The 144179-nt window shown below is 43.2% G+C and overlaps 3 protein-coding genes across 3 annotated transcripts; 1 reads left to right on the top strand and 2 right to left on the bottom strand.

Moving 5' to 3' along the window:
* Positions 1–21567: 21567 nt before the first annotated feature.
* LOC147637184 (uncharacterized) lies at positions 21568–28415 on the bottom strand. Its single transcript, XM_086800799.1, has 7 exons — positions 28126–28415; positions 27955–28040; positions 27692–27836; positions 23024–23131; positions 22619–22735; positions 22254–22519; positions 21568–22143 (listed from the first exon to the last, which is right to left on the bottom strand). Exons 1-7 carry the CDS (start codon positions 28340–28342, stop codon positions 22033–22035), a joined length of 1050 nt encoding a protein of 349 aa, XP_086656925.1. The 5' UTR covers positions 28343–28415; the 3' UTR covers positions 21568–22032.
* Positions 28416–69353: 40938 nt separating this feature from the next.
* LOC147637183 (uncharacterized) lies at positions 69354–70276 on the top strand. The gene is made up of 2 exons (XM_086799904.1): positions 69354–69454; positions 69650–70276. Exons 1-2 carry the CDS (start codon positions 69365–69367, stop codon positions 69857–69859), a joined length of 300 nt encoding a protein of 99 aa, XP_086656030.1. The 5' UTR covers positions 69354–69364; the 3' UTR covers positions 69860–70276.
* A 9632-nt stretch (positions 70277–79908) lies between these two features.
* Positions 79909–139129, bottom strand: AUG7 (nuclear matrix protein). Its single transcript, XM_086800798.1, has 9 exons — positions 138893–139129; positions 138710–138795; positions 122744–122805; positions 94549–94640; positions 94134–94259; positions 82671–82761; positions 82460–82567; positions 80631–80729; positions 79909–80501 (listed from the first exon to the last, which is right to left on the bottom strand). The coding sequence occupies exons 1-9, from the start codon at positions 139024–139026 to the stop codon at positions 80268–80270; spliced, it is 1032 nt and encodes a 343-aa protein (XP_086656924.1). The 5' UTR covers positions 139027–139129; the 3' UTR covers positions 79909–80267.
* Between the last annotated feature and the right edge of the window lie 5050 nt (positions 139130–144179).

Genomic DNA, 144179 nt, shown 5'->3' with positions numbered 1-144179 from the left:
CTGTGTTTTCTTGTCATAGCATCTCTCTCTCTCTCTCTCTCTCTCTCTCTCTCTCTCTCTCTCTCTCTCTCTCTCTCATTGAAGCTCTTGCATGCTATCTATGTACTCGTGCAACTCTAGCTTGTGTGTCTTTGTCTGTGTTTTCTTGTCATAGCATCTCTCTCTCTCTCTCTCTCTCTCTCTCTCTCTCTCTCTCTCTCTCTCTCTCTCTCTCTCTCTCTTTTCTTGGAAATGTGGTCTCTCTCTCTCACTCTCTCTCTCTCATCATTGAATCTCTTGCATGCTATCTATGTACTCGTGCAACTCTAGCTTGTGTGTCTTTGTATGTGTTTTCTTGTCATAGCATCTCTCTCTCTCTCTCTCTCTCTCTCTCTCTCTCTCTCTCTCTCTCTCTCTCTCTCTCTCTCTCTCTATGCTTCTCTTCTTTTTTTTCAATTGCTAGATAGTGCATTTCTCTATTTTTCTCCCTCTCTCTTGCCCTCTTCTTTGCAGGCTTCTCACATTGCAAATCATGATGATCAACAATACGGTTGGATTGTTAGAGGAAAATTCCCATGTAGTAATTAGACAGTATGAAGCTAAAAAAAAAAGAGAGCAACAAGCACGAAACAAACTAAAGAGACATGTTGAAGAAGTGAATAGCGGTGCAGTTGTTGATGAGCAAAGAAAACACAGGATATGCAATGAAATAGTGAAATGCATCATGCACCAAACAGCAGGAATACACCAAGTGGGACATATTCAATCAAATGGCTCAACATCCAATGATCTTGGCACTGTAAGATAAATCATCACGAGAGGAGGCTGAAGTCCAAGTAGCCATTGTGGCTAATGTTTGCAACACATTGGCTAGTGTTAAACAACCAAAATCTAAGGAGGAGCTATTTCTAAGGAGAAGCACGTTGTCTATGTTGATGAAATCTGATGGTTCTACATCTCGCAATCTACAAGTTTCCAAGATCTCAAGGGTCATTAAGGTTCGAAGGAGCACCTTGTATTCAGCAAGATCTCGTTTACATAGTGACTCTCTTTATGATACTACTAGAATGTCCTCATTGGCTACTTGTTGGAAGCAACAAGTAACGTACTAGCCCCATTTCCCAAGAAATCAAGGAGCTTGTGTACTCCTTTTGGGAAAATGAGACACGAGTGTCCCCAAATAAGAGAGATGTGTACCAAAAGAGGATTGGGAGAAAGACATTTATCAAGCATCCAGTACACTTTCTGGACGAGACACAGGTATTGAGACAAATAGTATTCTTGTCTGCACTTGAATGCTGCATTACCCACACTATTAGCATTAAAAATAGCATTGGGATATTGTTGGTCATGCTTGTCATTAAAAATGTTTTGCTGATTAGTTACACATGTAGCATTGGTATGTTGCTAGTCATGCTAGTTACTTCAAATTTTATATGCTTAGCACTGCAAATAATATTGGTAAGGTGTTGCTCATCTACTAGTTTGATTTAGCAATGTGCTTGTAGTGCTACAAGTACCATTGGTACCATTGTGCACACTGGTGCCTAGCACAGTTTTGTTGTTAAGAAGAAATATCTACTAATGGTCTAGAGCTAGCTAACATTACTATACTAATAACTAGCACTAGCTAGCTGTGTTATATTGAGAACTAGCACTCTTGTTCTGCTAACTTATGTAGCATTGTTAAAATATTAGCTAACACTATTATTTTGCACTATACCATTGTGCTAGTCTTAACTAGCATAACCTAACACTATTATTTTGCACTATACCATTGTGCTAGTCTTAACTAGCATAACCTAACACTATCATGTTGATAACTAGCACTATTAATATTGCTTTACTTATAACTAGCACTATTATACTTCTACCAAGCATTGGCTTGCAAGTTAATATTTCTAACTATAATTGCTAACACACATTTCTAGAAAGTAACACTGCTAAGAGACTGCTAATTAGCATTGTTGGCAAACACTGCTAACACACACCACTTCTAGGACACACTACTAACTACTAGCAGTATTACTTAGCACTAGTAACTACTAGCTCTATGCTAATAGTATTGGCATCTTGCTAATAGTATTGCTATCTAGCAGCACTGTTAATAGCATTGCTAACATAATTGCTAACTAGCACTATTAATAGAAACTGCTTACTAGCACTATTGGCAAACACTACTAACACACACCACTTCTAGGACACACTGCTAACTACTAGCACTGTGATAATAGTATTGGAATTGTGCTGATAGTATTTCTATCTACTAGCATTGATTATTGTAACTGCTAACTAGCACTATTAATAGAAACTGCCCAGTGTAGCACTGTTAATTAAAATTGCTAACATACACTGGTAACTAGTACTAGTAAGCAACAATGTGGGTTGTAGTAGAAACAATCACTGCTAACACATGCTACTAACTAGCACTATCTAATTAGTCACTATTAACATTACTATTAAGTTGCTAATGATTTTCTTGTTTGGTTTTATGCAAGTGGAGTTATTTCAACGATTCAAGGCACAACATATGTACTGCAAAATTTAGCTTTGATCTTTTGAGTCCTTGAAGCCCTTTTTGTAAGAAAAATGAAGGACTGGAATACGTGTTGTATCTATCATGTGCAGATGTGCTATTTGAAGGATTCCTTCAACCAAATGCGCTCTCTCCATAAATCTTCATGTCAGTGCAAGTGCAATGTTTGCAGTACTTTAGACCCAGGTAGTGTATGCATTGCATCTACTTACACATACAAAAGTGTCACAACACTTTGGGAGTCCATCCTATGCCCAAAACAAGCTGAAGCAATCTTTCACCACCATCGAAAGTGTCTCATAGGCGAATGCAGTAGCTACGGTGTAAAGAAACTACCATGTTGTCCGGTAGAGATGGCTAATCAAGAACATATCATTTTTGTGAAGGTATTCAAAAATGTGGAGGTAGATAACAAGCAGGGGAGTAAGAAAAAAAGAAAAGATCTTGTATGCATAGAGATGAAATGCAATGAATTTGTCAAATTCTTAAAGAGTCGGCTACAGTTCTTCATCAAACACAACTATGTGTGTCGCTGGCAAGCCTCACAATTTAAGGAGTGCATTGAGAGATTCCCTGATGATGTAGTTGTGTCAGTTGTGGATTTTGCTGAAAATTACTCTTTTAAGATGCAAAATGAGATCCCGTCTATGCATTCGCATTCCACCCAAGTGACAATATTTGTTCACATCACTTACTAAGGAGAGGGATGTATTGAAAACAATTCACTTCTTCATTTTAGATGACAAAGTGCATGACACACTTTTTGTGCAACATTGTTTCAGCTTACATGCCAATTGGTTGAAGGGTCCAGGGCTCACACCAAAGCGGCATTGGGTTTCGTCAGATGGAGCTGCTTCCCAATTCAAGGCTGCTAGACCCTTCTACTTTGTTGCAAGGTATGCTTCAATGATGGGTATGGAGATGACTTGGAACTTCTTTGGCTCTTGGCATGGCAAGGGAGAACATGATGGAGCTGGTGCTGTTGCAAAGAGGGCATTGATGCATGAACAACTGAAGACAAATGGAACAAATTTAAAGTGTGCAGCAGATGTGGTGTCTTTCTTAAATGCCAGCTTATCTCATGGAGCTGAAGCTTGCTACCCATCTAAGCAAAGAGATGTAGCACGAGTGTTCTAGGAGGTGAAGGAAAAAGATATGGATAGAAAGAATCAATGGAATTGTTCTAGTATTCCCAATACATGCTTGTTACATGCTATTCGTGGTCATAACCCATGTGATACAACTAGACTTGCAAGTAGAACATTGTCTTTCTTTTGTGATGCGTGCATGCAAAGACTTTGGAAAAGATGTGCTAATAAAGCACATGTTACATCTTGGGATTTTCATGTCTTAGAACCCTGTGAGACAGCCCATCTGAGGAGGAAGATGCCTATGAAGCTATCTACGAAGGTCACCATGATGTGTTGAGTGACGCTCTATGCATTGAAGACAACTTTGTAGTGAATGTTGAGTTTGGTAATGTTGAGGTGTGGACTTCTATGCTCTCAAGTACACTGCAGAAAAAGAAATGGCAGAAGTGAATCATGTTGATGCATGGGGAAATGAAATTGGTAAGGGGTCTTATTTTGTTAAGGGACACTACTATGTACAGACAAGTAGCTATTGCTATAGGATTGCAAGAAAAAATGCTCTAGAGGTCATGGTACTCTCGCATCTTGTGCGTTGTATTAAGATACCTATGGAGCTCATTGTAGGAGAGCCTAGAATGTACACCATTGGTTTGGACGTGTATAAGGCAATCTACAACAGTATGCCATATGAATTTTAAGAATGGGCTCAACTCAAATGGGCATACATTTTGCTTATTTTTCTTATACTGATAGCATTGATGTTTTTTGTCTAATAACTTTTAAGGACTGCTAGCATTTCACACAGTTAACTAGCAATGTGTGTTGTACAATTAGAGGCCTCTTGTCTAGATGATGCCTTCCTTGTATGTGTGTTGTACAATTAGAGGCCTCTTGTCTAGATGATGCCTTCCTTGTATGTGTGTTGTAGGCATGCAACAAATCCGGAAGCCTTGAAGTTTGCAAGCAAGTCCATTTCCCTCTGCATTCATAGCATCATGAAACTGTTGAAGTATGGAAGATACCCAAGCAGTATTTGATGTAAGTAAGGAGCGGGATGTTGTGTCGTGGAGTGCTTTGATAGCCTGATCACTCTCAAACAGGGGAATATGGTGCAAGCCTACAATTCTATGAGAAAATGCAATGGCTTGTTATGAGATGGGGATGGGACACAGATAGCAATGGCTTGACATGCTCGTGGTTCAAACCTAAAGAGATATCTCAAGGATATGCAATGTTAACAGTCATAATCATGAATATGCACTGGTTAATAGCAAACATGCTAACTAGTATCTGTTAAGAACTATTAACTACTACATGGTAGCACTATTAATTAGTAGTGTTCACACTGTTAACTAGCAATGTCAGCAATGGTAATTAGATTGTTAACCATTAATACTAATAACTATTAAGCATTAATTAGCACTGTTAATCATTAATACTAATAACTGGCACAAACCAATGGATGATAATGACAAAACATGTCCCCATGATTGTATTATAAAGTATTTGAAAGTATTACATCAATATCAGGCCAAGATATCCATGGCTATATGAGCAGGTTTCCAACTTGTCTATTTAGCAAACAATCTCTGACATATACAAAGGAACTCTCGTTGTCCTTCCAGGAATTAAACGCGTCGCCAATTACAACTTCATGATGATTGGGTTAAAGTAGATATTCCATAGGAGCAAAGGACCCACACGCCGTAGTAAAAAACTTTCATGCTCCAACAACGACATGTTTTCAAACTTGGGCAATACAATATATAGACACCCTTTTTGTTACATGCTACTTTGTAGTAACTGTCATCCATCAGCATATTGTGATCAAGCAGTCATTGTTGATAGCTAGCACTATGATACTACTAACTAGCACTATCATTATCCATTGCTAACTAGAAGTATTGTGTTGCAAAATAGCACAAATAGTTTACTAACTAAAATTGTTTGATAACTAGTACTATCATTCTGCTAACTAGCACTTTCATGGTGCTACTATATACTACTATTCACATTGTTTGCTAACTTGGACTACCATTCTGTTAACTACTACTTTCATGCTGCTAACTATCATTGTGATATTGTTAGCAAGCACTCATTGCTAGCTAGCACTATGTCATTGCTAACTAGCACTCGTTGCTAATAACTAGCTAGCACCGATTGCTAACTAGCACTATGTAATTGCTAACTAACACTATGTCATTGATAACTAGCAAGAACATAGTGCTAACTAGCACTACCATACTGATGACTAGCACTCTTCAACTCTTAACTAGAAATCTAGTAACTATCACTATCATACTGCTAGATAGTAGCATGATAGTGAGCAGTAATAGTGTTTCATTGCTAAGTAGTAGTATTTTAGTGCTAAAAATCCAACAAAGGAGTCAATATACTGCAAACAAGGAATTTACCTATGCAGGCATGTATTCCATGATCATAAGCACTCACAACCATGGAATTTGCTGATGATGGGATGGATTGTAGGCAATTAGAATCCCTACAACAACCATCCATCATGCAAGTTGTTGCAAAGCACAATAGATGATAAGGGTGTTTGCATGGCAAAACCACCATCGCCATGAAGTCCTCTGCCTCCTGAAGTGAAAACCTGGACCCCCAACACATGTATTATCCAACTGTAGAAACAGAGATGTAGTAGTCTGAACATTTGCTTGAGGTAGGGGTGGCACAATGGAAACATTATTTCCATTTAGTAGGTGACTCGATATCTCTTTTACGAGCATGCATTGGCCTTTAAGGCGTCGGATAGTCCGAGTCTGTTCTGCATGGTCAATCTACATGAAGACACGACAAGCAACACACCAATTAGGTCTGAAGAGAGATAAGAAAAATCAAAATATAATACTTTAGGTGAAACACAATGCCTGCACGCATACCTCCAATGCAATGACCTTGTCTAGCAAGTCAGGACTAGTGGCTTTTTCAACCGAAACACCTAGAAGCTGAAGTGTAGCTTTCGAGGAAGCTATGGTAGCTTCCAACTTTATGCATGCTTCATCAACCTCATTTGTACATTTAGGTAGGGCTAACAATTGATCTTGGGCAAATAATAGAGTTTGTCAAATATTGTTGTGGCATCCGACATGGCCTCGCTACTCTTCTTCTCAACCCTTGCCTCCTCCAAGCGAGCAAAAATATCATGTAGGTTAGATTTTGCATGCATGACCATATCATTGAGTGAACTAACCAATCCCAAGGCCTTACCAACATTCTCAGAGTCAATAGGGAATTCCAATTTGGCACCTCTCACGACACTGGATGGTCTTGAAACTTGAGATATGTCATCGCATTCATTTGAAGGCATAGTACCTCTAGCAAAGGGCTTTTGCTCTTGAAGGTCTGGTTTAGCAAAGGTTTCCCAACCCGGATTCATTGCCTTCAATTTTCCAATTTGGTGCTGCAAGAAGTCTTTGTCTTCTAGGTCCTTAACATGGTCCTCTCGACAAAGCTGGCCCATCCTACAGTAATTGTTGACCTTCCCTCACCCTTTTTGCCTGGTGGACATTTATGAACCACATAGCCTCGTGCAAACGATAGGGTGATCTCTTGATTAGTGGGGGATCGCTGATATACCTTATGGTGGAACACCATCATTTCCTGGAATGTCTCTTCTTGAATCTCATTACATTTGACTTGATGCTTGGTGTAGTCTCTGGCCTCCTTAAAGATGGACAACCATTGATGTTCAGAGATTTGCTCATCCCTAAGTGTACGGGGATCGATTCCCTCCATACTCAGACCATATTCGTTCATGAAATTCTTGCTTCATCACATAGAACTTCTTTTGTTTAGGGTAATTATCACGTGGAGCCTCCCATCTTCTCACAGAGTCTACAACAAACATATAACACCCTATTACAAGGGGGAAAATGGCACATGCAACAACAAGCCTATATGCAACATGCAGCATGCATGGTGCAACATACAAAGTTATTTTTTTACACACACACACACACACACACCCTATTACAGTTACTCTGCTGGAAATATTTGGAGGTGGGAGGAACCTGGAGACTTCATTATATCAGAGACAAAGAAACTCTACTTTCCATCTTGGCTCTATCATCAGGTGGTGCACAATAGGATGGGCTAGCTGATTTCAAGGAAATGGCAAGGGTGGAGAGGAGGATGTGCAACAAGCAAAGCCGATGATGCGAACACACAAACCCCCTCATGTTCTGGTCTAGAAAATGGCATAAGCAACAAGAGTGTATGCAATGCATGCAACTTGCATTCTGCAACACGCAGAGAATGAGAGAGGGAGAGAGACTTACTTCGTGCCCACACTCTCTCTCGCTCACTCACTTTATCGTGACCACTCACCCTTAGTGAGGGGGCCCTCCCCTCACTTAAGGCCACCGCTCTCTCTCTCTCTCTCTCTCTCTCTTTATCTCTTTTAAAAAATGATATGAGAGGGAGAGGGAGAGGGAGAGAGAAGAAAGAATTAAAAGAGAGAGAGAATTAAAAGAGAGGAAGAAAGAATTAAAAAAGAGAGAGAGACATAGAAGAAAGAATTAAAAGACAGAGAATTAAAAGAGAGGAAGAGAGAGAGAGAGAGTGGGAGAGAGAGAGAGAGAGAGAGAGAGAGAGAGAGAGAGGACGGGTGCCCTACCCGTCCTCTCTCTCTCTCTCTCTCTCTCTCTCTCTCTCTCTCTCTCTCTCTCTCTCTCTCTCTCTCTCTCTCTTCTATTATAAAAAAGAAGATGTTATTATATAAAATGATTAAATGTTTAAAATTCAAATTTGTTTTCATTAGTTTGTTGTGTGTTTGTGAGTTGATTTTGTGAGAAGCAAGTCATTATTGATCTTACAATGGAAGATTCTCCCACAGGTACATCACTTCAGAAGAGTGTGGTCAAATACTGTAAGATCCCTCCCAAGCCATGTAATGATTCTCTTTTAATATAGATTTCAAGAAGAAAGAGAGTGCACTTAGAGAGAGACTATAAGGCTAGAAACATTAAGAAAGTGATAGAGTAAAAATATTAGCTCCAGAAATTTGAAAAGAAATAAGAAGACGATAATAAATCTATTAACATATAAATATCTCCAAAAATAGAATTTTGAATTTAGGTGATAGGAGGTCATATTTAGAGTGCTTTTACATATCTAGAGGCCATACACATTAAAAATATGAAAAAGCAACACGTTTCTAAAGATGACGTGTTTGCGGCTATATACAGACGTTTATTCCTATTCTACATGTAACAGCTTGTAGACTAGATGCCTTCCGGTTCTTTTGACTGGTTATATAATCATATTTTGAGTTTTTATCTGAGTTATTGCCGAACCAATTCACCGATTCTGTCAGGGTCTCTATACAGGAAAACTATAAGCCAGCAAGTAGCCATAAGGTGATTCTAGACCTTGAGATGTATATATCCTTTCATTATTATCTAATATCTTAGAAGAGAAGGCTAGTTTGCTATGGTCTTTCAATGGAAGAGACTACTACTCCATAGTTTTAAGGAAGAAAGAATAATATGTCGTAGTCCTGCGAAAGAAGGCTACTTTGCCATAGTCTTGCGACAGAGAGAAGAGCCACAATACGAGTAAGAGGAGATTAAGCTCGGGGATGGCCTAATAATTCTAATTCTACGAGAAGGTATTAGAAGACTCCCCGTTCTTATATTTCAAGTTCTGAAGCTCTTGTTAATGAGCAAAGGCAACGATAAATGACAGATTTCTACATAATTTCTATAAGGTATTTATTTTTAGTTTTTTTTAATTATATATCATTCTTGGGGGTTGAGATATGGCCCGAGCTTCTCTATTACTTGTCAATAGTGATCTATTTGATTGATTTATTAGTTAAAGTTTAATTAAGATAAGAAATTATGATAGAAATAGTATCATGAATTATTGAAAAGAAAAGAATATTTATTTTTGATTTCTATGGATATGTTTGTTGGTTTCATTGCTAATCTGCAAGTACACCTTCTCCCTGACTTGCTAACTCCACTCTAGGCTTGCATAGTCATAGGCGAAGGCAGTAGTAGCAAGCCCGAGAGTTAGCCCAGGGTAATCTCCTCCTATGCCACTGGGAATTGGATTTCCACCCCGCGAGGATGGACATGTAATTATGATGATGCCTAGTTCTATGGGCCCAGGCTAGGGCGGGGTGAATTAGCCCACCTCATGAGTAGATGTCTCCTTTGAGAAGCGGGAGGGTTTGGTACAAGCGGCAGGATCAAGGGGGTGATAAGCCGACTTGGCCCCTCGACGATTGGTCAATGACAAGGGAGTATAGTCTGTGAAGTATGCCCAGCTGGTTTAGGCTAGAAGACCGAATTCTAGATCATCGGTGGGTTGGTATTGGTTTGGATATGTCTATGGACGGATATGAAAGCTTGGATTTGGCTATTGACCCGGTTTTAGGGTGTTTTTTGTGAATATTTTACTGTAAGAACTGATGTAAATAGTGTTCTCAAAGGTGTTTTAAGGAACACTGTGGAACAGCTTTAATTACAGATCATGTTTTTATGTTTCATAGCGTGGTATGGCCTAATTAGATAATGAGTGAAAAGTAGGTGGATGGAACTGGCACCATCCTATGGATGGATGGACCCGATTTGTCGAGTAGCTTTTCAACAAATTAATTGAAAGCTCTACGCTAGATAAATGGGTCCATGGGAAACCCTACTCTAGAGGATTAAGTTAGCTACTGTGCCTCGCATAGATGGGGAAAAAAGCATTGTCTCTAGGAATCAAGAATGGAGGTTGCCCAAATTAAGATCAATCACTCTATGGGTGATTCTATTTTAAGAGTCATTTAGAAGACCATGCTCCCCCTGCGCAGGATAAAACTAGGTCTTACCTATTAATCGTATCCTTGCATCTTTTCATGGTCAAGGTGTCGATGAGTAGGAATTTTTTCTCGAGTTAAACTTAGTAGACTATATTTAGGTTTCCCCTATTTAGGAAAGGGGGGACCTTACAATTGGTATTAGAGCTAGTCTTAGTTCCTATGATGTGTTATTTAAAGGCTAACTATCAAGGGATTAAAACAAGTGATTGTTTGTCACATGAGGACGAATCAATCATCTCTACTGGCCATAGAAGTGGTTTGAATATCCTCACATGTTGAGACAATCATCCTATGAAATTGTGCTTGTATCTTGGGGGTGCACACGCAAGATATTTGTACAATAAATTTGAGAAATAAAATTGGGAAGGAAACCTTTTGAGGAAAAACATAGGGTGATCTAATTAAGAAATCAGTGTGACTGAATGACTAGAAGGATAGACTGAAACTTTGTTTAGAGGAAGAACTATTGTCAATTTAACCACTAGAACCAGAATGAGTTATCATAGGATGTCATGAAAGTACACCTTCATGAAAGGTTTTGTCCCCTCCAAGATTTTGGGAGGATAAAATGAATGAATTTTTGGAGCTAACTCGAGAATGAATTTTTGGAGCTAACTCGAGAAGGAAAACCCTGGAAACTTTTGCTAAACTTCTCCAATTTGCTCTAGAGATGGATGAGGTAACTATTCTCTATCAATTCATTCGGAAGCTTAATCCACACCTTTGAATAACCTAGTGAAGAATGAAAAACCATCCTCCATTTCAACAGCCATAATTATGGCAAGATACTATAATAAAGTTTTTTATATGGAAAGGTTCCAGAAGGATGTGAGTCCTTCCAGAAGAGGTCCCCTAATTCAAGAGGAATGTTAAGTCCACCCTTGGCTAAGAGATATCGTGAGCTAAAGCAAAATCAAGGTCAAGAAATCGGGATAACAAGGTTAGAGACACATCTTCGACTCATAAACATCGCATCATGATCTTTCAAGAAAGAAGATGTTTTAGATGCCAACAACAAGGTCATCAGGTAAAAATTACCCTTTCCTATTGAGATCATTGCTAGCTAGATCAGAAGAAAGATCAATCTTTCAGACAACAAGATTAGAAAGAAGAGGTCTCCCTCAACTATATATCAAGAATAAAGACAATGCAACGAGCTTTTCCATGAGAACAAATGCTTCAGGTGTAAACAACATAGCCACCTGAGGAAAGATTTTCCTAACTAACCAAGGACCCTCCTATTCCCAAGTCATGGAAAGATAAAACCCAATAGGATGGGCCTATATCAATCCAAGAGGCGAGAATGAGGCCAGTATGAATCCTAGAATATCCAAAGTAGGAAGTGGTTGCCCAAGATGTGATTGTTTTGAATTAAGCTAGAGATCATTAATTCTTTAATCAAAGTTTAATTAAGAATATGTTAGGGAGTATATTAGAAATTAACATAGGGATTGTGTTAGAAAGAATTATAGAGATTATGATAAGATTATAAACAAGAGATTAAGTTAGAAATTTTGATATAGATTATACATATGATGGGTTAAAGATAGCCAAATTCAATAAGTGTTTCTATAAATAAATAGAAGATGATTGGTGCAAGATTCATGTGAAGTAATGTACATGATGAATAGAGATATTCTAGGAGACGATGCTAAGGTTATGCATCTTGCTCTATCATAGGTTAGATCACATAAAGGATTGATCCCCTTACATTTTTCCATGGCAATTTGTGAAGTACCATATTACATGGAGGTATAGAATAAGGAATTCGTAAGGTAGGATTAGGGATAATAAAGAATTGGCTCATATCATATGAGAGTGTATATGGATGCATGAACTTAGGATAATAAGCCCAAGAAACTTTAGAATAATAAAGGCATTTTGGGAACTAAACAAAATGAGCAAGACACATGAAAGAAGGGACTCTTAAGAACAATGTTTAGATAAAAGAAGATTTCAACCCAGTGGGGACACCACTTTGGGAGAGAGGAGGATTTACTTAGAGACTACCCCAGCTCGTGAGATGAGAACATCTCAAATCTTTTAAGTGGGGGAGAATTTAAGATCCCTCCCAAGTCATGTAACGATTCTCTTTTAATATAGATTTTAAGAAGAAAGAGAGTGGCCTTAGATAGAGACTATAAGGCTAGAAATGTTCAGAAAGTGATAGAGTAAAAATATTAGCTCCAAAATTTTGAAAAGAAATAAGAAGACAAAGAATAGATCTATTAACAGATAAATATCTCCAAAAATAGAATTTCAAATTTAGGTGATAGGAGGTCATATTTAGAGTACTTTTACATATTTAGAGGCCATGCACACTCAAAATATAAAAAAGCAATGTGTTTCTAACGATGGCGCGTTTACAGCTATATACAGACGTTTTTACCTATTCTATCTCTGATGGCTTGTAGACTAGATGCCTTCTTCCGGTACTTTTGACTAGCTATATGGCCATATTTTGAGTTTTTGTCAAAGAGTTATGGCTGAAACAATTCACTGGTTCTGTCAGAGTCTCTATAATACAGGGAAACTATAAGAAGGCAACAAGTAGCCACAAGGTGATTCTAGACCTTGAGATGTATATATCCTTTCATTAATATCTAATATCTTGGAAGAGAAGGCTAGTTTGCTATGGTCTTTCGATGGAAGAGACTATCGCTCCATAGTTTTAAGGAAGAATAGTATATCGTAGTCCTGCAAGAGAAGGCTACTTTGCCATAGTCTTACGAAAGAGAGAAGAGCCAGAGTACAAGTAAGAGGAGATTAAGCTCGGGGATGGTCGGATAATTCTAATTCTACAAGAGAATGTATTAGAAGACTCTTCGTTCTTATATTTCAAGTTCTGAAGCTCTTGTTAACGAGCAAAGACAACGATAAATGACATATATCTCCATAATGTCTATAAGGTATATATTTTTAGTTTTTTTTATTATATATCATTCTTGGGGGTTGAGGTATGGCCCTAGCTTCTCTATTACTTGTCAATAGTGATCTATTTGATTGATTTATTAGTTAAAGTTTAATTATGATAAAAAAAATTACGATAGAAATAGGATCATGAATTATTGAAAAGAAAAGAATATTTATTTTGAATTTCTATGAAGCAGGTACATCTTCTCCCCCACTTGCTAACTCCACTCTAGGCTTGCATAGTCATTGGCGAAGGCAGTAGCAAGCCTAGGAGTCGGTCGAGGGTAATCCCCTCCTATGCCACTGGGAAGAATTGGATTTCCACCCCACGGGAGGATGGACATGTGATTATGATGTTGCCTAGTTCTACAGGCCCAAGCTAGTGCGGTGAATTAGCCCACCTCATGAGTAGACGTCCCTTTTGAAAAGCGGGAGGGTTTGATACAAGCGGCAAGACCTAAGGGGGTGATAGGCCGGCTTGGCCCTCGACGACTAGTCGATGTACGAGGGAGTATGGTCCGTGAGGTATGCCTAGCTGGTTTAGACTGAAAGACCGAATTCTAGATCATTGGTGGGTTGGTATTGGTTTGGATATGTCTATGGACATGGATATGGCATGGATATGGAAGCCTGGATTTGGATATGTCTATGGACATGGATATGGAAGCCTGGATTTGGGTATTGACCCGGTTTCAGGGTCTCTTTTGTGAATATTTTACTGTAAGAACTGATGTAAATATTGTTCTCAAAGGTTGTTTTAAGGAACACTGTGGAACGGCTTTAATTAAAGAACGTGTTTTTATATATTTCACAGTGTGGTAGGACCTAATTAGATAACAAAAATGATTGAGTCAAAAACGAAACATGCAAGTTAGGGAACCTCTCTTTATATGATGCTGCTATTTTAGATCTCGCTAATTCCCTCTTGCAATCCACAAAGAAGCATGCAATCATGCAAGATAAATATCACGGAGCAGATCCTACAATAACAAAGTTGATGGAGAAGGCCAAAACATCAAAAGCTCCAAGTCCGTCAAGTGGCACTCCAATGCATGTACAACCAAAATATATTGGTGCATTACGGTTAGCCAGTGTCAAAAACCCACAGTTATAAATCTTGTGAGGAAGATAGCTCATCATATCGTCCGAAGTATGTCACAGAAAACTACCCACGCAAGAAACAAGGTAGGAGATTAAACTTTCCACCCACTATTCCTTCAGCAGGTGGTCACAATGCAGAGGCATTAGCAATTGAATAGAGGTATAGAAAATTTTAGAGAATCACATATACGACTCAATGTGGGCTATACGTCGAACACCTCTACACAACAAGGTCACTTGCCAAGAATGGTTACATAGCCAAGATGGCAAGTGTAAGAAGAGTATCAAGAACTAAGAGCAAGGTGTTCCAACTCCATCTTTCTATGATATGAGAGAGTGGTCGACAAGGTAGAGACGTTAGTTCATGTGGTTTTTCCAGCAATGTGGATCATACTTGGAAAGTATTTAATACCATCTACTATCAATCACCTGCTAGACCCCCAGTTGTATGGCCAGTTGGACGAGATGCAAACCTTACTGTGGATGAGATTCAAGCATTGAAGACTGGTGGATTTGTGTTGCAAAAGAAACTATGCCAAGAAGAAAATGATGTAAGCTAATCGGTCGTCGCGACAAAGTACAAAAGTGGTGACATATCGAATATGGCAGCCACGAGAATAGATTCGACAATTTCAAACACAACTACTAAGGTCGTTGCGCATTTAGTCATTAAGGCTGGACAGATGGAAGTGTTTGTAATTGAGACCGAGGAATCCCTACTACACGCAATGAAAAATATTGGGTGACTATAAGAAAGAATTCATCATACACATGTCCCGATTTTCAAATCAGATAGGTGCTAGTAGAAAATATTGTGCATGCAAGTACCTTTATTTTGTATATTTACGTATCTTTAAGTTAGATGCGAACCATAATATGTTTATACATCAATCCAATCTAAAAAGGAGGACCTAATGAGAATGTTCAATAGCAAGAGAACAATCTGAAAAGGACCTTGTATTATTGATGACATTATACTGTAGTTTTGAAAATGTCCATGTTACAATAATCAGATGTCTTTTCTATCAACTCTTTAATAAGGTCTATTTACTTTTTATATTTTAAATGTTTTAGCAAGACAATCAATATGGTTGTATGATGTCAATGGACTAGAATATGTTCATTTATTATTTCAAGGTCTTCTCAATGTTGATGTCTACGTAGATTTTCTTGAATATGTTACTTATTCATGCAATTCCTCTTTTAACACACAACACTTATCTATACATCTACTTTTCTAAATTTAGGAAATAGCCATGCATCTACTTTTCTAAATTTATAAAATAGCCATACACTTATCCATGTATCTACTTTTCTAAATTTAATTTTTTTTAAAGTAGATGCACTTATCCATCCATCTACTTTTCTAAATTTAGAGAATAGCCATGCATCTACTTTTCTAAATTTAAGAAATATCCATGCAAAATCTCTTTTTGCTTTTAGCTTTATGTATCTATAAATATGACCCCTGGCTCTTACGCTTATCCTCACTTCCAAATCTTTTTGAATCCCTCTCCCTCTTATTATATGTCTCTCCCTTACCACATCATTCTCTTCCTTAACAACTCTCACCATTATCAACTAACTTTTGTTAATCTCAATTCTGTCTTCTTCTAATGACTCCAACTATACTCTAAATAAGACCCTTGATAGGGTTTGCAAAGATTTGTGCAACAAAACGAACGAAGATGCGATAGAACATGTAAGAATCACGATAGAGGCTCGTAATCTTTAAAGAAAGATACTAGCTGCTGATGAACCTATTAATTCTAAAGATTTGTATGTGTGGAATATGAAGATTAAAAGCACTATCGACACTTGGCGAAGTTATGGGTACATTACTAAAGAGAAGAAAGAGTCCCTCCGAGAGGAGTTGAAAAATAGAGTAACCATAAAAACGCATAAGTGTAAGAACCCTAAGTAGTTATGATATGTTATTAATTATAAACAGTGTTTGATTGTTGTAGCCCTTATAAGTACGTAGATGTCTTTAGCCCGAGAGAATGATGTAATAACCTTTTTAGAATAAAGTAATCTTTCAACTATAATTCGACTTATCTTTTTTATTAATTACCTTGCCAATTTTTTTATTTTTTATTGTTTTGAGTAAATAATACGTGATCCAAATAAAATTTCTTTTCGAAAGTAAAATTTTATCTTGCCCACAATTAGTAGCTATATTATCCTATCCAATTTTGTGTTGTTCATTGTTCTTCATGACATACTCGCTCTTTCCCAAAAAAGAAAAAAGATATCTTAATTATTGCAACGTAAGGCTTTTGAAGGAAGATGCCTTTATTAATGATATTAAAAAAGAAGAAAGATATCTTTTTCTTTTTGTAAAAGAAAAGCACACCTCCCACTTCTATAAATATAGAGATAATCTCCATACAAATTTATTAACCATCATTTAGCTTAGCATTTTTAGTAAAGCACACCACCACAATCCTCCTTCATATTGTTTATGATGACCTCATAAAAAATTAGCATTAAAATTCTTGTTACACATCGCTACATAGGCCACCAATTCAGAGATCAAACAAAAGACCGTAGATGGTACACAAGCATGGAAGACTCACATCCTTACCACTTCCTAGAAGTGATGATGATATTTCTCCAATGCAAACTAAAGTGATGAGATTAATTGCTTTATGACAAACCCATGGTTTTATTAATAATACGTCCAAACATCTTACTAGAGAAAGTACGAAAGAAAGAACATTGTTCGCTTACTTTATGCCTATACTCCAAAAGATAAACGACACCAATATAACTCTCGATAGTACTGAATAACAATTATGATAAGAAAATTGTATTTGAAAGTTGTATGTGAATGAACTTAGTTTTATTTGTAATTGAAAGAAGTATTTTCGATCTTGAGAATGTAATATTGTCTCACTCTCTTGCTCTCTCCCTTTTCCTTTTTCAAATAATTATGTCATGATCTTAATAATAATTATAAAATTAACCTTAATAATTTTACATTGTTTACTCTTTTTTATGAAATAATACGCAAAACATACTATATATCTTTCCTAGAATGAAATTATCTTATATGTATAATTGTATACATTATTTACCTTATCAATTGTACTCGTATGCAATGATATAAAATCACATGCAAAGACTTCAAATGATATGACATGCAACACTATGCAAAAGACATGTAATACCATGCAATGACATACACATGTAATAACATCCACATACAATGCCATGCCATACTATGCAATATATTATAATGGCATGTACATGCATTGACATGTAAAAAGATACTAAGAGTAAGCAATGTCATGCAATTGCAAAAATACAAATGCAAAAAATAAACTCACATGCAATGCTATGCAAAGGCATGTAAGGATGAGGTAAGAGAGAGAGAGAGAGAGAAGATGAAAGACGAGGAAACAAAGAAAGAGTGAAGGATTAAAGATGAGCGAGAGAGAAAAGAAGAGATTATGCATAGGGGAGGTAAGAGAGTGGGAGAAAGAGAGAGAATGGGAGAGTACAAGAGAGGGAGGGAGAGGAAAATGAAGAAGAGAGAAAAAGAGATGAGGATGGGAGAAAGTGAGTGAAAGAGAGGGAGAAGATGGAAGACATATAGAGAAAGAGAAGAGAGTGGGAGAGGAAGAGAGAAGAGATAGAAAGAGGGAAGGAAAGAGAGTCAAAGGGAGGGTGGGAAAGGGAGAAAGGGTGAGGAAAAGAGAGATTATGCATAGGAAGAGTGGGAGAAAGAGAGGGCAAGGAAAGAGAGAAGAGGGTGGCAAATAGAGTAAGAGAGAGAGAGAGAGAAGAGAGAAGAGACTGGGAGAGGGAGATAGGGGAAGAAAGGAAGAGAGAGAGAGAGAGAGAAGGAAAGAGCTAAGTTGGATTAGAGAGGAGAAAGTGGGCTAGGCTGAGAGGTGGTGGTGGAGGTAGTTGGAGAACATGGGAGGACATAGTGATGATGGATTGGAGAGAGAATGTCCACATTTTTAAGAGAGGAGTTGCAAGCAAAAGCTCTCTCCGCCAAGCTCCCTCAAAAATCACACTCGATCCAAGGAGCTAGGATTTCTCTATCTGCCCAGAAAAAACCTCTCCCCCACAATATGCAGAGGTGGTAGTGGACGAAGGAGGTCGTCGGCCAAGCAACAATTTTGGGACGATTCAAAATGTCGCTGAAACTCTGTGAGGTTCTCCTCCACCACGGCGGTAACCTCTGCTCACAAAGAGAGACCATCTCCTCCTCACGACGCCCGACGTAACTCTGTGATCTCTACCTCACCAAAGCTAAACCTCTTACAGCTCCTGGGCATGCTGGTGTCAAATCACCTCAATCTCTCGCACATGTTATTGTCATAACTAAGCAAGAAGTTCGTGGTTGTGCTAATGGATGTCAACCCTAGCATCATCACACACAATCGAAGAAGCATAAGATAAAAAAACTCCTTCGTAGAGTCCTGCCATCTCAATGTCCTGTGCAGATATACATGTCCAGAGCTCGTCGCACTCCTACGTTACCTTTCCTCCAGCTCGTGCATCTAGGACTACACGGAACAATGACTGCCAAAGGTGACAGTTGACATGAGCATTAAGTGGGGGACAATCTCCTAATTCTAAAGCACAATGTCGTGAAGGCACTTGCATGCTTCTAACATGGAATCTGCAATAAGGAATCTCTCGCACATGTTATTGTCATAACTAAGCAAGAAGTTCGTGGTTGTGCTAATGGATGTCAACCCTAGCATCATCACACACAATCGAAGAAGCATAAGATAAAAAAACTCCTTCGTAGAGTCCTGCCATCTCAATGTCCTGTGCAGATATACATGTCCAGAGCTCGTCGCACTCCTACGTTACCTTTCCTCCAGCTCGTGCATTTAGGACTACACGGAACAATGACTGCCAAAGGTGACAGTTGACATGAGCATTAAGTGGGGGACAATCTCCTAATTCTAAAGCGCAATGTCGTGAAGGCGCCTGCATGCTTCTAACATGGAATCTGCAATAAGGAGCCAAGCTCAGAATCTGAGTAGAAGGTTCATACAAGATAGATGGTGAGGCGGTGATGGACATAAGTATTTACTAAGACAAGGTAGACGTAGAGTTGGTGCTTGAGAATGAAGTCGGCACTAAGTGTGAAGCTTGGGAACAACCTACCCTAAGGAAAATGCAGCCAGGAGCAAGGAAAAAGTGCTACCTATGCAAACAGTGGTGAGGAAATGACAAGGGACACCGTCGATGATGAGGATGGGAGACAAGTGGGAGATGGAAGGGGGGACGGTGATGGGATGAGGAACCTCCCGAGATAATCAGGACATATCCCATGGCGAGGATTGAGGGGTGATAAGTGTTGATAGCAATGGAGACCCATCTCCAATGTCAAGGATTATGAGATGCTGGGGACAAGGGAGATGAGGATGGAGAGGGCACGAACACAATGGGAGGGAGCTATTGATGGTGAGGATGAGCAGGTCAATCACAACCTTCGTAGTAGCGGCCACAACCAAAATGGAAGATGTGGGGACAGATGATAAGGTAGTGGAGCCTGCATGAGTCAATGGTGAGGGAGGTAGCATGGTGGTAGGGATAGTCGAAGATGAGGGTGGTGGGGTGGAATCCTACATCCAAGCACACAAGTACACAATTGAGGATGAGGGGAGAGATCCACAAGTGCAAAGTAGGCATAAAAGGCTATTGGGTTGGATCGTCTCCTTGGCCCAATGGTTCTGTAACATCGAACTCTCTACACTTGGAACACTCTGTCTAGGGGATACCCAAAAAGGCCATCTCATGGCCCCCATTTGAGAGAGAATTCCACTAAAATAACACTAGTAAGCACATACTCCGATCAACAGAATAGCAACACAAGTACATAGCACCAAAACATGAAGGATCAAAGAGATAATAATCATGCACACAATGGTTTATTTCATCAAGGGTGCAAAGTATGAAAGAGCTAATGTACACCTCATGCACAGTTTCTCTATGTGCATGTAACCGTATATATCTATGTTGAAAGAGCGCAAAACCGCAGAGTACCACACGGACATAGCACGTGGATGGAGGCCAACAGCCAACCGAGTTCCCCTCCCCACCCGAATATCCCATGAGACCACCAATAAAGGAGGGGGATTGGGGGAGACCAATGGGCATTTTGCCCTACATAGAGGGGCTAAGATGACCCCAACCTACTGTGTAGGATAATAGACTACCACATGGCAACATGAGAAACGGAGGACAATAATCCATTCCAACACCCCCCCTGATGCAAAGCCCTGAGCCAAGCAAGAGCTAACAAGGCTCTAATACCTTGAAAGAATGAAAAACCGCAAAGTACCATGCACACGTAACACATGGACGGAGGCCAACAACCGGCCAAGTCATGAGACCACCAATAAAGGTGGGGGATAAGGGGAGACCAACGAGCATTTTGCCCTATATATAGGGGTTAAGATGACCCCAACCTACTATGTGGGATAATAGACTGCCACATGGCAGTGTGAGAAGCAGAGGGCAAGAATCCATTCCAACTTGCGTGCATGCATATGAATATATATATAAGGGTATTTGTCTTCTAAGATGTCTTACAGAGACTGTTTTATGGGTTCTCAGTGTTAAGATTGTTATAATAAGAGTTGACTACGCTTATTTGCATGAAGCTGTCGGGGTATTGCGAAGCTCAACCGGTCCAGTGCAGAATAGCAAAGGTGTAGACAGCACAGTCAGCTCGGTAAGCCTTGCCCACTTAGGATTCCAAAAATCTGCTTAGGTAGAGTCAAGGCGGTATCGAAAGGAGATTTCTGCAATTCAACCACTTTTTTTATGCCCAAGCCTTTCTTTCCTTTTCCTCTCCACATCCTGCCAAAACATTTCTTACTACTTCAAAATCTGATGCAGGGCTAAGTTCAACAACCTTGATGGGTGCTCCTTCTTAACTCCAAAAATGCTCTCAATGCCTACATTGAAGGTGATCATTCAGACAGGTAACATCTGGATGGAATGTATGAAGATATGAAGGTGGATCTAAAAACAAATTGTTGCACATATAGAAACATGTTAGATAAGATGCGGTCTACATGATCTATAGTAGAGTTCACACTCCTAGAGACTAAAATACAAGAAGCATCGTAAACCTCTTGGCACAGTGAAATTCAGATGGCATTCAACAATCAGAATTCATTTGTTCACTCAACCCAGTAGGTTGAGCAACTGAGAGGCTTCATACATTTCCCTGGCCCATACAACCAGTGGGTAGGATGGGGAAGATCCGCAGTCCATAAGGGTCAGACTCAAGATCTCCCTTTTCATCGGGCAGGTCTATTTTTGAAGATTTGGGAGGGCTTGGTGATGGATGCTTCTCATGACACGGATCCCAACCTTTTGACTGAATACAAAAAACCTGAGGCTTTGCTGACCTTTCCACATACCTCTCATTAAATTCATTCAATTAGCATAAACTAGACCTCACAAGGAGGTATAGATCTTCGCCACCATTATCATTTATATCAGAAGTATTATGCCCTTACACTAAAATGAACAAAAGCGGCTTTTCAATGTGTAACATGAAGATACAGAGCTACCAAAAATTGTACAGCAGTCAGCTAAGAGCTGATAACTCCAGACACCCAAGGGACCACCACAGGTGCTGTTGGGTGGCTCTCCCTGTACTCTGCAGCATATTTCCCTTTGAAGTTCAATCGAGGTTGATTGGTCTGTTGCACACAAACCCAAAAAAAGTGAAACCAGAAAAGCAGCACATGAAGCATTCCAAGGGCTTCTGATCATCACAAGACGAATATACAATATAGAAAGCACGTAGTACCTGCTTCAACCAGCATTCTTGGTGCTTATGCTCGTAAATGTCAGGAGAGTAGCAACCTCCTTCCTGTGGACAATAAACCCAAATATTGCATTTCAATTGGCCTGGTTTGGCCGCTTTGGCCTGATCCAGACATGCCTGGCAGCAATCTGCTGCGCTCTCCACATGAAATGTGAGCCCCCACCGTACGGCCACCCCATCATAATCTGTATGTGGTTCTGCACGACATTTGGCAGGCACAGCCCTTCCAGGGATAATTCCATCCTCCTCTGCATAGAGTATTACATCATACAAATCAATCCAAAAACCAAAAGATTAATTCCCACCTCCTTAGTTTTGATACATATAAAAAAGAAGTAGCTTTTTACCCATCTCAAGGTGGGACGCAATATCTTCTCCTTCTCCAATCCTAACATCCGGCACTACCAATCCTATGTCTTCCAGCAAGGAGCCCCAACCGGCTACAAGTAAATACTTCAGCCCTTCTGCAAAAGAAAAAACAGCTCCAATACACACGATCCCCAAACTTATCTCATGTTAGCAACTGTATGTATGCCCACCCACACACACGCATACAAAAAAACTACCGACAACAAGACATCAGAACCAAGCATGCATTCATTGATAAAATGTCCAAATACTGACTATTTGCAACATGCACCCATAGTTCCAGTTAATGCAAGCATGAACAAAACCTACTTATTCTTGAGCTGTGCTCCCAATCATCATCATCATCATCATCACACGACGTCATGGCAAGTTCCTGGCCATACCCGCAGCTTGAGCTTCTTTTAACGCTTCGGCCTTCTCTCCTTTAGCTTTGGCCGTCTCTTCCCGCATCTTGATTTTTTCCAGCTTCTTTTTCCGCCATTGTTCGAGCGCTGTTATGATCAATCACAATGGAGGTCCATAATAGTTTGTGTCAAATGTCATTAAAAACATATAATTAAAAACATATAAACATAAACATAATAAGGATAAGATACTGCACATCATGTAATCTCTTGTCTTCCTCTAAGTGTCATGTTTGATGTAACTGTCCATTTAATGGGCGTGTTCTTTGCCATAAACAAACTTTTTCATAGCTTGTTCTTCCCAGATTGTTGTTTGCACACGCTCGGTGCTGCATGTTTTGCTCCAAATGGGCTGGCTATGCTTAACTTCACTAAGAGTCAGTGTTTGTCCCAAGAGCACGACCATCTTCTTGTCTCGAAGAGAGAGAAAGCCTATGCTCTGATACAAGTAATTCAAGCAGGGGACTTGATACTTAACTATTAATGCAAATTACACAGTTATGGATGGCCACAAGTAGCTATGCTAAACTTCACTAATAGTCGGTATTTGTCCCAAGAGCACGACCGTCTTCTTACTCGAAGTGAGAGGAAGCCTATGCTCTGATATAAGTAACTCAAGTGCGGGACTCGATACTTTAACTATTAATGCAGATTACACACTTATGGATGGCCACAACTAGCTATGCTTAACTTCACTAATAGTCGGTGTTTGTCCCCAAGAGCACGACTGTGTTTGTCCCCAAGAGCACGACTGTCTTCTCTCTCGAAGAGAGAGGAAGCCTATGACACAAGTAACTCAAAGCAGGGGACTTGATACTTAAGCTATTAATGCAAATTACATTTTATGGATGGCCACAATACTTTAACTATTAATGCAGATTACACACTTATGGATGGCCACAACTAGCTATGCTTAACTTCACTAATAGTCAGTGTTTGTCCGAAGAGCACAACCGTCTTCTTACTTGAAGAGAGAGGAAGCCTATGCTCTGATAGTAGATACAAGTAACTCAACCACATGACTTAGTTGAGAAATGATAAGCTAGGGAGACTGATAAGCTAGGGACCTACACTCCTAGTCATATGTTGGAGTGCTCTGTCTCAAGTTGTCTTATGGGGTATAGTGTTGGCTTTGACTTAACACTTTACATGCAGGAGGATGCAGTTTACAACTAGGGGTAAGAAGCCATGCTACTCATGCTCTCTATTGCCTTTAAATGAGTAGCCGACCAAAAATTCAATGATGTTGAGACCATTGTTGAAGATGAGATCCCAAAATTAATACCAAGAGAAACAAATGATGCCCGAGTCACGTGGATGGTCTCTATTGGTGATAAAGGAGTTAAAAATGCTGCGCGTAAGTACGTCCACGTGAAAACGCCTCTTAATCAAAGGGTTTTCTTTTTAACCACATGAATACATGGGCGCCGCCTTTATCTCTGCAGGTGAGTGCTGTTGCAGCCGACTGATTCTATTGCTACTTCTTACGGAGCCATGCACGAATTAGTTTCTATTATTTTCTTCTCTCTCCTTACCACCAAATGATATGCTTGAAGATGGCCTCTACATTTTCTCTCTAATGTTTGCACTGGCTACTTTCATGAGCAGTTGCTACTGCGCTCCTGCGTGATGCTCACGGCTGCTTCTCTGAGTTGCAAGGCTGCCTAATGTGCTTCTACTGAATTTGTGCATTGTCTTGTCGTTGCTAATGAAGATGATAGTCGAGCTACTGTGTGCGCAGCATTGGAATGTTCTAGCTTTGATGCTTGCCTCTCTCTCTCTCTCTCAGGATGCGCCTGGTCGTTGCTCAAGAAAAGCTACCAGCGGAGCTCGAAGTATACTTGCTGCAAGCTGTACTATAGTGGCGATGCTTGTTGTGTTTGAACTACCACCTCTCTTCCTTAAGTGCAACCTTCTTGTTTTGTTGCGTTAGGGTCTGCTACCTGCCACAAGTGCAACCTTCGTGCTGCACACACCCAGTCATTACCACGACTGTTTGCAGTTTCTCATCTAATTGCTTGAGTGAGAAAGGTGACAACTATTGCACAAAGAGGTCGTCAATTGTTACTTCTTTGTTCTTCTTCTCATGCTCTTGAATGCCTTGTTGAAGCTGCCTAGTCAATTACAAGGGGCTGAATGTGCAGTGTTGCCAATGCTTGGAGTTATGGAGGCTACTACTGAGAGAATGTGCAGTGTTGCCAATGCTTGGAGTTATGGAGGCTACTACTGAGAGAATGTGGATGTTGGATAAGCCACAGTAAACAGTAGCTGTAAACAATAGATGTTCTCTAATAAAAAAACCTTACTAGCGTGAGAAGAGTTCTAACTCCCTAAATCCTAATGAATAAGCAAGAACTAATTAAGCTGCTACTCACTTGCTATACCAGCCCTAGGGGCTCTGATTCCAGGAGGCTTATAAGCAGGTCAACATGGTCATATTTGATTAAGGAGTATAATTAACACTAGTAGAAATTAAGAAACACAAAATAAGCATAAACGAAAGTCTACTTCTCATTGCAATCCACACAAATGAGTGTTGAATACATCATTTTATAGCTCTTATGGAACTCCCAAATCACAAGCTATGCGCACCCTTGTACCATCCGTGACAATAAATGCTCACATATGCCACCTTGTGCTTTCTATGTGCTACCTTTGACCATTGATTTCTCCTTTTACAAGTAACCATAGAAATCAACCTTAGAGCTAGGACCCTTAGTTTAATTGCATGCTCTCCCCCTTGCTCTATAATTGTTGTCCTCTCACACATTGTTATTTCGACACTTCATACTTAATTATTAATGTAAATTACACAACTTTGGATAGCCACAACTACCTATGCTTAACTTCACTAACAGTTAGTGTTTGTCCCAAAAGCATGACCACCTTACTCGAGCCTATGCTCTGATACAAGTAACTCAAGCAAGCGACTCGATACTTAACTATTATTGCAAATTACACAGCCTATGCTATGATACAAGGGACTTGATACTTAACTACTAATGCAAATTACACAGTGATGGATGGCTTAACTTTACTAATAGTCTGTTTGTCCCAAGAGCACGACCATCTTCTAAGTTCTTACTCGCAGAGAGGATATAAGAAGCTCAAGCAAGGGACTTGATTCTTGACTATTAATGCAAATGATACAGTGATGGATGGCCACAACTAGGTTTCACTAATAGTCAGTGTTTGTCCCAAGAGCACAACCGTCTTCTTGCTCGGGAAGAGAGAGGAAGCCTGTGCTCTGATACAAGTAACTCAAGCAGGGGACTGGGTACTTAACTACCAATGCAAATTACACACTTATGGATGACCACAACGACATAAAACACAAAACTTAAACCACAAGACTGTACAAAAGAGATATACGCAGGTGACACCACACTCGGGCCGGAATAGGTTGACCCCTCCCCTTCGAATATTTTATTACCAAGGAGTATTTCACATGCGAAAGCATGGAGACCTCCTCTTCTCCCTGACTGGGAAAGCCCGCATTATCCACAGTACAATGTTATAAATGCATCCAGGCCTCTTGTCTCTTGCCCAAGAGCATCAAACACTGATGTAGAAATACCAACACTTGTGGGGTACTCATCTTCCCCTTGATCACACGCTTTCATAAAACACATCTGAATCAATAAACCAAGACACTGTAGATACCCGCAAATTCTCACGCTTTTGAGACCTTTACTAGGCCCAAGGATGGTTGCGCAACATTTGTAAAATTTTGCACTCCAAACTTGCGCTTAGGGGGATCCTCAAAGTGCTTTACATTTTGCTAAGACATGAGATCATCCAATAAGTATAAGAGAACTCATTCATCATTGTCAACCAGTGTTTCACAAGAGGAATATGAAGAGCAAGAACACAAGCTTTGATACTAGAGAGGGACTAACTGCATCCTTTTGCCAAAGAGGTAAACGGTGGAGACTTTCAAGGCATCCACTAAAGTGTGAGAGACTAACCTACGGTTTAGGTGTAATCCTCCAAGGATTGCATAGTGCCACAACCTGTGTGGTGGATCTTTGACATGAAGTCGTCTTGATGTATTATTAGGCTTTCATTATATTTAGCATTGACTCTTTTATGAATTGCATCTTTGCATTGTTTAAGTATGATATAATACGTCCACGCTTCACTGTGTATTAAATTTGTTGTTATAAGGTTTCTTTCGGTTGTGCCCTCTAAATATGAGGTTGATATGTAGACCGAACAAGGTCGTTTATTGAATGATCTACATAGAATAACATAGAAAAATGAAATTCGAATGCCAACTTAACTCATGTCTAAAACTTCTTGAGTCAATGCTATAGACAGATCCAAACTTTCATGGATGGATGTGGATACATTCATGAATGCATGCCGGCATGAAAGAGCAATTATTCCACAAGTAAAGCATGTGGTAAAATCAATAAACTTGGTCATGGATTTGGCTATCTCAAAGATCCCCTAGCCATCATTGACCTCATTCTTTTACATACTTAGATGCAGTATATTCGACCGAGCAAGTCCCTTCAGGGCATCTAGATGTGAGGTCGTTGACCATAAACATTGTAGATTTGAAGCATTATGTGATCATGACATTTATGTTGCTGGCGACTACGCAAAACACAAATACAAAAAGAACCCAGTTCACATTTTTACCTTGATGCTGCTGTTGGCTTCCATTGCCGGCTGCTCTGAGTTTATCCAATCTTCTGGTAAGGTCGGACGCCACTCTCTCTCTCAGAGATTCCATCTGCTCCTCGGTGAGATATCCTGCTGCAGATTCCTTTCGGATTTCTTGAATCTGAAAGAAAAGCTAGGCTGCTAATCTCTTGCAAAATGCACATAAATCTCTAGCTAATCTCCTGCAGTGGCCAAGAGGGGGGGAGGGGGAGGAGCGAAACTAAAATAAAGAAGCCTACCCTCTTCACCAAATCGACAGGCTCGGCATTTTTCCAGATCTCCACAGCTTCATGTATGCGTTGCAGCTGCTCTTTTGTGTATCTGACTGTGCAGGAGAGGAGGCCATTTTAGGGCAAAAAGCTCAGAATGTACTAAAAGCGATTAGATCTAGGAGGGGGGGGAGGGAAAACCTTTGAAGGTCGAGTATGAGCTACGCTGAAAGAGTCCAAGGGCAGGCGTTGTGGAAGAGGAGAAGAAACATACGCTTAGCAGTTGCGAGACGTAGAGGGCGGCCACCAGGTTGCAGGTGCACACCAGCGCTGTGGCCGTCTTGTACGAGCAGCGCGCCCGCCCAGACGCCTCAGAAGAAGAAGAAGAAGAAGCAGCAGCAGCAGAGGAGGGCGCCATCTTCACACGAGGGACTCACCTCCCATGCTCATAGCTCTACTCTACCCTTTGGTACAATTTCTAAAACAAACCGTTTAACTACCTACTTGAAAATTTTGTAGGTTTTTTTTCGCAGATTTTTTAGCTAACATTTATTGTAACATACCTTTGATTTTGTCAACTTTGAAAAAAATATATACAATTTAAAATGCAAATATTGTAACTTTTTTGTGAACGTTGGGGGAGCCAAGGATAAACATACTTAACCAGTGTTCAAAAAAAATATTTTCCCAAAAAGTGGAAAACCTTCATTTAAAAATTGTGAAATTATTTATAAAGGAAAATCTTGAATCTTAAGGTTTTTGTTCTATAACTTCTCAAATTTTGGAGGTATTTGTATCTTCAACTTTTAAATTTGAAGGTATTTTTTCGAACATAGATACTTAAAATTTGAGAGAGGGAAAAAGGTGGTTCTTTATTTCCATTTCTAGCACAATGTAGCAATCAAGCCCTTCCTGAGGGTTGGAGGTATTATTTCATATTTTGATGTCCATTGTTGTGGCCAATGTTATAGAGATTGTTTTAGCCTATTCTTACATCAATCCGATTGACGAGGAAATTGTGATTTTGAACAAGCATCTTCAATCTGATTTTAACTATATCTTTAAAATTTTGTGGAGGTATTTTTCCTTCTCCCATCAATTTGAAAGGGCAACAAGTTTCGAGCTAGGCCAAACGTGCCTTTTCTCAAACTAGTTTTCTCCTATAGGAGAATTATGAGATAGAAAACCTACACCAAGATGTAAAAACAAGCCAATATGGCCACAACAAGCAAGAAAGAGATTGAAAGATAAAAGTGTTGAGTGTGAAAAGCTAATTTTGAATTAATTTCAAGAAGACTTCAATAAAAATAGTCATGAGAATCATTTGCCACCTCAAAGGGAATCTTGATATTAAAGCACTCATACAATTTACCATGTGTCTTCATGGGTGACCCAAAGTGTAGCTCCCAAATAGGAAAATGCTAAAAACAAGCCCAAATGAAATACTAATATGATTTTCCATTGGATCTATGTGATATTTCATATGGTAAAGCACCTTGAACTAAGCAAATAATAAGGCAAAGAACCACTACAAAAGGACCATTATTGTGGAAGTTATTATTCTTTTGAGCATGATGCATTTTATAATTAGTGGATGTCTCTCCGATGGAACCAAAGGAGTGTATAAACATAAATAAAATTACACTAAAAACCACCTTATAGTAGTGTAAAAATGAAAGCCACTCCTAACTCAAAGAACAACTTGTTTTGTGCAAGGTGGAGACAATTATGAAGCAAGGTGGAGAGTGTAAAATGAAAGCCACTCCTAACTTAAAGCACTACTTGTTTTATGCAAGATGGAGATAGTTATGAAGCATGATCTTTGGTCTATGTGTGTGGTGTACTTGTGAGAATTTCATTCACATACATTTTAGATGCGTAGATGGAAAAATTTGCAATTTCATAATATTTTGGACAATACAAAGTATTATAAGGTTCTCTAAAAAAGTTGGTCAATTGTGACAATCCAAGTATTATGATTTGAAAAAGGATTTCTAAATCTAATAACTTGCATTGTTACAATTCATTGTTATACATTCTACAAGGCTACAAAATGTGCTCAAACTTCGTTAAATATTGGTACTACTAGAGAGAGAGAGAGAGAGAGAGAGAGAAAGAGAGAGAGAGAGAGAGAGAGAGAGAGAGAGATGCACTAGTCAAAATGATTTCATTTAGTGATTCACTCAAGTACATGAGTTTTATAGGCCTTAAGCAATACCTTTTGACCCACAATAATCACACACACTAATAAGCTAAAGACACATGGCACACTTATCCTATCTACACCTAAAGATGTGTCCTAAATTAAACTATAAAATACAAATCTAACAACTTGAATTGTTATAATTCAATATAACAATTTACATTGTTATACATTCTATAAGGTAGTTGCCTATAAAATGTGCTCAAAACTTCACTAAATATTGATATTGTTACCAGGAGAGTTGCGTGTGTGTGTGTGTGTGTGTGTGTGTGTGTGTGTGTGTGTGAGAGAGAGAGAGAGAGAGAGAGAGAGAGAGGGAGGGAAACGTTGACTGGTGAGAGAGAAGTGTGCACGACTCAAAATGAATTCATTTATTAATTCACGAGAGAGAGAGAGAGAGAGAGAGAGAGAGAGAGAGAGAGAGAGAGAGAGAGAGAGAGAGAGAGAGAGAGAGAGAGGGAAACGCTGACTGGTGAGAGAGAAGTGTGCACGACTCAAAATGATTTCATTTATTAATTCACTCAAGTACATGCTTTTTATAAGCCTTACCCTTTAACCCACAATAATCACACACTAATAGACTCAAAATGATTTCATTTATTAATTCACTCAAGTACATGCTTTTTATAAGCCTTACCCTTTGACCCACAATAATCACACACTAATAAGCTAAAGACACATGGCACACTGATCCTATCTACACCTAAAGGTGTGTTCTAAATTAAACTATAAAATACAAATCTAACAACTTGCATTGTTATAATGCAATATAACAATTTACATTGTTGTACATTCTATAAGGTAGTTGCCTACAAAATGTGCTCAACACTTCACTAAATATTGGTATTGTTACTAGGAGAGTTGGCTGAGAGAGAGAGGGCGAGATGGTGAGTTGAGAGAGAGAGAGAGAGGGAGAGATGGTGAGCTGGTGAGAGAGAGAGAGAGAGGGAGAGATGGTGAGCTGGTGAGAGAGAAGTGTGCACGACTCAAAATGATTTCATTTATTGATTCACTCAAGTACATACTTTTTATAAGCCTTACCTTTTGCCCCACGATAATAATCACACACACTAATAAGATGAAGACACATGGCACACTTATCCTATCTACACATGAAGGTGCCTTCACTTAGGAAATGTACAGTCATGTCTTGAGTCGGCAAAAAGATTTTTCCAATGGGGGAAAACAGGTGTTCACTTGGAAAAGTACGATTGTTCCTTGTGAAGGAACAGACGTACATTTGTAAAGGTATACGGACGTATGCTCATAGACATTGGCAGGTATCTTAAGTGCACTGAAACGGCGTATCTTCTGTAGCAAACCCAGTTGCCCGTTGTGTTGGCACAATAAAGATCACTAGGGTCCTCTCTAGGGCAGTATACCCTTAGGAGTTGGCATAGGCTAGGGAGATGGCGACCTCTCTGTCCCACTCCACTATGCATTCACACAAACTCAAGAATGGAATACAACACAGGAGCCAAGAGTGACATGCAGCACAAGACTGAAGTCAACAAGAGTTGGAACAACACAAACCATGTATTGCATTGGGGTTTCTCCCTCATTACACCAAAGTCTCTCCTTATACAATGGGCATGGCCCCTTGGGCTATTACGAGCCAAGTGTTAAAAGTGGTCACTGACAGATACCATTAGAGTAGGTTAAAGGCGTTGAGCACAAGTGGGTGAACACTACTTCCAAGCGGTCAAGTGGGTAGTCGAAGATTCCCTCCTTGTGTGACTGGACCCTTTGGGTGCCCGCATTTAAGGTTCACAAACTTGGGGTGCCCGAGTGAAGGTGGCTACAGGTCGCTCACCAACTAATCCATTCACCGTCCCGATGAACACCAGAAACAGCGAGGCACATGTTGAGGTGAAGTTGAAGATGGACCGGCCCAAGAGAAGGTGGTGAAGAAGTAGGACCAAGCGGAAGTGTCGAGAAAGAAGGACATTGCATGTCCACAAAAAAGACTGGTGAGAAGAGAGTGGCCACCACAGGCCTCATCCAAAACGAGAAGTAAAACCTGAGCAAATAGAGGGTGAGGGGGGTGTGGTGGGATAACAGCCTAGGGAGCTGACGATGCAAGGGCGGCTAAGGATGGCGTGCGCAAGAGGCCGATGGTGCAGCCGATGGGGATTGTTATTATTATTATGAATATTATTTTTTTTATTTTTTTTAAAGGGTGAGCAAGGGGGTGTGCATGCGCAAGGGGTGCGCGAGAGGGGTGTGGAAAGCGGGTATGCCCCGGGGGGGAGGGGGGCCTGCAAGACGGGTATGGCGGAGGGTTCACAAGGCGAGGTGTGGGGGTGTGCACGATGGAACGTTGGAGGCGGGGGGTCCCCAAGGGTGGCAAGGCAGCTGTGGTTGTTGTGATGGAAAGGCAGCGAAGTTGGGGTCCCCAAGGCGGATGGTGAGGTGGCCGCGGGTGCACAAAAGCAAGGGCGCAAAGGCTGGTGAGGTGGCTGCGGGGGTGCACAAAAAGCGAGGATGGAGTGCGGAGAGAGGGGGGTGCGTAGGGCGAAGAGAGGGCAACCGCAGGGGGTGCAGAGTGAGGGCAGCCGTGGAGGGGTGTGCATAAGGGGGACAAGGGGGTGCGCAGTGCAAAGGAGCCGTGGAGGGGTGTGCGTAAGGGGGACAGGTGGCCAGCCGATGGAGGAGTGAGGGTGGTGAGGTGGGTCCCCAAGGTAGATGGGGTGCAAAATGCTGGTGAGGGGGCCGTGGGGTGCACAAAAGCGGGGGCGCAAGGTGGGCTCGCAGGGTGGCTGGTGGGTATGCAAGTATGGATGTTGTGGGTGCCCAAAAAAATGTTCAAAATGTATGGGGTGGGTGCATGTTGGGTGAGGTGCACCATGGGGGTGTGTGGGTGGACATGGGAATGGGGGTGCCATAGGCAACGGGGCACCATAGTGGAAGAGGTGAATGAGGGGGTGCTCGCGGAGTGCACCACAAATTGAGAGAATATGTGTGAGATGTGAACCCCAAAAAGTGTGGAAGAAAAATAAAAATAATAAATAAGTAAATAAGTAGAAGTGCACCCAAAAAATGGACGTGCACCCAAGGCATAATATCAAACAATGATATGCAGCTCAAAAATGTCAATGCTACACTTGTGCCGACAAATATTGGGCTGACAAAATTTGTGCACAATGTGGACCCTCAAAAGTGTGCACCTCAGAAATACACATAAAAGATGGGCCACCAAATTGTGGATGCCCAAAATTGAGTAAAATGGATGCATAAAATGTGCCCCTAAGAATGTGCATGAAATGTGCCCCTAAGAATGTGCATGAAATGTGGGCACAAAGTGTTGGAGGGAGATGTGGATGCAAATGTGCACCCCAAAAATGGCATATGAAAAAAATTTGTATTCCCAGAAATGCGTTGTAAAATGTACGTGCCTAAAATGTGCAATAAATGGGTGGGAAGTGTGAGAAAGGATGTGAACAAAGTGTGTGGCCTCAGGGGTTGGATGGTATTTTCTTTTCTTTTCTTTTGCTTCTTCTTCTTCTTTTCTTGGGTGTGCCTCCTCGTGTAAGGAGGGAGGGCTAGGGAAGATTGGTGGGTGAGGTAGGGACCCCGGGTTGCCGATACAATTTGAGACGAGAGCCGTTGACCAACGGGAGTGCCTGCCCATCCAAAGTGTGGAACTCCACCGCCCCTTGGGGTAAGATTGTGTGGACTGTGAACGGGCCTTCCCATGCGGGAACAAGCTTTTTGGCTCGCTTGAGGTACCAGGCCTGGTAGACAAGAACCAAGTTGCATTGTAGACAACGCAAGTGATGGTCGTGCCATGCTTTGCAACGGTTTTGTTCAGCGGCCAATGCTTGACTAGAACAGGCACAGGTTTCGTCGAGGATAGAGAGCCGCAAGAGGCTTGCTTCCTGTGAGGTATGAGGGCCGGAGGAGCATGGAGAGCCCACCCTAGGGGAGCCACTGTTGAACTCGAAGGGGGAGACTATCTCAAGACCAAAATGCAAGTTGGGATGGAGTGTGTTGTGTGGTGGCCTTGGAGGCAGTGCAGTAAGCTCAAAGCACGCCAATCAGGGCATCCGGCCATTGATGAGGATGGTGGTGGCAAGCCTTGCGAAGCAGCCTGCACAAGACTTTGTTGGTGCTCTCAGTTTGACCATTAGCATGACGATAATAGGCACATGAGTGAGGAGGGTGGTGATCAGCTCATTGACAAAGTGGGTGCCATGATCACTGGTGATCTCCAGGGGACAACCAAAGCGAGCGAAGATGTGCTCGTACAAAAATTTTGCCACTGTTTGAGACGTGTAGTCTTTGGTGGCTATGGCCTCAGCCCATTTAGTCACATAATCAATGGCCACAAGGATGTACCTGCACTGACTGGGGTGGGCCATGGGTTCAATGGATCCACAAAGTCCAATCCCCATTTTTCAAATAGAGACCATCCCAAGGAGATGTGAAGAGGTCTGTTGGCATGCTTACTCAGCTTGGGGGCACACCTTTGACAAATGTAACAAGACTGGGCATGAACCCGACAATCCTTAAACATGGTGGGCCACCAGAGTCCTCAGTGAAAAAGGCATTCAACAGTGGTGTGACTAGGGTAGTGACCCCCCAGATGGACCGTCATGAGCATCCTCCACAAGCTGAGGGACTTCATGTGGGTTGACACACCGATGGAGGACACCATCCTGACCGGCTTTGTAGAGGGCCAACCAACAGTTGAAATGGACGGCTTTTCAACAAGAGTCGACGCTTTTCTTTTGGAGAGAGACCGGCCAGAAATTCGCTTGTGGACAAAAGAGCAACCACATCCCCATACCAAGCTGGGGCAGCATCTACCTTGAAAAGCACATTATCATGAAGATCATCATTGATACCTGCAGGGGTGGCGGGCTTGCCGGAGTCGATGCGTGAGAGATGATCTGCCATCACATGGTGTTTGCCTGGTCGCAAAAGGATCTCAAAGTCAAACTCTTGGAATAAGAGAAGCCATCTCCACACTCGTCGGCCTACCACCTGGGGACTTGAGAGCATGATGATCGGTGATGACGATGAAGTGCATACCCAGTAAGTAGTGTCAAAACTTTTGACAGGCATACACTATGGCTTAAGCCTCCCTTTTTGTAGTGCTATAATTTCTTTCTACAGAGTTAAGGAGGCGACTAACATAGTAGATGGGCCAGTCAATCCGGTACTTCTCACTGGGTTGGGCTAGCACTACACCCACGGCAGTGATGCTGGCATCTACATGCACATGAAAGATGATAGACCAATTTGGAGGTATGAGGATGGGTGCTTGAGTGAGATAGTGCTTGAGTGAGATAGTGCTTAAGATAGGAGAGGCTGAGAACACTCAGGGGTGGACCAGAGGAATAGGTTGGTGGGACTGACAAAGTGAGTGAGGGGTAGGGCTATGTCGGCATACATGCGGATAAAGCGATGGTGATAGCTGGTGTGAACAAAGACCTGAGTGCCCTTAGGAGTGATGGGAGGGGGTAACCTCAAGATGGCAACTATCTTGTCAAGATCTAGAGCGAGGCCTTGGGTTGAGACTATGTGGTCCAAAAGTGTGCCCTGCACAACTAAGAAGTGACATTTGAAGGGGTTGAGTTAGAGATGAGAGGAGCGACACTTACCAAAGACCAAGGGTAATTGGTGGAGGTGGTCAGCAAAGGCTTCTAGACACGTTGCAAGATGTGTGCCGGTGAAGTTGGAGAAATCATCCACAAATGCTTTGAGAAAGCTAGTGAGAAATTCTCGAAAAATGTTGGAAAGTGGCAGGGGGATTGCACAACCCAAACGGCATCTTGTTGTAGAGGCAGGTTCCCCATTGGGTGACAAAGGTTTTTTTGGACCGGTCATCCGCATGGATGGCCACCTGGTTGTAGACACTAAAATCATCCATGAAACTGTAGAGAGCGTGACCAGCCACATCTTCCAACACCTTGTCTATGAAAGGGATTGGAAATCCATCTTTAATTGTGGCCTTGTTGAGAGCACGGAAGTCAACACAGACCCGGATTTTGTTGGTTTTCTTCTTCGGGGTGATCACCATGGGTGAGAGCCACTTTGTGTGTTCCACTACGGCGATGATTATGGGTGGTTTTGAGTTTGGCTTCTGGGTGACGGAGCCCTTGGTGGTGGTGGGACTGATGGTGCAAACGTGATGGAGGTGGAGTGCTTGAGTAGGTCGTCCATGGAAGCTATTGAAGGTGCAGGGTGGGGAGTCACATCGGCTTGCCCTCCATCAATGAACATGGGTGGTGGCTCTTGAAGATCTTTGAGAGTTTTCAGAAAGGCGTGGTCCACCACATTATGAGAGATGTTTGAGGGGACTTCACTTTGCTTCGTTGATGGTTATGGTTATCCAAGGGCCTTCTTCTAAGCACGAGTGACCACACTTGCGGTGGGGTGCTCCACATGAGATGAGGGTGTAGGGTTATTTGGGGTCGGGGACACTTCTAAGGTGAAGGATGGGTGAACTAGGAGGAGGTGTCGGCCAACTCAGTAGCACTTTCGACAGAGACCAAGTGAGTGGCGGCTGGCGCTTGGAAGGTGAAATCAGTAAAAGCACTAGCTCGTTGCTTTGGGTAGTCCCAGGTGTAGTGATCCTTGGCCTTGGGGCAATGACTACATGGGGGTGTCCCTTCTGAAAGGGGACACCGACCTTGGTAGTGACCATACTCCCCATAGCAGTAGCATAAGATAGGATGGTTACGGGGAGTAGGTGGGCGAGGAGGCTAGTTTTGTGCAGGGGTGACCACGAGGGTGGAAAGTGCAGAAGATGGTGGGGTGGGCATTAGGGGTGGAAGGTAAGGGTTAGAGGGTGAGGGAGTGTGGGTGTATGCAAGAGTGGTTGGTTGGTAGACATGTGCGGTTGCTGGGGTGAAAGATGTGAAATGACCAGTGGGGGCAGCTAGCGGAGGAAACTATCGTTGGTGATGCAATTGGCGGAATCCCTTCAAGTAGTAACAATCCTTGTCCTCATGATCACCTTTCTCACAGAAAGAGCAGTACTTTCTCTGTGGGCACTCTTGGGGGGAGTGCCCACAGGCTTGGCAAATGGCGCACCACACTGCCTTCTTTGCTTCTTGTTGCCCCTTGAGTTCTTTTCTCTCCTTCTTTAGCTGGGCCAAGGTTTTGTCTTCGCTTTGTGCCTTGTGAAGCTTCAGTGCCTCCAACTCCTTTTTGAGGATGGCCACAGGATCTTCTCATGAAGACATGACCCAAGAGGATGAGGAACTATTGTCGTCACTCAAACAAGCAGTGCACATTCTCTAGCTAAGAGGACAGCTCTTGGAAGTCCAGTAAGGTGGTAGGTGCAGGCCTACTTTCTTTGATCATTTGTTGGGTGGACCTGAGCAACGCTTGTAGCACCCATTTCTTGACCATGAAGTCACTAGGGTGGACCGGCACACCACTCTTGTTCGTGTCATCAGTTTAGACACGCTTTCCCGGTGGGCAAGAGTAGAAGTCTTCCTAGGTCTTGGAGACTGCAGTCTTCATAGTTACCAGGCCTGAAGGTGCAAAGGAAGGTATCCCTCAAGTTGGTCCAGTCCAGAAAATGGTGGTTAATTGCAAATTGACTAAACTGCTTCTCAACTGAGCTTTCTAGAGTGGATGGAAATAGAGCCAAGTAAGCGTCCTCCCTCTCCAGACCACGGCTTTTGCACATAGAGATGAAGCGCTTCTCCATCTTTTGAGGTGGAGAATTTGAACGTGGGGAGCTTGATGTTAGTCCGGCCCAACACCATAGATAAGAGTTCTAGAGCTGGAGAGTTGTTCTCAGGGCGACCATGATTTATTGGCGGCAGTCATGGGGGGTTGAGGGAGAGGAGCAGGAGGACTTCTGGGGGGCACAGATTTGATTGGTTGCTTGTGGCTATGGCACTTGATAGAGAGGGGACTCTTGATGGGGCTGATAGAACTAGAGCTCACACGAGAGCATGTATTAGGCATGAACTACCACATACTCAAAAGTTTGGGAACTCCTGACTCACAAGAGTCCCCAATAGGATTGCCAAATTTTTAGTGTACCTATAGTGGACCCAGTTGCCTGTCGTGTTGGCACACTAAAGATCACTAGGGTCCTCTCTAGGACAGTATACCCTCCTTAGGAGTTGGCATAGGCTAGGGAGATGGCAACCTCTCTGTCCCACTCCACTACACACTCACACAAACTCAAGAACGGAACAACACAGGAGCCAAGAGTGACATGCATATGCACAAGAGTGAAGTCGACAAGAGTTGGAACAACACAAACTATGTATTGCATTGGGGTTTCTCCCTCAGCACACCAAAGGCACTCTTTATACAATGGGCATGACTCCTTGGGCAATCATGAGCCAAGTGCTAAAAGTGGTCACTAACAGATACCATTAGAGTAGGTGAGAGGCGCCGAGCACAAGTGGGTGAGCATCGCTTCCAAGCGGTGCTCACCCACTTGACCGATTCCAAGCGGTCAAGTGGGTAGCCGAAGATTCCCTCCTTGTGTGACTGGTGGTGACCCTTTGGGGTGCCCACATTTGAGGTTCACGAACTTGGGGGTGCTCGACCAAGGGCAATGAGGGTGGCTACATCTTCTGCCAGCTACCTTTAAATATTCCCCTAACTGTTCACCTATACTTGTTTTATACCCTTTCTAATGCACTTTATGCTCTCTTTAATGCACATTACTCACATTGGTGAGGTAGATATGGAAATATTCTGCGCACAGGAAGTGAATGGGCATGCCTTAAGAAGGTACGGTCGTACCTCTATAAAGTGAATGGTCGTTCACTTCTCAGAGAAGCAAGCTGAGACTAAACTATGCCCAATTTTTCTCTGGTTTTTCATGGATTTCACCCCCTCAATGATGATTTTTTGGGTTTTCTTTTTATGGATGGCTTAGGCTAGTCCCAAGCTACATAGAATGCCTCATTAATCCTAATATCCCAAGATTAATTATGGAATTAAGCTAATATGTAGTTTTTAACTAATTAAAGAAAAATAAAAAATTAATGGAATCAAGAGCAAGATTAGGGCATTTACTTGTAGCTCCCACTTTTGGTGTCGCCTCCAAAGCTCCTCATGCTCCAATTGCTCCATTTTATGAAAAAAAACATACATCTCATAACCTACTCCTATCGGTGGATTTGCATTCAATCTGGGAAAATCAAGACTCTAGCTAAGGAATAGAATGTGGAGAACCCTAAGCTAGGTGCTATCTTCAGCAACAACAACGCTAAAAATGTTCACCTAAATGAGCATACTTCGTCGCATGGAGAGAGGAACAAGATAAGAGAAGAGAAAAGAGACAATGCAAGGGTCGGTTCGGGAACACGCACTTAGCCAACCAGGGTTTACTCCTCAATGTGAAGCCACTAGGGGCTCACTCCATCACCACTTATGTCATCCAAGTGGAGCTTTCCTTAATCTAGGTGGGGATCAATGAGAGAAGGATCTATGGAGAGCTCAACTCCTACTCAATGCCTTCATGTGTGCGAGAGAGAGAGAGAGAGAGAGAGAGAGAGAGAGAGAAGAAGAAGAAGAAGAAGAAGAAGAAGAAGAAGAAGAAGAAGAAGAGGCAAGCCAAAAGAGCATCACCTACATGCACACACATACAACCAAGCACACACATCACCTACATGTACACACATACAACCAAGCAAGCAAACATGTATACACACAAGCTCACTACCATAGCCACAAGAGAGTAAGAGGGAGAGAGAAAAACTTAATTGTGATAATGGGATTTCATATCTTTTTCATATTTCATAAGTCACTTATATATATGAGCTCTCTTTTTACAATGGCCGGCCACCCATTTAACAATTGGGGACCCAAAATTGGATCTCTAGCTCTATGTACACCTAGGCTTGTTTCTCATGCAATGTGTTATACATGTCATAAGCTCGGTCATCCCATATATCTTTTATATGAAGCCTTTTGCGTGGTTTTACATAAAAGTGGATTACATGAAGCATAACCACAATTAAAATAATGTTAACCATTGTGGTCAACAATGAGTGGAGAAACAATGAAACCCTTAGAAATGGAGAGCCGCCCATGGTCCCGCCCACGGTCCACATTTATAAACTAGCTTAATGATAAATAGTAACATAAACTTTATGTGAATAGGGCATTAAACCACTTTATCTTTGGGCAAAGCTCTAGTGAAGGAGTGAAGTTTTATTCCCTCATGAATTTTTCAAACCATGCCAAATGCCAAAATATTTCAAATGTTTGGTGTTGATACTAACTTGGTTTTGTCCCAAGCTAGATGTACAATTAGCAATGTGAACATTCCACATAACACTTGTCAAGCACATGTGGTGTAACCAGGATGAGTCCCATCTTCTCAAGGATCCTATTATAGAAGTTTCTTCACCATGGAACCAAGTTCTAATTCTAGTTGCTCTCCATTTGGATGAGGAACTAGAACTAAGTTCCAGTTCTAGTCCCTCTCCAATCAGACAAGGAACAAAAAACATAGGCAAGGGTAAAGAGTCAATAGTAGGGACTACCTCAAAGGGTTCCATACGAGCAATCACATGATGTTTCCTCAACTATCACAAGCGTGCAGTTGTCTGCCTGCAATCTTGCAACCTAAAAGCTAGGCCGGTGTAGAAAAATTGCCATTGGAAATCACACAATCTAATCCCATGGGACAAGAAACACCAATCCTTAAGACATAGAGCTTTGCATAACCTTTCCTTTGTATTCCATCTCCACGTGAATATGTAGAAGAGATAATAAACATGACATTTGAAATAGGAAGACATGATACAATCAAAATCCCAGTTTCTTTGTCTTTATTTGGATGCCTTCAAGATGCTTAGCTACCCTGCTGTCACATACCACCCCTCATTGGCCACATAAAGGTTGGCAAGTTGGGTCACTTCCCAACCGAAGTCCTTTGAGTACTAATTCCAGTTCGGGCACCCATCACCTAGCACCATCTCCACTCCCATACCTGTAGGAAAGTCGGCCCATACTAAGCGAGCTACTGTGGCACATGTAGTTCCATCATATGAAAGGTTTTTGGCATCCACGTTTTCTAAGAATGAATCCACCCTTCACGCAAACAAACACAACACATGTCACAATGTCAAAGAAGAGACTCCATTCACTATGAATTTGATGCAAAAGAATTATTACAAAAAATACTCACAATCTTTGGTTATGTAGTATTGTTCCAATACAAGTGGGTATGATGGTTCTTAGAACAAAGTAATCTACATTGAGCAATGCACAATACCATTAGCCATCATACCCACTTGTATTGTTCCAATACAAGTGGGTATGATGGTTCTTAGAAAAAAGTAATCTACATTGCACAATGCACAATACCATTAGCCACCATTTACATATATTCCACTTTGTACATATACACAATACCATTAGACACTATTTACATATATTCCATATTTCCCCAATTGGGATTGTTTTTTTGTGAGCTTTGGCTTGCGAGCTTTTTTTAAAAAAAAATTTGCGAGCTTTTTTTTCACTTGTCTCATAAACTAGCAAAAAAGACAATACTTGTACAAAAAAGAATTGGACATAGCCCTTGTCTTGATAAATTAAAAATTCAGAAGCTAGTGTATGGTACATACAAACTCAAACATAGCTCATAAATATAGTTGCACATAATACACACATGCCTTCTATGTTGTATCCTTATAAAGCATTCCAATAAGCTTAAATTACTTGCATATGCTATCAATGACATTTGTATTTCCATGACTAACATTCACTTCACTTCTCTTTCTTTGTTGACATAGAAGCACTAGAGGCAGACATGTGAGTGCATGTATGTGCATATACTTAATGGAGAAAGAAACTGTAGATTCTCAAAATATATATTTCAGCAAAGATATGTAGACAAATAATTAGTCTTGCTAGCATAATGCCGCTATTCTTCTACATAATTTGGCTCACAAGGAAGTTCTAAGAGGTGAGTATGGACTATGTTAGCATCCTTCTCAATGCAGAGATAGTGCCGCAATAATTCCCTTGATTCCCATCCCATTCCTCCACAACCTGCAAAGACATCGATCACTAAATCCCTTGGCTTGGTGAAGGTGAGTAGTAACCACCTGGCATAGCAAAATACAATATTCATATCTCTCACATGCTACATATCAAGATCATGATAATGATGTTAAGGTTATAGAAACACCATAGTGGAATCCTCTTACCTATGTATAATCTCGAATCTCTTAGAACCTCCCCGGTCATAAGATCTACCTGAATCATGCGTTGTGTGGATCCATGATGAATCTCTCTCAAAACACTACTTTGAGATGGAACTAATATTTGTCTATCTCTTCTCCACCTTCTCGATTCATGTCTAGGACTAGGTATCGCTCTCACCAAAAGAGAGTTAAGAGAAAACTTCTCACCTGGAACACATATCCATTAACAAAATTCCACAGCATAGTTAATAAGCAACAAAGAAACATGTCTAAGAGGTGAGTCCAAGTAGGACCCCATTCCTGATGATCCTCCAAGGTGACATGAAGAAAGTCAAGATTACCTACCTTTGTAAAGAAACTAGGAAAGTGGCAGAAGAGACTACATAGCCCTTTGAGTCAAAGCTTGACTTTAGGAGCTTTACTTTGCTAAAAGCTGTACGAATAGCTTCATTGGGCACAAGCCTACATAGTGGTATAAGAGGGGGATCTGTGATACATTGCCTATGAAACTATGTAAATGTGTCCTGCAACAATCCCAACTGGATCTCCTCTTGTATGCACCAAAATCCTCATTTGTGGATGCAAGGACCACACTAGACTCTCTGTCATCATCTTCTTATCGTCTGTATGTGCCCTCCCTCTCACGCTACATCACACCTGACTATCTGGTGAAAGGGGTACTTTGGTTCCAAGGGATCCAAACTTGGGGCTCGACCATGGCATCTCCAAACGAACCTACTGGGCTGGTGCCAACACCAGTGAGAAGACCGTCATCGATGAGAAGTTGACAAATTACGAGGCTTCGCTACTATTTACTTTGTTCAAACTTTGTCGTGAGAACCCAACACATTTTTACACATGTGCACCTTGTTGTTCGTTGTGCATTGAGGATACGACTTTGCATAATAATCTTTGAACCAACATTTTTAAAAGAACCTGGCAAATGCTAAAACTTCCCAGTCCTAGCCCATTAGGACTAAATATTTTTATATGCACAAACAACATAATGATTATAGTTCTCTAGGGAATGGCTTTAAAGAGCATTGGTAAATGCAATTAAAGGGTCAAATGCCACTCTTGAAAACCTCTCTCCTTGTTTTGAGGTCGAGCCAACAAAGAAACATTCCTCATTCAAATATGTAGACTCTAGAATAGAGCTTGTCTCTAGAGATCAATCTTGGCTTCAAATATGTCAACCATCCTGGTAAGTTTGAGTCGACAAGAACGAGGCTACCCAAATGTGTCAACGGGACTAAGACAAGGCTTGATTTTTGGTGACTAGCATTATCCTTTTCTTGTCATTTGGTGGCTATTATCAATATATGGAAAAGAATAACTTCTTAAACTTACAAAATTTTGATTTAGTATACTTCAAGCCTTCAAAAAAGATTCACATTCTTGGTTATTATCTTTTCTCATCCTTTTGAAAAGGAAGCCATTGCAGGTTGTTCAAGTGGGGCCACTATGCATGCATTTCCATCACCATTTTCATCTCCATCAGAAAAGGGGGCCAGTCGAAAACTGCCTACCTAATGAATGAGGCAGGGTTATACAAAGAGCCCAGGGCATCGTATCGCGGGCTTGTATATAAAAAGAGGACTAACAGAGGGACAAAACAACCATCACTGAATCAGTATTGATCAGTGGAGTACTAGGCCGGAGTGGCTGGTTTTCTGGTAAAAGCTTGGCTGCAAACAACTGAGAAGCCTGTCATGGTCTCAAAAACGCCAAGCCGGCCTGTCTGCAAATTGTTCATGGTGGTGAGGAAATGTGTATCCTGCAGGCACTTGGCGTGCTTCAGCCGCTCATCCTCCAACTTTTTCATCAGGGCCTCCACAACCACCTTCCTTTCCATGAGAGGGTCCCTCGCCCTTGCTAGCGAAGCGGAAGTTGGGCCGAGGAGTCCTCATTCACATGCTCTCTGCGCGAATTAGGGTTCTTTGTTGCAGAGAGTAGGATGAGCTTATGCAATGATGTATGCACAGACCTTTTCCTCTGAGAAATGGTCAAGAAGTTTCGTTGGCCATAGCACCGGAAGGTAGATGATCAACAGTTTGCCAGAAGGCTTTCCAACGTTGGCATACCGACTTGAGAAAGCATCTCTATCTCAAGCTTGCCTCACGATGCTTCCACAAAAAAAAAGGGGGGGCTCGAAGGGCCCTTGTTTTTTTTTGCCTCCTCCTCCTCTTTCTTAGCTGGCAAGGCTTCCTTTTCTAACCCCAGGCAAACCGACTTGCTCACCCATGCGTGCTGCATCTCTCTATCTTGAGCCTCACGACCACATGCATGCACAGATGATGGAGGGCCTATTTTTTTTTCCTCGTGGAAGCACCAAACGTGCATCATCACACTAAAATACCTGCTCAAAGCTTTTGCAAGAGAGAGAGAGAGAGAGGTGGACATACCTGCTCGAGCCGCCACACAATGCTGCCATAACAAAGTGCCACCTGCTCTAGATAGAATGAAGCCACGAAGTGTTATAATAAAGAGCCATAGAGTGTTATTTATAAAGAGCCACGGAGTGTTATAATAATATCATTATTTTTGGATTCGAACCCATGACTTATGTCAAGACGAACTCGTGAGAGTGAACTAGCAAGACCATCTTGGCTAATATCATTATTAATATAATTTATGTTATATATAATATATAACGATAATAATATAGTGTATAGTAATAATATTATGAATATTATTAATTATATAATCAAGAATATATTATTAAAGGTCCCCTTATAGATTATCATTTTGGCACACTTAAGCAAAGACATGATGATGTTAGATACTCCTTTTGATAAGTTAAATGCAAAGGGACTTAATCTATGTCTCATCTTAATGGCCATATTCATGTAAAAAAAAATCTAAAAGGTTTCTCTTTTTGATAAATTCTACCTTTGAGAGTCTCGTTTTGTCAAACAAGTGTCATTTAGGGACTACATGATATATTGCCTTTCATTGTTGGTGTGTTTGTTGCAAACATGATATATTAGCTTCCATTTATCTTGTAATAATAGTTTCTTTCTTGAGTGCAATAAAATGGTCAAAAAAGCTCGCAAAAAATATTTTTCCAATTAAACACATTAAGATTGACTAAATCATACTAGTGCACATAGTTGATTAAACACGTTAATTTTGACTAAATCATATCAGTGAACATAGCCAATTAAACACATTAAAATGATATAAATATAAGGTACATCCAAAATAAAATATCCTCGATAAATAATGGGCGTCCCCATAGGGGTTATGACCAACATTCACTCTTCTTTGGGTTGCAATTGACCTCATAGATGTTATGATTAATATTCTCTCTTGCTCGTGTAATTGGGGTTGCTTCTTCTTTTCTGGGTAATTGGGTGTGGAAAGAGTGTAGAAAGCTTTGGAAGTCTTAAATGTTTTTTCTGTTCAACTCCACCTATGTGCTTGTTAGAATGTGCTTGGAAGCTTGTTTTATGTTTCCCTTCAGACATGCTGGGCAAGAAAGTAACACATGGAGTGATTCAGGTGGGATGCTATCTACATCTACGGGGTGGTTGAAGGTGTGACAAGGAGGACATTGAATCAAGTGAAAGTAAGGGTTAGGGAATTGGTTAAACATGACTTCTTAGGAAGACCAAAGATAATGCAAAACTAGAGAAATTGTTATGGAATCAATAATATTTGGTGGTTCCTCTAGCAATGCTACGCTAATAGACAAAGATTTGAGTGAGTTGTTGGCTAAGCTACAACCTATATTGGACAAGAGAAGGCTCTCTCATGGGAGGAGAATCACAACCTCAGATAGGCAAAGTAGTAGGAGAAATGGATGCAAAACTAAAACTTTTAGAGCATTGTTTACCCTAGACAACTAGAATTCTCATCTTTCAATCAATTCCATGTGTTTAAAATGTCCACACATGGTCCAGGTAATGGGCTGTAGTTGGTTAATAAGATGAGACTAGGTGGTGAGCTACGAAGCTATTGGGTATGTTTTGACTTTGATAAGAGGATGCAAGATTGGACAATGATGGCATGTCATGTTTATAATCCATTTGTTCAAGAGATATAGACCATTTCCATTAGGGACTTCAAGGTTGAAGATACTTGTGTACACAGAAATTGTTATGTGGGAGCTACTTAATAGAGTGATGGAGAGAGAAGATTACAAGAAGGCAAAATTTAAAAGTTTTCTAAAGATGAGGCCCAGGCAAACTAACGAGCTATGAGAGTGGTCTTTAATGGAACTCATGACAATGTCATGACTACAAAAGAAAGATCATGCTCTTTTCTAAAGATGAAGCCCAGGCAAACTAACGAGCTATGAGAGTGGTCTTTAATGGAACTCATGACAATGTCATGACTACAAAAGAAAGATCATGCTCTTTTCATTAGGAACAAAAACCTTCAATAGCACACCAAGAAGTGCATACCACCTCATAGTCAAGAGGAGTTCAAGCTGAAATGTCATCGACGAAAAAACACACCTTCAATAGCACACCGAGAAGTGTATACCACCTTTAACAACACACCAAGAAGTGCATACCACCTCATAGTCAAGAGGATTTCAAGCTGAAATGTTGTCTATGATGGAAAGATGCAAATTCAGAAGATGTAGCTATAATTGAGCTAGAGAACTTAAGGAGTTAGTTAAGAAGGGGACATACAGATAGTACCACAATCTCCATGCTTGAGACATGGCTTGTGTGGTGGCATGCAAGGGTTGCACATCGGGGTGAATACATGCTCAAGGAAATGGAGGGTGATGAGAGTACCTTGTGCTGTAAGAGCAAACCTATCTGAATCTATTCATGGAAGTTGGTTGGCATTTAATGATGGTGTGAAGTATGTGTCTTTATATAATGCTTGTTAGAATGACCTCACATTCGCTCTCCTTCAAAGTGCAAGATACGACTCATAACTGAAAATGGACATCGTGGTAGTGTCCAGTATTGATAAAATCAAAATAAGAAGGGCTTCCACACGTGACATCCCACCTACAAATAATACAGTTAACTAATGAAGAAAAAGAAGTGAAGCTCAAAGCAGTAAAGAGATGGTCCTCGGCTGATGGTAATGCATGAACAATCATGAGATACAAGTGCTAGGGTTGCAAACCCCAATCAAAGATAATGACTCCCATTGACTAGATTATTTAAAGTTGAAAGAAGTGTGGAGATGAGCATCCATTCCTCTAAGTGGGCTATTTGACATACTAACCCAATAAGTGGCTAGCCTCCTAGTATATGCACATAATGCGCACATAACACCTCTGCCAACAATCAATTAGATGCACACATAACACCTCTGCCAATCAATTATATGCTCAATTGGACAGCATGTAGGTTTCGTATCACATTGTCAACCACCTCCCAAGTGTGATCAATGTCAATTTCATAAAACCAAATATATTGCTTCTTAGTATACCTTGCAAACAGAGATCATCACTTCAAAACAAGGAGCGGGTACACCCATCAACCCTGCTCTTCCCTTCTTCCCAATCAATCCATCACATTTTCTTCCTTTGTCACAAAGAAACCTGTTACATTCCCGTAACGCCGCTACGGGCATTACCACAAGAGGGGACGGCCTCTGGCTCACCACCCAGCCATAGAGGAAGAATGAGGATTGCCCCTCATCCCCCAGGCTATATAGTGTGTGGCCTACCGTCCACACTAGCCTGGCCGCCCATGACTCCGCATGGGCATCCTCTCCCACTGAACCCCGGACATGGCCATCCGGTCTGCCGTCGGTCACACAGGCATTACAGCCTACGTGACATTACCCCCCCTTAAGAAGAGTTTTCGTCCTCGAAAACAAACTGGGGAAACCTTTTGGAAATTGCACTACAGCGTTCCCAGGTTGCTACTCCTCATCCCTATCTGTCCATTTAACAAGTACCTCCTGGTACACTTTCGGGTTTGTCTGTCATGATACTATAGAATCCTTTCCGGTTCATGTGGTATCTTTGGTGGAGTGATCAATTCCACCAAAATATCTAGAGAAACTACGTTCTCTAACCCGTGAACTGATTTCTTCAGTTTACTAACATGGAAGACAGGATGAACTTGAGAACTCTCCGGTAACTCAAGTTTATAGGCTACGTCCCCAATCTTCTTAAGGACCTTGAAAGGACCGCAATATCTAGGAGAAAGTTTATCACACTTTCCCGTTTTCATGGTTGCTGATTGCGCAGGAACCTTTAAAAATACAAAGTCACCTTTTGCAAAGGTCACTTGTTTGCGTCCTTTATAGGCAAATGTTTTAGCGCGATCCTGTGCGCTACGAATGCTCTCGCGTACAGCTTTGAGCATATCATTCATATCTTCAAGGAAATCCTTGACAGATTGAATCTTCTCCTTTTCTAGGCCTACAGCCATTGGAGATCTCGGCTGGAATCCATACATTAACATGAATGGTGTAAATCCAGTCGCTGAGTGTTTGGAGCTGTTATAGGCAAACTCCAATAAGGGCAAGTACTCTTCCCAATTAGATTGCTTCTTACTAACATAAGAACGCAACATATACTCTAGAATTTGGTTAACTCTTTCAGTTTGACCATCAGACTCCGGATGATCTGCCGTACTCATACTCAGAGTAGTATCCAGCTTTTGAAGACTTCCCTCCAAAAATGACTGTTGAACTTTTGATCTCTATCCGACACTATATCTGCGGGCAGGCCATATAGCTTGTAGAGATGTTCAATAAAGAGTTTTGCCAACTCTGGCATTTTTACAGTTTTCTCGTGGTAATAAACTTTGCCATTTTTACCTGTCCACTACCACCCACACCGAGTCATTCCCTCGACTCGTCTTGGGTAAACCGGTAATGAAATCCATGGAAATGCTTTCCCATTTCCCTTGAGGAATCTCCAGCGGACGGAGTAGTCCTTTTCCTTAAGACGTTCATGTTTATTGACCTGGCACTTACTGCATTTCAGCACATAAGTCTGGACTTCCTTAAACAAACTAGGCCAATAAAACTGTCTTTTTACTAGTGCATAGGTCTTCTGAATCCCAGGATGACCCGCACTTGGACTATCAAAATTATACCCCGAAGGCTCGGCTAGCCTCTCCGAACTAACTCTCGCTTCGCTACCCGTCGCACCTACGGCCAGTCTCTCCGGACTAGCATTATGTGCCGGCGAGGAAGGTGGGCGAGGCTGTGACAAAGTGCGAAGCGTACAGCGCACCAGACCTCTGTAAAGACAGGATCATGCTCACACAAGCCATGATTTGGTATTTCAACCAAAACCTTAAGGCAAATTTCATGCCTTGATTTTGCATCATGTCATTAGCACGGAAGCTAATGTACTGGAGAGCACTCTAGTAGCGCAAGTTCTTAGACTATGCTACTAGATATTTGTAGACTACGCTACCATGTTGCATCACCAACTTGTTAAAACTTCTCCTTGGAAAGCTCTACGGCCATAGGAGAAATAAACTAGAGCCAATCTAATCATGCATCACAAGGATCAGTTCCAAAGCTGAGAGATACTTTCTCTCTTAGAGTAACCTCTTTGCACAAGCATATGCTCTAGAATCTTGTTGAGTTTCTAACTACCATCAATCTATGGATGGTTAAACTCCACTCTAACTCAGAGTAAATGTAAGTTTTGAAGATTTCCCTTCAAATATAACAATCAAACTTCCTATCTCTTATGCCATACTATATATGCGGGTAGACCATATAGTATGTGGAGATGTTTGATAAAGATTCTTGCACCACTACGGGTGTCTGGAGTTGCATCCAATCACTTACAATTCTTTGTTGCTCTTACCAGACACATCCCTTCCAGTATTGTCTGGACTCACATAACTATTCCAGTTTATGTGATATTTGAGGATATCCCTCCTTTCCCTCAAGAAAGGTTTTTGTTCTCAAAAACTCTACTCTCAAGCGGACTACGCGCTAGTGTCATAGGTCCAAGAATAAATCTAGACCGTGTTTAATATCATATGTTATATTCTTGAGTCCTTCCAAGAAATTTTTAAACATCTTGCAACGAAGATGTGGTATAGTGTCTATGCACATATTGTGGTACTATTGATAAACTGCTTTGCAACAGATCAGTGGTTTTACACTTGTAACAAAGTGCTTCATTGTTGCATATTATTACCCTTCATAAGTGGTTACACACTTATGAATTATATGGGTGGGTTGTACCATCTAGCAAGAAAAATTCCAAACTACTAATAACCACATTATCAATCCACAGATAATGACTGAGCTTGCTGCGAAGCCATAGGTTGCTAGATAATTGATGGTAATTACACAAGCGCAATGTCTCATTACATCATACATTCAATATAAATGCAAACATCGCAGTACTTCGTGATGATGAACTTAGGAATTTCATCCTATCCCTGTTTGGTGTTGGTATGAAGTATAACTATGAGAACATTATTTGCTGCCTCCTCATCATAGCGGCAAAGCTACCTACCCATCACAGGTGGCAATCTCTACCAAGCTATAACCAATGACTAGCAAATAAACGAGTACTCTTGTAAGAACTTCATAACCATATCTCACACCCAACTCATAATCACTACGGATTAAATGCCAGGGCTTGCAAAATTGAATGTTATCTGATAGGTAGAGGGGATCATCAAACTACGGATGACCTCGACAACTCACTAGGGCTAGTGATGTGTAACTTTTAAGTTACTCCATTCTCCTTGTTTATTCCATACCATCGAACAAATCGGTCCCTCGATTTGAGCAACGTCAACATATTTATGAGTACCTCGATACTCATGGATTGTGGTTCGGTAATTTAAATTGTTGATCTAGAGTATCTTTCACTCGAGGATCTTAATGTTATTAGCAGCTATGTATTAGTAGTGAGTAACTACGTACCCACTATCATCACACTAGTGAGTAACTACGTACCCACTATCATCACACTAGTAGCTCCATACTAGTCTGTGAGTAACTCCGTACCCAATGGCGTACCTCCCCCGAGTGGGAGTACCATATACAACCATCTATAACAAGATGCTTAAGTCACTTGCTGCTAAGAAGTGACTACACAAATTGACCCCTCCATTGCACATTGCAGTACAATTTTTGGTATTACAACACGAATTTTTGGACGTCCTTATCATAGAGGTCAACTTAAAAACTAGTGCATAGGTCTTGTGGAGTCTCGGCTGACCTAACCACACCACTGGTGACTTCCTACAAAAAATGTGGCGCCGAAGTCACCACCTATGTACTTTAACTCCGTAAAGTACATGGTCTTCATCTATCATCTATGGAAAGTTGTAAAACATTCCCGCGAGATGGATTTTTATCACCCTAAAATTATTGTGCACTATTTTAGTGTGAAGAGCTTTTTTCCTGGGTACCATGGTTCACCCCAAGCTCATCTTTTGCTAAATTCTCCGATTTAACAAAAGATATGTCTACCTCCGAACACTCCGGTTCAGCCCCAGACTTTGAGTTTACTTCTTAACACTCCGGTTAAGTCAAAACTCACCAGATACAGTAGGATTTACCACTAAGCTCTCCAGCTTAGCCTTCTATCCTAACTCAGCCCGAGTATGTATACTACATATGTCGGATCCGATACTAACAACAACCAGGCTCATCTGGAGTGAGATACTACTCACTATTGCCATGTAAAACCTTATTAAATCCTAGAAATGCTCCACTCATTCCCCAGGGTCATACGACTATAGGGTTTACACGCACATGAACTTTGTAAGCAAAATAGCCTGTCATGCAATATTACAATTGCTTATGTAGGAAAGTAATATATTTTCCAAATTCATATGGTAGCAACTAACATGTGCTCACAATCGCACACTTATGTTGAACATAGGCAAGACTACGCTTGCAAATGCTATAGGGCGTCCCCCATGCATGAAACTGTCCATCCAAACTAGTCTTACTGCTAACCTCTAGATTTAGATCACTCTGGAACTAAATCACTCTATTAGCACTAGCACACCATCATGGTCTTGCTACCTAGAGCTTCTCCGAACTCTGTAACTGGGTTTTATCCCAACTCATGGCTATATTTGTAATTGTCAAAGTTCAAATTTTATCTTGCACACTTTATCACTACAGACAAGTGTACATACAACCTGCCAAAGAGTCAAGTTACATGCACAAGCCTTGGCGTCCCATTCCACCAAGACTACAATCGATTCCGTGAGAATTTGATGTCCCATACCATCAGATTACCGCCAAACCAATTGATGTGACATATAAAAAGGCTCTTTCCCCCCTCGAAAGATCACCACAAACTCTCGAGCAGTGGGATGTCGACGCATGGCAATAAAAAGAAGAGAAAACCATGCTAGTAAGTTTAAGAACAGTTCTCTTCGATCAACTTTTATAAGGGTATTGAGCATTACATCTCAAGACTATACCCCTTCAGATTTACCTTTGATTTGTACAAATCAATCCTAAATCTGCTATTATTATCTAGGCGTATGCTAATCCTTCAGATTAGTACTTCTAGATAAACCATTCAGTTGAGCACTGCTAGCAGCACTACTAGCCCCTTTATCCCAAGTAATACACACCTTAGAGATTACTTTTACTAGGCAATCACGTGACTAAATCAAACTAGTCACTAGGCTCAAGTAGTGACACTATTTTGGTACTACCAACAAGGGCCAGTTTGCCTCTACGGGCCAAGGCTCTTTTGTTGCTATACAAACAGTAAGCAACTTGTTTGGACACAAGGCATAACCACATCAAGACTACGCTTGTACATGGTTCTTATTTGCCAAAGTTTATCACAATCTTCTAGCATCTGTTAAAAGATTGTGAAGGGTTATGAGCACTACGGCTCAATTAGGCTTACCTTGATTTCTCATGATAAGCTCTTCGTCTGATTTGGGCACAACTGACGCCATTGCCGTTAATTTTAGCCCAAGTAAAACACATTGCAGTTTTAAATTTACACTATAGCCGAACTACTTGACTTTAATGGTCAATAATAAGTTTATGCTCAGCTTAAATTTAGTCTCTCCGAACCAAATGTGATCACCACATGTGTTATTCTCGAGGCGCTACAGCCATAGACGTGTTCACTAGGCACAACGGCCATAGAACGGCTCTCTCTCGAAGGACTCGGCACTACGGCCGTGGGTTTTGTCTCTCTCTTAGCACGCGACGCTACGGCCATGTGCGGTGGGTCTCTTTCGTGGAAAACGGGCACTACGGCCACACGGCACGACGGCCGTGTTGGGTTTGTTTTGTGGGGTGTCTACAGAAGAACACATTTGTTTGTCACTACAGAACAAACACAAATTTGTCCGAACAAAAACTTTGACTCTAGCAAGACGACGCTCGCAAAATTGTAAATTGAAATCTGGTGAGGCTACGCTCCCAGAGTGTTCATAAAAAAATAAAAATTGTCGAGAGGCTGTGCCCTGCCAGATCTTTCCTCCCCATTCAAGAGAGGATTCGTTTGAAATTTTCTCATTTTTAATTTCATAAAAATGAGCAATAAAAATATATTTAAAAAAATATATAGATTTTTTAACCCCTTTTTTTTTTCTTTTTTCTTTTTTCTTTTTTCTGCTGCTGTCTCGCTGGTGGTCGTTGATGGCCGCCTGGCCGCCCGTTCTGCTGGCCGCCCGCCTGGCCTTTGGCTGGCCGCCCCGCTGGGCGCCTAAGGCTAGCCTGGCCGGCTGGCCGGCCGCCTCAGCTGGCCGTCGTGGGGCTGGCCGCCTAGGCCGGCCGCCGCCTGTTCGCTGGGCTGGCGTTCCGTTGCAGAGCGCAGCCACTCAGACGTGCTCTTCGCCCCCATCTTCAACGCAGGCGTTCCAGCACAAAGCAGGCGCTCTTCGCCCCACCTCAACAGACGGCGCACGTTCCTTTGCACGTTTTTAGCAACAGCTTCAAGTCTGGCGCAGGCCCTCTACGCCGACGTGAGCAACTGCATACAGCAGTCAGAGATGGACGAAGCACTCCCCCACTCCCCACGCTTTTCAACGCGGCTCGAGCTGTTCTTCGCGTTTCCAAGGTCGCATGGCAAGCCCAATCTCACAAGGGGAGGCTGCTGTTCGCCTTCCCCCCACACACAGTTCAACGGAATGCTTTTTCGTTCCAGAAAAGCTTCAGCGAATTCTTTCGCAGATAAGTTTCATTACCAAACGAAATTTTATTTCGCATAAAACTTCAACGCAGAGAAAAAACGAGCTCTTACCTGCAAGAGAGAGAGAGAGAGAGAGTTCTTCCCCCCATTCTTCCATGGCTGCCTCCTTCCACACCCTCCATTCGAGATAAGGATAAGGAGACGAATGGTCGAAACCCATCGAGTGGGCTCCGGTCCCCCGGTCACGCGCGGGCTTTGACAATCCCATCGAACCACGCTCTGATACCAGTGTTACATTCCCGTAACGCCGCTACGGGCATTACCACAAGAGGGGACGGCCTCTGGCTCACCACCCAGCCATAGAGGAAGAATGAGGATTGCCCCTCATCCCCCAGGCTATATAGTGTGTGGCCTGCCGTCCACACTAACCTGGCCGCCCATGACTCCGCATGGGCGTCCTCTCCCACTGAACCCCGGACATGGCCATCCGGTCTGCCGTCGGTCACAGGCATTACAGCCTACGTGACAAAACCCTTGACATTTCACCCTAGGCATGTGAACATGGGAGCATGGGAACATGCTCTAGTGGGGCAAGGGTTAGGTCTAACCTTGGATTAAGGTTAGGGTCAGGCAACCAAGGGTCACACATGGAAATGGAGAGTCAAGAGTCACTTGAGGGCCCTCCTATATAATAGGGGCATGGGGAATTCTTAAGGGAGGTTCTCTTGTGTGGAGTATTGTGTCTACTCTCTTGCCATTTCAAGCTAGAGCTAAGTGCTACTCGAGTGAAGTCATATCTCTTGGTGGTATGGGACACTAAGGTAAGATATGTGATACTTCATTGTATTTATGTGTGCATCCTTGGGCTCGAGGGGGTAGTTGGGTGGATGAGTATATGCCTAGTTCATGCTTGTTTATGCATGGTTATTAGCTAGAGAGATCTTTAGGGTTTTAATAGTGGTATCAGAGTGGTCTCTAGTTAATTTTTAAATGTTTTTCTCCTCTCATGTTTCTCTTATTATTCCAAAATTTTTAGCATTTTTAAAGTAAATTTTAAACATTTACTAAGCAAAAAAAAGTTATTTTTTGGTTTGTTTTGGTGGTTATGCATTGGGAACGTCAATATGGTGATTGGAACATGGTGCTTCTCAACTTGGATGACGTATCGAGGTTGCAGGGAAATTTCGTGAGTAGAAATTTTATTTTTCTTTATTTTTATGGTTAAAATAAGCATTTATGGATTTTTTAAAACCAAAATACAGCACATGATAATGAGGTTATTTTACTAAAAAAGGATTCCCCTACATCTCAAATAAATTTAGGAATTTTTTCCTAACTTTTAGGACATTGTTTGAGCAGTATATGGTAATTTTACGCATTTTTAATGCATTTTTATGGGTTTTTTTCGTAAGCGTGCGAGCTGGAAAATATAATTTCTTGCTGGAAATCAGAGAATTAATTTTCTCTGCTGCATGTACGCATTGTCAGGTTTACTCCTATGTGCGTAGGCTCCTTTTTCTCTCCTCCATCAAGATTTTCTTCTTTTTTCTCTTTTCTACGTGGGAATAACCTCTTATGAGGATATTTTTATTATTATTATTTATAACAAAAATTATAAAAAAAAGCTCACAGAGAAAGAGAGAGGAGATAGAGAAAGAGAGAGGAATGGGAAGGAGGGTATGGAGAAGAGGAAGATTGGGGGAGGAGTTGGCTCTCCACCCAGGGCAAATTCGTGCACGACAGGGGGAGGGGGGGTTTTCAAGTCGGTGGCGCACAATGCCCCCCTCCCCCCCTCTTGGTTTTTCTTCAAATTTTTTAAAAGCTTTAATAAAGATTTTAATTAAGGATTTAATAGCTTTTAATTAAAGCTAATTAAAATTAGCTTAAAGCTTAAAAAAAGGAAAAAAATCTTCTTATTTCATGATATTTTTTTTAAACAAAAAAATTCATGATGAGCCCCTTAACCTTTGGGGTCCAATTTTTTTGGTCTTTCAAATTCTGGTATTTTTTTTCTTTTCATTTTCCAGCAACCCTTGACTTTCCATATTTCAAGATGACCTTTCGGGTTTCGATTTTTTTGATCGTTCGTATTCTAATGCATTCGGGGTGTATTAATTAAAATAAAAATAAAAAATTCATGAAAAATTAGACAAAGGTTATTTCAAATTTTTGGAATATTTGGGTTTGGTAACCGACATGTGGTGTGTCTGTTCGAATGCCCGTGACCATTCAAATTCTTTTAAAAAATTATTATTATTATTATTATTTACTCAAAAAAATTAATAAATTCATTAAAATTGTAAATTGTAATTAGATTTGAGAATTGTCAGGCGGAATTGAAAATTTTTGTATTCGATGGGATTCTCGGGGTAAATTTTTTTAATTACCAAAAAATAGAAAATGTCTAGAAATTATTTTAGAAATCCTAGAAATTGGTATTTTTGAAACATCAATTGTATTTTGGCAAATTTTATTTTCTAAAAAATTTTAGATTTAGAATGCCATAAGATAGAATTTGGTGGATTTCAAAATATGTAAATTCTGAGGCCCTAGAAAAATAGAAAAATCATGATAATTCTTTTTTCTCAAGAATTTAAAATTTTTGGGGGTTGTCTAGTAGTAAAGTATATTTTTTATGTGCTGACATTAGATAGATGTGGATTATTTATGTATAATTAATGCGAGTATACCTCGTATTTATAGTTGTTTCCATTTGGTTAATTCTAGACGGTGTTTTCATGATTTTTTTTACCGTTGTTTAGCCACCAAAATGCTAATTAAAGCATTTTTTCTTATGTGCAGTTAGTTCTAGTGAATTGATTTGCTAGATCATTTTGGTCAAAAGAAGTGAATCGTGATTTTTGAAGAATTTTATTACAATGGCTCTTATTGACTTCTCAATCAATGATAATGTTGATGAGATGAATGATCATCCCAACTTGGGTGGGGCAGATCTAAAATTTCAAGTTGAAGAAGAGGAGGCTATTGGAAAGAGTGAATTTTCGGAAGTGACAGAGTGTCTTGAGGTAACTATTGCCAAATGTCATGATGAGATGGAGTCACTAAAGATGCAGATTTTGACTTTGCAAAAAGCTCTTTTGGTAGCACCTCCTGCTCCTACCAAAGCGATTGCTTTATCGTTTGCACCAAAAGTGTACGACGGTGAGAAAAAGGAGAAGACTCAGGAATGTGTAGCTGTGTGGCTCAATAGGTGGACTACACATTTTGCTTTTCATCCATTCACAGATGCACAAAAGCTATAGATAGCGAAGGGTTTATTAAAAGGAAAGGCATTAACTTGGTGGAAGGATCTCAAAGACGATTCCATTTCCACTACTTGGAAAAGTTTTGAGGAAGCTTTTAAAAAAGAGTTTGTCCAACCAGAGGATGAATTTGAAATAATTGCCAAGCTTGTTAAAAATAGCATGGAAAATTAGTCTTTTGATAATTATGTGCAAAAATTTAGATAATTGGCTGCAAAAGCCAAATATGATGATCATACCTTGTGTGGGATTTTCATCAATGGTCTAGCTCATAATTATCAGTATGAGGTAAAGAAATGCAAGGTCAAAACAACTGAGGATGCTATTCAGGCAGCTCAGGTTTTTCATAAGACTATAGTCGGCGCCAACACTTCAAAACCATCGTCTAATGAAAAGAAATCCATGTTCACTTTTTCAAATAGTGGACAAAAAAGAAAGTTGGTTTTCACACAAACCAAAAAATTCTAACAATGCCAGTAAGAAGCAAAAATTTGTGAGTAAGGATAATATCATATGTTTCAAATGTAAGGAAAAGGGACACATGAAGAAATTATGTCCTTTGAATGGAGCTACAGCACCTTTGCGCCTGGACAAAAGGTGGCACTTAAGAAGTTCATACCAAAAAAATCTGTACACATTACAGAACTCAAGGTAAATTTTCTAAAGTCAATATTACGCATCTTGAAGAAAACAAATGTTCAGATTGTCCTTTTAGTAAAGACGTTTTTGGTCCGAACAAATTATTTCGTGTTTATGGATCAATAAATGAACATGAGGTTCATATTTTGTTTGATCCTAGTAGTACTCACAATTTTATTGATAACATTGTGATACAGAGGATGAAGCTAGAAACCACACAAAATGATCACATGTACAAGGTCAGGATAGCTGGAGGAGGAGGATAAGTCCAATTTTGGGATGCCATTTTGGTAGTCGTTGGATAGATTGACAAAGATGGCTAGGTTTTTCCCACAAAGACAATGGTTAAAGCTTTGGAATTGGCTTACCAATTTTTCAAGCAACTGTTTAAACTGTATGGTCTACCTTCTGATATTGTGAGCGATCAGGACTCTAAGTTCAAGGCTCATTTTTTGGCAAGAAGTTTTCAAGAAATTGGAAACTACTTTGAGTATGAGCTCCTCTGATCACCCGTAGTCTGATGGGCAAACAGAGCGTGTGAATCAGATTGTTGAGGATATACTTCATGCATATGTCTCTCGAAAACCATCTAGTTGAAAAAAATATCTTCCAATGATGGGATTTACCTATAATAGTTCTAAGCATTCAGCTACTAGTTATAGTCCGTTCATGCTTATGTAGTATGGGTATCAACCCCCCAGGGCACCTGTTGATGTCGGTCTTAGGGACATTGAGCTTGATGCATCGAGGGATTTCTTGCGAGATATGTAGGAAATGCTGACCCAAGCTCGGGATTCTATCAGGTGTGCTCATGATAGAGCACGGTTTTATGCTAATAGGGGACACTCACCTCGGTCATTTGAGCTAAGAGCATTGGTTTATTTGAAAGTTCCTAAAGATTCTCAAACTTTGTTAACAAGAAAGTGCTTAAAATTATCTCCTAGATATTATGGTCCATTCCAAGTTATACGTCAGATTAGCACGGTTGCATATGAATTAAAACTACCTCTACATGTCGGAGTTCATCCAGTCTTTCATGTCAGTAGACTGAAAGAGAAGCTGGGAGGTGAGGATAACATAGTTACTCCTCAAGAAATCGTTGAAGTCGAAGATGTCTTATGTTCCACATGAACCTGAAAAGGTACTTGAATTCAGGGAATGGAAACTTCATAGTCGCTTAATCCCTGAGGTTAAAATTAAGTGGAAAGACAAGGAAATTGAGGATTCAACTTGGGAGTCAATTGAGAACATTCAGCGTAGTTTTTCTTCTTTTCATTGCAAGAGGGCAATGTTTTGAGAGAGGGAAAGTATGTTATGTGCACATTATATGTGTATATACTAAGAGGCTAACCCACCCTAGGCGTGTAAACATGCTCTAGTGGAGCAAGGGTTAGGTTTAACCTTGGGTTGAGGTTAGGGTCAGGCAACCAAGGGTCACACATGGAAATGGAGAGCTAAGAGTCACTTGAGGTCCCTCCTATATAATAGAGGCATGGGACATTCTCAAGGGAGGTTCTTAGCATTGCGTCTACTCTCTTGCCATTTCAAGATAGAGCTAAGTGCTATTGGAGTGAAGTCATATCTCTTGGTGGTATGGGACACTAAGGTAAGATATGTGATACTTCATTGTATTTATGTGTGCACCTTTGGGCTTGGGGGTGGTTGGGTGGATGAGTATATGCATGGTTCATGCTTTTTTATGCATGGTTATTAGCTAGAGAGATCTTTAGGGTTTTAACAAGAGGGCACCTCATTGGATCAAGAAGAGATCAACAGTTTGTGGGGTGCAAGTTTTGATCTATTCAACATTAGATCATTTTGTAGAATGTTGGAACATATGATGTACAAGGTTAAGGATGAGAGAAAGAGGTAATGGAGGTGTGAACACACTCAAATAATGTGGGCATGTGGGTGGAAAAGGGATCTAGGGTTAGCCCTACCCTAGTCATTGGTAGAGCCTATATAAAGGGTAGGAGACCCTACTTTTTGTAATAACAAGAAGGAGAAAGGTAAGCCAACTTTGGAGTGGCTAAAATAAAAAGTAATACAAGAAGATTTCTTACATCTTATGTCCTCTCTCAAGCTATGGAGTCTCCATGATGATTCAGTAAGTTGTTTATACTTGTTCATTCTTTTATACTTTGCACTCCTCTTGTTTCCATTGCTTCCGCTGTTGCATGCTCTAGATAGCCATGATTCTTAACATGGTATCAGAGCCTTGTTAAGGTTAAGATTCTCCTTCAATCTCTCTCTCTCTCTCTCTCTCTCTCTCTCTCTCATAAGCCATTCCCAAGCAAGAGGGTGGTGGTAGAAGAAGGAGAGAAGCTTCAAGGAGTGAAGGAGAAAGCAAAGTTTGAAGAGCTTCCTCATAGAGGAGGATTGCAATCCCATAACAAGCGTTTGAGGCTTGGAAGAAGAAGAAGAAGACGATCGTCATCAGCAACAACAAGAAGAAGAAGAGAAGAAGAAGACGATCGTCATCAGCAACAAGAAGAAGAAGAGAAGAAGAAGAAGAAGAAAAACGTTGTAGTTTCGTCTTTTTTTTCCCATCGAGTTTTTTTGTCTGTGTTTTTTCATCATTGATCCTCTTTGAAGCTTTGAAGTTGTGAAGAAGATGTAGGGGAGTCTCCTTTTGAGCTTTTGAAGATGTGTTAGACAGGTCCTCTTAGCTCCATATCAAAGGAGGTAAAGGGCAACATCACTGGCTGCCATCATCACGATACACAACACTATCCATTGACAATGATGGCAACGCCAGTCGCCCGTCAAACAACAACAGCAGTAGCATCGACATTCAGTGAGCACCAGAGCAATGATACTAGCAACAACAACAGCAACAACAACAACAACGCACGTTGCCGTGGTAGCGCACAAACCTGCAGATTGGGCAACCATCACTATTTGGTGTTTTTCATAAAAAAAATAATTAAAAAATCAAACTCTTCAAAGTGTGTCTTAGGTTTTTGTTTTAAAACCCTTCTATCTACGGTTTTTGAAACCTCTCTTTCTAAAGGATTTAAAACCTTGCTCTCAAAGGTTGGCAAAGGGATCTCTCATCTTTACCCATCAAAGTGCAAAGTACTTGTTTACGTTTAAACTCACTCAACACACCATTTTTTTAAAGGCTTGAATTATTTTGGCCTTGTAAACAAAGTTAGACATTTCCCTTATTTTTTACAAGAGGTAAGACCTCTCCTAGCCCTATCAATCATGTCAAAGGAGATGGGAGCCTCTATTGAAAAATTTTATGGTAAGGGTTTCCATACTTGGCAAGTTCAAGTAAAATGCATGCTCATTCTCAAAAGTTTATGGCCTTTGGTAAAAGGCATGAAGAAGGTGGACCTTGAAGATTCGGAGATGGTAGAAGATGATGAGAGGGCTCATGCCATTATTGCCCTTCATATTCATAAGAAACTGATTCATCTTGTGGTAGGTATGAAATCGCAAAATCATCTTGGGATGAGCTTGAGAAGCTTTATGGAGTCGAGGCAAAGCACTCAAAGATTGCACTTAAGGTCAAGTTTTTTGGTCTTGAGATGTAGGAGGGTGGCTCTCTTGGAAACTTCGTCATCGATATGAATAGCATCATGGGACAACTTGCAAGAATTGATGCCAAACTTGAAGAAGATGATGCTATTGCCATGCTCTTGAAGAGCATGCCCCGTCATTTGATAGCCTTGTGACCACGTTGAAGCATCTTCCTAATCCAACATTTGAAGGTATTATTGCAGCACTTCTTGAAGAAGATGTAAGGGTCAAAAGCAAAGGGATCTACATCTACATCAAAAACTCAAGCCTTTGTGATGAAACATGGTACGTCCAAATCCCACTTGAGATGTACTTTTTGCAAGAAGAAGGGGCATGTTGAATCTCAATGCTTCAAGAAAGATCCGTCAAAGTGAAAATGTAACAAGTGTGGTGAAATAGGCCATTTTAGAAGAGCTTGTACCAAAGATGTCACTAAGATTGAGGGGAAGTTCCTCACATGACAAGAAACTCTTCTAGCCCCCCGAGGATTGGGACTCGGACATTTAGCCACAAGGTGGCCTTTCCACCAACCCAACTCATGACTCGGCTCCACTGGCCTATCGAGTGCGTCATCGCCCGTTTACCTTGCGGGCTCTCACCCTTCACTTGCCTTGATGCCTGGCCCAGCTCCATAGCTTAAACTTGGGAATTTCCATCTTTCCATGACCTCTCGGCCTGGCTGTGTCTCGGCCCGTCGGTACGGCACAGCTCACCGACCCGCGGCTCCGCCATTTCCACCGTTTTGGTCCCGTTTCCACAAATCGGCAACCTCACTGTCAAGGCAAGGAGGGCATCCCCCAGAGGCACTCGGCAACATGGAACCTCACCCGCAACACGGGAGGCCTAACGTGCCTACCCGGTACGTGAGTGCTTCTACGTGTGCCTAACATGGGTCTGTGCTACGTTGCTCCGTGAGGAGTGAAACATGTTTGCTAGAATTGGGAATGAACCACATTACTCTATAACTCATCTCTTTTGTAAAAGCATATCATATAAAGGCTACCTACCTTATCTTTTATTCTATGGTTGTTGAGAGGGGGTCTTTTTTGAACTTGTATGTCTAATGCTCACCTTGTCCCGTGGTGGCATTGAGAGGGGGTCTTGAAATATATGATGTACAAGGTTAAGGATGAGAGGATAAGGTAATGAAGGTGTGAACACACTCAAATAAAGTGGGCATGTGGGTGGAAAAGGGATCTAGTGTTAGCCCTACCCTAGCCTTTGGTAGAGCCTATATAAAGGGAAGGAGACCCTACTTTTTATAATGACATGAAGGAGAAGGGTAAGCCAACTTTTTAGTGGCTGAAATAGAAAATAATATAAGAAGCTTTCTAGACATCTTGTGTCCTCTCTCAAGCTATGGAGTCTCCATGATGATTCAGTAAGTTGTTTATGCTTGTTTATTCTTTTATACTTTGCACTCCTCTTGTTTCCATTGCTTTCATTGTTGTATGCTCTAGATAGCCATGATTCTTAACATAAAAGGCCTACAAGAGATGGAAATCAGCATGCTATATAGGAAGACCTTGGATTGCATGTACGACCTACAAATGTGGTGTTTATTATTGTAAGCACATCAGGGAGTTGCCGGCATGGATATACATATGATGTTAGTATATCCACTTTCCTTGAGGCCTATGCATCATGATGGAAAAACTGTGGCACGATGGTTTGAGTGATATGATAGAACATATGAAGAAGGCTGCAGACTTAGATTGCACTATGGTCAGCAACCAATAGGTGGTCATCTAGCATGAGCATGAGCATGTGGTGTTTATTACCGTTAGTTGGTGATGGTTCGAGTGACATCAAGTGATATGATAGAATATATGAAGAAGACTACAAACTTAGATTGCATTATGGTCAACAAATAGGCAGTCATCTAACATGAGCATGAGCCATAAGCACATCAGGGAGCCATTGGCATGGACATATATATGACGTTAGTATATCCACTTTCCTTGCATGCACATCTGCTGACTACATGTGGAGGGTTGAAGGTAGAAAAAGTATATATCGTCCAAGCACCTTTACTTTGTGTACACAAGGCAGCTTGGGTTGGATGCTTCTAACTAAATATTTTTTCACCAAGCTAGACTAACAAAAAGGGAGCTCCATCACACACTTAGGACAACAACCTAGGTGCCACATAGTCTTCCTCCTTGGGTTGCTTCTGAAGATTTATTTTTAAGACAATACTAGTTTTGTGTTAGTACGAATACTTATAGTATGGTTTGTATTGTGAATGTTCGAGTAGGCATAGTTTTGGGAACTTTGTAGCTCTAGTATGTTTTGGAATTTTTAAAAATAAATCATCATTTTCATTGTAAATAGGTTTTGAATTCTCTACCACTATTATTAACTCTGTTGTACAAGTTAAACATGTCTTCAGTACATTATGTGAAGGCTACTTTTAAATATTTTTTGGTATAGTTATAAAACTATAATGGGGTTTCTAAGGGAAACTAATACTTCAAGGTAAATACTTTTTTGTTTGTTTTGAAAAGTTACTGGGTTTTTTTGTGCCACTCAGACGCTTGGAAGTTTTTGCTTTGAAAAATGATCGTCCCCTCATCTGGCAATATACAAGTAATCGACCCAACAGGGGGAACCAACTCTATTGGCTAGAACATGTAGATAGGCTAACAAAGCATAATCTCCCTACAACAAATTGCACCTCAAGATGGATATTTGGATTTGACCACTAAATTGGCAACTCTCACTATTCCTATATAAGCCCTGTTTGTATTTGAAGGCATATTTTTATGGGTTGATGAACTCGTGCTCTTCACCAAATAGATGCTCTTGAATTCTATCTTGGCATGCAAATTGCACAACTATTAAGATTTTGTTTCTCCTCTATAACATTCCATGTGTGTACTTAATCATCTTATATGATATGAAGTGGTATACCTTATATTTATTGGGATAGCCACATTTTGGCATATGTACACTCACAACCATTCTAGGGGGGGATAGGTGTTAGCATAGAAAAATGCCCAAAGATAGAAAAAAATACTCACAGCCATTCTAGGGGGAGGATATGGCCACAGGCAACTATGAATAAACTGCCACTTAAGATGCTCATTCAAGAACCTAGGAGGTCATACTCATGTTGAAAAGTAATGAAGACCATTTTAGGGAGTTTGGGAAAATCCCAATTCCCATTTTACAAGATTAAAAAACGGGAACACGGTGAACTTTTTTATGCTCCTGTCAAAACTAGCTCACATCTGACATATCATTGGAAATCTCTTGAAGAGAAGGTTCTAAATCCACCTTCTCTGACAACTTTGGATTTGGTATACTGATGATACACCAAAAAGTATATTGAAAAAAAAATTCCCAAAGTAATGGGATTTTTCTAAACTCCTTAGTATGGTCTTAAAGTGGCATAAAGCCAATTATGATATAGCATGCTAGAATAGGTTGCCAAAGAGCACCACTTACCACCTTAGGACTTCCTTATATTCTAGTAGACTGATGATGGATGGTGAACTAGAAGTGCTAATAAATTGGCTGAATAGTTAAACATGTATTTTGAATTAGAGGCTAACTAATACAATGCTATTTCTCTTACATGTATATTTTACAATGATAGTCCTTTATTATGTGTTCCATTTAGTTCTTTAGTACTTTCCCTACATGTCTAATCAGAACTTGCCTCTATGTGTGCTAAACCTGCCTTTATGTAATGGGCATCGCATCCCAACACAACCAGAGGGGCTAATGCCAACCATTAAGAAGACATAATTCCCAAGGTTCAAGGGCAAGAAGACTGAAGATCTTGATGTGCATGGCATGAAGTTTGACAATGCATGGAGAGCCATGGGTATCATAGGAAACAATGTTGATCAAAAGAGAAGGAGGTGGTTTTGTGAGACCTCTACCCCTCTAGATCTATACAATAATTTGGCAACGGCATCATAGGAAACATTTTTGATCAGACGAAAAGGGAGTGGTTTTGTGAGACCCCTCCTCCTCTATCTATACAATAATATGGAAACAAAAAATCACACTAAGAGTAGAGTGACTTACTCAAGGCCTAGGATTCCAGATGCTTGGCTATTCCATCAGCTCCTTTTAGTCTAACTTAAACAATCCTTATGTAAGGAAAGGTGAATGACTGCTCTAGGTGTTTTCCTTTCATAATTCTCGTAAGGAGTCACATGAAGTGGATCCCTAACTCTAAGGCTTAAAAAAAGATAACTTGACTCTTGGATTATGAAGGCAATTCTTCTATCCTCATTTGGTAGCTGAAAATCACACTAAGAGTAGAGTGACTCACTCGGGGTCTCATATTACAATATCATGACGCTTGGCTATTCTATCAGCTGCTCTTAGTTAGACTCAAACGATCCTTATGTGAGGAAAGGTGAATGATTTCCTCCAGGTGTTTTCCCTTCATAATTCTCATAATAAGCAGTCACTTGGAATGGCTCCCCAAGACTCAACAAAAGATGTCTCAATTCCTAGATTATCTCTATCCTCATTCATGACTATTGTTGATCTAGACCCTGAGTCTAAAATACAATTTACTCTCGTAAACTCAAGTACACCCTACCACCCACTTTCTAGTGTTTGATCATTTTTCTAGTTAGATCCATTGGCTACATCCAATCCCATGGGTGTAGCCTTCTGCTTTGACCACTAGTAGACATATGGAGAGGTGAACTCACACACTTATAATTGAAATTTCCTTTTTACTCACACACACCACTTAAATAGAGTTGACACATGCACTCCTTTTCAAACAATCTTTTTATGAAAACACACACTATATAAATATTTTTGCGTATCATGCATAATTTCATATATCTAATCATATAGCACAAGTAACACATCAGTGTCACATTATCAACAAAAATATCTCCTTGCACCACAAGTGCGATCCTCAATAAGATGGCACGAAGTGTTGAGCACAATTATGCTCAAATCTTGATGAGATCAGAGCATGGAGAAGCTCTGATCTCTAGATGAGATCAGAGCATGGAGAAGCTTTGATCTCAATGAGATCAGTGCATGGAGAAGCCCACATATGTCTCACATCCATCAAAACCATAAAATCTCACTATCCCAAGCTTCACCTAGTCGTCATCGCGTCACCAATCCAAGCACGTACACTTGAGTGCTTGATATTAGGGGTTGTGTATGTCGGCATATGTATACATAGTCACCAGGTTCCCCCTTGTCTAGAATCAATATGGAGTGATTGATATTAGGGGATATGTATGTCTAGTATTGGCATATGCATACATAGTCACCAGGTTCCACCCTGTCCAGAATCAATATGGAGTTGCTTCCTTGTCATCACATTAATCATGCCATGAGCTCACCCACGTTTGGCCAAGATGGGTCAAGGCCTCAGATAACCACCTTCTTGTGATGCACCCCACCGCAATGAGATCCAAACACGGCAATCCATGAACCTGTGTATCACCTTCATAGGCTTCCGCGAAAACAAACAACACATATCCAAACAATAATTTGAAGATATGGATTCAAATAGCACACATACTCATATCATGTATCTAAAGCAGTGTAAAAAAATGCAAGCTTGACGATGAGACATTGCATACTCAAACAACACACATACTCATATCATGGAACATATCTAAAGCAGTGTAAACAAATGCAGGCTTGACGATGAAACATTGCAGCTCTCCAAGTAAGTTGAGTTCCTCCAACATCACATGTATCCAAGCGTGAGGTCTTCTCAAGACATTCTTTTCTACTTCTTGAGGTCATACTAGATTTCCTTAGGAGACTACTACTCCTTAGTCATATGACCATTCAACACGGCTTTAAGAGGTAGCGTGTTTCAAGTATAAAGTTCATCATCTTAATGTTTTTAAGAGTCTTACAACCTTAATTTGGCACATCTATGTAACTTAGGCTTAGAGTCTACTTTTCTCAAGAATAACTTGCCCTAATTTCCATTTGAGTCTTTATTTATTTAAGGGTTTATCGAGGGGTTTATTTTCCTATGTTCCTTGGATCTTGACAGCCATACTTGGTGGATGTAGAATTTGCATATTTTCATGTTTCTTTTATGATCTGATGTTGTGTGGATAAATCTCAAATTTATTGTTGTATAAATTAGTCATAAATGTTGTCCAAATTTGGTTCCTATATTGTGAGAACATGATTAAACATAATTAATCTATTAATGATTTCAACCAATCATTCTTATCATTAACCATAGTTAATTCAAATGAAAGGTCTCAAAGGGTGTGACCCTATAGGCCTCAAGCCCATTATGTAACTATTTCAACACTCAATAATACATACAATGAATTGGGTTCATCCCTCTCATTTTCTCTCAACTCTGTGCATCTACCTTGTATATAAGTTTGTAGGGTCTCTCCAAAACGCCTACAAACGCATGGTATTAGAACTCCCATAGCTTCACAACCATTGTGTTCCTAGGGAAGGAGAAATAATCGTTCGGTAGCAAAAAAAAAACTTGCACAACGAACGTCACGTTTGATCACAGCATATTGCCATCAAGCCAAAAAAAACAAAGATAAGTCATTGCTATATTTTTTTCTAACGTTCAATATTTTATAGAATTCACCTTATCTTTTATTCATTAAATTTATTTAAAGGGTTAAACTAAAATAATATTAATAATAAAAAATTCTTATAAGCCCCATTTGCACGCTATTTTACCCATAACACACGCATTAAAAATATTCATATCTCCTTTCTAAATTAACATTTTACACACACGCTCGTGTGCGTGTGTACACACACACGAAGAAGAAGAGAAAGAAAGAAGGGGTTATATGCTTCAATTATTTTGATCATTATTTATTCTTTCCGAAGATGTGTAAAAGCATGATAAAAGGTGGTGTCGGCAAAAGGTGCATATTGCATTTTGAAAAGATGCATGAAAGGCAATGCCCAACAAAAGACATGAGGAAATCTCGACCTAAATAAACAATAATTCTTTACAATATTTTTTTTAAAAAAAAATCAACAGTATAACCAAAAAATCTTTCTTTTACATGAGGGGCAATATGAGAACGTGATTAAACATAATTAATCTATTAATGATTTAAACTAATCATTCTTATCCTCAAACAGTGTGGCCCTATAGGCCTTGAGCCAGAGTAATACAATGAATTGTGTTTTCTCTCTCAACTCTCTGCATCTATCGTGTATTATAGATGTGCATATGAGCTTATAGGGGTGCATATGAGCTTGTAGGGGTCTTCTCTAAAACGCCTACAAGCTCATATACGGTAGGGATCTCTACATAAACAATAGTTAAATAACAATATATATGTACAAGTCACACGTTGTAAGTTGTAACATGATATCATGTATTTGAAGGTGGTGAAAGAAAGCTTTCAACTTGCGCGGAAGATGAGCTTGCTATATTTTATGTTCATAATAATAATAATAATAATATATTTGGAATGGTGATGCAGGGAGGGGGCGGCCATCTGTACTCCTCAGAAATCGGAAGACGAGACACATTTCACTTTCTTTGGACTGACACGAGGCTAGAATTCTGTTGATCTGTAACGCTTTTTGTACTGTAGAGAAGATTTATGTGTGTGTGTGTGTGTGTGTATATTATATTGAGAACTAATTCGTGTCTATTTTTTTAAGGTTATCAATGGCGTCTGAGATGGAGGAGGCCTTGAAGAACGCCTTCACCGATGCAGAGAAGACGATGGAGTATGCGGGTGCCGATGTGGGTGAGATGGTAAGGATTCGACGACGAGTACTGTTGTTAATCGTGTGTGTGTGCCTGTGGGTGTGTGTGGGTGTGGGTGTGGGTGTGGGTGTGGGTGTGGGTGTGGGTGGTGCATATCGTGTGTGTTAAGAAGAGATATTGTGTGCGTGTGCGTGTGTGAGTGTGAGAGAGAGGGAGGGGTACATATCGCGCGTGCGCGTGCAGGTGGATAAAATGAAGGCGAAGGGGGCAGAGGAGAGGACGCAGGCAGGGCTGAAGGCGGACCGTAAGAAGGTGGCCGCGGAGGACAAAGCGGAAGCGCGCAAGATCGAACACCATGCAGATGCGGCAACCCACAACAACAGCAACTGGCCAGTACACAGTCACCCCATCGATTCACAACACACGTGCAAAACCCAACCCCATCGACAATAATCTACCAACCAGTGTCTTAGCCGCGTATTTAAGTTTTACAACCCCCAACAACTTCAGGCGTTTTTGCTCGAATTTAGCTTATTTCTTATTGTTTTAATCCGATAAGGGTTCAAAACTTACTAGGTTCGCAATGGTTCACTGATGATCGACTTTGAGATGTTTTGTTCCCTGCATATTTGGAAGCATTTGTAACTAAGAAAAGAGGCTGACATGTTTGAGCACTTGATTGGGGACGTTTGTGCTAATAATAATCAAGAGACTTTATTAGCCTTATAATTAGGGAGTTCGGCATTGGATTTTAGTGTCTACAGGCATTGTTAAGGTCCATAGTTTGGAGTATTAAAAATGACACTATTACCTTCTTCGTGATGAAGTGGGTAAATATTTAGTAATTTTCAAACACTTGGGCCTTATGAATATGAAAGGCTATCTTTTCACACATGTGGAGACATAAGGCTATCTTTTCGCATGTGGAGACATACAAACACTAGGTCTCTCTTGTCTTGTGGTTGTAATAAACACTAATAAGAACTCCCTTTGTAAATGAAACCTATTGAAAACCAACTTGGCTCTCTTTCCCTCCCTCTCTATTTTTGAAAACCAACTTGGCTCTCTTTCCCTCCCCCTCTATTTTCTTCAAATAATGATTGATTATATACCAGTATGCCTTAGATTCACAATTGGTCGCAAATGCATTATGCAAAATTAATGCAAAGTATAGACACTTGAAAATATATCATTGTGATTTTAAAGTTTTGCGTTTTAAAATTTTAAAATTAATCCATTTTTGTTAAATTTTTATTATGCTTTCATTTATTAAGGATTCAAAAATGTTAAAAAAGGGTGTTTGCAAGCTAAGGATACCCTGTCGAAAACAAGGTGTTTGCGACACCTTATAGCTTTGGCCTTTAGACTAGATGCATCATTAAAACATAACCATCCTATTTACATCATAATTTCTAAATCTGACGATATTGATTCTCCTCCATTTGTTTTCTTCTTGCTGAAGCTTCCATCACCTAAGCACAAGCTACTACTACTCAGCATAGTCACCACCGTCATCATGTGGAGCAAGCTTCCAGCACCTAAGCATAAGCTACTCAGTATAGTCACCACCGTCATCGCGTGGAGCAACCAACACCGAAGTGCCCATCATCAACAACACTCACAAAACATCAAACACAATAGTCGGAGCACGTTGCTTCATTTCTCTTGTTTTCTTAATTGAAATTTCTCTATCTTCACATGATTTTCTTTGCATATTGCATATCTTAAGAGAACCATGCCACTAACATGAGAAGATCCCATTTTATTGAAAACACTGAACTCCTAATTTCTGAAACATTAACATGCATGAACTCTTCATATTATTTCTATCCATCATGGCATAACACAACATCAGACTACTAACAAAATTCAAAAACTAAGAAACTTGCTAACATGATGCACCGTGAAGAACCAAGCTGGTTTTTCACATCGCAATTCATTATTGCATGTTCAAATCTCAAAATTGATAACACATCCCTGGCCATCCTAATCAACACTTTCCATGCTAATATGTCGTGGTTAAAAACTCAATACGTTTTTATGCCAAGGCCAAAAAGACTAGTTTTTCACGTGAACAAAATTGATGGAGGGTAGCTGAAAAGCATATTTTTATGTGTATTACAATGCTAACCCAAAAGGTTGAAAATCAAGTTTTGTTTTCACTATGAAAAACTCGTTGGGTTTTCATTCCATGAAAAACTTGGGATCATGCGCATCCTTTTTCCATCACAGCATTTGCTTGATGATGTCCTTGTAGGAGTCGAAGGAGGCACAAATCTGGTTGTGGCCATCCTGGGCTATTTGGACTATGTGGCACATTTATTAACTCTCAAGCTTCTCTATCTTGTGTGCGTGTGTGTGCATTGTTGCAACCCTAACTCTAATTCCAACAGGAAGGAGAGCGTTGAATATGTCCTGTGAACATACATTTTGCTATTTTTTACATGAAAGAAAGGGCTGAAGTGCATCTTTCCCACAAATTAAAAATATATGTCACGAACATACATTTTGCTATTGAGACTTGCCTTGAGAAAGGGCTGAAGTGCATCTTCCCCACAAATTAAAAATATATGTCACGAACATACATTTTGCTATTGAGACTTGCCTTGAGACTAAAAAACTTTATCCTGGGAAACACAATCAGAAGAGCCTCATTGTAAGGACATAAGCATGGAACATCTATCTAAAAGGACTCACACACCTCCGTTAGATCCGAGACGGAGGCGAGACAGGGCCTAAATAACCCAATTGAGACCGATCCAACGGTCTGGGAAGCTATGCGGATTGCCAAGTTGATAGATTCATTATAGGATTGTAGGTCAGCACCAAGCCTAGGTCAAGAACCAGTTCACCAAGGTCCAGAGACATCCTACCAAAGAGAAAGAGTCCACCTAGAACTCTCCACTCAGCACATGACACACATGTACAACCACTACTTGTCTCGTGGAGTGTATCTCAGATACTATATCGATCCGTATGAAGCGCACACTGGCCCACCACTGAGGCACAATCCGCAGATGGGATACTATCCTCTAAGCCTAGCTCCCCCACCTATCATACTCTAACTTGCACTAGCCCGAGCTATTGCAAGATTGACATTGGAAATGTTACAGATAGCCATGGAAATAGGGAGGGGTAAGCTTGAAGAATTGTACCACCAGCACCTGCATAGTCGGTGCAAGGGTCGAGACTGGAAAGGAGTAAAGGTTCACATCTACAAACTTATCATGAAGTTTGATGGGTCCGGAGACCCCATACCTCATATGGAGATGTTTAACTAGATTTGTGAGGCATTTGGCCACGTGGAAGATCAAGTTAAGATGAGTGCCTTTGGCCTCACTCTCAATGGAAAAGCTGGTTCCGGTGGCTAAAAGTAAAAGACAAGACTACCTTTGATGTCTTGACAGAGACCTTCAAAGTAGGATATTCGAGACAAGGAACTCGATGAAGTACAATTGAACAATTGCGTAATGTAAAGCAGAAAGACGGAGAATCCATTCGGGACTATATCAATGGAGTGATATCTTTACTTTCGCTCTATAATGATAGGGTCAAGTTCTCTGACAAAAGATTGATCGACGATCGATTCCTAGAGGGACTTGCATTACTCCATATATGCCCTAGGGCATACCTCCTTTACGCAATGTTGCAGAAGTGCCTTGGATTTTGAAGACAATTTCAAGGGATCTCAATCTCGAGAATTGCATGAGGGCACTTCTGAAGCTTCCTTTAAAATTACAAGTACAAAATTGGAAGGAAAGGGAAAAGAATCCTTTTTAGGACAATAGATGGAGTTGTTGCGTTAATGCAGCAAATGACCCAAAAATGGAGAGTAGGCCAAAGTCATACCAAGTTAGGCAACCTCATCTTTACCCCAAGAGAGAATTACTGTGGTGTCTGATTTGTTGGGCAAACCACACTAGTACAGAATGTCCCCATTTGAGACCGATAACCACTCACTACAGTGCTTACTACCAAAGATGGGACAATAATGAAACCTCAAACTGCTACCACCAAAGAGCTACTCAAGCAAGGGCTCTACTACAAGCCTTTCCACCTAACCCAAGACAACTGCTGGCCTTGCTAGGCCCAACACGAAACAATGCACCTTAACCTAGCCATGAAGTGGCTCCACGAGGAATCCTCAAGGTCCTCGAAGTACCCTTGCCACTCCCAGTCTTTCCACCATTACCTCGAGTGACCCTTGTTTACCACTTAACTTTGACGTAAATCTTTGAAGAATGTGAAGAGGGAGAAGCTATTAACAACACCAACTTTGAACCCCCTGAGCCAAGCAGCCCCCCCCTGCAAATCCTGAGTCACTATGTGATGGAGGGTGAGCATATGTACCCCATATACCTAGCAGTCGCAACACCACGGAGGCGAGACCTGAACAACATGTCTGAAGAACGACCGCCTATGTAATGTTATCATTGTGTTGGACCTAATTAAATAGCTGGATGTCCAATCAAGAAAGGAATGGCTAGTACTCCTTTGAGTGCTCCCACCTAAACTCGCTTATACACAGGTTGTGGGATAGACTATATGTACAAGGATTGCCCATTAAGAACGGGTGCAATGGGGAAGGGAAATGAAGCTAAACTGAGTACTAGCATTAACTTGTTGAGTACATGGAACAGCTTCATCCACACAGTTTCCTCTAAATGTAGTCACACGAATGCAAAGTAGAAGGAGAGCTACAGCTCATGCTGCCCCACTGAAGCATCTACTTTGCAGAAGCAAAAAGTCTCAGGACACGCAAGGATCTTATCTTCTAAGGAGGTTCCTGAACAAGCATGACCAACTAGGTACTCTCCAAATAAAAAGTCCATGACAAAGATTAGCAAGGGAGATAGTCGTGTTACCATAAAAAGTGCATTCGATGAGGGGACCACTACCAATGTGTCATCTTCCTCATGTGATGAAGAAAAGATACTACCATCCGCCCTTCAAGCAAGTGAGCAAATAGACCTCAATTGTCTGCCAAGAAAGTTAGCCTAATATCCAAACCCGATCGAGGAAAAGGGAAGACTGAAGGTTAGTCAAGGATTGTCAGGCTCGATTGGAGGAGAAACCTTAAGCAATTCAAACCACAATAAGTTCCTCTATGCCTAACTTAGAACCAAACGAGAAAACGCAGGAGCTTAACAAAAGTCCCAACCACCAAGCACTCCCTAAGAATCTCCCTCGAGAGGTAGATCCAAAAGCCACAACATTTCCTCAACAACAGGTAGACCTGGTTGCCTTGTATCTTAAGAATCTGAGGGACCACCACCCAAGAAGATCAATCACTAAAATTCATATCCCTATACCCTAGACCTTGAAAAACCTAAGCATGAATAGGGATAACCAGATTCACAAAACTACGCCCATTCCAAGAGATATTGCAGGTCTCGCTTCCTTTCTGTCTTCACAAGTCCAAATTCCCATTGGCACCTTACTCCAAGGTGGCCTGAGTCTATGGAAGGATTTGAAGCTTTGCATGAAAGGAAGGCTTACAGGTATAATGGAAGAGAGTGGAACTAGGCAATTCCAATGAGACCAATGAGACCAATGAGAAAGGATCTGTAGAACTAGACTGAATCACCGTCGTTCCTCCATGTGAACAAGTTAGGGCAGCATTTTGAAGGAGATGAACTCAACATAGCGCTACCCCTAACTTTTGACGAGCTTCAAGTCATCGCCATCCTAGATAGTGGGACACATGGTTGTCACGGTACGAAAATACGATACCTTACGATACGATACCGTACGGGAATTTTTGGTACGATATGAAATTTTCAGATACCGTACGATAAAATAAGGTTTTTATTTTTTACACTTACAACCTATGGAGCTTCAAGCTTGAATGTGAGGGAAGGTTGGGAGCGGAGGAGTCTACAGTGCTTGAGGAACCAGAACATGGATATGTGTCTCTCTCGGTTGGATCTCTCGATTGTCTCCAAAAAAGAACCTGGATGGGTAATGCAATACCAAAGGTCTCCCAGTGTAGCGTTTATGACTAAGGGACCGTCCTTGCACAAATACGATGATTACATCTAGGGTGATAAGTTTAGGGACTCCTCTCTAGATCAAAATGGCCATGTCCAAATCTTCTCCCTCGTACATAACTTCAGAATCTAATTGTCTAGCCTACCTATACTAGGGATCCCCAAGTGATGTAGCAAGATTCTCTCATCCTACCAACCAAGTGTACACTACCAGTCTACCTCGCCAGATTTTTTAGGTCTCTCAACAACCCCATATGGAATACTGAGTGGACACGAAAGTTGCGAAGTATTGCGAGCATTTGGGATCTTCGTAAAGCAGGGTTTCTATATTTTTTTTTAGCATTTGGATTTGGGATCTTCGTAAAGCAGGGTTTCTATATTTTTTTAGCATTTGGATTTTTTTTTTTCAAGGAAAAAAAAATTGGGGGAGGGGGAAAAAAACAACAAACATACCGTACGATATCGTACGGTATCGTACCGTACGAACCGTATGGTACGAACCCATTCGTACCGGTACGAGAAACAACTATGGTGGGACAAGAGTAAGCATTGTTACCAAAAAAATGATTGGAAAATGGGAAAAACCCGTATTGATTGTGAAACTAGCTGATGGAGCCATCGCGAAGTCCGTAGGCCTTCTGCAAGATTTGAAGATTAGGATTCTCAAAACCATTTTCTGGCACACCTTTGTGGTGATGAACTTTGGCCAGTAGCCTGTTTTCTATGATTGCATCTTAGGATGACACTCTATGAGAGAAACCAATATGATCCATAAGTGGGACATGGATTGCATTTACATTCAAAAAAAGGGTCCGAACGCTAAACGTCAGCCTATGCACTTGGAAGATCCATCCAATGAGTGGGGGACCATTGGTAGAAGATTCAATGACTACTGTGAGATCTACGACAACACACTTATGGCAAACATGCCATAACACGTTGTGGACGATGAATGGTATACATACTTCCAAAACGCACAGGTACAAGGTTTGACATAGTATACGAGCAAGAGATTACATCCCTCTACATGCTTAGCACTGCATGTATGCCTAATGCTACGAGCCATGAACCTGTGAACATCAAACAGGAAAGACCATTGCAAGAAAAATGCATCTGAAAGACCCATAAATTAAACGGCTTCACAGAAAGGGAAGCTTACATCTTCCTAATAGAATCCAAAGAACATTGGATGAGGTATGTAAAGGTTGTTAACACACAATCCTACTTCTGCCAAGTCTGGCAAAAGGAGCTCGATGAGTTTTCCATTCTAGTTAACACCATGACCATAAAAAGAGAAGAATTAACCGATTCCCAATATGAACCCCAAAATCTTTGCTGCTGTGTGTGTAAAACACGGAACAAAAAGTTGACAAAAGCCGAACGGAGGCCAAAAAATGAATGGATGAGGGAATCGCTAAAGCTAAGGAGATCAAGCAAAACACTTCAGAGTCTACAAGGTAGGAGATCGTTGTGTACAATATAAAAAGACCCAAAGACCGATGATGGTGGAAAGCCACAAGGACGTCTTATAATGGTCCGGCCGCCAAGGTCAAGGAGATCAACCTAGTTCACTAGTGAGACCATTGATGTAGTGATTACCCCACCCACCGAGCCGTTTGGGTGGATTCCATTCACACCTTGAGAGGGCGCCTCAAGCACGTGTTGACTAGAGAGTTGAAGTGCATGCAACAAACACAAGAGGCACCCCTTTGCACTTGCACCACCGAACCCTTCCTTTCCAAATAGTATGGAGGAGTTCCTTGGCATTCTAGACCCCCAGTGTGGCTTCCCCCCTCCCCACTTAGATGTAACCTCTGTCCAAGAGTGGCCAGCCATGGAGGTAGCTCCCCCTTTCATGTTTTTTTCTATATATTGATTGCTTTTATGTAGTGTTTGTACTAAGCCACTCTGGCTAGTTATTTCTTCGACTAATAAAAAGATCTATAAGGACAATTTATTTGAAGAATTCAACTAGTCATTAAGAAAATTGACTGCGTAAGTCAATTTGACAAGTGAGGGTTCCTTTGTGTGACTTGTAAAGGTTACAAGGGACAAATATATATTACCGTAGAGAACATACCAAGCCCAAAGATCTGAACTTAACATGCACAAAATACTATCACCAGGATCCAAGCAACATCATGCCAATGCTAACATCTATCAAAAGTCCAAAAATTTTCACTAATTGCCTAACAACTGATAGCCACCAAAGTCCACAAAAGCCCACCAAAATTGAATGAGTTGAAATCCACGTGCGCAAATTGCCTGAAGAATTGCACATGAATAGCAAAAGAATGACCATTACTTTTAAATAGAGAAAGAACAGCTCAACTGAAGAGGATATCTATGCACACAATTTACGACACCAAAGTTAACTAGTAATCAAAGACACTGAAAAACACACACATGGATAGCAAAAGGAGCTTACTCGTGTACATTGATAGCAAAGGAGCTTATCCCAATGCAAGTGAAGGAAAAGGATGCATGATTGCACAACTCACAAAACAAACAAATGGATCATCATTTGTGATAGTAGAGCCCTCATTGAAGAATGCCATAAACAAATCAAGCCTCCAATTGTGGCAGTTGAGGTACCCTAGTATTGCAACCTCACAAGTTTAGTACGGTTTTTCTTTTGTTTCATTTTTCGCTCTTTAGATTTAGCTAAAATCCTCCAAGGTCTTCATGTTTGTACATCATCTCATTCGTCATTTCTACACAATGATCTCTCTCTCTCTCTCTCTCTCCCCCATGCTTGATATTTTGGAGACTGGCATACAATCTACTCGGAGCTGATGTCACTCCCATGTTTTTATGTTCTTAGTATTCCATGATGAGTTTCCATGGACAGTTTTGTATCACCCCAGTGAGATAGCTATGTTTATATTTTATTTCTGTTTTATTTACCATTCCATGATGAGATATGCCATGGACATCATTGTATCACCTTGGTCTCATAGGCCCATTGGGTATTTAGTAGACGCTTAATATTTCTTTCTTTCTTTCTTTCTCTCGGCTATACTCTTCAGCCCCATGCTTGATATTTTGAAGAGTGGTATACCATCTACTCGGAGTTGATGTCGCTCTCATGTTTCTATGTTCTTAGTACTCCATGATGAGTTTCCATGGACAATTTTGTATCACCCCAATGAGATAGCTATGTTTATGTTTTCTTTTTGTTTTATTTTCCATTCCATGATGAGATATGCCATGGACATTATTGTATCACTTTGGTCTCATAGGCCCATTGGGTATTTAGTAGACGCTTAATATATCTTTCTCTCTCTCTCTCTCTCTCTCTCTCTCTCTCTTCCGCAACGGGTTTGGTCCACTCACACAAGTGATGCAATTTGATGATTATGCATGGGCATGTCCTTACTAGTGGATGCATTGATGATTCAAGAAATCTGTGATGGCCCTTTGGGAAGTATCACGTCGGGGCTACTTCTTGGTATGTGGTCTTAGCAATGCATCTCTATGGTGTGAGAACTCATTATCGCCCATACTAGCAAGTATGGTCCTCCACCCTAGACGGGTCCTTTTATTACAACTCAATCTATTTTGTAGGCCAGACCTCCAACCCAAAGCATTACAACCCTCCACCAAACAAATGTAAATCCAAGAGGTTCTTAGATGCAATGATATGCTCACATTATAGAGACAACATTCTCTCTCAGCCACCATCAAAACCGGAGGACATCATTATTAGCTGATCGTGGCTAGTTTCTTCCATACAAGGTTACATGCTGATATCACATCCATATACACTAGTGATAATCGTTTTTCCATTTATTTCACTTATTTTCCATGGCTCAATATCTCCATGGCATCATTGTATCATTTATGGTCTCATGAACCTTGTTGGTCTTTTGTACACGTTAATATTACTTTCTTTCATTCTTTCCCTCCTCAAAGCAAGCCTGTTTAAGAGATTCCTTCTTCTATTTATACTAATAATAACAGTATAACTATATGTGTCTGCTATGACATATTATATGCAACATATGGCATATGAAACACTTCATGTTCAAGCGCAGGCATATAACCAGGGGCACTTACTGAATATTTCAATTGTTGTGGTATAGTAGTAGACACAACAAACGGCATATGACACATGACATGTGATATAACACCCACAAAGGTAACAGAACCAAAAGGCACATGCTTGTATGATGTGGTGATAGCTGCATGGTGTGACAAAGCATATGGTACATGATAAGCTACGTACACGTGACTTTGCCTTGGAGCGTATCATGGATGGCACGTAACATACAATACATAAAACCACACTTCCGGCAGAACGTTATGGTTCTTTGAGAAAAAGCACTCCAACTTTCACCCACACTGGAGTGCATCTAGTGGTACTTGTCAATGTCATTAATCATTGAGTGCATTTAGTTGTATTTTTCAATGTCATTAATCATTGTATATTTCAGCTATACATGCTGCATAACCCATCACTCTTTTAGAATTTCCTGCTTCAAATTGTCACTTAAATTACAGGGGCTGAGGTAGTGCAAAGCTCCAGAACTCATTAATCTCTATACAAGAGCCACATTTACAAAGAAGCTGCAGCCACACCCTTAAAATTTCATATGGCACAAGTGCATGAGCCAGGGGGCATTTCATCGAGTGCATGCAGGACTACACACAAGGAACCATAATCCAGAGTTCTGACCATATTTATGAGGTTCACAACCCCAAATACAATCTTTTGTCATCTAACAAAACCAATGTACATTGAAGAAAATGCTAGCATACAAAAAGGCTTGAAGCATTTCAGATGGCACACACATTAAACAAACCCCATAACTTCAAAGATAAGAAAAGTGGAGGCATACCTTTCTTCCCAAGTCACTTAAGACCAACTCTCAAAACTTTCTTAGAGAATCATCAGTTGAAAGCCCACCTAGCTCCCGTGACCGTGAGGCAGAAATGATACTTAGATCATGGTTTAACAGAACAAGAGCATCCTCACACTCTGATATAAGTTTAGAGACAGAATTGGAATCGGCAGATGATGCAGAGACATCATCATTTGGCAAATCAGATCCAGCTGCAACAGCAGCATACGAGTCTCTCAAGTTTCTAAGGCTTCGAAGCAGCTGCAGAGCAAATGCTTTTGTTTTAGAACTTCCGTACAATTGATTTTTTTCTCTTTTTTATCCTGCGGCGGTGTGTGTGTTGTGTGTGTGTGTGTGTGTGGATCATGGAATAAATTGCAATGTGATTACCTTCAGAAGAAGCTTATATGAATCCAGTAGACGATTTGCTGCAGGTCCCAACCCATGTAGCTGAGGTAGCTCCATCATGTGAGTCCAAGGGCAGATCTCCTGTATAAACAGGTTTAATAAACATTCAATCTTTATTAGGGTGCAAGAGGAATGTCATACAGAAGAAGAAATGGTATTAATCTAGAACTCTGTTCAGAAGCACCCATTGGTCAATCTAAACTTGGGCAGTACCAAACCTCAAACTACAATGGAAGACAAAATTGCATGATCTAAAAATTCAATCTAATGCACACCATCGAGGAGCAAAAGAAACGATCTAAGAGTAGTCGTACATGTCCACTCAAAAGCCCCAGTAAAAATTGACAGGATGATTTGTAGCAAGCTGCAACAAGACATGCTAAGACAAAGGCCCCTAGTGACCATTAGGCATGATGATCTGACTGGTTGTGATGGTTTGACATGAACATCAAAGGCAGAGAGAGTTCATAATTCTTCACTGCATATGGACAATGGTCAAGGCTGTTCATCTATTTCTTTCGGATTCTTCAAAAGCCCAATAAAAGAGCACATAATATACGTGAGTACTAAAAGCATTCTTTATCAGAAGACTACCAACATTTGGATCACGAGTATGATTGCAACTATCCCAATCACCTTACCCACCCCTTGGCAAACCACTTTTCCAGCTAAGGCTCTTATATCAAGAATGCTCAGCCCACCATCATTTTAGGGTAAACAGCAGTTCTCCCACTTCACTTAAGCCTTCTTGGTTGATAGACCAGATTAAGTACTTTCTCTTGATCAAGGAGCCAGATACTTCACAAAATTCTAATAGAATTCCAGACTGTCAAAGCCAGTACTCAAGGTTTTTGGCATTGATGTACTCAGCTTTTGCAATACAAAACTTCAATTCAGTGTTTCAGCCTAAGCCATGAGAGAACCAGACTTTCTCACTTCAGAAGACAACGGATCCTCCAAGCCGGAGCTCACCGCATAGCAGCCCCCACCCCCTAACAGCCCACCCCCACATCCGTAGTGTTCTGCAGAAACTGTACCCGCTTTGTGTTCATTCTGTAAATTCTTCAGCAGCTGTCTCCCCCTGTGTACTTACTGGTCACACTATACTGGTTATATTTTGGGGTGAACCCACTACCTGCTGAACAAAGTCATGGCTCTGGTTGTTATGGGAGTCATCTCCATGGTGTTTTTGCTGAGAAGGATGCATGTACTCTCCTCCAACTGTGGGTGCCCGAGCTCAAGTTGTATACTTGAGGATCCAGAAGGACTAGAGAGTTATCAAAGCTTGCAAGGTTTACGAAGTTATCACATAGGTTTTGGGGACCGTATCATGTGATCAAAGTCATGAATGATGCAGACCTTCAAAGATGAATTCACAACCACAGATTTGACTCTATCTGTTGGAATGCCTTATTCAGGCCCGTGCCAAGCGAGTGCAAGAACACAGAACACTGCACATTATCTAAGATGTGTCTTTTCTATCTCTAACAAATGACATAAAACTATATACGGTTTCTTAAGACAAGCACATGAGTCATGGCAATGAGGACTCCAGTCTCAATGGTTCATCCTTTTCCCCTTGAACTGTTCTATCTATAGATAGAAATACATTGCCACACAAGTATTCAAAGCTTGCTTAGTTTCAACCAGTCCAACAGGCAGCCTTGCTTACTTTCTATGAGTCCAACGGGCAGCCTTAGCTATGATGAAGGCTTACACTAAAGAAAAACAAAATGCATATCAAATTTGCACTATCACCATTTCAACTACCTCCAGGAAAAAGCTCCAGATAATCACTCAGAATTAGATACCTTCGTGTAGATAGTGTTGAATGATTTCACAGTTTCTAAAAATGTCTCCAACTGCCCTTGCAATTGAGATTCAGCTGCTGTATGGTCCTCGTTCGGATTGTAACTTTGCTGTCAAATGAGAAAGCAAGCCAATGTGTAGCCTCAGGCAGGTGAGGCAAAACAATACATCCAAGAAAACCACATATTGCTCATACTGTAAGGGTTGTATAACCTTTGCAGCCAGCTCATTCACAAACTGCTGCAGGCTTGCAAGCTGCTTCATGTTATCAGAGAGCTTATTTTCCAAATCAGATAAAGCTGGCCTACAAAATCACTCGATTCCACAAAATGAAATGTTATTGCAACTGAGTGAGATTTCACATTACCGTCATATGTACAAGCTTCTGACATAGCAAAATAGCAAGCATACAAAAAAGAGCAAAAGATAAAACGTACAGATATCCACACTCCCATACACATCCACACATCACGTGTGGATTTTCTGTTGCCAATAGTAGCTTCATGGTTTTAAAAAAACATGTTTGCAACAAACATCCCCACCACGTGTGGATTTTCTGTTACAATGGTAGCTTCATGGTTTTAAAAAATCATGTTTGCAACAAATATCTACGTTTATGAATAAAATTGTTATTAATTCAACATAATTAACCTTAAGCTAGATCACAAACACAGGAGGTCTTGGATTCAAAACCCCGCGAGGAGCTTCCTTGGTGGCATCACCTATGGATGACCTACAGGTGGATTCAAAAGCGCCTACGGGCGGTGAAAAACAATAACTAGGGGAGGATCTTGGGGCTAAGGCCAGTCGGGGAAAAAAAAAAGTTAGATCACAAACAATGATTTAAGTGTGAGCAAGCTAGCCCCTTAAGTTGGTCCTCTCCTGCTAGCTCCTAAAAATAGTCATGCTTATTATTTCACGCATGAGATTGGCTAATACAGCTAATACATGTGTGCTTGCCAGTCTTTTCTGTTGTTGTGGCAAGACATGTAGGGTGTCATAAGGGGCCTGAATTATCTTCAAGAGCTGATTTTACAGATCAGGATAGCAACTGATGAACTGAAACTGCCTCAACGCATTATTGAGGTGTATTAAACCCTCAGGTTATACTTGAATAGTCCTAACTTACTTGCAAATCATTATTGTAAGTGTTATTACATATTAGTAATTATTTGGATTATGATGAAGGCTAGGCTTCTCAAGCCAATCATTGTAAAAGGGTTTGGAGGCTCATTCTTCAAAGCATTCTAAGCCACAACTAGTGCAGGATCTACAGCTTTCCCTCACAATCATAACTAAGTTGCCCTCTACTTTGCATTGATGAGCCATGTGTTTCCATAGCCACTCCTCTCTTCAAGTACGCAATCGTGGCAGCACCTGCAGCAGAGCCTATGAGCTTGCATCACATCACTTCCAAGCACAATCCGTAGTGTCCACTACAGAGCCTGTAGCATCTTCACATACAATGCCAACACGATCTGTAATGTTCGAGGAAGAGCATTCAAATTGCCTACACACAGGACCTGTCATACAAGGAGATTCCAGGTATGTCATATTGTACATGTTCCATTGGCTGAGGACATCTTCCTCTGGATGCATACAAGCATTTTTTATGCTGTCGCTCATTAAGCAAAAGACTATGCTTTTGAATCTTTCTCTAACCATGCCATCTTGATCTTCTCAAGTCATATCAGTCCAGACAGTTATTTACCAAGTTTTATCACTCCAAGTTTCAGTTTTTTATTTCAAAAAAAAATCAGCAAATTTTGGCAAGAACATTACAAGTATTCTAAAGATAGAACCACAACCAGATGCAAACCCTCATGTTGTGTATCTATGATGACAGGACTTCCATATGACCCAAGGTGGTTATGACATATGCATGATCCCTATACGACGTACCAGATCAGCCCCCATCCCACCACCATCACATCCACCCTTTTCACACCTGCCACGGTTGCCCGAGCCATCCGGAGACTCAAAAACGGTACATCACAGGACCACGAGGGCCCCTTGGCAGAGCACACCTCCCATGCGGGGGAACATCTAGCACCCCTCCTAGCGCATATGTTCAACCGGGCTCTTTCGGACGGCTTCGTACCCACCTGGAAAGCCCATACCATCACACCTATCCATAAAGCCAGAGATCCCATGGACCCCAACAATGACTGGACTATTATGATTGGACACACACTCGCCAGACTTTATGGGTCAATTCTTGATATGGAGCTCAGCACACTCACAGACAGGGGCACACAGCAGGACAGGCAGGCTTCCGCAGGTCATTCCCCACTTTGGATCACATCTTCACCCTCTGAGCCATAATAGAGGCAGCCACAGCACAACACCGACGGCTTTACTATTGCTTTGTGGTTGCTTTGTGAATTTCCGCAAAGGCTTTGATACAGTGCCCCGAGACAAACTACTACAAAGATTCTAGAATATGGGGGTACCATCAGACATGATCTGGGGGATCACTGCATTATATGAGTCGGTCATAGGGCGGGTGAGATGCCCAGGAGGATTATCAAAGGAGATCTCCAAGAGCAAGGATGCCCACTAACTACCACTCTCTTTGGCCTCTACATCGACAAGATTTCGGCCTTCATTGATACAGGAGGGGGAATGTTGGACACTGATGCTTCATCTTCTTCGAGCAAGGAGGTAGTTGGCTTCACTGCCAAGGATACTCGGGAATGGATTCTTGATAGTGGTGCGTCCAAGCACATGACTTCTTTCAGGATCTTAAACGACAGTCAGGTCGCATTTTCATTGGCGACATTTCCACCATACCGATTCACAGTGAGGGCCAGATGGACATCATTCCCGATGGTGGCAGAGGGGGGAAGCATTCCTCTCGTGTTCTTTACGTCCCCACACTTGGTTTTCATCTATTGTCAGTGCATGAGGTTTGCAAGACTGGCTTCCGGGTGGAGTTTGAGGAGCATTCTGTTGCTCTACGGGACCGAGAGACTCGCCAGGTTGTTTGGGAAGCCGGAGTGGAGAATGGTATATACAACCTCTCAGCACTCTCCTCATTGACAGGCTCTCAGATTGGTGACTTGTGGCACTTTCGGTTTGGGCACTTGAATGTGGATGCGTTGCGGCGAGCTTTCCGGGATCAGATGGTGGTTGGCCTGCCAGATGTTGGCAGCAGGCAGGGACGCTGTAGTTCTTGCATTCGTAGTAAGCAGCACAGGGAATCTTTTCCAAAGCAGGCTTGCAGGCAGGCTTCGAAACCTTTGGAGTTGGTACACACTCACTTGTGTGGACCTATGTAGACGCCATCCTTGGGAGGTTCTTTGTATTTTATGCTGCTACTTGATGATTGTAGCAGATTCACTTGGGTTTATTTTCTTTCACAGAAGGACCAAGCTTTTGCTCGGTTCAAGGAGTGGCATGTGATGGTGGAGAAAGAGTCTGGCTTGCAGATAAAGATTCTTAGGGCTAACATAGGAGGAGAGTTCTTTTCCAATGCATTCGTGCGGTTTTGTGCGGAACATGGCATCAAGCGGGAGCTGGCCAATACATGTTCGCCTTCAGAGAATCGAGTAGTTGAGCGTAAGAACAGGACTGTGGTGGAGATGGCGAGGACGATGCTAGAGCATCGTGATCTTCCTCGTCCACTTTGGGGAGAAGCTGTGGCTACAGCTCTCCATATCCTCAACCGTTCTCCAACGACTTCAGTAACGAACATGACTCTCTTCCAGGCATATTTTGGCAGGAAACCAGATGTCTCCCATTTCTGTGTGTTTGGGAGTGATGCATATGTTCACATTCCAAAGAAGCAAAGGGGGAAGCTTGACTCAAAGTCCCAAAAGCTTTGTTTTTGTGGGATGCCATAGAGAAGAGTGGGAGTTGGTTCCGACGGCATTGAAATGGTCTGTCACTGATGTCAAGTGGGTCTTTAAGACCAAGTATATGTCAGATGGGTCGGTGGACAAACACAAAGCCAGACTTGTGGCTAAGGGTTATGCTCAACGGCCTCGCATCGACTATGGGGATACCTTTGCACCGACAGCGAGGATGACCACGATTCGGACCGTTCTTGCCCTTGCTTCTTCTCAGCGATGGCCCGTATTTTAGATGGATGTGAAATCTATGTTCCTTAATGGTGACCTGCAGGAGGAGGTGTATGTTGAGCAGCCTCCAAGCTTTGAGGTTCCAAGATCAAAAGGGATGGTTTACAGGTTCCGGAAGGCCTTGTATGGTCTTAAGCAAGCTCCCAGGACTTGGAATCAGAAGATTGATTCCTTCTTTCTACGGACTGGATTTCAGAGATTGGTTGTAGATCCTAACTTATATCTCTTTCGGGAACGTGGCATGGTCACGTTAATCATCCTTTATGTGGGTGACCTCATTCTCACTGGCGATCATGTGGAGCACATTGCAGTGATGAAGGCTGCCTAGTCAAAGGAGTTTGAGATGACCAATTTAGGCTTACTCCACTTCTTCTTGGGGTTGGATATCTGCCAGACCTAGAGGGGTTCTTTATTTCTCAGCAACAGTATGTCCATGAGTTGTTTGAGGCCTTTGGGATGGAGAACTGCAAGCCTATCACGTCACCAATGGACCCGAACACAAAACTTACAGTTAATGATCCTTGTGAGCCAGTTGATGCCTCTGTGTACCAAAAGCTGGTTGGTTCATTGACCTGGTTGCTGAACACCAGATTGGCCTTGGCTTTCCTGTGGGGCTGTTGAGCTCGTTTATGCAGACGCCATTGAAGTCTCATTGGGACACAGGATTGCGGATCTTGCGGTATCTACAAGGTACGAAGGATCTTGGACGCTTCTACGCCACTGGAGGTAAAACAAAGGACCAAGTTCGACTCCAAGGTTGGAGTGACTCAAATTGGGGAGGAGATCCAGACATGAGGAGATCTAGATCAGGCTACAGTTTTACCCTCGACTCAGGAGCTGTTTCATGGAGCAGCAAGAGGCAGCGAACTATTGCCTTGTCGTCTACAGAGGTAGAGTACTGGGCTGCTTGTGGTGCTGCTTGTGAGGTTGTGTGGCTGCGGAGGTTGCTTGGCGAGATTGGGTTTCCACAAAATGAGTCCACGGTCATCCAGTGCGATAACCAGAGTTGTATCGCTATTGCTCGGAACCCGGTCTTCCATGCCCGGACCAAGCACATAGAGATACAGTATCACTTTGTTCGTGAAAAGATCTTGGCTAGTGACATCTTGCTTCTTTATTGTTCGACGGAGAACAATGCGGCGGACCTCTTCACGAAGTCTCTACCTCAGGCTATGCTCCGGTGGCACTCTAGCTCACTGGGGTTGGTTCCACATCCAAGAGCTGAGAGGGGGTGTTAGCAATCATCTCCTGTCTATACACTATGTCAGGGCCTTTGTTGTAGGTGTGCCCGCTTGTTTTTAGTGCCTTCCCATTTTTCCTCTCTCTATATATTTTTCCTATTTTTCTGGAGGTGTGTATGAGCTTCTAGCTACCTTCAAGAGCTACCCGACTGCTTTGATGCTACCTGACCACTCCCTCAATACTGGCCGACTGGACTTATACTGGCCGATTGATGTTGTTGTTGGTCATGAGCAATCAGGTTGCTGTCGGCATGTTTATGGGCTGGCCGACTAGCAGTCAGGGGCCATATAAAATGGCCCCTTGCCCCCACACTCCATTCTGTACATTTCCGGGATTTTATGTGGTGTATATAGTAGAGTTACCAGAGAGAGATGACAGAGATCAGAGCTCAGTTTCACAAAGAGGGTGCAAAGCGACTCGCTCGCTTCAGAGCAGACCCAAGCATGTTCTTCAGGGAGCTGTGGACACCCCCTTCATTGATGTATACCATTTTATACCCCCAGTATGGTACAGGATGGAGCTAGCTAGGTTGCATATCATGATTGTATACTCCATGCATATAGCTTTGCATTCTCCTGGTAGTAGAGCTCCATCCCCTCCCCCACTCATTGTACTTATTGCACACCCAGATTCAGCTTTTTAGTTCAGTACTTTTTCATTTTGTTGGGATGACAAAGGATACCCCATACAGGTACACCGATTTGTCTCATAGGCCGAGTTCGGTCTTTTGGAAGACGTTAATAAAATCTTTCTTTCTTTCTTTCTCTCTCGCACCATGTCACAGCAGCCCATGAGGGATGTATTAGGGTGATATGAGAGCTCTCTGCTCATGTACCTAGATCAAATTTTATAGTTCTTGATTTTTGTTATCTTTCTTAATTACTATTTTGTACCTAGGATGATGTACCTCATGGATATGATGTAACCTTTTGGTCTCATAGGTCATTTTGGACTTTTGAAGACGTTAATACAACTTTCTTTCTTTCTCCTCCATCTCTCACTCTCTGAAGCACTAGAGCCACCCTATCCACCTCACACCTGTGTTTTCCATCCCACCATGGTCATGCTTGGCTAACCCTTTTTCTCCACGCCATCATGCTCATCTACTTCTCTGTGTTTTTTGGGTTTCTACATTTTTTAGGGTAAACCCCCTTCGGCCTATAAAGTAATTGCCAAGGCAGTCAGCACGAGGTTGCAACCCATATTGCAGGATGTGATTCATAATACGTGTTAGCACTGTTAGGTTGTGATTTAGGAAAGCTTGGGGTGGATAGAAATGATGATTAGACATGGTGGTCAAGCATGGTAAAACACGCTAAGCAATAAGAGAAGAGACGGTCAACACACTGCGCAATAGAAGTTAAGCTAATGAGAAATGATCACGTCTAATGACACAAGTGATTAGCATAAGCAAGAGCACTTCATTCATAGATTGGTGGCCTTAAATAGGCTTCAAGGACAAGCCACTAGGGCTAAAGAAACTCGATTTTTTGAGTAGCTAGAGAATCATTTCAAATGTCCAATCATCTCCTCAAATATAGGGGAAAATGTGGGTAGGACTGAAGCTTTAGGGAAAGGTCAACCACGGATATCCATGTCCGGTCTGTATGAAGTCTAGTCAGATCTAGACGGATGATGCGGTTGATCTCTTGCCATGAGAGATCAAGGAAGGGTGAGTCCAAGGTTTACTCAAAGAGAGGGGAGGCGGTCCATCCCAAAGCCATGTGACTCAAACCAACTAGTGATGCATGAATACCAACTACTACTATGATCCTCTTGTGCCAACTGTCTAGAGGACTCCAAGGCCAATTGTGGGAGGCATCTCTATATAGTGGGTAGATTTTTTGTATGCATGTGATACCAGGCGGACCAAAGTATCAAATACCAGCATTTAGTTAGGTTTGTGGATGTGGGCCAAAAACATTGCCTCTACAAACAAGCAAGGGCAGCATATCTCCCCGCCAAACGTGCCTTGACTGTCGGGCGCATGAGCCCGTGCCACCCAATCAATCAATGAATTCCGACATCTCATCAATGTAGAGCCCAAAGGGTATAGGAGAGAGTGGGTAGCCCTGTTTGACCCAATAGTGCTACGGATCTCTCCGGAAAGGCCCTTAGGTGCACGCGCCACCCTACCAATCACGGACTCATACAATGCCATCACTCCCTAGATCATTTCAAACGGAAAGTTAAGTTGGTTCTTGTAAGCGCCCAACAAGTGGCCACCTCAAGTCATGACTTAGGGACCAAATCAAAAGCCTTGCAGAAATCCACAAAGCGACAATAAAACCACTGCCGACGTGCCCTAGCTTCCTCAATGATGGTCCTGAGGGTAAAGATATGATCCAATAACGAGTAGTTCTTCCTAAAGCATGCCTGCCTTGGTGCTCTCTACCTCTACCTCTCTACCAAAGTGCCAATCTTTGCCTCCAATACAGCCCCATAGATCTTAGCCAAGGTATAGCCAATCATGATAGCCCGGTAGTTATTAAGGTCCGTAGGGTCTCAAGCCTTATGGATAGGGACAATGGCGTTTGTGGACAACGAAGGGGGAAGGCCTTCACACAAAGCCTATTAAAGATCTGCACAAGGGTAGGGACCAAGGCTGTGCACTGTGCATCCATGTGCGAAGTGCTCCATGCAGAGGTCCTCATAGTCCTCGATTCTATCACTGTGCAGCTTCAATAGTGCTTTGGTCAAATTGGCAGTGGTGAAAAGGCTGGTGGAGGTGAGGGGATGTGGGATAAATCAAATGGGGGCTGATCCGGGATGTCCTATAGGTGACTTCTGAGACCTATTGTAGCAAAGAAATTTTTAAAACAAAAATCTGCATTGTAAATGTAAAATACAATGATGTATCACAAAAGCATTGTGAAACACTCCGAGTTTTAGCTGGATGCTTCTCTACTAAGGCTACAAGCTTACCAAAAACATTTTTCCCCCAAGACTTGCTTGTGATGCATAAAACTTACAAACCTAAGAAAAAAATGTGTCTGCTTGCACAGTCTCCACCAACTCTGCAAAAAATATGGGAAAATGTGTGTACGTGGCTGGCTGTTGTTGGCCAACCAGCTTTATATGCAATCGTCGGGTGCCCTAACGGAGACACATCAACATTCCCTTTGTGGGACTTCCCAAAGGCACAACAGGCTTGGTGGAGGACTCTCCAACTAACACTAGTTGGGCATTCTCTACACTTCAGGACCTATGGACGGACTTCATTGTGTGGACATGACACTTCATGGCAGGGAACTTACGTCTACGCCAATGGTCATGTGGACTGGCACTTCATGGTAAGGGACTGATGTCTACACCAGGGGCCAATAGGCTCGACATGAGAGGCTAGGGATTTTGTTCCGCGCCCTTGTCAAGATTACAGTATTCCTTATACACCCCCTAGACAGAGAATTGACACCAATTGGGAGATTATTGCCAGTATTACAACATGGCAAATCTGGAGAGCTAGATGCACGGAGGCTATTGAGGGTGTCCAGATTTTTGGGTCTCAGTGCTTGTCCAAAAAGACTTCCCGAAGGGTGCGCTAGGGTTGGCCGAGAACCCTCGACGCTTCAAGGGCAGTGCTAGTGGTAGGGCAATTGAAGAGGAAGATGACTCTGCCCCCGTTCCAAAAATAGAAATCAAAATTTTATTTCCAGTGGTGGTTGGGGGGGATCTCTTTCTCTTTTTGCACGACATAAAAAAATCTTATGGGATTCGCATGGATGAGTGTCTTAGCGTGCTCAAAGTGAAATGTGAATTCCCTATAGATGATTCGGGTATAGGCTACATTGAGGATATCCTCCTGCCATTGACAAATTCCATGGAGGACATAGTGGGGAAATTACACTAGAGGCATCAAAGAGCACGGAACAAGCTCACATAACTGAGGAGGAGTTTCAGACTACACAAAAAAATCTTCAACTTGTGGACGTGCCATGCCGGGCATACTTGCATGTACAAAACTGTTTTTGTGTGTACAGTTTTACTGCTTGCAAGATCTATGTGTAGTTTACGGGCAGGGGACGCCCGCCGTGAACTGTGCACATGAATTTGTATTCTGACCTAGCTTGTGGGTTGTAGACATGTGATAGGTGTGCCTCTAAACTCTATGTTTCTTCATTTAAGAGTTATGGCTAAATTTGATGTTTTGCAGGTCCACGCCTCATTTAAGTGTGGGCGGAAAAGTTATAAGTGACTTTCGTTCATACTTCATTAAAGTATGGGCGGACAGCTTATAAGTGGGTTTGGGCATCTGGCCAAGACTCGCTCACCCTCCCACTCTTGGGAGAGTTATGGACACTTGGGAAGTGGCCCAATGAAAATATTTTGCCACCAAGGCTTATCCTTTCTTCCTCTCTCTCTTTCTTCAGACACATGCACACTTTTTCTTTTCTTTCTTTTCCTTTTCTTTCTTTTTCTTTTCTTCCGATGACCGGAAGAACACAGTTAAATTATTTTGTCTCATAGGTTGACTTTGGCCTCTCGTAGACGTTAATATATCTTTCTTTCTTCTTTCTTCTTTCTCTCTCTCTCTCTCATTAGATGGGCGCATGTGAAACCCTAATTTTTTTTTAAAAACCCTAATTTTACAAAAATCCTAATTTTCAGAATTTTCTCTCAATAAAAACATGTTATTCAACCTTTGCTTATGCTCATCTCTACATATGGTGCTGCTGAACTCAAAAACCCTAAATTTCAAAAACCCTAATTTTTGCAAAAATCCCAATTCTAGAGCCGTAGTGTTGTAGAAACCCTGAATTCAGCTGAAACCCTAATTTGCAAAAACCCTAATTCAGCTGAAATCCTAATTAACAAAAACCCTAATTTCAGCCGGAAGTACAATGGAGAATTCTTTCATCACTACTTCAACCTAAAGCTGGAAGGAGTTTGCTTTTGGAAACCGTTTTTGGGTAAGAGCTTATTGTGTTCTCTAATCTAGTCTACATCCGCGTTCTTGGCCATTAAGGTCTCGTATGTCTCGGCCTAGCACACACATTTGCATGTATATGGATGCTAGTGGAGCATAGCTACTTGTGGCAAGACACTAGGGATTGGGTAGTAAGATTCTTCTTCAGAAGAAGCTATGGATTCAACCTCTTCAACGACACAACTTGTTTGAAGATATGCATGGATGTCATTGGAAATATGGCAAGCATTGCCCATGAAGCTTGTATGTAATCTACCTTGGTAATACAATCAAGTTACAAGGGGGTTCGGCCCTTTCTGGCCCTATTGCAGTGTCATTTAAAATTTCAGCATTGCTATCTCATTTGGTTTTGTGTCATTTCATCTTGTTTAATGGTATTAATAGTTTAAGTGTGTGACAAGATTGTGCTCAGCCCTATTTGGGGTAATTTCACCAACTATTCACTTCAAACCTAGCACACTCTGCTTTGCTAAGTGGGGCACAATTGCCTGGGTCATGGAGGTGGGCACGGCTTGGCTTTACAAGGAGAAAGGCACATATCTTGCCCCTCAACTCACACTTCCTAATATTGGCCATCCCCACTTCCTCGGTCCAAGTCCCCCCAATGGTGGACCCCAAAGACCCATGTGAGTCAGAGGTGAATAAAAACTTTTGAAGATCTTACCCTTGGTCCCTTGGTCTCTGTCCTCTTAAAAGTTATGTAGGGCATGTCAATAGCCTTGCAAGCCCTCAGTAAATAACAGGAGGGAGGCTACAGTTTCTTCAATAGAACCTGTCCCTCAAAAAGAATCAGGAAAGTCAGCCAGACAGACCCACGGATGTAGGAGAGAGTGTGGGCAACCCTATTTCACCACATCTTAGTGCCCACTCTAACACTCATCAGTCCAAGCCTCATGTAGTGTCTCAAATGTAGGGGAGCGTGGGCAACCCCATTTCACCACAAAGTGCCCACTATAACATTCATCAGTTCAAGCCTCGTGTCAAATTACCTGTTGTGAGAATCACATCACAATTCGCAGCTACTTGTGTAAGTCCCTGAATTGTGTGCAGTCTGTCAGTCATCTGCTCATCTAGTGTCCCAAATATCGCATATCAGTCAGGTACTTGTGCAAGGATCACAGTACAACAAATTACCCATCCCTATAACCAAGAGGTCAGAGAAATGCCCTCTGACTTAACAGACAAGTCAGCTTATCACAGGCATGCTGCTTCTCTGAACTACAATTCCTCGAAGATTTTAAATGATCACACGCTGATGACATACACACACATGCATATATTTGTTACCCAACATTTGAAGCCATACATAAAACTAGTCCAAGAGCCATCCAGATCACAAGACTTCCTATTCAAATGTGGATATCTACCATCAAAACCAATAAAAACATGTGAGCTGATTCTTAGGTATTTTGAAAAGAGCTTTACACAGGAAAACTGGACTGAATCTGAACATCTGCAGGAAACAGTCTACACTCATCCGAAAAAATCTGGGCTTGTCTCTCCGCCAATGCATCCACGAGTAGGATATCTTTTGCAACCTGGTCATCCACACTGTCATGCACAGAAACACAAATTTTGAAGCTAAAAGATAAATGAAAATACGACGCATAAGCACAGCTCCCATGTGCATCTGATTAAATGAATGTCACGAGTCATTGCAAAGACATGTGACAACGTCTAATGAATTCCCTAAACCATCTCGACCATCAAACCTTATTTGTTGATTGATGCATATGCACTTTATAATCACAGAAAAGACAAATCTTATCTGCCATTTTCCTTTTGTGCATGGAAAGACCTTGAGCATACCACAGAGACAACCTTGAACACACAGCCTCACCTCCATTCTGGGTTGTCTGCGAAACAGCTTGCCTCTACTAGATCCACAATAAGACGGAGCATTTCAGCACGGCTTTCATAAGTCCCTCTTCCCTGAGATAGATAGAAAGAAAGAAAGATATATTAAGCATCTACTAAAGACTAAATGGGCCTATGAGACCAAAGTGATACAATAATGTCCATAGCATATCTCGTCATAGAACGGAAAATAAAATAGAACAAATCAAAACTATCTCACTGGAGTGATAAAAAACTGTCCATTGAGAAAGAGACAAAGACAGAGAAAGAAAGAAAGAAAGTTGTATTAACATCTTCAAAAGGCCAAAATGACCTATGAGACCAAAAGGTTACATCATATCCATGAGGTACATCATCCTGGGTACAAAATAGTAATAAAGAAAGATAACAAAAATCTGGAGCTCGGATTGGCGCATATGGGCATATGCAGCGCGCCCCTTGGCCCGGCTACAGTGGGACCCCGGAGAGTACGAGTGGCATGATCCTTATGCATCCCTTGAGGCCACAGAGATCACATTTTTCCAGTATACTGTTCGGCTGGGACGGCATATTTTGACGGCGAGGAGGACGGTTTCTCCAGCGGCAGCGGGGCATTGGCGATTGCAGGGACTATCACAGGAGTTCCTGGAGGATTTCTGGGCTCGGCTCTGGGCTAGTCGACAAGCCCGCAGGATCTCGGCTTTTCAATGGCTGGTCGCCCACAGGGGCTCAGCAGTTGGCACTTGGCTTGTTTACAGCGGTCTTCCGGCGGCCTGCGTCCGATGCGGCCACCCTATGGAGACAGAGACATTGCCTTTGGGACTTCCCTCAGGCACAGCAGATTTGGCTGCGGATGCTGCGTATTCTGGCCCCCCTCTCTCCAGGGGTATGTTTACGTGGGGTGCCGCTGCTTGGTCGACTTCGTCAGGGCCTGCTATGGGCTATGAGATGGAGCAGGGCAGTCAGGCCATCAGATTTATTAGGGGCCAGCCTCGCCTGGTTCCGGCACCGGATTTCTCGTCCGCCAGCTGGACACAGGAGAGGGATTTACGATGGGAGCTCCTCAGCAGCCTCACCATCTGGTTCACCTAGAGGGCCCGGTGCTTTATGGCCTTTGAGGGGAGATTAGAGCCACCAGCAGAGACTGTTCGGGGGATTTGGCAGGAGTTGATCCACACCCTGCGAGGACAGTACGACCGCATCCGGGGAGACTCGGATGAGGCGATCTTACGGCGCCAGGCCTTTCATACCACTTGGCGCTGCGGCCCGTTCTACACCCTACACACGGGATCCCCCCGTTGGCACTACAGGCCACCTGTTTGGCTCTTTCCCCCCCCCATTGTATGATTTAGCCGCTCAGTTCTTTAGACTGATGCTTGTATTTTGCAGCACCTAGGGAGAGTCTCCCGGGCTGCCATGATGTATTCACTGCTCTTCTCTCTGTTAGGAGCAGGAGAGATCTCTTTTGTAGCCCTACGGGCGTTTTTTACATAACTAATGAAAGGATCTTTTCTCGGAAAAAAAAAAACAAAAATCTGGAGCTATAAAATCTGATCTAGGTACATGAGCAGAGAGCTCTCATATCACCCTAATACATCCCTCATGGGCCGCTGTGACATGGTGCTCAAGGTGGTAAAACTGAGCCGGTGCCAAAAGGTTCTGCGATGATGGCCCGAATCCTCCTGTGGTGGCGTGGCCGTGGGCGAGGGCCATGGGGTCTAGGGCGTCGAGCTTGTTAGCAGTCATCTCCTGTCTGTACACTATGCCAGGGCCTCTGTTGTGGGTGTGCCCGCCCGTATTTGGTGTCTTCCCATTTCTCCTCACTCTCCGTATTTTTTTCTCATTTATCTAGAGTTGTGTATGGGCTGTCGGCTGCCCCCAGGTGCTGGCCGACTGTGTCTGCTGGCTGCCCGACTGCTCTCTTGATACCCAACCACCCTTTCAGTGCTGGCCGACTGACCTTTTTGCTGGTCGTGAGCAATCAGGCTGCTATCGGCATGTTTTGGGCTGGCCAACCAGCAGCTAGAGGCCATATAAAATGGCCCCTTGCCCACACACTCCATCTTGTAGTATTCTGGGATTTTATTGGTGTATATAGCAGAGTTACACAAGCTTCACTCTCTCTTTCATATGTGTATTGCTCTCTACAGCAATTGTCTTCATTTCCGCTGTGCATTCTAACATGGTATCAGAGCCCCAAGTGGCTTGAAGCTTGGAGACAATGGGACATCGTGAAAGAGTGCACAGAGCGGAAGCAGAGTGGCACTAGAATGTGCTGAACAGAGAGTGCAAGAGAGAGAGAGAGATATGGAGAAACCTATGCTGAATATACTGAAGCAAAACAGTCCCAAGCAAGAGACACTACAAGTCTCATAAGTGAGGGAGCAAAATATGTACAAGACTGAATGAACAATGAGAGGCCAGCACCCACTATTTATAGTAGAGGTAAGCTGGCCGACTCGAGCTGCAAAACAGGCCGACTGGAGCTACTAGACAGGCCGACTGGAAAATGCCAGAAAAGCTGGGAAAAATCCCAGAAAAATCCTAGAAAAAGGGGTGGCCAGCCCATAAGCAAGGGCCATACAAAAGGGGACCAAATGGGCACCATAAAAGAGTAGAATCTGGGGATGAATGTGCTACACCCCCTCTCAGCACCAGATGCTGAACAAACTCCGAGAATTCGAAGATGAGGCAAGGAAGCCTGAGAAACCGGCTTGGTGAACAAATCTGCAGCATTCTCCGTGGAAGGACAGTACTCCAAACGCAAATCTCCAACAAGAACCCATTCACGAACATAGTGATATTGAATCTCAATGTGTTTCGTACGAGCATGAAACATAGGGTTCTTGGCGATGGCGATTCAACTCTGATTGTCACACCAAAGAAGAGTAGATCCGGTAGGAGGACAGCCGAGCTCCTCCAATAATCTCCGCAACCATATCGCCTCACATGCAGCATAACAAACTGCACGCTACTTTGCCTCGGTAGAGGAAAGCGCCACAGTAGGCTGCTTTTTACTGCTCCAAGAAATGGCTCCAGACCCAAGTGAAAAAACACAACCAGTGGTCGAACGCCGTGTATCTGGATCTCCAGCGCCCAGTCTGAGTCAGACCATCCAACAAGAGTGCTTCCTTGGCCATAAAAGATGCCAAAATCCATAGTGCCACGCAAGTACCGAAGAACTCTGAGAGCACACCGCCAATGCTGCTGACAAGGTTTGGATGAGAAGGAACTCAATAAACTGACTACGAAGCGTATGTCCAATCGAGAGTAGGTCAACCATACCAAACAACCAACGAGAACCCGATACTATCCCTGATCAATCCCCGGAGAAGCATCAACTGAAGAAAGCTTCTCACCAATATCCATAGGAGAAGATACTGGTTTGCACCCAGTCATCTGAAATCTGTCGAGAATCTCCCGGGTGTACTGCTGCTGAGAGAAGAAAATGCCCTTCGAGGTCTGCCAAATCTCAAAGCCAAGAAAATATTGCAAGAGGCCAAGATCTATCATCTCAAACTCTGTCTCCAAAGCATCCATAACAGAACAGATCCGCACAGAATAAGAACCTGTAAAGATGAGGTCATCAACATAGACCACAATGATAACAATCAACCCCCTCTCAAGGAGGATATAAAGGTTCGAATCTGCGTGAGAACGGCACAAGCCAAGCTTCTGAAAGAACTCATCAATCCGCTGGTACCAAGCCCGCGGAGCCTGCTTCAGACCATATAAAGCCTTCTTCACCCAGTACACATGATCCTGTTTGCCCGAAACAACAAATCCTGGCGGCTGATCAATATAAACCTCCTATGTAAGCTCTCCATTCAGGAAAGCCGACTTGACGTCCATCTGGAAAACGGGCCATCTATGATGTCCTGCAAGTGCAAGAACGGTGCGAATGGTAGTCATCCGGGCCGTCGGAGCGAAGGTCTCATCGAAGTCAACTCCAGGGCACTGAGCATAACCCTTGGCAACCAACCTCGCCTTGTTGTTGTCCAAGCTGCCATCAACTCGGAACTTTGATTTGAAGATCCAATGCACACCAATCACCTTACGCTACAGTGGTCGAGGCACCAAAATCCAAGTGCCATTCCGTTCGATAGCATCCAGCTCTACCTGCATAGCACGACGCCAAGGCTCATGTGAAAGAGCCTCGTCTACATAAGTGGGATCAAAAGGACCATTAATGATAGTAGACATAAGAGCATAATTAACAAACATGTTGCCCTCGTGAATTTGTTTCCCTGTAACTCTGGAAGAACGCCGAAGAGAACCAAGCAGAGCAGCAGAAGGAAGCTCACGTAACCCAAAATCACAAACTGTCTAATAATACCAACCAAGTACAAATCTCCTCGAACTCGCTGGAGGAGGAGCAAGGTTATCATCATCTGACTGAGTATCCTCAGCTGGAGGTGTAACAGAAGCGGCGGGAGCAAGAGGAGGAGGAGGAGGAGGCGGCGATAGAGGTGAAGGAAGAAGAAGCTCACCACCCCCCTCTAAAGATGTGGGAGTCTCGTCGAACACCACATCACGGCTCACAACAACTTTACTGGCCTGAGGATCATAAAGACGATATGCCTTGGACACAGTGCTATATCCGAGAAAAGTCATGCGCTGAGACTTCGAGTCCAACTTGGAGCCATGCTCCTTAGGCACATGAACATACGCCGTACACCCAAATATCCAGAAATGAACAATGGAGGGCTTCTCACCATGGAAAGCCTCATATAGAGTTTTATCGGGAAGAGCAGCAGTAGGAGACCTGTTCCGAATGTAGACAGCAGTGGAAGCCGCCTCAGCCCAAAACGTCGAGGTAGTGAAGAATGCTCAAGCATAGCACTTGCCATCTCCATAATGGTCCTATTCTTCCTCTTTGCAACTCCATTCTGTGATGGAGTATATTATGTAGTAAGCTGTCTCCGAATGCCATGTGTCTTGCAATATTGCTTAAACTCCTGGGATCTGAACTCACCCCCTGCATCGGTCCTGAGAGCCTTGACCGAGTGACCAGTCTCTTTTTCCACCTCAGCTCTCCAATCACAGAAGTGCTGAAAAGTCTCATCCTTGGTCTTCAGAAAGAAAACCCAAGTATATCTCGAAAAATCATCCACCATCACGAGCATGTACAACGCCTTACTCAAAGACGCAGTACCCATAGGACCACATAAGTCTGCATGAATGAGAGCAAGTGACGTCGAAGATCTGTGTGTCGCCTCCTTCGGAAAGGCAGCATGGTGTTGCTTCCCCTGTAAACAAGAGGAACAAGCAGAAGACGGAGCCTTGATGGTCGGTAGTCCCTCAAGCAACCCATCCTTCGAAGCTCGTTGCAGAAGCATGGCCAAACCGAGCATGCCAAAGAGCAGAAGAAGCACCAGAAGAAAGCAGAGCGGTCAACTTGTAGAGACCACTATCTTGGACTCCCTGAGCCAAGATGCTACCAGTCGCCTTATCATGAATGGTAATCTCATAACGAGAAAAGATCACCTCTGCACCTTGAGCTGTCAGAGCACTCACTGACAAAAGGTTAAAAGCCAAATCTGGAATATACAGAACGTCAAAGAAGTACCTCTTGTCCTCGTCAGAACAGAAGATGGGGATAGTGCCATGTCCATGCACTGACACAAAAGAAGAATCACCCAGAGTGATCTCGCCTGATCTGGCAGTGAAGTCCTCGAACCAATCTCGATGGGGTGTCATATGAGCAGTAGCACCGCTATCAACAATCCAAGACCATGACTGAGAAGTCACAAGAGCAAGCATACGCCGAGTACCTGCTAAGAGAAGAATGCCATCATCCTTCTTGGGTTGAGACACTGCCGTTGAGGAAGAGTTCTTTGCTGCTTCATCACGCTTCTTGTGACATTGGGGTGACTTGTGACCCTTTTTGCCACAATAATGACATTCAATGTCCTTATTCTTTGAAGATTTGTTGTCTTTATCCTTGTCGGAATCCTTGGAGTTCTTGTCAGAACCCCCTTTTCCTTTCTTTTGTTGATTCTTCCCTTTATCTCGTGCTGCCAAAGCTCCATCAGGGCCACCAGAGGTGCCAGTCCGCTCCTCAAAGCGAGACTCAATCTGCATAACGGAGGGGAGAACTTCCTCCCAAGTAACTGGAAGAGGACGAGGAGAAGAAACAAGAGACCGAAAGTATGCATCAAACCTCTCTGGAAGTTTGAGAGCAGCCGAATAGCCATGTCCTCTGTGGAGATGTCCTTGCCACAAACAACAAGCTCGTCCCGGAGATCTTTCATCTTCCAGATGAAAGCAGATAAAGATGGAAAGGCAAAAACTGATAAGTTCATAAGTTGCTTTTCCAATGCCAAAATCCGACCCGAAGACTTAATCTGCATAGTGACATGGGACGGGGGGAACGGACCCTAGGGACGGGGAACGCCTGGGACGGGGGCGGGACGTCCGCGGGACGGAGGGACGGGGACGGCAACCAGACTGCGAAATGGGGACGCCGGGAACGCGTTCCGGGAACGTTCCGGGAACGGCGTTCCCTGTCCGTACGGGGACGGTCAAACTGACCGTTGGCGGCAGTTTTTGACCGTTGGCGGGGCTTCAACGGCTGTCTCTCCTAGCCGTTTGGTGATGCGCAACTCCTCCAAGGCTTCTTCCTTGAGTCTCTCTCTCCCACATGGCTCCCCATCTTCTATATAAGAGACCTCCATGCTCTCCTCAAGCCATCTCCTCTCCAAGCTCTCCCTCTCCAAGACCCAAGGCTCAAGCTCTCCCTCTCCAAGCTCTCCTTCTCCAACATCCAAGCTCTCCCTCTCCAAGCTCACCCTCTTCAAGCTCTCCTTCTCCAACATCCAAGCTCTCCCTCTCCAAGCTCACCCTCTCCATTGTCCAAGCTCTCCTTCTCCAACATCTCCATCCCAATTCTCCATCTTGACTCTTTCTCAAGCTCTACCATCCATCTCAAGCTCTACTCTAGTCTCTATCACTATGGCATCCTCTTCTCAAACCCCTTCCTCTCCTCAACCCGGGTCCGCCGCCGCCTCCACCACTTCAACACCCGCTCCATCACGAAGGAGGCCCGCCGTACATCGATGGAGTTAGTGGGATGAGGTAGAGTGCTCGCAATACGGTCAAGGGGGTGATTCAAGACCATGGGTATGTAAGCTTTGCGGCTACAAGCGAACCGGCGGTGCCCACAAAGTGCGTGCTCACTTCTTGCATGAGCCCGGCAACGAAATGCAATTTTGCAAGGAGGTTTCGGCCGAGAAGAAGAAGGAGCTCCTTGAAAAGCTTGTGGTTTATGAGGCGGCCGAGTTGGCAAAACGCAATCCTCAAGTGGCCGTCGACCCCACATCCTTTGTGAGGACATCAACGCCGCATGTACCTCGTTCATCAAGAGAGGCATCCGCTTCCCGGGGAGGCCAAAGTACTCTTGATGAGAATTGGAACCCTCAATTGAAAGAGGAGGTGGACATGGCGGTGGCACGATTCTTCTTTCATGACCACATAGCATTTCGGGCGGCACGGTAAGTCCTTGGCACTATGCTCATGTACTATTTAAAATTCAAATATCATGCTCTAAACTTTAAAGACTAAAACTTAAAAGACTAAATGATGGTAAAAATCTGAATTTTGTTTGTGTTTTGCATATGGTGTTTTGGATAGATCTCCATACTTTCGGGCCATGTGCAAATTGATAGCGGAGTATGGACCCTCTTATGTTCCCCCCTCTTCGGAGACCATCCGCACCTCTCTCCTTGACAAGGAGAAGGCAAGCGTGGAGGTGGCGGCCAACCACATGAAAGAGCAATGGGCTGAAAATGGTGTTACCCTCGTCATTGATGGGTGGAGTGACACTAGAAAGCGCTCCATCCATGGAGTTGTTGCCTACTCACGAGGGGAGACATACTTTGTCAACTCCCATGATGCTTCCGGGACGGGGAAGAGTGCCGAGATACTTGCTACGGAGTGGGCAACAACACTAGAGACGGTGGGGGCGGAGAATGTCATTGCCATATGTGCGGATGGAGAACCGGCAAATAGGGTGGCGGGGACAATTCTCCAAGCAACTTATCCTCGCATCACCGTGTGCTTTTGCATGGCCCATTGCCTCAACAACCTTATCAAAGACATAGGGGCCTTGGATTGGGTTGCACCTGTCATTGAGGGTGCCAACAAAATAGTGACCTTTGTCCTCAACCATCACAGGGTGCAGCACGAGTTTTCCAAGAAGTCAAGCCTCTCTCTTCTTAAGTATTCCGAGACGAGGTTTGCATTCAACTTTCTCATGCTAGGCCGCTTGTGTACATGTAGCGGGGCATTGAGGGGACTCTTCCTCAGTGATGAGTTTGCACGCACTTCAGAGGCTTCCACGACGGTCGGCAAATTTTGCAGGGAAAGGGCGGATGATGCGGCATGGTGGGAGGAGGCCAAGGCGCTTGTGGAGATGGTGCAACCGATTATTGATCTCCTTAGGGTGGTGGATTCCACTCAACCATGCATTGGCAAAGTGTACGAGGCAATGGATCGCATGACAGAGAAGCTAAAAGCAATGTTCAAAGTCAAGCCTCACTATAAACAGGTCAAATCCCTATGTTTGAAAAGGTGGCAAGCCTACCACTCTCCCCTCCATGCTGCTGCCTACATTGTTGATCCTGAGTTTCAAGGCAAAGGGCAACACAAGGACAAAGAGGTGAGCAAAGGCCTTCGACAAACCTTGGATCGCCTTTACACTAGTGAGGAGGATCGCCGCACAATCAAGGACCAATTGCAGATTTATAGAGAGAAGCGGGGGGCTTTTGGTTTGGCAGATGCACAGGCGGACCGCTTCAAGGTAGGGTCTGCACTTTGGTGGGAGGATTATGGTGCGGAAACTCCAAAGTTGCAGGAATTTGTTGTGCGCGTACTCTCACAGGCTTGCAGTAGCAGTTGCCTAGAGCAACTCTGGTCAGTTTATAGCCACATTGCCTCTAAGAAGAGGAACCGCCTTGGTGTACAGCGTGCAAATGATTTGGTGTTTGTCAGTGCCAACTTGCGAATGCTTTGCAAGGGCTTGACAAAGAAAGCAGATCCTTTCACTGAATGGGAGCAGGCACAGCAGGACCCACATCTCTCTGATCAGCAGAGGGCCGAGATTTTAGAGGAGCTTGAGGTTGTGCCCGAGGCATTGTCCCCCCCACCTCCCCCTCCCCTCCCACTTGAGGACCAGCCTATGGAGGACTTCACCGAGGAGGTCACGATTGATCTTCACCCTTTTCAGCCTCTTGCCTAGTCTCTTGAGTCTTGTATCTTGGCACTTAGTCATTTTGCCTTGAGTGTACACCCTCCTTGGGCCTTTCATTATGCCATTTGGCATTTTTGTTTAGATTGATCATTGTACACTCACTTTTGTTTATCACGCCATCGGCGCCCCATTATAGTTTTTTGCTAATACGACTATGCATTTCTCCTCTTTTTGGTGCAATTTTGTGCTTAATGTCTTGGTTTCTAAGTGTAAATCAAGTGTGTTAAAGAATTTGCAAAAAAACAATCGTTTTCAGATTGCCGTTTTTTCCACCGTCCCCGGGACGGCCTTTTGCCCCGTTCCCGTCCCGTTCCCCGTCCCCGTCCCCGTTCCCGTTCCCGTTCCCCGTCCCATGTTTCTATGCTTAATCTCATAGAGATCTGCAAAAGCCTTCCAAACTTCATGTGCAGCATCTGCTGTACGCACATGAGCGAGAACAGAATCTTGACAGTTCAACATCAGAAAGGAGAAAACACGTCGATCATTCGACTGCCAAATATCAATCTGTGCCTGAGTCGCACCACCGGAAGCAAGGGTGCGAGGGGTGGCATTGGCCGGTGTAACAAGCCAATCCCAAAGATCCACGCCACGCAAGGTTGATTTCACCTTCACCTTCCAGAGGGTGTAGTTGGAACCATCCAACTTGGCAGACTCAGCAGAGAAGTCGGTGCAACCATCACAAAAGCCTTGGCTCAATCTCAAGAAAAAAATTGCACAAACTCTGAAGTAAAGTGTCCTCCACAGGTACCAAAAGTGCCACCAAAGCCTGAAACACCACAGACCCCCTCTGCAAAGGGGAAAGCCCACTGGAGAAGAAAACGCAGCACACAGAAGGCTGTTGTCCGAAGCCAAACTGTAGGCGAAAAGACCAGCAGGTGCTGTCCAGAAAACGCAGCAGCAAAGGGCTGCAAATCTGAGAGAAAACGCAGAGGAGAGGGTGCTGAAAACAGTGCTGAATCTGGGGCAATAAAGAGGTTGCTAAACCGGGAGCGATGATACCATGAAAGAGTGCACAGAGCGGAAGCAGAGTGGCACTAGAATGTGCTGAGCAGAGAGTGCAAGAGCGAGAGAGATATGGAGAAAACTATGCTGAATATACGGAAGCAAAACAGTCCCAAGCAAGAGACACTACAAGTCTCATAAGTGAGGGAGCAAAATATGTACAAGACTGAATGAACAATGAGAGGCCAGAACCCACTATTTATAGTAGAGGTAAGCTGGCCGACTGGAGCTGCAAAACAGGCCGACTGGAGCTACTGGACATGCCGATTGGAAAATGCCAGAAAAGTTGGGAAAAATCCCAGAAAAATACTAGAAAAAGGGGTGGCCAGCCCACAAGCAAGGGCCATGCAAAAGGGACCAAATGGGCACCATAAAAGAGCAGAATCTGGGGATGAATGTCCTAACACATCGAGGGTTTGCTGATTGAGGTGCTGATTGGAGACTGTTTGGGTTGTATGGGACTTGGAGATTGGGTAGAAGGCGGCCATCACCCTTGGACAGCCACCTTGCATTCTATTTGCAGCCTCTTCTTCTTTTTCCCACCCACCCTCCCTTCACAAGACCTTGTGAACCCTTGAGACGGTAGATTTGCTTGAGATGGCAGAGAAGCACATGAAGATCCGGACACTCCCCACGTTCCTGGTGGACCGACAGCCCGACGGGAACAACTACGCCATATGGAAGGTAATGATGGAATCTGTTTTGGAGTCCTATGACTTGGCTAATTTCATTGTTGTTGGGGTTCCACGGCCGGAGTTGGAAGATGGGGAGTTACCCTCTATTCGGAAGGAACGGGAGGCACAAGCACAGGCACAGTTAGGGGATCGTGTTAATGCCCAAGTCCATTCTTTCATCTTCCTCAATTGCACACCACAGGCGATTAATCACATAAAGCATACGACGCTGGCCAGAGGGATTTGGCAGCATTTGGCTTCTCTCTACAACAAGGTATCACCCATGAACAGGATCTCCTTGGAAGTTAAGATGCAGGTGATGAATCCCGCAAAGTCATCGATGATGCGGGAGCACATCAACAAGTTGCAAGCTCTTCAACAGGAAGTTCTCTAGGCCGAGAAAGAGATATCGTTAGAGGATATGGCCATAACGTTGTTGTCACACTTGCCCTCTCAGTACTCCAGCATTTTACTCCTCTTTGATCACCAGTGGTGGCAGGCTCAACACCATCACATGGGAGGAGCTAGTGCCCATGGTCTTGCACCAAGAAGAGCGATTCACGAACCCTCCACAGGGCGGATGTTCTGAGGCCTTGCCTAGCCAACGGTCGAAAGGTGGTAACAACAACAACGAGAGCAAAGGGAAGTCTTCATCGGAGAAGTCTTCTGAGAAGAAGCCCGATTCAGACCGATAGAAACTGAAGACCGAGAGGACCTGTAATGATTGTGGCAAGAAAGGCCACTATTGGAGGAAGTGTCCCAAGCGGATTGAAAAGAGTGCTGATTCTTCAGCTTCAGCTGCAAAGACTCCACCCTTTGTGCACTTAGAGATGTTGGACACCGATGCTTCATCTTCTTCAAGGGAGGAGACAGTTGGCTTCACTGCCAAGGATACTCAAGAATGGATTCTTGATAGCGGTGCTTCCAGGCACAATGACTCCTTCCCGTGACTTCTTTCAGGATCTTAAAAGACAATCAGGTCGCATTTTCATTGGCGACAATTCCACCATACCAATTCACAATGAGGGCCGGATGGAGATCATTCCCGATGGCAGAGGGGGGAAGCATTCCTCTCGTGTTCTTTACGTCCCCGCACTTGGTTTTCATGTGTTATCAGTTCATAAGGTGTGCAAGACTGGCTTCCGGGTGGAGTTTGAGGAGCATTCTGTTGCTCTACAGGACCGCGAGACTGGCTAGGTTGTTTGGGAAGCCGGAGTGGAGAATGGTATATACAAACTCTCAGCACTCTCCTCTTTGACAGATTCTCAGATTGGTGATTTGTGGCACTTTCGGTTTGGCCACTTGAATGTGGATGCACTACGGCAAGCTTTCCAGGACCAGATGGTGGTTGGCTTGCTAGATGTTGGCAGAAGGCAGGGACGCTGTGGTAAGCAGCACAGTGAATCCTTTCCGAAGCAGGCTTTCGGGCGGGCTTCGAAACCTTTGGAGTTGGTACACACTGACTTGTGTGGGCCTATGCACACAGCATCCTTGGGAGGTTCTTTGTACTTTATGTTGCTTGTTGATGGTTGTAGCAGATTCACTTGGGTTTATTTTCTTTCACAGAAGGACCAAGCTTTTGCTCGGTTCAAGGAGTGGCATGTGATGGTGGAGAAAGAGTCTGGCTTGCAGATAAAGACTCGTAGGGCTGACAAAGGAGGAGAATTTTCTTCCAATGCATTAGTGCGGTTTTCTGCGGAACATGGCATCAAGCGGGAGCTAGCCAATACAGGTTCACTGTCAGAGAATGGAATAGTTGAGCATAAGAACACGACTGTATTGGAGATGGCGAGGACGATGCTGGAGCATCGTGATCTTTCTCCTCCACTTTGGGGAGAGGCTGTGGCTATGGCTGTCCAAATCCTCAACCGTTCTCCAACAACTTTAGTACCGAACATGACTTCCTTTGAGGCGAATTTTGGCAGGAAACCCGATGTCTCCCATTTTCGTGTGCTTGGGAGTGATGCATATGTTCACATTCCAAAGAAGCAGAGAGGGAAGCTCGACTCAAAGTCCCAAAAGCTTGTCTTTGTGGCATATAACTCTCTTTCCAAGGGATACAGATTGTATGATCCAGAGAGAAACGAGGCTGTCGTCAGCAAGGATGTGGTTTTTGACGAGCATGTTCCGGTTTCTGCTGCTGATGAGCCGCCACTTCTTGGAGACCCAGATGATTCTGATGATGATTCCCAATCGATTGTTCCACCAGGACAGCCTCAGTCAGTTGAGGAGGTTTAGCCCGCAGCTGGAGATGAGCCCCCAAAGCAGCAGGAGGCTCCGCGTTCTGTTCGAGTACCCAGGTGGTTGGTCGACACCCTTCGGGAGTCAAGTGCTACGGAGCTTCCCTCCGAATGGACCACAGAGGACAGACCTCGAAGATCGCATAAAGTTTGTGACAAAAGTCATTCAGCAGAGCTTTTACAGGTAAACTATGCTTTGATGTCTCGTATCATGCGGGACAAAGAGCCCACTTCCGTCAAGGAAGCCCTACAGGAAACTTGGATCAAAGCCATGCAGGTGGAACTGGATGCCATTGAGAAGAATAACACTTGGGAGTTGGTTCCGAGGCCGTCGAAATGATCTCTTATTGGTGTCAAGTGGGTCTTTAAGACCAAGTATACATCAAATGGGTCGGTGGACAAACACAAAGCCTGACTTGTGGCTAAGGGTTATGCTCAGCAGCCTGGCATCGACTATGAGGATAAGCAACACACGGAATCTTTTCCGAAGCAAGCTTCCAAGCGGGCTTCGAAACCTTTGGACTTGGTACACACTGACTTGTGTGGACCTATGTAGGCCCCATCCTTGGGAGGTTTTTTGTATTTTATGCTACTTGATGATTGTAGCAGATTCACATGGGTTTATTTCCTTTCTCAAAAGGACCAAGCTTTTGCTCAGTTCAAGGAGTGGCATGTGATGGTGGAGAAAGAGTCTCGATTGCAGATAAAGACTCTTCGGGCCGACAAAGGAGGAGAGTTTTCTTCCAATGCGTTTGTGCGGTTTTGTGCAGAACATGGCATCAAGGGAGAGCTGGCCAATACAAGTTCGCCTTCAGAAAATGGAGTGGTTGAGCGAAAGAACCGGACCATGGTGGAGACGGCGAGGACAATGTTGGAGCATCCTGATCTTCTTCGTCCACTTTGGAGAGAGGCTGTAGCTACAGCTGTCCATATCCTCAACCGATCTCTGACGACTTCAGTACCAAAGATGACTCCCTTTGAGGCTTATTTTGGCAAGAAACCAGATGTCTCTCATTTCCGTGTGTTTGGATGTTCACATTCCAAAGAAGCAAAGGGGGAAGCTTGACTCGAAGTCCCAGAAGCTTGTATTTGTGGGATATAACTCTCTTTCCAAAGGATACTTGTCAGCAAAGATGATGTTTTTTATGAGCATATTCCAGCTTTCACTGTTGATGAGCCGCCACTTCTTAGAGACCCAAATGAGTCTGAGGATGATTCCCAGTCGATTGTTCCAACTGGACAGCCTCAGTCCGTTGTAGCTGGAGATGAGCCCCCGCAACAACAGGAGGCTCCACGTTCTGTTAGAGTACCTAGGTGGTTGTCAGACACCCTTCGGGAGTCAAGTGTTACGGAGCTTCCCTCCGAGTGGACCACAGAGGACGGACCTTGAAGATCGCATAGATTTCATGACAAAAGTCATTCAGGGGAGCTCTTACAGGTAAACTATACTTTGATGTCTCGTATCATGCGGGACAAAGAGCCCACTTCCGTAAAGACAGCCATGCAATCGGAACTGGATGCCATAGAGAAGAATAAAACTTGGGAGTTGGTTCCGAGGCCGTCAAAATGGTCAGTCATTGGTGTCAAGTGGATCTTTAAGACCAAGTATACGTCAGATGGGTCGGTGGACAAACACAAAGCCAGACTTGTGGCTAAGGACATGCTCAGCGACCTGCCATCGACTATGAGGATACCTTTGCACCGACAGCGAGGATGACCACGATTCGGACCGTTCTTGTCCTTGCCTCTTCTCAGCGGTGGCCCGTATATCAGATGGATGTGAAATCCGTGTTCCTTAATGGTGACTTGCAAGAGGAGGTGTATGTTAAGCTACCTCCAAGCTTTGAGGCTCCAGGATCAAAGGGGATGATTTATAGGTTGCGGAAGGCCTTGTATGGTCTAAAGCAAGCTCCCAGGGCTTGGAATCAGAAGATTGATTCCTTCTTTCTAGGGACTGGATTTCAGAGATCAGTTGCAGATCCTAACTTGTATCTCTTTCAAGAACGCGGTTTGGTCACGTTGATCATCCTTTATGTGGATGACCTCATTCTCGCTGGTGATCATGTGAACCACGTTGTAGTGACGAAGGTTGCCTTGTCAAAGGCATTTGAGATGACTGACATAGGCTTACTCCACTTCTTCTTGGGATTGGAGATCTGGCAGACCCAGAGGGGGTTCTTTGTTTCTCAGCAGCGGTATGTTCATGAGTTGCTTGAGGCCTTTGGGATGGAGAACAGCAAGCCTATCACGTCACCGATGGACTTGAATACAAAGCTTACAGTGAATGATCCTTGTGAGCCGGTTGCTGCCTCTCTATATCAGAAGCTAGTTGGTTCACTGATCTAGTTGCTGAACACCAGATTGGACTTGAGCTTTCCTGTGTGGCTGTTGAGCTTGTTCATGCAGACGTCTTTGAAGTCTCATTGGGACGCAGGATTGCGGATCTTGCGATATCTGCAGGGTATAAAGGATCTTGGACTCTTCTACGACACTGTAGGGGAAACGAAGGACCAAGTCCAACTCCAAGGCTGGAGTGACTCACATTGGGGAGGAGGTTGCTTGTGGTGCTGCTTGCGAGGTTGTGTGGCTGCGGAGGTTCCTTGGCAAGATCGGGTTTCCACAGAAGGAGCCCACGGTCATCCAGTGCGATAACCAGAGCTGTATCGCTATTGCTCGAAACTCGAACGAAGCACATAGAGATACAATATCACTTTGTTCGTGAGAAGATTTTGGCTGGTGACATCTTGCTTGTTTATTGTTCGACGGAGGACAATGCGGCAGACCTCTTCACGAAGTCTCTACCTCACGCTATGCTCCGGCAGCACTCTAGATCACTGCAGTTGGTTCCACATCCAGGAGCTGAGAGGGGGTGTTAGCAGTCATCTCCTGTCTGTACATTACACCGAGGCCTCTGTTGTGGGTGTGACCGCCCAGTTTTGGTGTTCCCCCATTTTTCCTCACTTTCCATGAAACTCACAGTGCCCGAGGGACTAGGGCCTTTGACACACTTGTTGATACCATCAATGCATATTAAAACATTTAAATATGGCCACAGCATTAACACATATCCATCATCACTTTGCATAAAACATAAAAGCTAGACAAAACATCCTCAAATGCTGAAAATGGAGCTTGCACATGTGACACCACATAGAGGCCGGAATGGGCCGATCCCCCCCCCCCCCCCCCCCCCCCCCCCCTTGGAGTATTTTATTACCCAAGGAGAATAATATCATGTACAAGCTTTGCGGGCCTTACTCTCCCCACGAGAGATGCCAGATTATCCATATACAAATGCCATAACACAGCCCAACATGAGGCTACCAAGCCGGAACACAGGCTATAGAAATGCCGAGCCAACAATATAATCCATATACCTCCGTGTGGGTACTGATTCTTCCCCAAAAACCACGGGTCTTCATGCAATAGAGCTGGTACAGCAAGTACAACTCTCCATTCAGCCCGTACAACAAGTACAATGGCGGGTACAGTAGATACAGTGGCTCGTACAGCTGGTACAATGGCTGGTACAGCAAGTACAAAAGCTGGTACAACAAGTACAATGGCTGGTACAGCAAGTACAAGGACTGGTACAACCAGTACAGTGGCTGGTACAATAGGTACAAGGGCTGGTACAACAAGTACAATGGCTAGAAATCATAACAAATGATTAAATACCCTTGCCTTCAGTATTTTTTCGCGATGGAAGCCTCCAAAACAGTCCCCAACAGCCAGTATTCTTCATGGCAGCCTTCAAGAGAAAGAGAAAGAGAGTAGTCATCATTAGGGCAGCCTATAACGGTGGTAGAGGCTAGTGTGCAGCAAGAGAGCCTCCATTAATGAAGAGAGAGGGCTCCAATTTATAGATTTGGGGCTCCCATGAGTGAAAATGGAAAGAGAAGGCTATGATGACAAGTGGAGAGCCACACAATAGCTGGAGTGACAAGTGTGAGGCCACTTGTCTCACTTTGATCCACTTTCTGACAAGTGTGAGGCCACGTGTCTCACTTTGATCCACTTTCTTGCCACATGTCCCAATCTAAGAGATGGGTTCTCCCATAAATTGTGGTCCTTTGTATTCTAGGATAATCCCCCATTCCCAAATCTTGTGCTTTCCAAATATTTAGACATCCTGGAGTCCACCAGACCCCTTTCATACTAGGAAATGTCCAAGCTGGTGACATTCCATGTATTTTTCGCATTTTTTCTACGTGTGGGAGGCATGTCGGCTGTATCAGATGCTAGCCGACTGGTGGAGTTCCTACCCGACCTGACCTGGTTACCTGGCCGCCTGGCCTATCGCTGCTTGTGAGCACTTTTGTGCTAGTCGTGAGCATCTAGCTGCTGTCGGCCTGTTTTGGGCTGGCTAACTAGCACCCTGGGGCCATATAAAATGGCCCCTGCCCCCCACACTTGCCAATGTCTCATTCGGGATTTTCTTGTGTATATATAGCAGAGTTAGACAGCTTCTCTCTCCCTCTCTCATCTACGTTTTGCTCTCTACAACAGTTGTCTTCATTTCATCTGTGCATTCTGACATAGTTTAGGTACAAGTGTCTCTCTTGTTTCTCTCTAATTCCCAATTTTTAAAAGTGCACAAAGTGATTAGCATTAATCTTTATAGCTTAGCCTTAATCATCATTAATTAGGCTTCCACATAAGTAAGCATGTCATGTCAGTATTAGAGCATGCATGTCATCTAGGGCTAGATATGCATTAACAAGTGTGCATTTCAAGTCAACCTCTATGCTAAGTCTTGTGCTTTACATCATCCCGAGGAGTTGTGCATGTGCGTTAAGTGTAACATGCGGAAGCTTTCGGGGAGATCGGTAACTTCAATGCTCAGAAAAACAGCACACTTGTCGCGACGATATTAGCGCACAGAACTCAATGTAAATGTGCAAAAAATAGAGAGAGAGAGAGAGAGAGAGAGAGAAAGAAAGAAAGAAAGAAAGATATATTAACGTCTACGAGAGGCCAAAGTCGGCCTATGAGACAAAAAATAATACAACTGTGTTCTTCCGGTCATCGGAAGAAAAGAAAGAAAAGAAAAAGTGTGCATATGTTTGGATACAACTCTGAAACATCATGGATCGGTGGAGCCCATATACAAACAATATAAGGGGGGGTGGGGATGTGGATGGAGTGCTAAGGCAAGATGCATCTCTATATGCTGAAGGGGTAGTACAAGCATGCTATGCAGATCTATGTCTAACTCCATCCAGTGCCATAAGAGGGATATAAGATATCATACATCGCTGATGCTGAGGCTGTGAATGGAGTGAACATGTACCCTGAGTCTGAATGAAAGCGAGCTACCCTCTCCTGTGTCTCCATCTGGTGTCTCATTCGGATAGCTGCTATCTCTGGGTGACGGAGTCGGGGTGCTCTATGTCCAGTCTGTCTAGGTCTCCTCCTGGCTCTCAATTCCTCTGCTCTCTATGCGGTCACCCCACGTGGTACATCAGCTGGCACTGGCATAGCTCTCTGGAAGAAATCTGTGAGCTGGGACTGTCTCCCACCCCTAGTGGGAGCGGGAAGAGAGAGAGAGAGGAGGGGGGGAGAAGAGGATAGTATTGGGTCCCAAATACTCTCGGAAGCACTGGCCACCATCGGGGCAGTCTGGATGTATATCATCACACAATGTGCACCTTTCTTGATTGCTCGTTTAGCCTACAAGTGGCTTATGAGCGGAAAGTTCAAAATTCCTGGCTCACACTTAATGGTCACTGGAGCGTTTGACACATTCAATTTAATCTGGAAAGTGTGCTTGTCCCACTTGACATCAGGAAGAAACTTGGGAAACCACTAAATGCCCAATATTATGTCTGCTCCTACAAGAGGGGCAACCATAAAATCACGCACAAACTCTATGCCCTGAATAACCAATTTAGCACCTAGAGCTTCATACTTGACGCTCGTCGTCATGCCTGTGCTAAAATCCTCAACTTGCTTGTCCACCGAAGTTAGGACGAAACGAGCACGCGGAGCGGCCTATTCCGTGACCACATCCTCCGTGCTACCGCTGTCAAACAAGACAGCAACTCTCTGGCCACATATGTAGCCAAAGATCTTGAGCAATTCATTGCGCTCATACTCCTAGTCATGGGTGCCCTTCTGCTTATCTTCGAGCTCTCGGCTAATGATTGCTCCAACTGAAGCATTGGGATTTGAAAAACTAGGGGCAACCACTGGGGTCTGTGTGGGAGCTAGACTCACCACCACGGAAGCTGTGGAGGCTGAGGCGGCGGTCTTTGGAGCGGTAGTCTTCTTAGGACACTCCCGAGAAGTGTGTCCTTTTGTATGACAAAAGAAACACCTACCCTCCTCCTTGTACTGAGTAATCTCCTCCGCACTCAACTTGCCACCTGTCTTGCCTGCCTCCACTTTCTGGTCTGGAGTAAGCTTGGACGCATTGTTCGAGTTCTTGGAGCCAGCGGCTCCCGTGCTCTCTCCTGGGGAAGAACCCGTCAGGTTCTAGCCTTTCCCCCCCGAGGCGGTAGCCTTGGGAGTAGTCGGCTGGAAAGTCTTGGGCTTGCCACCATTGTGCTTCATTTCAGCACTCTGCGCAAGCAAGAGTGCGTCTTCGAAGGTGGCTGGCCTAAACATACGCACCTTCCACTGGATTTGCGTGTCAAGGCTATACAAAAATTGTCCTTTCTTGTCCGTATTAGATAAGCCTCATTGCAAACATAAGATCAAAATTCTATTGGCAAACTAAAGGACTGGTTGTGTGCTCCCCTGAACTCGTCTTCGAGTCGCTCAAGGTAATGGGGCGGTAGAAACTGCTGCTTAAGGTCACGGACAAACTCATCCCACACATAAGCTGCCATACCTAATCTGGTGTGGACATGAGCCCACTAGGTCCACCAAGGAATGGCCTCACCTTCCAAGTACCAACTCGCTAAGATCACTCTATCAGTATCATTCTTTCTAACTGCGGCAAAGTAAGCTTCAAACCGATGCAACCATGAATAAAGAGTTATGGAGTCGAGTTTACCATTATACTTACTGAAGTTCATCTTCACGGGAAAGTGATTCGAGGAAGCCGTTAGTGTCAATCTGCTGCAAGGTAACACTCATATTCCACGCGTCGCATGGCTTCGTCTTCGTGTTATTGGATCTCCAATGCACGCATCTGCAACTCAAGCATTGAACTCGGCTGTGGTGGTGACCCTGCGAGAGGGTCCCTGTGTAGAGCACACCTGACCTCGAACGACTGGAATGGAACCCTGGCTGACTCGTCTCAGACTCGGCTCACATGGGACCAGTTTTCCACCCCAGGTACTGCACCTTCTGTACAGATATGTCTACATGGCATCCAAGTGCGGGATGCACGTGACATTAAGTTTTGCAAGCAGCTAGCCCCACTAGGTTGTGTGCCTTAGGGGTTTTCACAATCAGGTTTGTGTTTTTTTTTTCCGGGAAAAAGATCCTTCTATTAGTTACCAAAAAAACAGCCAAAATGGCTAAGTACAAATCTGTCCCTAGAGGGAAACGCTAGTCAACTCTTGGAGATGGCCACACCTCTAACATAATGCTGCTCCGCCCCCAATGGGCAACCAAGCGCCAAGTGCTAAGCTCCTATGTGCAAACGGCCACATGAAAAGAGTAATCTTCCATGGCCTAAAGCTGTCCCACAGCCACTTCCAAAAGTCTGTAAGAAAATGCGACGGGAGGCCCTGGGACTGCCAATGTGCTGCTACTACTGCTGGAGTGCCCTCCACCTTTGACATCTGAATCCTGTGGCCCAGCCGTGCAGTGTAAGCAAAGAAGGCGTAACTGGTGACTCCTCTCTATCCTCTGAGTGCTGCCATGTCCACTCTCCCGGGTCCCACTGAACACTCATAATAGGCTAGCCCTCCAACATCCATAGCCACCATAGTCTCTCTCTCTCTCCACCTTGGCTGGTGGAGGGTCGATGTGCCACTTGTGTGCGTGAAAGCCAATCACCTGCACCCTCTGTAAGGTGCATCCCTTAGGTCCTCTAAGGGGGTCTCTGATCTCTCCAGTCTGCCATGAAGCCCAATAGAGAAGGTGAGTCGAGTAGAGTACTCGTCTCCGCCATGAACTACCAAGGGTATGCCATCATAGTAGCAGGGGAACCCCGTTTCCCCCCATTGGGAACGGTGGAACGCGTTCCCCCATCGCGTGGACTAGTGGAACGCTGGAAACGTATGGTGGAACGTGGAGGTGGTCGAAAAAAGGTGGAACGGCAGGGAACGTTGGTGGAACGGGCCAGGGAACGCTAGCCTGCCGTTCCCCCACGTGGGAACGTGCAGATGACGTGGATTTTTTTTAAAAAAAATGAAGCCCGTAAGCCTTGCGCTAGGCGCTTTTCGGGAATTCGCACAAGTCCGTACGCCTTTCGCCGCCCGTCGCTCTTCGGAGTTCACGCCATTGCTGTCCACGACTCCACGAGTACAGCCGCCAGCGCCCATACTGTCCTGCCCGTACAACAGCTGTTCTGAGTCCTGACATTCTGTACTGCATAGTACAGTCGCCCCAGCCACTGGCAGCCAGGCCCCCAGCCCTTGCACTGTGCAGACTACAGTCATCTAAAAGGCAAGGCAGCAAGAAGCTTTTCTCTTTCTTCTCTCTCTCTTTTTTTGTTTGAACTTTGAACTTTTGGTGTTTTAAAAATTACCTATGGTGAATCACAATCTGGACTGCACACTGCACAGTGCACAGTCTCTCCCCATTAAACAGAAGAAAAAAAAGGACTCATTTCTCTGGAATGGTTAACTTTGAAAGCCTATTCAACTTTTTGCCCGAATTTGCAGACATCATGGCTTACTCGGGTTCAAAGCGATCAGCTTCGAATGCTACTTGGTGGGACGAGGTTGAAAGGCTAGAAAGGTATTCATCTAAGGGAGGTGCAACACGATGGAAATGCAAGCAATGTAACAAAGAGAAGTCAGGAGGAGCAAACCGTGTGAGAGCACATCTATGCCATGTGAACAATGAAAAAGCACAAGTGAACAAATGCCCAGGGACCACCTGAAATGCGTAGAGAGCTTTTGGCAAAGTACCCAAGTGAAGAGGAGAAAGCATGTGCACGAAAGAAACCGGCAATTGATGCATCTTACTTCAGTAGACAAGGGGAAGATGTACACTTGGGAGATGGACAACAGTATGGAGGACTTGGGAGCTTTGCATTTTCCCAAGATTCGCAGTCTATGGGTGCAAGTTCCGGCAAGCAGCAAACCTTGGGAGCAGCTTGGGATCCCCGCAAGAAAGAGAGGGTAGATGCAGCTGTTGCAAGGTTCTTTTATCATGATCATGTAGCATTCAATGTTGCCAGGTCTCCATATTTCATTGAAATGGTCCAGGAGATTGCACGGTATGGCCCAACATACAAGCCTCCTTCATATGAGACCATACGCACCACCTTGTTGCAAAAGGAGAAAGCTGCAATTGAATGTGCTTTAGAGTCTGTGCATGAAAGTTGGGCAAAGAATGGTGTGTCACTTATTGCAGATGGTTGGAGTGACACTCGAAAAAGGTCCATTCATGGCATGGTTGCTTATTCTCGAGGAAGAATGCAATTCATTTCCTCACATGATGCTTCTGGGATTGGAAAAACTGCAGATCAGCTTGTGGAAGAGTGGGCCGAAGGTATTGAGACAGTTGGACCAGAGAATGTTATTCAGTTCTTAGCTGATGGTGAGGCAACAAATAGAGCAGCTGGTCTTAAGCTTGAAGACAGGTATCCGCATATCACATTCAGTCCATGCTTTGCTCATTGTTTGAGCAACTTATTGAAGGATGTTGGCAGCTTGCCATGGGTTGATCCACACATTCAAAAAGGCAAGGAGATAATAAGCTTCATTCAAAACCATCAGTTTATTTTGAATGAATTCCGCAAGAGATCGGCCAAAAAGGATCTCTTGAAGTACTCAGAGACACGCTTTGGTTATAACTTTCTCATGATGAAGAGGTTATCCAAAGTGCAATTGCCTTTGAAGCAGTTGGTTGTATGCAATGAGTGGATGGGATGGGCACTTTCTCGCTCAAGAGCCGGCATAGAGGTTGCAAGAACCATACAAGACTTCACATTTTGGGATGAAGTCAATACTATCAATGCTATGATGAAGCCGATCATGCGCTTGATGCGGATTGCAGATGGACGGGAGCCATGCATTGGCAAGGTTTATGAGGGGGCTGACCGAATGATCGAGAAAATAGGGGAAATGGGCTTGTCTGATGAGAAATATGCAGAGGTTCGAGAATTATGTGAAGCACGATGGAATGGTTATCATTCTCCTATGCATGCTGCAGCGTATGTCTTGGATCCCGAGTTCCAAGGATGTGGACAAGAGGCCGATGATGAGGTGATGGATGGTTGGGAGACAGTGCTTTCTAGGCAAGTTCGTGATGCAGATAAACGAAGGTTGGTGAAAGACCAACTTGGATTTTATCGCAGCAAGTTGGGAAGGTTTGGATCGGCTGATGCTCAGAGAGATAGGTTTAAGATAGGGGCTGCTTTATGGTGGGAGGATTATGGGGCTCGTACACCACAGCTTCAATCATTGGCAGTAAGGATCTTGTCTCAAGGTGCAAGCTCCTCTCCGATTGAGCAGCTATGGAGTGTGTTCGGCCATGTTGCATCCAAGAAGAGGAACAAATTTGGGACAAAACAAGTCAATGACTTGATTTTTGTACGTGCTAATTTGCGCTTGCTTGGTGATATGGCATCTCCCAAACCAGAGAAGTTTATATTGCTTGATGAGGAGTCCTCGGATGATGAGGAGACACATGGACTTGCAGATCCTGGTCAGGATGGGATTGAAGATTTGGATGCTGCAGATGTTGGTCTTGATGATATGGCTTTCTTGGATGACATAGATGATAGTCTCCTTGATGGCATCCCTGGCAGTAGCCATGCATGATATCTCCTTACTATTTGCAATGTGCATGTCACCTTGAGGCTTGGACTTTGGACTTGGATTGTTTCTTTTATCTAGGCTGTGCCATGTGGGCCACATTTTGTGCTTTTTGTCACTTATGTCATGTATGATGTGGGCTAATTTATTTTGACTTGTGAGATCTGTTCAGTGTTAGTATCTAGCCATGCAAATTATGGTGCACTAGACTTTAGTGTGTCTCTGATTTGGTTATATAAATGAGCATTGTATGTTAAGATTTATCGTCATTTCTAGGAATTATCTAGGTCGTTCCCTGTTTCCGTTCCCCCTCGTTCCCGTTCCCCCTTTTTCTCGTTCCCGTTCCCCTGGTGGTGCTTTCGTTCCGTTCCCGTTCCCGTTCCGTTGCTACTATGTATGCCATGCCAAGTGAACTCTCCCAGCCACTACGGCGGAGAAGGATCCAGTATCGGGGCCAGCCACTCCAGAGAGATGGAAGAGTCGATGTCGAGGCTAAGTGGGTCTCTGCCCCTAATCCCAAAAAGGCCACACTTCTGAGCCTCTTGGGGTAACTGTCTGAATGCAAGCCAATCTCCAAGTAACCTAGCGGGGCCCGTACTCCAGGCTCCCCAAGATACGTGTGGGCAAGCCCCGAGCATGTGACCACTAGGCAGATGAGCCAAAGGATTCCAGATCAGAGGCTGCCAAAGCCGCTTCTCGGAGGCTACTGGAGCTGACTGCTGGGCCGGCCTGAGATGACTGCTATAGGGCCGGCCTGAGATGATCCCAAGAACCAAGTTTGTGTTAGCATATGTGCATTAGGGTTTGCAGCTAGGTTTGTGCACTAGGGTTTGCGTTTTCAGCCATCTTTTGGGTTTGCAGCCAAGTCAAGCAAATCTCTAGAGTTAGTTTGCATGTGTCTAGGTCTAGTAGGCCAGTGTCTTCCATGGCAAATGTTGACTCCATTATAGAATGGTACTGGTAACAAGAGGAAATGTGGAAGGAGCTGTACTGTTGGGAAGATGAACGCCAACCCAAAGACCAGCAAGCACTGGAAGAACAATAACGTTGAGACCAAGAAGCTCGAGAAGCATAGAACAGAATGTCATATGTGCGGAAGCTCTATGTTTTCTTTAAGCCCTAAACACCTTTCCAAGAACAACCTGATGCAAAATGCATACAAGAGATGGAGAGGAGAGAGATGTGTGACAACCAGCCCTAAAAGGGGTTTTTTATTTGATATTTTGTCTTCTGCTGCTGCTGGCTGACACCCTACTCTGAGCCAACCAGCAGCCCAACCCCATATATATAAGCATCACTTCATCAGCATAAGCAACGCATCATATCATCACGATCAACCACAAACAGCAGCAGCAGCAGCCGTTGGGTCCTTCCTATGCATACAGCAGCTGCCCACGTGTCTGTCCATACCTGTGTGCTGTCGGCTCTACCTCTACAGCAACAGCACTCCCTGATCTGATACCTGTAGGCTGTAGTGCTCAGTCCTTCATACCTTCAGCAGACCACACTTACCTAGGACTCTCTGCTCATCACATCGACTTGGGACAGCAGCCCTCTCTACTCATCACATCTACTTGGGACAGCAGCCCTCTCTGCTCATCACATCTACTTGGGACAGCAACCCTCACCTGACAACATCGGGAAAGCAACCCTCTCTGCTCATCATCACCTGACGACATCGGGACAGCAGCCCTCTCTGCTCATCATCACCTGACAACATAGGGACAACAGCCCTCTCTGGTCTTCACCACCTGCCTCATGACGGCTTTGTGTTTCTCCTGCAGTCCACTCATCTGCAGGTTTGCGTTTGTCTGCATCACCTCACCTTCGGAGAGCCATCGATGTGCAACTTCACCTACACCCCTCCAGGAACTGCAACATCCTCGTCACCAGAGTCTGCACCCCTCAAGTACCGCACCACCCTTGTAACCAGAGCCTGCACCACTACATTTCCGCTGCCCACTACAGACATCTACTACCTCGGAGTGCCACTGCATCCACCGACGCAAGCTTTCAACACCGACCACCTTACAGTGCCACCATTGTCCTCAACGTGAGCCTTCGTCACCGACTGTGCTTCAGCTCCGACCTCGTCTTTGCTTCTTCAACGGTCTACTACTCAGAGTCACCTCACATCAGAGAGCCTATTGTACAGGACTTGCTCTACTCTCTCGTACATCCGGTCCTTTCGTCCTTTTGCCCTCACAAGAGAGAGAGCTGTATTTTCAGAATATTCAATATAGTACAAAAAGGTACAACATTCTTGGCAAGCCTTAGGCTGCCTTTAAAAGGTGATCATGACTAATAAGAGTCCTATCCTAATGATCCAATCCCTACAGGAATGAATGAATGCTTGTCTGAGCCTTTTTATAGGCACTTGGGACAACTGTTACGCTGGCCGACTGCGGTCAGCCGGCAGCAAAAACACCTAAAATATCATGTCTGCTGCCGACGGCACCTGTAGCCCTCTGAGCCACCTGCCGACCTGTTCTTGCATCCATAGGATGCCTTTCTCGTGTCCTCTAGTGCCCTGCTCAAGCCCTAATTCCTCTGCTTATCTGCTGCCCTTCAGAGATTAGCTCTAGGATTAGCATGTCCATGTGCATGCACATGACATAGAGACCTGCTTAGTACAATCAAGGAAGCAATGGCAGCACTTAAAGTTGATAAGAGCACCGCAGTTGAAGACAAAAACAAAGGGATGCCAGAGACATGCTAAGGACCCAGGTCAAGGTTGACCAAGAGATGCAATTATTCAAGTCTAAAAGGTCCACAGTAATTCCAAAACCAGCGGCCCAGATCCAACAAGTTTCCGAATTGGTGGAAACACGAATAGTTCACGTGGATCTTGCCGAGGCCGGAATCCCATCTGGAGGTAAGTGCTACATACGTATCCGTGTCAACAGTTCCCAAGTAGTTCCCACTGGAGATGAGGCAAAAGAGTTGGAGCCTACAGCTGGATTGGACAAAGAATGGAGCAAAGGTGCATCACGTGCCCTAGGGCTCCAAGAGGGAGAGGATGTGATGTGCATCACTCAGATGATTTCCATGTGGACCTATTTCCACCTAAAGGGCAAGTGCATCAGCTGAATATGGGCTGATGGGCAACAATTGGACAACCGGAGACTGGACCATAGGGCACCCATGTATCATCAGGTGTGGACAGCTTTGTGTACAGTTGGTAGAGTGGGCACAATTGGCTACCTAGCTAATCCTAGCAGTGGGCCAGCCCTATATACCAGAAGTTCGAGGGTCATTTAGGCATGTGCAAGGAGACAAAGGTTCGGCCACAGCACCCCATCCCCCAACATTTCGACGATTGCATCATCAGTTAAAGCATCAGCAAAATCCCCCACAAGGACATATCTACATTTGGAGTCATGCACAATAGTTTATCCATAGCATGGCAGTTTGCCCAGCATCTAGGGTCCAAATCTACATTGAACATTAACGATATTCACGTTTTGAGTAATATACAGTAGGAGTAAGTTAGATACAAATCTCTTCTCTATCAATTGTGTCTTGCTAAGATATATAAGTGTTAATCTCTCATGTGTTTAGCATTAATCATGAACACTTTCTGCACACAATCCCAACATTCCGAAGATTGCGTCATCAGTTCACGCATCAGTAAAAGTAAACACCCCCACTTCAGGGATGTTTGGATTCATGTGTATTAGTTTATCCATAGCATGGCAATTTGCACAGCATCTAGGGACCAACTCTACATTGGATCTATGAGGAATGTTGTAAATATTCACGTTTTGAGTAATATGCAGTAGGAGTAGATTAGATACAAGTGTCTCTCTCTACTTCTCAGTTTTAAGTGTGCAAAGTGATTAGCATTAATCTTTGTAGCTGAACACTAATCATCAATTATTAACTTCTACATTAAAAAGCATGCCACATTTATAATGAGAATATATTTTCAGGGGGGAAAAAAGATAATATAATGAGTTTCCATTTGAAAATAAAGTGGTGTTTCATGTTACCAAAACAGACATGCCAACAGCCTTACTTTAACAAAAGTAGAAAAAATACCCAAATCCCCAATTAAGGCATGCACAAAATAGCTTTTTGTTGCTTCACTTAACACATTAACTTAGGCAGAGGATATAACAAGAACAGCAAAAGAAAGCGAGTTTACCTGGATAGCCTCTGTGTCGATTGTAGGAGTCAAACCTAGGAACTTTGCTATTTCTGCTAAATCTATTGAAGAAACAAATCCCAACCAGACATTTGTTACCCAAATAAAATTTGTGCCATGCCAATGTCATTTTCCAAACAGCACGGTAAAAACACAAGCTTTAAAAAAGGCATGTCCACATGCCCTTTAGTTTTTAAAAAAAGAAGTCAATAATACACATTCCAACTTCTTTTCCAGCCAATCCCCACTAAACAAGCCAAACCACCGATAAACTTCATTTTGTAAAAGCCATCACTGGTATTTTTACCTAGTAAAAAGCCTTGATATGTAAACTCTAATACACTTACTAAAACATAGCAACACAAGCTTCTTTGAAAGTAACTAGACCCACATAATAAAACGTCCTCTTCAAATCTTTACTGTCAGGGAGCATGACACCATTGCACTACAAAATTGAAGGACCAAAATTTAGCTGCTCTAAAATAAGTACAATCTTGATTGATAGCCACGTGCATCTATTTCCAAAAATTAGCATAGCACAAAAACCTACCTACTCACATGGCAAAAAGTAAACTCATCCTGGGAGTATACAAGAACCTTCAACAAACTGCACAAAATCTCCGCATAGAAAGTTCTTAACCAACAAAATCCATTCAACAATTGCTACTAGAAGGTTTGCCCCAAGCAAATCTTCTATACAATAAGCATTTAGTGAATCAACAAGCAGTCAAATTTACTTCAACAAAGGGTCCAACAGAGTCTTGACCACCATCACCAACACTAAAACCAAGTCATAGGAGCTGCTACAAATAAACACAGTATAGAACTTAGAGAAAAAAACAAAGAACACTAGGAATCTAATGATAATATAGGAATCTAATGCTAATAGAATCAAGTAGGGAACAATATGAAGATGCATTCAAAGAATCATCTTATAGCAACATTATTAAAACCACACGAGGAACAGAGCACACACTTATATTCTGATGGTTGCTATTGCCAATTACCTTTTCTTTTGGTTTTTCACTTTTCCATTTCACCACTCAATCAATCCATTTATTAACTCTTCTGCTCACTAACCTTTGACATTGCAGTACTAGTGACCAATTAGAAAGAAAAAGATTTTAAAAAAGGGTAAATGGGAGGCAAAACTATACCTAAAATTTTAATGCCGACCGAAAAATTAAATAAAGTAGCAATCAATCATCAAGATTCCACTAATCCCTAGAACATACTACTTATTTTGATTGTATTGACATCCCCAAACCATCTCTTTTGAAGGAAAATGGATTGTTCAGACATCATCATTTTATAGCTGTAATAAAGGGCAGCTACAGCTTCACCTCCTATTGTAAATCCCAAGTATTAGTGATCAATGAGACTAGATGGACAATAGGAAAGGGAGAATGTCAACCAATTTTGGTTAAAGGAATGGGTATTTGTGGGCACTAAGTTACAAAGGAGATATATATAAGTCAACTTCTCGTGATGTAAAATACCTATACATGCATTAGTGTTGACTATTCTCTTTACTCTCTTCCTTGCAACTCTATGCTAGTATATGTGGACATTCCCATGTGTAGGGTTTGACAATGCAATGCCACTTCATAAGTTTGCACGTCTCTTGTCTTCCTTCTTCTTCTCCACTTTCTTTTCTTATAGGGCTAGGCATTGCACGGAAATGGAATGGAGGCTCAGTAGCTACATGAGCCAAAGACACTCCCAACATATGCAAGTTTAGCCTATGAGAGCTTTAGCCTGTGTGAGCTTTTTTAGAGTAGCACACAATATCTTGGTGTATGCAAGCTTTTTTAAATTTTTAGAGTTGTATCCACTATTTTTAAGGTGCAGGTAGCTTTTTTTGGGGCTAAATATACAGCTTTTGGCCACATAATTAGTGGAGGCCTTGTCGATGTCATGTGCACATATGCCCATGGACAAGTTCCTCAGCTAGTCCAGCAGGGGCAGCCAGAAAAAGACAAGAGTTTAGGAGCATGTTACAGTTTTGGGCCAAGGTTGGACTTGGAGCAAGGGTTGGGAAGACTTGGGTGCTGTCGACTGAGACCAAGGAGCAGTTGGCTGTACCAGACATGGTCAGCTGCAGCAGGCGCTTCAATTCATGGAGAAGCGCAGCCCGACCAGCACTTATGGATGTCCAAGCCCAGTCGGCTGGTCCGACGGCCAGCGTTTCAGTGATCCAGCATGCCTATAAAAGGGCCAGATTGCTCATTGTGTAAACCATTCAACTCCATAAGAGTTGGGTCCTTAGGGTCCTAGAGTAGGACAAGATTTTGGGTGTTTACCACCTTTTGTTTAAGGCAGCCTATTGCTGTAGTGGAGGTACCTTTTTGTACCATATTAATATACTGAATTTTCCAGCATATCTCTCTCTCTCCTCTCTCTTCATGTCTGCGTTTTGCATCATATGGTTTCCAGTGGTGTTTAGGGCTGAAAGAAGACCCCCAAAGCTTCCGCGTGTTACATTGGTATCAGAGCATCGGCTCAGCAAAGCTAAACATTGATTCAGTCCCATATGATGGTGTTAAGGTACAGGAAAGTACACGGATACGAAGCCCAAGGCAAGGAACACAGGAACGGGAAGAGCTCCCAGGAGGTTTGTTGGTGGTGTTCCACAAAGCCAGAGGGGATGGCAGTCGTGTGAGCCAGATAGGTTCTCGGGCAACGGTCCCAAGGGAGGATTATCCTCCAAGGGGTGATGTGAGAGTGCCAGACTCATTTCTCAGGAATGAAGACCAAGACAGTGTTCAGAGTCAGGGCAAGAATTGATTGGGGAACCGATGCATAGATACTATTCAGAGTCAGAGTGGTTTTGGAGACCCGGCCGGGTTTTCAGTGAAAAGGGTTGCCAGAGTTGGATGGATGACAGAGGGACTCCGGGAATAGAGTGGGATGATGACAGTCATCCAAGAACAGGTTGGAATCCCGTCATCAAAATTAGCAGAGGGGGATGTCATGTGCATAAAATGCCATGGACATTCTCAGATGCTGGTCCAGCAGAGGCAACCAGAAAACGAGTATACGAACCAGAAGTTGGAGCACACAGTGCTGTTTTGGCAGTAGTGTGGACTTGGAGAAGGACTTGGATCCCTGTCGGCTATACCAGAGCTGAGACAAGAGACTGTCGGCTGCATTGGAGGTTGTCAGGAGCAAAGAACTGTTGTCGGCTGCATGAGGACCAGACGGCACTGAATTATGGATAAAAAGAAGCCAGTCGGCTGGCCGACCAGCAGTCGGCCAGCATCCCAATGTTCCAAAGAGCCTATAAATAGCAAGTTTGCTCATCATTGTAATCATTCAACTCCATAAGAGTTGGCTCCTTAGGGTCCTAGAGCAGGACAAGATTTTGGGTGTTTACCACCTTTTGTTTAAGCCAGCCTATGGCTGTAGTGGAGGTACCTTTTTGTACCATATAAATATACTGAATTTTCCAGCATATCTCTCTCTCTCTACTCTCTCTTCATGTCTACGTTTTGCATCAGATGGTTTCCAGTGGTGTTTAGGGCTGAAAGAAGACCCCCAGAGCTTCCGCGTGTTTTCCCTGCCCTTGCTCCAAGTCCAACCTTGGCCCAAAATTGTAACATGCTCCTAAGCTCTGGTCTTTTTCTGGCTGCCCCTGCTGGACTAGCTGAGGAACTTGTCCATGGGCATATGTGCACATGACAGTCGACCAAGTGTGTATATGCACATACAATCACCCAAAAGCACGTAGTCACCTCATCAACTTGCATTACTCAAGAGTCAAGGTTTACATCAACTTTTTGTCAAAGTACTTGAATTTCAGTTGTATTACTTCTTTTGTGTACATAATACAGAGCACTAGTTTAGAACTTGTGTGTGTTGTATGTGTGATTCGGCCGCACTCTTCGTTCTATCTCTGGAAAACCCTAGCACATAGGCGCAAATGTTGTACACAGCCCATGATGAAGAGACGGCATGTATGGCTAGTGATGAAAAGGCAGCAAAGAGAAGCGCTTAGCTGTGTATGGACAGCCGACAAAAAAAGGCAAGGCTTCATCACGTGTGCATCAAAAAAACGCAGCAATAAAGGGAGCAGCAAAAAAATGCAGAGCTTTATGATGTGTGAATTAGAAATCCGAATCATGTGGCAGGCAGCAGAGTGGATGTCGGGCTGAAAAAACGCAACATTGAATGAGAAGTAAATGGTGGCGGGCTGCACAGAAAAACACAAGGCTGAATGGAGGAAAAATACGCAGGTGTAACGGTTGGGTTCACCCTTGCTCCCATGTAGGTTAACATGGTTCCAGCCAAGAGAAAGAGTAAGACAACGGAGAGATGGAGAGATCAAGCCATGGTGAAACCGGCCTTCAGAGACTTGAGGGACAGTGAGCACAACTTAATCCATGAAGGGAAACCCAGATAAAGGAGGAAATCTGTGGCTTCCTATAAGAGTACCGCAATCTCCGCCAAAATGCCCTCTGAATGTCAATCGAAATGCCATCTTATCTTGGGACACTCTGAATGTGTCCCAAGATAAGATGTATGGCACTCCGCACCGTATAAGTGAAAAAAGACATGCTTTTCAAAGGATTAACACTCTCTATGATCATCCCGGGGGGGGGGGGGGGGGGGGGGGGGGGGTCAACAAAGACGTGCTTCCGTAACCTGCCAACAACTCTGACTGGACGAATCTGGGGGCCCTCAATAAGGTCCTGCACATCACATCTCTCTAGCTACCATCCATCCTGTACAGAAAAAAAGACCGGTACATCATCCTCCCTAGGCGAGGAGATACCCATAACCTGAAGAGGAACACCTTTCCCAAAGAAAACCCCAAACCAAGAATGATGACGACCTTCCAAAAAAGATCCAATAATCCAGTGGTTGGGAATGGCTGCATCAATCTGTGCAATCCTCTGGCTAGAACGTCTCAAGTGTTGCGTGATATCCAATTTCTGCGCCTCGGTAAGGCTCTGAAACCTCTTCCAAGCCAGCACTGTGGGGCAAAGGGTCTCCCAGCCAGCCCAGAGAATATGCATAGCTGCCCCAAGAGGGCTACCATGCCCATCTAAGATCAAATCATTCCATAGAATGGGCTGCCTGTTAGCTTCCTCCGCTGAACGCGGGGGGGATGTGTACCAAAAAACTCCTCAAGCAGTCCTAGGCCCGTAAGAGGGACCTAACCAGGGGGGACGAAGGGAAGCGGTGAACTGCATCTGAAAAAATAAAGCGTGAGCTGAGAGTCCAGTTACCTCCGCGAACAGGGACACACTTCGTAATCTGCTGCATGAGAAAGTCCTTCCACGGCTCAATGCCTGGAAGAAAGCCCCTAACAACAAGCTTACAGAGCAAAGCCTTACATTTCACCTCGGGGTCAATGATATTTAATCCCCTTCCTGCTTAGGCCTGATAATGGTTTCCCAAGTAACTCTGGCCCTGGTGTGTGCATTTCCATCAAGCCCTGACCAAAGAAAGTTCCGAATAAGGCGACGAAGCTGGCCAATGCAACCCTTATGAAAAATCCAACACGAAGCAATAAACCAAGACGTGGCTAGCAAAACTTAGTTAACCACCAAAGCTCTAGAGGGCAAGTCGAGCTTCCTCCTACTCCAGTGATGAAGTTTGTTTTTAACGCTTAAGAGCACTAGAGCAAACTGCTGTGCAGGGGAGATGTCAACGCCCACCTAACAACCAAGGTATCTGGCAGAGCATCCTCTCTCAATCCAAGTAAAACCAACATCTATACCCCAATCTGCAAGAGGAGAATCATTGATCCAAAAACCAACTGATTTATGCCAATTGATAGTCCTCCAAGGCTGTCTGAAAAGCACATAAACAAGCATGTGAAGCCTCAAGAAAAAATACCGTATCATCTGCTAACTCAGAGTCCAAAAACTCTTCCTCCGTGCATAAAGGCAGCCTGAGACCCACAACACCAGGGGCAGCCCGAAGAAACCTGCTCATAGCCTCAGCTACAATGAGGTACAATAAAGGGGCGAGGGAACAGCCCTGCCTCACCGAACGGGAAATCTGAAAACGCTCACTGCGCCCCCCACAAGCTAAGACTGCTATGAGCCTCCCTGTATAGAAAGGACACCCCTTGTCACCAGCCTGGACATTTCCCAATATGAAAGGGGTCTGGTGGACTCCAAGATGTCTAAATATTTGGAAAGTACAAGCTGTGGGAATGGGAGATTATCCTAGAATACAAAGGACCACACTCCTAAAATTTAGGAGAGTTGCTATTTTTGGCCCAACTCCGATGGAAATTCTGTTCGCGTCATTACATCTGGAATTGAGCAGATACCAAGAGTTGGCAAAGTGCTTATGACAGAATGTCTACCAATTGGGATATTTTTAGAGATAAAGTTTATGGAAGGACCCATCTCTTAGATTGGAACATGTGGCAAGAAAGTGGACCAAAGTGAGACAAGTGGCCTCACACTTGTCACTTCAGCTATTGTGTGGCCCTCCACTTGTCATTGTAGCCTTCTCTTGCTCATGGGAGGCCCAAATCTATAAATTGGAGTCCTCTCTCTTCATTAATAGAGGCTCTCTTGCTACACACTAGCCTCTACCACCGTTACAGGCTGCCCTAATGATGGCTAGCAGGGTTTCCATAGGTAGGTGGGGGAAAAGAAGAAGAAGAATCAGGGTATGGCTGAAAATTTGGGTAGATGGGAGCCGAATGTTGAGGCTTAGCTTTCTTTTCACACCCCTGCTTCCAAGGTTTAGAATCAACTTTGAAGTTTTGTGGAAAACGTGAGTCTTTCACGAGTTCCATTAATCCCTCCATCAAGCTCTGCATCTTTGCTTCGTAGGTGGCATCATCATCTTCAAATTCTGGCATATCGGGGGGTATTTCTTGCTCGCTTTCCTAGTCTTCTTCGAAGTAGTCATCTTCTTCCGAAGACAAATCCTTCATTTCCGCTCTAGTTCCAGCCATAGTATTAAGTGTGTCGACCACGAGCTCACCCTCTTGAAAAAGTTGACGATGAATCCCGGCAATGGAACCTTGAAACCGGCCTTTAGAGACTTGACGGGCAGTGAGCACAACTTAATCACACTTAAAACTCTTGATGAACTGGAATAATAATAAACTTTGCAAAAGAAGAAGAAGAGATGGAGCTAGAGCACTCCTACACAAGAGACCGATAGGCCCCAAAGCGTGGCGCCCCCGCAAGTATTTATTTATCACTTGAAGTTGGCGTAGCCCTTGTACAACTTCCGAGAAGAGATCTCCTTGCTTCACGTAGGACGAGTCTCCTTCAAGCTTTCACCCAAGTTTGTTGTGAGATACAAAGAGCCTTGGCCCCCTTTTTATACAAGTTTGGGGTAAAAAGCATGGCTTTTTTCCTTTTTTTAAAAAAACTTCTACGAATGCTTTTCTCTCTTCTTCTTTTTTTATAAAAATAATTTACACAATGATGCATTTTTGGATTCAACGCAGCTTTCTCTTCACGTTTTGCTGCTCGACGGCTTTCTCTCTTTCGGTTCGACTCTCTCTTTCGCTTAGGGCTGAGCTGTGCGCCTGCTGGACTGCACTGCCTTGAGCTGCAGTTCATGTGCCTCTGCCATGTGGCAGCGCCATGTCATATAGACGGGCTGCGCTGGCTACTAACCGGCTACCCCTTTGCTATGCCGAAGGGCTGCTACCCGGCTGCCCCTAGCTGCAGTCAGGTGCCACGTCACCTACGGCTGCCCTTTTGCTGCGCTGCAGGGCTTGCTACCCGGCTGCCCCCCCTTGGCCACCTCTATGCAGCCCCACAGGCTGCCTTGAGTGCCCAACAAAAGAAAAAGAGATCTCAATTGTACCTGCAACACAGTAAGAGAAAAATACCCAAAAACACATATATGCACATGTACATCATATGAGCATGCACACACATGTACTCACACACACTAAACATGTATCTGTAGTATGTACCCACACACGTGTACAATCTTACATATGCATATACAAAGTAAAACATGATTAGTGAATGCTAAACATGCTTAAAATATAATTGCAATGCTTAAGAAAAGAGGTAAAATACTCAGTCCTGTAACACATGGTGACCTGCTGCATAGACATGGACTCCTGAGAAAGAAAGAAAGAAAGAAAGAAAGCTTTATTAACGTCTACTAGAGGCTGAAGTCGGCCTATGAGACAAAACAATATACAACTGTCAATGTCCTTTGGGTATCCACATAATAGAAAAAGGTACAAGGTACAAAACTGAAAAGCTAAGGATCGATGGGAGAGTGGACCATCAAAACTGACAAGGGATGGATGGAGCTCTATCACTAGGGGCTCAATGTGCAATACTGTATGCATCAGGTATACAATCATGCTATGCAAATCTAGCTAGCTCCATCCAGTACCATACTGGGGATATAGGATGGTGTACATCAGGGGGGGAGGGGCAAAGACCTCCTATAGGATCCTCCCTAGATCTGATCGAAAATGTGTGAGCCTCTCCTGGACATAAAGCTGGTGGCGAGACCGGATCTGAGTGATCTCTCTAATGAAGTCTGGGGGTCTGGTAGCCTGGTGCTCTCTGGCTCTGTCGAGCTCGGAGATCCTTTGCACGCTGAAGTGTGACCCCCTGTTGTGGTGGTGGTGGGGGTGGTGGTGTAGCTCCCTCTCTCTCAAAGAGAGAGAAAGAAAGAAAGAAAGATATATTAAGCGTCTACTAAAGACCCAATGGGCCTATGAGACCAAAGTGATACAATAATGTCCATGGCATATCTCATCATGGAATGGAAATAAAACAGAATGAAAACATAAATATAGCTATCTCACTGGGGTGATACAAAACTGTCCATGGAAACTCATCATGGAATACTAAGAACATAAAAACATGGGAGTAACATCAGCTCCGAGTAGATGGTACACCCCTCTCCAAAATGTCGAGCATGTGGCTGACGAGTATGGCCGAGAGGTCTCCCTCAACTATGTCACGTGTGGTGTCACGTGCATCCCGCACTTGGATGCCACGTAGACATTTCTGTACAGAAGGTGCAGGACCTGGGATGGTGAACTGGTCCCATGTGAGCCCAGTCCGGGACGAGTCAGCCAGGGATCCATCTCAGTCGTCCGAGGTCAGGTGTGCATCGTCCTGCACATGAGTCCAAGGTCAGGTGTGCATTGTCCTGCACATGAAGCAGTGCCAGTCCGCGCTGTGAGTCTCCCTCTGGAATGATGTCAGATGTGCTGTGTATCTGGTTTGCAACTGGATGCCAGGCCTCTGTAGGCATGTAGGTTTGCATGTAGAGATGGGGCCAGCCCATAGGGCTACCCCAAGTGAGAAGGTCTTGCACTTGCACTTGTAGTGTGGGCATGGGGGAGGTATAGAACCACCCCCAAGGGGCCAGGAGGGCCCACATTGTGCCCACCAGCCATGGCTTGGGCTGGAAGGGCTGTCGGCAAGCCCTAGGGCTGCTGGACAGGCAGCCGACAGGGTTAGAAACCCTACCCAGCCAGTCGGCCAGGTGTGGGGGGCAGTCCCACACCCATGCGCATGGTGCCCAGCAGTCAGGATGCTGTCCCAGAATATATGCGCAGGCTGGACAGTATTTGGCATAGTGTGAAAGCATGGAATATAGTGTGAAAACACTTTATGGGAAAAGACTCAGTCGTGGGACTTCATGAAGCAGGCCGACTGGATGCTATGAGAAGTATAAATACCCCAGCCCATAATCCATGATCTCATCTCATAATTCACCAAGTGCTCCAAGCAACCAAGGGCCAGGACAGCCAAGAACATTGCTAAAGCAAAGGGGTGAAGGACTGAAGGTCAAGGGCAGGTTTTCCAGCCAAGAAAAGGTCAAGTACTTTGTATTTGTTTTCAGATTTACATCATTCTAATAAAGCAAATACACCATCCGTGGTGGGGGCCCTACAGAGGGTAATTGGGACCCAATACTGTGTCCTCTCCATCTCCCCCTTCTCTCTCTATTTTCTGCACATCGTCTTTCAGTTTGTGCGTTAATTCCGTCGCGAAAAGAGTGCTGTTTTCTGAGTTTTGAAGTACCGATCCTTCTCCGAAGCTTCCGCATATTACATGTGGAAAGGTAGCTCGATGGCGGTGGAGCATGTCCTAGATCTGGAGCTGATGAGGTGATCGTGGCCGGCGGGAGGGTAGAGGGTGTCGGGCACGCTGGAGTGCAGAGGCTCTGTCCGAGGTAACTCCTCTCACGCGAGGTAGGTCCAAAGCAACTCGTGGAGGGTCCACAAGATCCACAATGTCAGTGTCCTCCACCTCCTGGGTCCGAAAGAAACAGGTGATGGTTGGCTGCTGAGGGAGGGGGCGGGGTGGCTATGTGTCTGCGGAGCTCAAGCAGGAAGAGGCCCATGCAACGCTGGTCCTGGAAGTCAATGATCCCGAAGAGTGGACCGAATCCCTCACGAAATAGACAATGAAACCTCCCACGGATCTCATAGTATACTAGGCAACGGCATTTGTAATGCTCCTCCGTCTCAACCTCTGTGTGGCATAGTCGGCAGATCCTCCCCTCTCTAGGTGTTCGTATGAGCTTCCCGGCTCTGAAGATGCGCTCAGCCCTACCTGCATCCACTCTGAGGCGGTGGGAAGAAACCCGTATCTAGCCAATCGCAATCCACATGGCATGGGACATGTGAACACTCAAGTAGCCCGACTACTGGATGAATCCATCCCAAGGTCACCACGAAACGTTTCACTATTGAAACGAAACGATGCTAAAACGATTTATTTTGGAACAAAACGTTTCAACACCAGATAGGTGGACAATGAAACGTTGGACCGAAACGATCATATACATAAAATGTGAAGGTACTGGCCAATAGTTATAAGATGATATTAGCATATTTATCGTCAGTAAACAAAGAAGACATACAAAAGAGAAGAGAAAATAACAAATAGGATGAAAGAAGGAAAGAGAGAATTATAAAAGATAAAAAGCACACAAAATCACAACCTTTTTTCCCACATGAAACGATATGGTTTCAATGTGCACATGAAACGTTTCAACACCAAAACATGAAACGAGTTTCAAAGCCACCGAAATGAGTTTCATGGTGACCATGATCCATCCTTAGTGAGTGAAGAAGTGGTCTCTGTAAAAGTGCATCGTCGTGGGGAGCTCCGGGGGTGTGATCCATGTGCAATGTATGTAGAGGCTAAGAAGATCTGACCGGATAACCCGGTTGGTATCCTCGTGAGACAGCCGGAGAAAAGGGGAGTGAAAACAATAATGTCCATGGCATATCTCATCATGGAACGGAAAATAAAATAGAAACAAAACGAAACTATCTCATTGGAGTGATATAAAACTGTCCACGAAAATCTCATCATTGAATACCAAGAACACAAAACATGAGAGGAGCATCAACCCCAATTAGATAGTATACCACTCTCCAAAATATCAAGCATGGGGCTCATGAGTATAGCCGAGAGGTCTCCCTCAGCTACATCACGTCAAAAGGTAGCTCAATGGCAATGCAGCATGTCTTGGATCTAGAGCTGATGAGGGGATCATGGCCGCTGTCCAAGGGTCGGGGGGGTCGGGGGTCGGGCACACTGTGGAGGCGCGGTCCGAGGTAGCTCCTCTCGGACAAGGGGGGTCTAGGGCAGCCCAAGGTGGGTACACGGGAGATCCACTGTATGGGTGTCATCCTCTTGGGTCCAGAAGAAGCTGGTGATGGCTGGCTGGCGAGGGAGGGGTCGGGGTGGTTGGGGCTGAAGCTCTCTCAAGAAAGTGGCCTTGCGTTGTCTGCAAAGCTCAAGCAAGAAAAGCCCTAGGCAACGCTGGTCCGGGAAGTCAATGATCTTGGAGAGTCCGCCAAATCCTGTCATGTGCATCAGCAATGCCATGGACCTTCTCAAGGCTAGATCCAGAAGAGGCAACCAGATAAAGAGTATGAACCCAGTAGAAGAACCAGGAAGATGGAGCACAGAGCACAGAGCACCTTGGGCAGTGTGGACTAGAGACAGGCGTGGAGAGCGAACTGAAGACCAGAGGGATGTCGGCTGCAAGATAAGGGGACTGTCGGCTGAACAAATGGAGTCGGCTGTACCTGGAAAAGGCGGCTGCAAGCATCCAAGATTTTAATGAATATTTAAAGCCAGTCGGCTGGTCCGACAGCAGTCGGCCAGCTCCTCCAGCCATACAAGTGACTATAAAAGGGCTCAAGTGTCCATCAGTTATCTCATTCAACCCACTAGGGGTATGAGTCATTAGGAGTCCTAGTCTAGGGCAGTTTTGGGTGTGTTATCACCTTTTCAAGGAGGCAGCCAAGGGCTGCAAAGATATGTACCTTTTTGTACCATAGTATATACTGAATTTCCAGCACTTCTCACTCTCTCTCTCTACTCTCTCTCTACCTGCGTTTTTGCATCAGAAGGTTTCCAAGAGTGTTTAGGGCTGAAAGAAGACTACCCAGAGCTTCCGCGCGTTACATTGGTATCAGAGCATCAGGCTCAGCCAGGCTAAACGCTGATTCAGTCCCAGATGATGGTGTACAGGTCCAAGGTACAGGAAAGTACACGGATTCGAAGCCCAAGGCAAGAACACAGAGCGGGAAGAACTCCCAGGAGGTTTGTTGGTGGTGTTCCACAGTGCCAGATGGGGATGGCAGTTCCGTGAGCCAGATAGGTTCTCAGGTAACGGTCCCAAGGGAGGTTGATCCTCCAAGGGTGATGTGAAGAGTGCCAGACTCAGTTCCAGGAATGAAGACCAAGACAGTGTTTCAGAGCCAGGGCAGGAATGGATTGTGGACTAGAAGAAGACCAGATGCATAGATCTTCATCAGAGACAGAGTGGTTTGGAGAACAGACCGGATTTTCAGAGAAAAAAGGTTTGCCAGGGATGGAAGATGACAGAGGGACTTTGGGACAGGATTGGGATGATGACAGTCATCCAAGAGCAGGTTGGATTCCCGTCATCAAGTTTAGCAGAGGGGGATGTCATTTGCATCAGCAATGCCATGGACCTTCTCAAGGCTAGATCCAGAAGAGGCAACCAGATAAAGAGTATGAACCCAGTAGAAGAACCAGGAAGATGGAGCACAGAGCACAGAGCACCTTGGGCAGTGTGGACTGGAGACAGGCGTGGAGAGCGAACTGAAGACCAGAGGGATGTCGGCTGCAAGATAAGGGGACTGTCGGCTGAACAAATGGAGTCGGCTGTACCTGGAAAAGGCGGCTGCAAGCATCCAAGATTTTAATGAATATTTAAAGCCAGTCGGCCAGCTCCTCCAGCCATACAAGTGACTATAAAAGGGCTCAAGTGTCCATCAGTTATCTCATTCAACCTACTAGGGGTATGAGTCATTAGGAGTCCTAGTCTAGGGCAGTTTTGGGTGTGTTATCACCTTTTCAAGGAGGCAGCCAAGGGCTGCAAAGATATGTACCTTTTTGTACCATAGTATATACTGAATTTCCAGCACTTCTCACTCTCTCTCTCTACCTGCGTTTTTGCATCAGAAGGTTTCCAAGAGTGTTTAGGGCTGAAAGAAGACTACCCAGAGCTTCCGCGCGTTACAAATCCCTTGTGGAACAAACAATGAAACCTCTCGTGGATCTCATAGCATACTAGGGAGTGACATATGTAATGCTCCTTTATCTCAACCTCTGTGTGGCATAATCAACAAATTCTCTCCACCTTGGGTCTCCATATGAACTCCTCGGCTCTAAAGACTGTGCAACGTCGGTGGCTGGACTCCCATCTCCTAGCCGTTGCTCCCCCCCAAAAACCAGGCCGGAGGAGATATCTATGACAAGGTGCCACCACACCCTATACATGGCTCTTCGACTTTCTATGCTCTTGCATATGGGATAATCCACCACAACTTCTAGTCATGCGATAACCCGAGAGTAGCTACGAGAATTGCCACCTCCAACACCCTCCTTCAATTCGAGCACCTCGATCAAACAGAGGTTAGAACCACCCAAGACCACACAGGCCAAGCTCTGATACCATGTCAAAGTCACGCAACTACAACACGCGCACCACCCTAGGGCACTGAGCAATGTCGGTGGCTAGGCTCCGATCTCCTAGCCGTTGCTCCTCCCCAAAAACCCGACTGGAGGAGATATCTATGACAAGGTGCCACCACACCCTATATATGGCTCTTTAACTTCCCATGCTCTTGCATATGGGATAATCCACCACAACTTCAGTCATGCGATAACCCGAGAGTAGCTATGAGAATTTCCACCTCCAACAAGATGAAACCCGTATCTAGTCAATCGCAATCCGCATGGCATAGAACATGTGAACACTCAGGTACCCCAGATGCTGGATGAATACATCTTCAATGAGTGTGAGCAAGTGATCTCTGAAGAAGTGCATCTTCGGTGGGAACTTCAAAGGTGTGATCCATGTGCAGTGGGTGTAGAGTCTAAGAAGATCTAACTGGATAATCCGGTTGGTGTCCTCATGAGAGAGCCAAAGAAAAGACGAGTCCAAACTGTACTGTAGGGGTGAGAGACGGTCCATGTGGAGCCCATATTCTGAGAACCAAGTGGAAACTCGAGCATATCACACTCCAAGGTGGCCCAAGAGAGACACAAAGACACACACACAGAGAGAGAGAGAGAGAGAGAGAGAGAGAGATGTGATGATACACAAGAGAGAGGGAGTTGTTGCACAACACAATAATGATTGTATTATGATAATACTTCCACCATGTACAATACTTTATATAGGCACGAAGGCCCTATCTTATGTTCCTTAATAAGAGCGTGTTCACACAACACTCCGCACTTAGACTCTGAAATATCCAACACCCATCATCCTACTTGGAGGCGCCTACAAAATCCTCACCAAACCCATCAGTTGCCGCCGCAACCTCACCTCCCATATTTGATTCATGGCACTCAGATAGGCTTCATCTAGGATAGGAGCATCTTGGATAACATCTTGGGAGGCGACCACCACAGCCCACTTTCACAAAGAGGATATGGCAGTACTGCTCCTGTACTTTGAAAGCATCAATGCACTCTCAAGCTTGAGCGCGTGAGATTGAACTGGGAATAGCGGCAACATAGAGCCAAGGAGGCTCATCATGACAAGGAGGACCACTGTAAAGCTGAGAAGGGTTGAAGGCATGGCATCAAGTGTTCATGGTGATCCTTTACCAATGCCACCCCCCATGTCAACCATCTACTAGAGAAGATTGCATTCACTAAGTATGATGGTAAACTCAATCAGACAGTTGGACAGCCCTAACACGACTACAAATCAATGTGGGTAGCCTACAGGGCAGTTTGGGCCCCACTTGGGCAGGCTGGACAGCATAGGAGGTAGGATAACTCAGGCAACAACGCAAAGCAGGTCCAACGGGTCAACAACATGAAAAGAAATTACAGGCTGGTCATAAGCAGGTTGAGAAGGCCAACACAGATGGGATGTCATGCACACCTCTTGCACTAAGGTACCATCTGGCCATTTCATCCATTCTGTACAAGAATGGCCACATGTCACCCTAACACGGCAGGTGCATGTGACAAGGTGCACAAAGTGCCCTATTCAAAGGCACTCCCCCTTCCCACTTTCTCATTTCACAGATCTGCAAGTACAAGCATTTATAGAGAAGCATCAAGCAGAAGATCACCTCAGAGTGGCCCATACCAGCCAAGAACCAGCGTACAGTTTTCCAGGATCTTCACCAGCTCAACAGGCAGCCCGCTCATGCACAAAACCAGCCCGAGTGAGCAAGTCCCACCTCCTATTCAACCTAGAATTCAGCCCATGCTCAATTTCCCAGAGGTCACTTCATATTCTCGGAACTCAAATCCAAGCTTTCTAGTCTCGACAAATCCAGCAATATAAGCGGATACGCCATAAGCTGAGGGCAAAATTTGGGACCCAATACGGTGTGCTAATGCGGAATTAATTAACGCTAATTAATTGCAATTCAAGAGCATACATTTGCAGATTAAGAAACTCTCACAGACAATAGAACAATTTTTTCCAAGAAAATAACCAACAGAAAAATGGTGCCAAGAAAATGAGGAATACACTGAATGCGGGAAGCTTCTTCGTCTCTGTCAGCGCTGTCACCATGGGAGTTTTGTTGGGTGAAAGGCGATTTGTCTCCAAGGAGTCTGCAGAGAAAGCGGGGGTTAGTGTCCAAGAGGTGGAGGGATGTGTGTGTGTGTGTGTGTGTGTCGGGGGCAGAAAGACACAGAAAATAGGAGGGACCTGAAGAAGAGCCATTCAAGGAGAGCGTAGCGCTCGAGGCCGGCGTAGAGGAGGGACTGCGCGGGCGCGTTGGCCCTCGGGTAGCTCAAGGCCAGCAGCTTCTGCTGGATCTCCTCCATCTGCTTCGTCGCCATTTTCCTCCCAATTTTTCACAGGAAGTTTGAAAACATGCTTGTTTTTTTTGTGTCTCTATGGGTCTTTGTGATTGTTTTTTTTTTCTCCAATCGGGGTCAAAGACGAGCATGCTTGTCTCTCAGACTCGAGCAAAGAAACGCTTTTGTCATTAGCTTCGTGTCTTTTTGTTTACTCGTGGTTATGGTGTTATGGATAAATTTCATGCCTCATGTGAGCCATGTGTGTGGCTTGTGACTCATGTGAGCCATGTGGGTGGCATGTCAAAATTCATGGCTTCTCTTCAGCGTGTTATCTCAATCATCAAGGGTGTTGATAGCAATCAAAATCAAAACCCCTCCAAAACCTATGGAAACTTGTGCGATGTGTCCATCGGCTAAGACATGCGGAGTCTATTCTCTCTCGCCTATGCTTATTAAGCCTTGATCTCAACCTCAAGATGGGGGTTTCCAGGCAATTGCATGTGCAATCACACTTGTTAAGAAGCTCTTCTGTGAGTTGCCCAATACTTAGGGTTAATGTGTGTACAAAAGTATTCAATTTGTGTTCTCCTTTTTTTATGAGACAATGTGTGTCCTGTTGTATAGATAATGCTACCTAGTCATCCATATTTTTATGTATTGATTATAAGCATTGGAAAAGCTCTTGAGCTTTTGACTATAATAATATCCTACACATTATACATAGTCACTACTATAGGTTAATTTGATCATAAGCATTGGAAAAGCTCTTGAGCTTTTGACTATAATAATATCCTACACATTATACATAGTCACTACTATAGGTTAATTTGATCATAAGCGGTTGCCAAAACCTATTTGAATGTCTAATCAACTATTATGTATACCTTTTTGATATTTTTCTCTAAATAAGTGAAATAATTTGAGCAAAGTTGTTTGTTTTAAGTGTTTGTTAAAATTTGTTCAACGTTTAAAAATTTGGAATAATTGCTTAAGTAGACTGTCATTTTTATACAAGGTGGTTTGAACAAAAAGACATTGCTTCCATTGGACTAACTATAAGCTTTGTAAATGACTTCTTTCACCATGCATGCTTTGCCTCTATTACCCTTAATAAGGTTTCCAAATCAAGTATGCATTGTACATTCTACAAATGAAATTTGGTGTGCATCATGATCCCTTATTTTTTACCCCGAAACATGATGAAAGACAATCTCAATTGTGGATTTGGGATAGATAATCGCAACTATGGACTTGTGCCATATATTGTCACGATATTGAAAGATAATCTCAAATATGGACTTGGAATAAACATAAAGAAAGGAAGGAAGCTCTATTTATGCGTGTTGGTGCTAATCCAATTGCCCGTGGGCTCACAATAAATGTATTTTATATGTGTTGATGTTAATCCAATCGTCATGGGCTCATAATAAATGTATTTTATATGTGTTGATGTTAATCCAATCGTCATGGGCTCATAATAAATGTCTTTATGTGTGTTGGTGTTAATTCAATGGTGATAAGTGAAGCGGGCCTCACTATCCATATCACGCTCACTCTCTCATCTTATACGAATTTACAAGAGTTGTTGATGAAATACAAAATGACTAAAAATAAAAGGACAAATGCTTTAATGCTACTAGTCAGGCATTGTGACCAAAGAAGAAGCCTTAAATACAAGCATTATCGTTCTTTTATTTACCTTTAAATAAGATTGATAAAACGACCTTTTGTGGATAAGACTGATAAAACAACATTTTGTGAATTAGTGCTACCCATGCCTAGGTGTTGGTGTCTGTGAGCGAAGCACAGTTAGTGTTGCTTGTAAAATAAGAAGAATTAATAGAAACAAAAAACTTTGAACCTTAATACTTCGGGTTTTGCATGTGCTTCTCTTTGATTCCACATGGAAATTTAGGGAGACCTTTAAAAACCCATCCTACCAGATATTGGTGCTCCTATTCAAAGATAAAAGTGCCTCTCTTTTTGTAGCTGCACTAAGAGAACATCTACCGCTTGGATCTGCTACCCGGGATGCTCTTTGCTTCTTCTTGTTGCCTCTTGGCCATTAAGCTAATGCTAAAGGGGAGCCTCAATTTAAAGGAGGAAAGATGATTATAAGCTAAATCATGCAACATTCAAGACTTACTTAAGGGATAAATTAACCCAGTTAAGTGTGATTTTAAAGCACTAATTAGGAGATAGAAATAATCATTAAACCCAAGTTCTACCTAATATTGCAAGAACTTGATTGATCAACCCTCAGCCCTAGATCTAGTCTGCTTTATACCAATTGTTAGAATTGGAAAGCAATTATTGAAAGGAAAAAAACGAACCATGCTCAATTTGAAGGAGGACAGATGATTACATGTTGAATGAAGCAACATTTAAGACTTACTTAAGGGATAAATTGGCCCAATTAAGCATGATTTGAAGCACTAATTAGGAGATTGTTAGGCATAATCTCTATGGGGACACCCATTATTTTATTTCACGATATTTTATTTCACTATGGGGACACCCATTATTTTATTTCAAGATATTTTATTTTGGATGCACCTTTTATTTATATCATCTACCAAGACTAATGTGTTTAATCAGCTGTGTACGCTAATGTTAGTCATAACCTCTATGTGGACACCTATTATTTTATTTCGGGATATTTTATTTTGGATGCACCTTTTAATTATATCATCTACTAATGTGTTTAAATAGCTGTGTGCACTAGTATGACATGTCTAAAAGGATTAATGTGTTTAATCAATGCACACAGTTGATTAAACACATTAATCTTAGTAGACATCATACCAACGCACATAGCTGATTAAACACATTAATCCTGGTAGATGATATAAATAAAAGGTGCATCCAAAATAAAATATCCTGAAATGGGTGTCCCCATAGAGGTTATGACTTACAAAGATAGAAATAATCATTAAAGCCAAGTTCTTATTAGTAATAGTGCAAGAACTTGACTAATGAACCCCCCATAGAGGTTATGACTTACAAAGATAGAAATAATCATTAAAGCCAAGTTCTTATTAGTAATAGTGCAAGAACTTGACTAATGAACCCCCCTTAGCCCTAGATCTGACTTGCTTTATACCAATTTTTGAAATATTGAGAAAAAAAAGCATGCTCTTAGTTATGCTTAGTCACGTAATGGCTCCGACCTCATAAACATGGAGGACACAAAAGCAGAGAAAAGTGAAGAGTTTTATTACTATTAAAGGGGAGTAGTACAATATACCTAGGCCTTATATAAAGACCTTCTTTTCTCCTCTTTTATTACTATTAAAGAGGAGTAGTACAATATACCTAGGCCTTAGATAAAGATCTTCTTTTCTCCTCCTTTACATGCATGACTTACATATATCCGATGTTGGACACAGACAACTAGAAGTTTAGCCTTATCCTATGCACTTATAACCTTAGTCTTCCCAATTTAATGTATGATGACGATTCAAAACTTATGAGCCTATACAATGATGAATTTGACCTTCTAATCCTAACGGGCAATGCCATTGGAAAGTGGGCAAGAAATGGGTGGTGGGAAGTGACAATGGGTAATGGGAAGTGGGAACGGGTAACGGAAGTTGCAATGGGAAATGGGCAGTGGGAAGTAGCAATGGATAATGGGAACTGGGAGCAGGTAATGGAAGTGGCAAATGGGCAATGGGAAGTGGCAACAGGCAATGAGTAGTGGGAAATGGGTAGTGGGCAGTGGCAAAGGGTAATGGGAAATGGCAATGGAAAGTTGGCAAAAAATGGCTAGTCGGAAGTGGGAATTGGGCAATGGTAAAGGGTAATGGGAAGTGGCAATGGGAAATGGTAGTGGAAAGTTGGCAGAAAATGGCTAGTCAGAAGTGGGAATTGGGCAATGGGCATTATGCAGTGAGGGCGATGAGAAGTGGCCAATGGGTAGTGGGCAGTGGATAACAATGAGAAGAGGGTAGTGAGTAACAATGAGCAGGTGGGAAGTGGGCAATGGGCACTGGGAAATGAAAAGTGGTCAATGGGCAACGAGAAGTGGGCAGCGGGCAATGGACACTAAAATGGTGTAAGCAGCAATGAGCAGGTGGGAAGTGGGCAATGGGCACTGGGAAATGAAAAGTGGTCAATGGGCAACGAGAAGTGGGCAGCGGGCAATGGACACTAAAATGGTGTAAGCAGCCAAGCTTGTTAGTGACAAGCCTACTTTGCTTCCTCCTTTCTTCTCCCTCGTGGACAATGGACACTGAAATGGTATGTGAGATGTGTTAGACATCATCCCCTTCTTGCTGGCTTCCTTTTTGGTGTCCTATTATAGCCTCTAGAGCTGACCATGTTAGTTAGAGGGGTTGGTCACCCCTCACATATATTTTCCCACATTATTCCCCGTTTTATGGAGTCTTGGGTATTTTCCTAGTCGTGGAGGATTTTATCACCAGTCGGCTGCCTACTCAGGGCATATATATAGCTGGCTTGCCTCCCTCATTTCTCACTGCTTGCTTAGCATTGTTTGCTCCAATCCCTCACATACGAGGTTTTCTCTCCTCTTGCTCTCAGGACATGTATTGCTTTTGGTGATGATATTGAGAGTAGGTTCTCACCTGTGTTTCCTCTTCATCTCTCTCTCTCTCTCTCACTCTCTCTCATGTGTTTCCACTTTCCATTCTTCTGCCGCACATTCTATCATGGTATTAGAGCGCCGGTGATCTTCAGAGTTGGATGCTCCCTCTTGCGTTTTTGCATTTTCAGCAAGGTGGACAGATCATGCGTTTTTTTTCTCAGAATTGCTGCTAGTCGCCTGCCTCTTCCAGGCATTTCTTCTCAGTAGCCCATGGTCTTTCTTCATCAGTTTGACCTCAGAGAACCCCTTTCACACCTATTTTTTGCACTGTTTTCAGGGCAGCAGCACCTAGTTTGCTACGTTTTTCTACAAGTGGTTGTCATCAACAGGATTGTAGCAGTTCTCAGTATTCATACCCCCCTGTAGTGCTAGCCGCCTTTTTTTGTACAGGCCAGCAGTAGCATATTTGCTGCATTTATTTCTTCTATAGGTTTCTGATGCTGCTGATTTGAGGACTTGATGGTACCATATTTCTTCTGCGTTTCTAGATTTAGCCCTATCTACTGCCTTGAATACCTCTGCATTTTCAGATTTGTAGCCATAGTTTCTGCGTTTTTCTGAATCTTGCTGGTAGCTCTACCTT

Source organism: Cibotium barometz, chromosome 7 (assembly GCF_041138505.1).
Source record: "Cibotium barometz isolate CiBa-2024 chromosome 7, ASM4113850v1, whole genome shotgun sequence".
In the NCBI taxonomy this organism is placed as follows: domain Eukaryota; kingdom Viridiplantae; phylum Streptophyta; class Polypodiopsida; order Cyatheales; family Cibotiaceae; genus Cibotium; species Cibotium barometz.
This window is presented reverse-complemented; position numbering and strand designations above follow the sequence as displayed.

Excerpts from the sequence above, each read along its gene's own strand:
- LOC147637184 (XM_086800799.1), bottom strand. The coding sequence starts at position 28,342 with ATGGCGCCCTCCTCTGCTGCTGCTGCTTCTTCTTCTTCTTCTTCTGAG. Across the intron at positions 22,520-22,618 it reads TGCGTCCCACCTTGAGATGG|AGGAGGATGGAATTATCCCT; the intron begins GTAAAAAGCTAC and ends TACTCTATGCAG. Across the intron at positions 22,144-22,253 it reads AAGAATGCTGGTTGAAGCAG|ACCAATCAACCTCGATTGAA; the intron begins GTACTACGTGCT and ends TGTGTGCAACAG.
- LOC147637183 (XM_086799904.1), top strand. The coding sequence starts at position 69,365 with ATGGCGTCTGAGATGGAGGAGGCCTTGAAGAACGCCTTCACCGATGCA. Across the intron at positions 69,455-69,649 it reads GTGCCGATGTGGGTGAGATG|GTGGATAAAATGAAGGCGAA; the intron begins GTAAGGATTCGA and ends GTGCGCGTGCAG.
- AUG7 (XM_086800798.1), bottom strand. The coding sequence starts at position 139,026 with ATGGCGACGAAGCAGATGGAGGAGATCCAGCAGAAGCTGCTGGCCTTG. Across the intron at positions 138,796-138,892 it reads CTTGAATGGCTCTTCTTCAG|ACTCCTTGGAGACAAATCGC; the intron begins GTCCCTCCTATT and ends CTTTCTCTGCAG. Across the intron at positions 94,641-122,743 it reads TCGACACAGAGGCTATCCAG|GGAAGAGGGACTTATGAAAG; the intron begins GTAAACTCGCTT and ends TATCTATCTCAG.